This window comes from Protopterus annectens, chromosome 3.part0, assembly GCF_019279795.1.
Source record: "Protopterus annectens isolate FY-2018-M chromosome 3.part0, PAN1.0, whole genome shotgun sequence".
NCBI classification, from domain to species: domain Eukaryota; kingdom Metazoa; phylum Chordata; order Ceratodontiformes; family Protopteridae; genus Protopterus; species Protopterus annectens.
Window position 1 is genome coordinate 209,259,848 of NC_056731.1, and position 144,179 is coordinate 209,404,026.

Genomic DNA, 144,179 nt, shown 5'->3' on the forward strand with positions numbered 1-144,179 from the left:
ACCCTTAAGGATGGATTTATTCCTAGCTAGTACGGGTTTCAAAAAGGTGGAAGCGGAGCACGAAGAAAAGAAACGGTACAGACAACAACCAGCAATGGAAATACAAATACACAGCCTAGCGAGGATAATGAACATTTGGTGGTGTTGTATCCTATTCGTACAACAAATTTTTACCAGCGGAACCAGAGCAGAGGCCGCCTGAAGAGGAAGATATCTACAGAAGAGGAGAATGCACTCACTATCAAAAAAAATTTGGCAAACGAAAAACGGACCCTGATATGGATAATTTCCAGTCATAATTTGAATGAAGCTGAACAAACTGTTCTAAGTAAAGGTATGAGCTTTATACCAGCTAGTCGAATAACAATAACTGAAAACATTATTGAGTTAAAAACTTTTACCAGAAATTTAATGTTGAAGATGCAATTCCAAGATGCTAATGTAAATAACAAAAATGTTAATCAGTTTAAAAAGGTGAGTGGATATGCGCCCATTACTGTGGGGTTAATTGAAGTCTTTGAGAAGCCATGTATTAATGATATTTATTCCCTGTATAACAACAGGATTCACACTAAATGTTTCATCAACATGGATACTGATGAAGGGAAAGCACTTGAGGGCCTTTGTAGTGATAAAGCCATTTGTTTTAGGTCAGCTGGCAAGGGGGGACTATTGGTGGTTATGAACTACATCTTTTATAGGGATGTTATGTTTGATATGTTGAACAATAAAGAAGTGTATGAAAGGATCGAACAAATTCAAGTTGAAAATTACATATGTCGAATACGTAATGATTTATTTGAATGTATGCATTGCAGTCAAATTACTATGGATCTGTATAATTACTTCCTTGTGGATGACCCTATCATCCCAGTAATACAGGGACTACCCAAGATACATAAGCATCCACAGAATTCACCCATGAGACCCACTGTGGCTGGGCAAGGATGGTGCACAGAGCCACTATCGATATATGTAGAACACTTTTTGAAACCCGTACTAGCTAGGAATAAATCCATCCTTAAGTATACGGAACATTTTTTAACTGACTTGCATTTTATTTATTTTACATTTGTTGACCAGGAGTGTCTGGCTGAGCCAAAGCCCTTTTTCAGTAGAGGCCTGGGGAGAAAAGTTCCAGTACATACTTAATAACCATATGGTACAAGTTACAAGTTTAAAAAAATAAGTGGTGAAAAAGCTTCAGCACATACATAGTAGAATGGTAGATTTTCACAAATATTTTACAAGTGGAGTTACAGCAGTATTAGTTTAGAATAGTTAAAATAAAGCATATATGACAATATAGTAATTCAACAAATAATTAAAGGTAAAAAAAGGATAAAAACAATTACATTTTGTGAACATTTGCAGGAAGATGTCTATTCAGAGAGGAGTTTAATGAGTGGGAAATTGTAGGAGGAAATTCAGAGGAGAAGGAGAGTTTTCAAGGAGGGTTTGAGCATTGGCAGATCCACTTTTTGGTAAGATGTTCTTTTAGTGCTAGCTTAAACTTTTTGAGATGAGCCTGTGTTTGAATCTCGAGAGGTAGCTTGTTCCATTCCATTGAGGGGTGGTAGCTGTATACATTTTGTCCTGCTTTAGATTTGGGCTTATAGATTTTTAGAAGGTCCTGAGAAGAGCTACGGAGATTTCAAGTGAGAGCATAGTGGGAGATGATAGGGTGTAAGGCTGGACAAAAGGATGGCTGATTTAGGATTGCATGTATAGTTTGGAGCTGAGAGAGAAGGAGGAGTTGAGGCAGTTCTAGCCAGTTTAAGTATTTTAGTGAGAGACAGTGGTGAGATCTGTGGGGTTGTTGGGTTGCAAATCTAGCTATTTTGTGGTATGTAGTCTGAAGTCTAGCAGTAAGTGTGGAGTTTAAATTAGTAAAAATTTGGAAGCAGTATGTTAAGCAGGGAAGAAGATAAGAATGGGTGAGAGCTATTCATGATTCCTGAGTAAGGAATTTGATATTTCTGTAAAGCAGTCCTAACTTCTGGTGGGTTTTCCTGATGCAGTTATTTATGTGGAGATCAAATTTGAGGTGGTCATCAATAGTGAATGCTTAGCAGTTTTGAGCTTGATTCAGGTATGATTGGGGTGTTATTGAGTGAATGGATGGTAAAGGAGATCTTAATTTGATTTGCTGATTTAGGTAGGAAGAGTAGGAGTTTTGTTTTTTTAGGGTTTAGTATGAGTTGGTTATTGGAGAGCCAAGTTTCTACAGAGTTCAGTGATGACTGCATTGTTGTTATGAGTTCTGAGTGAGAGTTAGTTATAGTTAAAACAGTAGAGTCATCAGCGTATTGTATAATGGAGGAGCGTTGGCAGGAGGTGTCGAGTAAGTTTGTGAAAATATTGAATAGCAATGGTCCTAAAATGGATCCTTAAGAGACACCCATTTTTATTTGTAGAGGAAAAGATAAGGCAATTTCCCATCTAACAGACTGGAATCTGTCTTTGAGATAGCTCTCAAACCATACCACAGTATCAGGGGAGAAGTTGAGGGTAGATAGCTTGTTGATTAGTAGTGAGTGGGAGACTGCATCAAAGGCCTTTGAGAGGTCGAAGAAAAGACAGGAGACAAATTTGTGGTTATCTCTGGCCATAGAAATGGCATTGAGAAAGAATAAAAGAGCTGTGTGTGTACTATGCTTGGGTCGAAAGCCGTGTTGAGTAGGTGTTAGTAAGTTTTTCTGAGTGAGATGTTCAATGACTTGAGTATGAATGCATTTTTCAAGGATTTTTGACAGAGGGGAGAGGATAGCAGTAGGCCTAAAGTTTGAGATTTCAGTGGAGTTACCTCCTTTGTGTATTGGTATGGTATAGAAGTGTTTCCAGATGGAAGGTGCCTTGGATTCAGAGATGGAACAGTTGATTAAGATTGAGATAGGATAGACAAGTGAGTGAGCAGCTGACTGGAGAAAGTAAGATGGGATGTTGTCCACAGATACAGAACATGTTTAAGTTTGGAGAGAAGGGTATGAATGTATGTAGTGGGAATGGGCTTTAGAGAGAAAAAATTGTGATGAGTGGTTTTCGTAGGGGGGACTGGGTTGGTAGGATTAGTATGATTGGGACTGTTTGAATTAAAGAGTTTGGATATAGATTCAACTAAATAAGTGTTGAAGATATTGGGGGTTTCTTCTGGTGTCTTTTCTTGGGTGGGTTTGGGAGAGGTAGGGTTTCCAGGATGGAGTAATTGATTGATAGTGTTACAGAATTTTTTAGGGTTGGATTTGAGTGTAGTTGGAGGGGTTGTAGTAAAAATTCTTTTTGTCCTTGTTGATTTGTCTTTCGGCCAGGTTTCTTTGTTCTTTATGTCTTTGTGGATCATGGGGCTTTTTTTGTTTGTCGCCATTTTTTCCAGGACTTATCTCTAGACTTCATGAGTGTTTTAGTGCTTTTAGTGAGCCAAGGAGATGTTTTAGCTTGTGTTCTAATTTTCTGAGGTGGCGCTAGTAAGTTAATGAAGTTAAGAAAGGTAGTGTTGAAAGCAATGACAGCCTCGGGGAGATGGGTGAGGAAGTCCCAGCTAACTCTTGATATGAAGGTATTAAAGGTTTCTGGACTAAAGTTGGAAAGATTATGCCTAGTTAAGTATTTATGTGGATTGGGGAGGTGACTAGTATATCTCAGTACTTTTATAGGAGAGTGGTCACTTAGGGAGTCAAGGAGGGTATCAGGATTGTGGTATTTGGTTGGTGTTGAGACTAGTATCCAGTCAATAAAGGCATATGTAGTGTGGGTATGGTTACAGTGGGTTAGCTTGGTAATTAGTTGAGTAAAACCATAGAGGTTAATATGTTGTGGGGAAGTAGGGTTATTTAATGTTAGCCAGTTGATGTTTGTGTTACCTAGGAGGATTGTTTCATTTGGGATGTTCAGGGACAGATAGGAGAGGATATTTTCTAGTACTGGGATATTGTTGCCTGGGGGAATATAGGTGGCTACTATAGTCATAGTAGAGTAGTTGTTTAGTTTCAGGTTAACTATCAGTATTTCTGCAGGGGAAAAGGATGGTATGAGATGTGAGATAAGAGAAATGATGAGATTGCTGGAATAGATTATAGCAATCCCCCCACCTTTTTTGTTTGTACGATCTAGGCAAATTATATTATAGCCTGGGGGGAGTATAAATCTATCTAGGTTGTGGGGTTTAAGCCAGGTTTCTGTGACAACAATGACATCAGGGGTATGGTTTGCTATCCAGGCATGGAACAGACTAAGTTTGTTTAGAATACTTCGGGTATTGATTGCATAGAAGGAGATCTGTTTTTAGTTTGGTTTTTGGTGGATAGAAGTGGGAGGAGTGTTTAGAGTAGAGGTTTGATTGTGGATAGGACCATGGTTAGGATGAATGTCGCCTGCTAGAAGTATAGTACTGAGGAAGCTTTCCGATGTGGTTGTGAGTGGGTACCATTTTATAGGTTTAGTCTTGTATTTTGGATTTAGGGAGACAGTTGGTGTTATTTTTATTTTGGGAAGTTGGAAATTAGAGGGTAGTATTGATGAAGAGATGGAGTAGTTAGGTTTTGGGATTGTTTCATTATTTAGGAGTGTGTTGGTGGGATGTTTGTGGAGAGAAGGTAATGATCCATAGGGGGAAGTGAGATGTTGTAGAAGGATTAGTTGGACAAGTAGAAGGTTGGTGAGGATTAAGGTATGCATAGTTGGAATTGGAGTATAGGGTGAGTTTGAGATGGAGAAAGATGGAGAGGGTAGTGAGAAGATAGAAGGGGTTGAAACTAGTTATAGGGAGGCTGTTGAGGGAGGTGGTTTGAGTGGGAGTAAAGTTTGTAAGTGGAGTCAGAGAGGGTGTAAGAGGAGGAAGTGTGTGTGTGATGGAAGGGTGTGGTGTAGGTGTGGGAGTGGTTTTTAATATGCTGTTAATTGTAATTGGTTGGTAGTAAGAGGGTGGTGTGTTTGTGTGGAGTATAAGTTTAGGAGTACTGGGGTGGGTGGAATTAGGGGGTAGGTTGGGGGAGCGGAGCAGATAGAGCAAGTAAGGAGAGTATAACAGAAAAAAGTATCAGCAACTATAGTTAGGGAGCTAAGGTAAGTGGGAAAATGTAATGGAAAAGCTATAAAAGAAGAGACAAAGTTTTGGTTTAAGCAGGGAGTGAGTATATATGAAACAGATAATGAGATAGGAGTAGGATAGAAATAGTTGCAGCGAGCTACAATTAGTTAAACCTCCAAGGTAAAGTTGTTACCTCAGGATTGGAACTGAAAAAGTAGGCAGTTAAAGGTAGAAATTCTCAGTGGAATAGTGTAGGGGTTTCTAATTTACTGGTAGATGCTGCCACATTGAGGTAAGATGAAGGATTGCAAGTAGAAGAGAGTAGCTGATCCCAGTTTGTAGCAGTTAGGATTATATTAGGTTCATGACTGGGGTGGGGAGTAGTACGCAATTTGCAGTTGGCTGCTAAAAGTGCACCACTGGAGGGCAGAAAAACTGCATTTATAGGTGTTTTCATATGACTTATAATGGCTAGTTTGTTGGTAAATTCCTTAAGGTACATACATTCCACAAGAACCTTTACATTGGGGAGTCCACTCAGGAATAGCTTTCTGGTAACCAGGTTGTGCAGGAAAATTCACTGACCTCTCAGGGTTAGATAGGAGGTAGCCTTAGTTAATAATGTTGGCTGGGAGGAAAACACCCGGAGTAGAATACTGTAAAAGGAAAGAGACACACTGGGTTAGGTTTCCCCTTATGTAGTGTTAAGAGCTGTAGGTAATGAAGTAGAGGAGTAAGGTAGTAGTTAGGTTAAAGTCAGTGAAGAGAGGCATATTCAGAGATGAGCAGTAAGTAATGAATATAAACAAGGAGTAGAGTGTTGATACAGGTAAGTAAGATAGTTTGGGAGGGTAGTATTGGAGAGGTAGAAGTAGAGGGGGAAGAGATTCAGGTAGTAATAAAAGGCAGAGTTATGGCAGTATAGGCATATGCATGGGCATATTAGCAACTTTCCACCAACTGTGAATTGCTTAATGGTTACATTGGATGTGCAGTTCCTTTTTACTGTAATTCCCAATGGGGTAGGACTTGAATTTTTGCAACAATATTTAAAAGAAGATGGAGCGTATGATCCTAGAACCATTGACCTCTTGTGTTTTCTGGTTGAAATTATACTGGAGAATAACACCTTTATATCTGAACAATCTATAGACAATTGGATGGCGTGGCTATGGGCACCTCATGTGCCAACAGCTACGCCAACCTTGTCATGGTGAAATGGGAAAGACAGAATATTTTTGAAGGAGTTTGGTCAGAGAAAGTAGTATTTTATCAAAGATTTGTAGATTACCTCTTACTGTTATGGGAAGGGGGTGTAACAAATCTCCAGCAGTTTCTGAGAGACATAGGATGTAGAGGTGGTGCAATTAGGAATTTGGTATAGACCAAAGAGCTCGAGTGGATTATTAGGATGTGTTCCAATATGGGTAAGGGTTTAAATGATAAAGTTTGTATTAAACCCATACTAATTAATAAGCCACTATTCAGATAGTATGCTTTTGATAATATTTTTATATATTTCTGGTATATTTTATTTCATTTTAATGATATATTGTAATTAATAAATAATACCTTGATGTTAATGTATTTACTTTTATCTAGTACTATTACTTTAAGTTAATAGTACTTAGGCTAATTGTTTTCATTGGAAACTGACTTTGATTGGCTGATGTTATTTTAAAAATCAGTGAGTAATGTATTGAGTTGTCTGAAGAAGTAGCTTTGGCTATGAAAGTGCCCACCATTGTTTGTACTACATTTGTGGATTAAATTTGGAGTTTTACTAACATTCATCTGCCTTGGTCTGGTGCCTCCTATTTCTTTTTGTTGCATTTTATGATTCATATTAATGTATTTCATATTTTAGTATGTTTCATCTTAAAAAAATCTTTCAGTGAGTTAATAATGAATAAGAAATGTTAAGCAGGTATTCAGAATCTTTATTATAAGTTGACCAAACTGAAATTCTTTACAATCATTTTTCCCTGTACCTCACTTATCTCCTTTGTCTACTATAGGACGTCAGTTGTTATTTTCATATTTATTAAATTATAGGTTAGATGATTTTATATTTTTTTCTATTTTATTTACTATGTGCAAAGTTGTACATAGGATCATAAGTTCATAAATTAATACCAGGCTAATTGCCCTTGTGTGCCATTCCAAACGCAGCCATTTCCCTCATCTGAGAATCAAACCCTTCACATGGTGCCTATAAGGTGAACATCTTAACCACTATGCCAACCTCCCAGCCTCATAGAAATATTCATATTCTTTAATTATGTACGTAATTACTTTTTCTGATCTCTTTCTTTTTCTGTTTGTATACTATATCTTGTACTATTACTATATCCCTAGGTTTTATATTTTAGCTATAATCCTAGTGCAGAGTGTCATATAATAGAACATTTATATTTACTCTTATATATTTGATAGTCTTTAATGTAATACTACTGTTAGAATCAGACCTATTTTTTCCTTAAATGGTATATCTAATAGTATCTTACCAACCATCTGAAAAATATTTCCTTTTAAGAGTCAAACTTTCCATAAGAAATTGTTCTAGGGTATTACATTTTGTTATCATCAAAAAGAGACAATAACAGGGAAACATGATCTTAAATTTTTATCAGAAGTGTAATTCTATAGGCTAATGTGTAAAGTATAATTTTGTTATACTGCAAGCATTCAGAACTATTTAATAAGTGAAAGTGGTTTAAAATGCAATTCATTGTATTTTGCTTATTATCTAACTTGTATTCATCAACAAATTAGCATACAATTCAAAATATTATGATTATTTACTTTTAGACAGGAAGAAGTAACCTGGACAGGTCTTAGAATTTTAGAACTCCTGCAGCATCGCAAAAGTGCTCATGATTTTAATTAAGCTGCTTCAAGCCAGTCTTCATGACAAGGGCTTGCAAATAAAGACTTTATTAGCTACAATTCACACAAAAAACCTTCACAAGTAAATCCAATCCACATCTACTTTATACATCAATCCCTCAAACCCTTCCAAACCACTAAAAAAAAACAACAAAAAACATTTCAAAGTATGTTAGCTATAGTATTTAAAGAAATAGCATTTAATGATTCAGTAAGCACTATTTGTTTTAGATGTTTACTATAAAGCAGACTGACATTTTTTTAAAGGAGACAGCATATAAACTTGGATCAAAAGAATGAAGTTACCTGTGATTCAGGTTTAACTTGTACACATGTGAGTGTTACTTCAATTATTTGATACCATTCCAATAATAACTTTTATTTATGTAAGAAAGTGTATTTTTTATACTTTGTTTATAGCACAGTATAACTTTCCTGGGTGTTACTGCATGTCAAGTATGCTAGCAGTAGTAAGCATTCAGAACTATGTAATAACTGATGGCAATTTAGAATGCAATTCACTGTCTTTTGCTTATTAGCATAAGATTCAAAATAATACGATTGTTTACTTTTAGACAGGAAGACGTAACCTGGACACTTCTTAGAATTTTAAAACTCTCACAGCATCACAAAACTGCTCATGACTCTAAGCTGTTTCAAGCTAGTTTTCATGATAAGGGTTGAAAAAGAACATTACATCAGTTGCAATTCACACAAAAATGATCCCAAGTGAATTCAAGCTACCTCCACACCACATATCAATTCCTCAAATCCCTCCAAATCACTGAAAAACATCTCAAAGTATCCCAACCACTAAAAAGCCACTTCTCTCAAAGAAATAACATTTAATGAAGGGCATGGCCAAGATGATGAGCAGTTGACTGCACTGCTTTTTAGCTCTACTTCATTTTAGCATCTCTGACAGGATTTTATCTGAAAAACTCAAATAGAACATTTCAAAACTTGGTGGATTATAGTGGAACATCGGTTTAATGATTTACTATAAAAATAACAAGTCTAAACAGATAAAACATTGACAGAACATTCACTTTAACAGAAATAAGCAGATCAAATAAAAAAGTTAAAAAATAATAAGGCACTGGGGTTAGATGGTCTTATACCAGAACTACGTAAAAACTACTGGATGATGCAGTTAAAACATTAGATATGGTCTACAGAGAAATAAAAACAACTGCTGAAGTCCCTCCATCATGGAAATATTCCCTTGTATCACATATTTTAAAATGACATAAGAATCCTATGAAGTTTTCATCATACAGACCTATTTCACTTTTAAATTTGGACTATAAGGTGTTCATGTCCATTTTAGCTAACACAGTTAATCTACTTATACCTAAAGTAAACAATGATCAAACTGGGTACATTTTAAATAGACAAGTACAGGATACTATAATAAGAATATATGATTACTAGACTACATTACTAGACTATGCAAAAAAGAACTTTCTATCATGAGCCTCGCGTTAGAGAAGGCCTTTGACTCAGTTAATTAGTCATACTTGTTTAAAACACTTAAAGTGTATAATTTCTCACTCAGCTATTTGCATTAACTTCTAAGTTGTACAATAACTCTTGTGCTTAGGTTAAAATATGTTCTTTTCTTTCTAATTTCTTTAAATTACAAAAAGGCATAAAACAAGGCTGGCCATTATCACCTTTATTTTTTTGCATTAGCTATAGAACCCTTTGCTAATAGTATTAGCTCCAACAAGAACATTAGTGGCACCAAAGTAAAAGAAGATTTCAAACTAAAATTCATTTATTTGCTGCTGGTATTTTTCTAACAATAGAAGATATGGAAAATTCATTTGAACATATAATTAGTTCTATGACTCAGTTTGAAGAAATCTCAAACTTAAGATTTAATCTTAATAAGACAAGTACAGTATTAATTAAAGAAAAATTAAAAAAAATCATACAAAAATATTCTAACTTCAATTGGAATAGAAATCAATTGAAATACCTTGGTATAACAATTATGTCTAACAGCAAAGAAATGACACAAACTTTCAACAGGATTTTGGTAAAATGTTAAGTTTAGTCACAAACTGGAAACAAATCTTCTTTACCATGAAAGAACTATTAATGCTTATTAAGATGGTAATTCTTCCTACAATATTGTTTGACATACAATCTTTAGTACTATCTCCACCATACAATTGATGAAAAACATGAATAATATTCTACTTACACTTTTTGGCATCCTAATAAACCAAGAGTTTCCTTTGATTGTTATAGAAAAGGTTGTGATAATGGTGGAATAGAATTCCCTGATATTCAATTATATGCTCCTTCAACAATTGTAAAAGTTATAGGGTTGTGGATAAATTCATCTTATGATTCCAAATGTAAACAAAAACATCAAACATCCAATGTCTGTCTGCCTGGGATGGCATGCTGGACAAGCCACGCTGCTTCGCAAGGGACGGCTTGCACCTGTCACCCCTGGGCTTCTGGATATTGGCAAAGGCTCTTGCCACCCCAATAGTGCCTTTTTTAGGCAAGGCTCAAATTCTAAACCTACCACCCTAGAACACAAAAAAGGAAAAAAACTAAGGGTAATGCTGCTCAATGCCAGAAGTCTCAATCTCAAGATGCACGCACTCGAGGCCCTTCTCAATATGGAGAACATCGATGTCTGTGCTGTGACAGAAACCTGGTTCAAGGCTCCTGAGAGCACCCCAGCACTAACAGGTTTCACCTCATATCATGCGTTCGGCCCCAAAATCCGGACAACACCAAGAAAGGAGGGGTGGCCATATTCATAAAGGACACCCACACCTCAAGGTTGGTGGCAACGCACGATGCATCAGAGACCATCCAGGTGCAATTAACCATAGGCAAGACTGCTCTGCAATTTGTAGCATGTTACAGGCCACCCTCTCAAACTCAGGAACCTCACATGGCCTTCCTGAAAACATTGGAGGGATAAATGTATCTCCAAACACCATCATACTAGGTGACTTCAACTACCCTAATATAGACTGGGAACACTACTCAAGCCCGAACACTCTAACCCAAAGATTCCTGGAGTTCATAAACTCAAATGCCATGGAACAACTAGTCACCATCCCCACAAGAGGAGAAAACATACTTGATCTCATCATCACGAACATGGGATCAAAATGTTCAACACCGGAAGTATACCCCTCACTAGTGAGATCAGATCATAAACTAATCTCGCTGGAGGTCCTCATCCCGCCCCCACCTGAAACAAAAATGACCACAGTGAAAAACTTCTCAAAAGCCGATTTCACACTTCTAAAAACTAGTGTGGTCTCCTTTAAGGCCCCTGAGCCAGTGGTAAACACTACTCAAACCGCTGAATCACTTACAAATGCCTTCTACCAGCACCTACAGGACTGCATGGAGCAGGCAATCCCAAACAAAACTAAGACTCTCTGTACCAAAGGCAAGCGTCCAGTCTGGTGGACCCCAGCCATAAACAAGCTCTACAACAAAAGGAGGAAGCTACTACAAGATAGAGCAAAATCCTTGAAAGGTAAGACACCTTTGATCATTATAAGTAAAAAACTAAGAGCTCTCATAAAATCATCCAAGGCAAATTTTGAGAGAAAAATCGCCAAGGACTCTAAAGAGAATCATAAGGCCTTCTTTAGCTATGTTAGAAACCTAGGAGGAAACTCCCAGATATGCTCAGAATTAGTTCAAAATGATGTGAAAATTACTGAACCTACACACATTGCCAACATACTGGCTGACAGGTTCAGTGCAAACTTTTCCCCTCCCAAAAGGAGAGATATCTATTCCAGAGGATTGTAGCCCCAAACATCTCCAACGCCCAGGTGAGAACTGCCCTCACTAAGGCAAAAACACAGCATCCATGGGACCGGATGGTGTCCCCGGCTGTGTGCTTCACGAACTCAACGAGGAATTAAACCCACAGTTAGGACAGCTGTTTAATCTTAGCCTCACCTCAGGATACGTACCCAAGGAGTGGTGCACGCGACTGTGGTCCCACTTCATAAGGGCGGTGCCTCCACAGACCCTGGAAATTACCGCCCCATTAGCTTGACAAGCCTTATCTGCAAAACCATGGAGAGGATCATAATGGAACTCATAAATAAAGACATAGGGAACTTGCAGACTTTGGATCCAACCCAGTTTGGCTTTGTCAAAGGCAGATCCTGCCTCTTAAACTTGGTTGACTTTTCGAGATTGTCACCAAGGCCATTGATGAGGAAAGGCAGTCCATACAGCCTACCTTGACCTGGCAAAGGCCTTCGACACAATACCCCACTCAGGTATCATCGAAAACTCATCAGCTTGAATGTAAACCCATACATCACAAGATGGGTTGCAAACTGGCTAAGTGACAGAACCCACAGGGTCAGAGTTGCTGGAGCCATGTCAGACTCAAAGCCTGTCACAAGTGGTGTCCCACAGGGCTCAGTCCTGGGTCCACTCTTGTTCGGCATCTACTTTTCTGAAGTACAAGCAAACACAGGAGGGTTATGGCTGACAAAGTTTGCAGATGACTGCAAACTGGGCCATAGTCGAAAACACATCTGACACAGATATCCTCCAGAAGGGCCTCACAGAAATGGATAACTGGTGCCAGAGCCATGGCCTGAAGTTAAACGCCAAAAATGCATAGTCATACCCTTCGGGACAGACGCGGTTACCCCTCGGTACCATATAGATGCCAATCCAGTGAGCACAGAAAAGTCATCAGGGATCTGGGGACCCAGGTTGACAGTAGCCTTCGTTTGACACTCATGTTGCTAAAGTAGTTAGGAAAACCTTCTATATCGCCCACCTGATCATGAAGGGATTCACATCTAGATCAAGGGAGGTCATCGTCCCCCTGTAGTCATCACTCATTAGACCTATGATTGAGTACAATGCCCCGTTCGGAATGTATCTGACCAGACACCTGCTGCAGCTTGAAAGGCCCCAAAAGTTCCTCACCAAAAGGATAAAGTGTCTCAAAAATATGTCTTATGCTGCCCGACTGAAAGAACTCCAGCTCTATTCGGTCTCATACCGCTTGCTCAGAGGTGACCTGTGCCTGACATATAAGGCCATGTCAAACCCAGATTTGATGAATATGCTTCACCTCAAAAAATCTAGATCCCTCAGAACCACAAGGGCAGGAGACTTAAACCTTGACACGGTTATAAATAGAACGTGCTGGAGGGACAGATTCATCACCCAGAGACTCCCTATGCTGTGGAACAAAATCCCGGTACATGTGAGGCAGAGCACCTCTCTGGCCTTGTTCAAGAGGAATCTTGACCAATGGATGGGAGATTGCAGATATACCCCAGGGATTACTTCAGTGTCACTGCTTGACAGAGGCACAGCAAAATGATAGGCATAGTTTTTATTCAAACTAAAGGGGTGGCGAAAGCCACATAACTATGGGCTAGGCTTATAAATGCCCTTGGGCAGATAGCCTAGTATGAACCTATGAACCTATGAACCTAAGAAATATTACTAGTAAATAATAAATATATCACAATCAGTCATAAACAAATAGTACCTAATAGTTTTATCTGGTTATCAAAAGATTTTTGCACAAATGGTTTTACACCCTCTTCTCAAATTCCCTATTTAAATAACACAATTTCCTTTTTCCAAAAGTTCACATATTCTAACCATTGCATTAAAGACTTAATATTTTCTGTGTTTGCAGTTGCATATAGCACGGCTGCTTAGAAACTCATAACTTCAGCAAGATGCTAATATTGAAACAACAAAGTAATGTAATTTATTGGCATCAATTCTTAAATGGTTCTGATATATATATATATATACTGTTGAAAATTTAAGGTCCAAATACAATCAAGATTCTGAAAATTTGTTAATTTTACAAATATTTAGAGACTTCATGAATACATAACCTAGATAAGAAATTGTTCCCCAAATTATTGGAATTCTTAATAAATATCAATAATAATGCAATGAAAAATAAATCATATTTGTCACAAATTTATAAAATCCTTAAGTTAGATTTTACATCTTTAAGCAATTCCTATTGGAACTATTCCTCAAAAATTAATAATGAACACTTTTCTGAAGAATACAAGAAAATAATATTAAAATCTACAGATAAAACCACATTCGTTATATTGGAAAATGTTCACTTGGAAATTCTTACACAGAGCTTTTGTCAAGCCTAACAAAACTACAACTATGCATAAATCAAATAGAATTAAATGTTAGAGATGTGATTCAGATTGAACGCATATAGTACACCCTCTTCTCAAATTCCCTATTTAAATAAAATAATTTCCTCTTTCCAAAAGTTCACATATTCTAACCATTGCATTAAAGACTTAATATTTTCTGTGTTTGCAGTTGCATATAGCACAGCTGCTTAGAAACTCATAACTTCAGCAAGATGCTAATATTGAAACAACAAAGTAATGTAATTTATTCACATCAGTTCTTAAATGGTTCTGATATATATACTGTTGAAAATTTAAGGTCCAAATACAATCAAGATTCTGAAAATTGGTTAATTTTACAAATATTTAGAGACTTCATGAATACATAACCTAGATAAGAAATTGTTCCCCAAATTATTGGAATTCTTAATAAATATCAATAATAATGCAATGAAAAATAAATCATATTTGTCACAAATTTATAAAATTTTTAAGTTAGATTTTACATCTTTAAGCAATCCCTATTGGAACTATTCCTCAAAAATTAATAATGAACACTTTTCTGAAGAATACAAGAAAATAATATTAAAATCTACAGATAAAACCACATTCGTTATATTGGAAAATGTTCACTTGGAAATTCTTACACAGAGCTTTTGTCAAGCCTAACAAAACTACAACTATGCATAAATCAAATAGAATTAAATGTTAGAGATGTGATTCAGATATAATAGCTGAGTGAACGCATATAGTATATGAATGTGAAGTCATCTCCCTTTTTTTGGAAAAAAAATAATAACTGTATTCAGAATCTATGGTCAGATAGATGCAATACTTCTAAATCTTTAGATTTATTTAATGCTCTGATTCCTGACATACTTCCAAAACCCCAAGTGCCTTTTCTTTGGTCTACGCTTGCTATAGACAGAAAAGTAATTACTAAAAATTGGAAAAGTAAAGTTCACGCTCTAGTGTTGAATTTATTAGTATGGCAAAAAGTGTTTGCAGTAGTGAACTACATGCTATAAAGATGAACACTTCTAATATTACACATTCATATTAATATTGGCTTAAACTTACAGACTTGCTTGAACAATATTAATTGTTATTGATGTATAATTTTGATGTATTGATCAGCTGTGGACCTATCTAAATAGTTATTTGTTTGTTTTATAACTGATGTATTGTTTTACAACAAAATTAAAAAAATTGAAAAACCAACAACAACAACAAAAACATTTCCTTTGGAATCCAAATATAAACAGGTAATACAACAAATGAAAATAGTCATAGTCAGGACATTGAATTACTACACCCACCATGATAAAAAAAACACTCTCATCAATCTAAACTAAAAATTAAGAAGGTGAATTAAGTATACTAAAGCCATACTCGAGGTAATGAGAGCCTCCCAGGCAAAGGATAAATGCACAGCTTTCTTTTGATATGTGCAAAACCTCAAAGGCAGCACTCAGCAGTCTATGCAATGGATTGTAAATGAAGCCACCTACACAGAGCAATCAATTCCCTAATTCACCTCAGCTCTAACACCAATCCTTGCCCACACCCTGATAAAACACCCTCTGATATAGCCTCTCTCTTTAACTCATACTTCATAGAAACTATTGCTAAGTTGACCACCACCTTTCCTCCTTCAAACACTAACTCACCAAACCAACCACCTGCTCATTTAAGTCCTTCCTCTCTACCTAATTTTTTCTTTCTCTCCTGCTCCCACATACACCATAATGAAACTCCTTCTAAAACTAAAACCTTGCATCAATGCTCCTGATAACCTACCCTCTGAATTCCTAAACATATCTGCAAGCTCCATCACCTACCCCATTGGTATACTTATCAATACATCTATTCAAGAATCCAACGTACCAAATATCTGGAAGAAAGCATACATTCTCCCTCTCCATAAAGGCGGCAAAAATTCAGACATCTCTAACTTCCGGCCCATTGCTATCCACTCTCCCATTTCTAAAATATTAGAAAAATTTGTACATACTCAACTTCTCAACCACTTAGTTAATGACCAACTTCTCATCCCATCCCAACATGGCTTTAGGCCAGGCCATAGCCCACACACAGCTCTAATTTCCTTTTTTGATACTGTAAATCGAGCATGTGATGCCAATCTGATCATCTCCACTCTCTTTCTCGACCTTTCAAAAGCCTTCAACACCATATCCCACCCCCTTCTACTCTCTAAACTCAGCAATCTAGGTGTCTCCCCTCCAAACCTAAACTGGTTCTCAAACTGTCTCTCTGGCAGATATTAATCAACAAAGTGGCAGCAATCCTGTTCTCCCTTCCTCAACATCACTACAGGTGTACCCCAAGGTTCCATATTGGACCCCCTGTTATTCAATATATTTATCAATAACTTCCATAACTCCCTTAGTCATGGCACAGTGATCCAATATATAGATGATTCTACAATCATATGCACTGTCAAAACCCCTTCTGAGCTACAACTACTAACCCAACAAGCCTTTATATCCACTGAAAACTGGATGTCAAACAACCACCTTGCTCTCAACCTAAACAAGACAACACTGATTCTATTCACTCCCAAAAAACAACCCACTAAACAGGACCAAATTATCTATCCACTCCCAGGATAATACCACCATCAATGTTGTCTCTACCACCAAACTGTTCAGAGTCACCATTGAGGAAAACCTAACATTTGACCTCCACATTCTCAACAACATCTAAAAAACGCATCAGAAACTGGGCACACTCTACAGGCACAGATACTACCTTAACCATAGTGCAAAAAAGACTCTAGCCTCAGCCTTTCTCCTTCCATCCCTGCTATATGGTGCCCCTATCTTTACAAATATCCACTCATCCCTCAAAACCAAGCTAGACTCATGTTACAATAAGGTTACCAGATTTGCAACAAATGCTAGATCCTCTTCACACCACTGCTCCTCTTTACAGGAACTAAACTGGCTTGAACTGCCACTCTATCTCAACTACTTACACTTACTACTGCACATAAAATAATATACAAACTCACAACATGCCTTTTTCTCTTGTCCCTGCTGTCCTTGTACCAACCAAACAGACTCATTAGATCAGAAAATAAAACCCTGCTCAAGGTAATTCTCTATTCCTTTACTGTTTACAAACTCTGGAATGCCCTCCCATCCACAATAACCTCCATCAGTAGCCATGCACACTTTAAAAGGTCTCTTAGACAATATCTCACCTCTTGCTGATAATGCCCATGCCAAAAATAACTCTCACTAGACTCAGCTACCCTTCTCGACCCCTCTGCTTTTTCTCCCACTTCTTTCATGTCCTCTTTTTCTAGCCAGCCATCACTCTAACTATCCTATCTGTGCTTAACCCTGTTACCTTACCTAACTTTGATACCCATCCTTTCTCTCCTGAACCTATTCCTCCCTGTCTTTTTGCACTGCTATTGTCCTCATCAACTCATATCCAAGCTACTTATTGTTAATACAATTTTAAATCTGGCATGAACATTATACTGTTTTATTTTAAAATCCATGCCTATTATTGTTACTGTATTGCCTTTGAGCTATTTATGTACTGAAATTGTATTTTCTGTATAAATTGTATATGAAGCTTTTCTCTCGGGCCTCCACTGAAAATGGGCTCTATTAGGTGCAGTGGACTTTCCCGGTAAACAAATGCAATAAATAAATAAATAATAAATAAATAAAGCTGGAAGATATAGCAAATATGCTAGCTGACAAATCGAGTTCCAATTTTAACACCCCCACTTTCTTACCCCAGCCACTCCCACAGGAAATACCATCAAACACCCCCTACACACACTCTCTAGGAAGCAGGTCCTAGATGTGCTCTCTAAGGCTAAAAATATTGCATCAATGGCCCTGATATCTCAGAAAGCTTCTAATTAGCCTGCAATATGACTTATGAGGATGACTAGAGTCACTGCTTAAGCATAGCTACCACTCAAGCTTTGTGTCATGCAAATAGAGAACTGCAATCATCATCCCTCTGCACAAAGGCAGGGTATCAACAGACCCTGGGAACTATGGACCTGTAAGCCTAACTAGTTTCATATGCAAAGCCATGGAAAGAATTATCATGTGAAAGATTAATAAACACAGAGAAAACCTTCAAAAACTGGTTCCAACCCAGTTTGGTTTCATCAAGGGTATATCATGCCTACTTAACCTGGTGGACTTCTTTGAGAAGGTCAAAAAGACAATGAATGAGAGCAAAATGGTGTGCACTGCCTTCCTTGACTTGGCTTAGGCATTTGATACAATACCCAACTCAGGCATTGTAAACAAACTCATGGATACAGGCATAAACCCATATGTTACATGCTGGATAGTCAGGTGGCTGCTCTCAGATAGGACCCAGGAAGTTAGAATAGTGGAGACTGCCTCCAAATATATGCCAGTCACTAGAGGATTCCCTCAGAGCTATGTGCTAGGTTTGCTCCTTTTCTTTTTTGCATCTACTTCTTGGAAGTCAAAGACAATGTCAAGAGCCTCTGGATGATCAAGTTTGCAGATGACTGTAAACTAGAATCCCCCAAAGACAGTGATAGCCTATGGGAAGGACTAACACAGACAAATGATTGGTGCTAAAGCCACAGCATAAAACTCAGTGCCAAGAAATGGATAACAGTACCCTTCTGGAAGTCAGCCACCCTAGGAAATTGCCTCATTAATAGGAAAACCCTAATAGGAGAACAAGTAGTGAGGAGTTTGGGTGCAAGTAGATAATAATCTGGCTTTCAACCAACATGCGTCTAAAGTAGTAAGTAAATCATTTTATGTCACTCAACTTATAAGCAAGGGAATGGCATCTAGTTCCAAGGAAGTCATTGTTCCACTGTATTCAGTCTTCATCAGTACAATGTCATCTTTGGTAGGTACCTGACAGGGCACATGCAATAACTAGAATGTCCGCAGGGGATTCACAAAAAGAATACAGATCATAAGCAACATGTCCTATACATATCACCTTAACTTCCTATCTCTATAATCTGTTTCCTACAGATTGTTGAGAAGCAATCTATGCCTGGCATACAAGTCATCCTTGCAACTCACTCTGATGGATGTATTGCATATCTGCAAAATGAGTCACATCAGAATTATTTGATCTAGAGATTTAATGTTGCTTGTGACATAAATAGGATACATTGGAGGGACAGGTATTTGCCTCAGAGAATTACCCTTTTCTGGAACAGACTTCCCATCTATGTGAGGCAGAGCTCTTCCCTATATCTATTTAAGAGAAACCTGGATTAGTGAATGGAAAGTCAGAAATACATCCCAGATCTAGCACTTATGTCTCTAATGGACAGAGATAGCCCTTGAATCTTGCCCTAGCTTTCAAACTTTTGAAATAACCTGTAAGGCTCATAAACTCAGGGGATACAACTGGGATACTTGGATAGGCTTATAAAGGCCCCAGTAGTCATTAGCCTAGCATACACTTATAAACCTATTTATACCTTGCATCTGCATTGAAGTGGCTCTACAAGATAATGGTCAAACATTGTGTCTTTGAGAACTGCAGTGTTGATAATTTGGTATTGGAAATGTTTGCCTGAATATATCACCAAATTATTTCACACATAGGTTTCTCAGCCTATGAGCCTGCACAAAGCTTATAATAACATGAATCAGGAAAATAACAGATGCTATATATTTTCCTGTACTGCTGGGATAACTCTGTAAGTAGTCAATGATAATCAATCATTCTTCTGGGTATTCTAATAATGCTATGCAGAAGTTTTTCAGCGTTAGTATGATATACCCCCAGATTCATGAACAGTCCATGCAAGGATAGTCTATTCTTGCATGGACTGTTCCATGTAGAAGTATAGCACTACATATTAATGAGGGTGCGCTGCTGTATTCCTACCCCTAAATGATCCGTGTATGAGTGCAGGGGGTGAGTATAAGTCCTGCATGCTGCATGGACACTTAAACATGCCCCCTGTACTCAAAAATTGCCATACGGCACTTTCAAACAAGGAAGTAGCATAATATTAAAGCCTGGCTCTAATATTATGCATTACATCAGTGTCCGTGGACACTGAAATGTAAACCTGAGCATGTCAGTGTCCGTGGACACTGAAATAAAAAAAAAAATGAAATGTAAACCTGAGCATGTCAGTGTCCGTGGACACTGAAATAAGAAAAAAAAAAAAGTAAGCACACAGTACATGACTGCCCCCAGAATGGCCAGATCCCTGCCCCACATGCCTGCAACCTACTGATAAATATATGTAATAATTTAATATTTCTTTTTCTATTTTTTTACAATAAAAAAGAAAGTTTAAGCAAAACACAGTGGGTTTACATGCCGTGGCACTTTGCACAGCCCAGCTTAAATGCTGTTTGAGAGTCAAATAGAATTGTGAAGGCAATATCTGTGTTGGTGATGTAGTGTAGTGGTTAGAGCTCCAGTTCCGTATGCAAGATATGCATGGTTCCAATCCCACCTCCAACTGATATATTTTATGTGTCGAAGCAGTTGTAAATTAATTTTTATAAATTGGAATGATATTAGTAAGTCATATGCCTCATGTATGGTAGTATAGGGCTGGAAAAATGCCATATGGAAATGTAAAAAAATGTTTCTATTTTTTTTTTTTTTAATAATTGTTTGTGGCCAGCTAAGCCTGCCGCAGCTCTGCTGAAACTAGCTAAGGATTGCTTAACCATGAAAATATAAGCAATCCTTAGCAAATGTAAGCTTTGGTTAGCTGGTTTAAGTCTAGTTAAGCGGATTTGCACAGACCTAATGATAGCTTGGCATATTTAAAAATCAGCCAATCATGGAAAAGTGTGGTAAAATGGCCTTATTTAAACTGTACAGGCGGGAATACAGCCATATCTCTTTGAGTCTGATCAGGGCAGCAACAAAGTCAGGTGTAGGAGAGGGTGTTCACTTTTGGGCTCAATGCTGAGGCATCCAGGAGTCCAGGGTCATGGTTGGACTCCTTATCAAAAACTATGAAGCTAGACTGCTGCAGGGACAGTATCAGGGCTCCCAGTACAAAGTGGAAGCCTGGGATCATCTGCCATGCAATCTCACAGTACCATTGGCATTTCCCGAACTGTGAGCAGGTGTGTCACCACTATGATGACCTAAAGCATAAGAGGGGTAGGCTCTTGGCCCAGTGGATCCAAGAGGCATGAGTACAGGAGGTCCCAGACATTTGTAAGTATCTAGTCTTTGTATTTGTAAATAATTATTTAAAAATTGTATATGTTACTATACAGGTGTGCTTAATGTGTGTTCTTTCCCCATACAGTTGCTGCTGAGAGAGTCGCAAACATTGATGGCCATGCAGTGCTTGGTCCGACTGCAATGAGAGTTTGGTGAGTACAGAAATATTCGTAATATCTACTGTAACAAATCAGATATAGCAAAGGTAGCACTGTCTGTATATATAATTGTACTCTAACTGTACTGAATAGATGCATGAGTCAGTCTGCCAATGTTAGTACTCAGTAGTGTCAGCTGCTGTGCAATACAGAGTTTTGTAACAAACAAGGTACAAATGAGGAGAGGAAAAGTAGGATATGTGTTAGGCTGTCTGAAAGAACCTACTGAGAAAATGCTGTGTCAGGGCTACTGTAACAGTTACAAATGAGAAGCAGTCCACCTGTGCATATCATGCATTAATTCTAACTGTAGATTTATGAGTTATAGAAATTATGTCAAAAATAATAAAGCTGACTACCACAAATGGTTGTCTTTCATTTGTCTCGTATCTGAAAAGTACAATTGTGTAGCTGCTGCAGCATGCAGTAACTGAGGTGAAGTGATTTAGCACTGTTTGTCTGCATAGTTCAGAATGTGGATCTGAAATAACTGACAAAATGCAAAAGTAAATAATTTCTTCAGTAATGTGTTGCACTGTGTTCCTCCCAGCATTGCCTTTATTGACCTTTGCATTTCAGTTATATGTAGTCCTAAATGTACAGGAAAGTGTGAGACACTAACAGGTGCAGACTGCAAAAGTAGAGTGTGTTGACTTGATTCTAAAATGAAGCATGTTTTATTAAAATGTCCAAATGTCTAGTTTTAATAATCTGCCCATACTGCATTCTACAGTTGTAAACTTGAGTACTGGTAGAAACACTAATCTATTGTGAACAGATATTTCCCCACAGGTAAAGAAATATTTGCAGAAGCAGTATGATGGGTATTACAAAATGTGTACAAATGTTCTGTTGAGCAGCCCCAGTCCTACAAATAGAAGCAGACTAGCCATCTACACTATGCAGTCTGGCCAATACAAGCCTCTCAAGTGCCACACTGTCATGGATAGTTTCCCCTGTTGCCAAGAAACCTGCACCCAGATAACATCATAGTACAAGTATGCCAAAGCACACTTATAGAACAGCAGGACAGAGAACACATTGTTACTTGTACCAGTAAGTATGACAGGTATGAGTCCTCTATACTTATGTACGTAGAGTTGTCATACCTTGCCCCATAGTACTCCAGGTGGACATATGTACAGGTGTGTATGTGCTATAGTAGCTCCATGCCCCAGGTAGAGATTAAGGGAGGGAAGAACTTGAGAGTATTAAACAGTAGTGTATTCAGAAGTATCACTGAATCCAGTTGTTAATGCAATTATTTCCTCTTCCCTCACCACTCATCTGCTCCAATAATTGCACAAAATGTAATATGGGTATATTGTTACCAAAACTTACTGTTGGTACCTTTGTTCCATTTTGGTTATTATGTTTGAAACTGTGTGCATACTAACATACCTTGTTGAATAACCATTGTTGTCCTGTTGCCAAAAATATAACCAGCATGCTGTTGCAATCCTGACTGCCATTCCATTTCTGCATGTCTTCTGTCTGCCATGCCACTGTTACAATTCCATTGTTCTGGGTCAATTGAAACACCCATGCATGCTGTTTTGACTAATGTTGAAATGTTTTGTTCATGACCAACCAATACACTTGGCTAATTCTCACTCCATAGCACATTAATGGAAGGCTGATCCCAGTGGATCCACTTCTCCCACCCCACCTTGGCGAGGCACCAAGTCCCAGCACGTCTGGGACCCAACCCGAACCTCCCTCACCTGCTGGTCCTGCACCACTCTCGGGTGGAACCGCTGCAGAGGAAGGGTCTCATCCTCCCCCTGCATGTGGGAGTGGTGAGGATCTTGTCACCCTGCGAGAGGTCCATGGAATGGTGTGCAGTGTCATCCAGTCGGAGCTGGATGAATGACTGTGCCAGGTGGAGGGCAGAGTGGCGCAGCTTGAGTAGCAGTCAGCCCTTCCAGCTCATCCCCCAGCACAGCCAACTTAGGGGCCATGAAGGAGTAGTGGTGACTGCCATCAGGTGGGGACATCAGTCCCACTACTATCATCTAGGGGGCTCATGGGATATCTGATTCCCAACCACCCTTCCCGTCCATGGTTTCTCCCCCCCATGGGTCACACACCTTCCCTGTCTCCTGTCTTGTGTGTCTTGTCTGTCTGCAAATGCAACCTTTCCTACCAAATGTTCCTACCCACTCTTACCTACACTCCTTCCACAACATCCCATTCTCACCTTAAAAAAAGGCATCTGTCCCAAAAAAAATTATGTCCCATACATAGCTCTGCATTTTGCCCCGAGACACAGTTCTCTTACTCAATCTACCCCACTAATTATCATTATTGTATGTTGCCAAAAGCCCTCTCTGTGGGACGTGAAGCTTTAAATTCCAAATTGCCCACATTCATATCAGGTGTTGCTGTCAAAGAAATGCAGAGATATGGTCCTTTCCTACAAGTGTCCTGCACATCCCTAGCTGCCTCTCATCTTGTTTTTCCCCCGGCTTGCCCCCATTTCACCACTTTCCTGTCTCCCTTTTTTCTTTTCTTTATTTAAAATTAGCATGGGTTTAAGCGTTTGTAAGTGAAGCTAAGCTGATGTAGGCGGACGTAAGCATCACTTAGCTCTGCGCAAACCCACGCAAACCCACTTACAACTGCTTAAAAGTGCCTTAATCACTCTGTATCCAAAAGCCCTTGTTCTGCCCAGCAACAAAATAATCAGCCCTTGCCAGTCTTGAATCCAGGATCCTGCACAACATAGCCACAGCAATCAACCACTAAGCCATCGGAGCTATAGACATGTGTGATGTCTTTCAAACATATAATTCAGTAGTCATTCAACAGTAGGAAAAACAGTCTGCAGAATTAGTCAAGTTTTGTGTATATATATATATATATATATATATATATATATATATATATGTGTGTGTGTGTGTGTGTGGGATCGGTACTGATCCCCAAAGAAACTTTTCACAGAAGCACAAACAAACAGGCATACTTCCGTGAAAGTGCTTTTTTACTGAAAAAACACTTTCGCAGAAGTATGCCTGCAGCTAGAGGGAGTCGTGGGGGAATGACTGTTGCAGAGATTGTGCTACGGTGTAGATAAGGGAATATTCCCTTTTCCTCACTGTAGTGCGATCTTGGAGTGAGAATGTTAAAGTAGGGGGTGTGGGGGCATAGCCCCCCACATGGGGGTGCAAGGGGGCTTGCCCCCCTGCATAAAAGTAGATTTATTGTTTTTTTTACACACTTTAACGAAAACGCTTTTTTGGTGAAAGCTCTTTCGTTAAAGTGTGTTCTGTGATTGTGGATTCAGACTATTGAACTTTCATTCAATAGTCCTAGATCCATATGGATATATATATATATATATATATATATATATATGTGTGTGTGTGTGTGTGTGTGTGTGTGTGTGTGTGTGTGTATGTATGCAGATGCATATACATTGGACAAATAAATACATAATATATGTAGAGATATGCATATGAAATATATACATTTAAAAATACATGTATAGATCGAAAAGTAAATCAGTACATACAGCTATATCTATGTACATAATATATATATATATATATATATATATATATATATATATATATATATATATATATATAGATTCACTTTAAATTATCAAATTACCAAAAACTCGACACTCATATTGTCTCGATCATATGATCTAGCTTTTGAAAACTCGAAAATCTAAAGTGAATAAAAATAAAACCACAGAAAACATTAAAACAACGTTTCTGCAGGGGGCAAGCCTCCCTGCCCCCCTCATGTGGGGGTGTGTGCCCTCAGATCCCCCTACTTAAATATACCAACTCCAAGATCGCACTACAGCAAAGAAAAGGGAAATCTCCCATTCCGCGATGTATGCAGAAGCACAGAATGGGACGTTTCCGATGTCCTCACTGTAGTGCGATATTGGAGTTCATACATGTAAGTAGGAGATGGTGTGGGGGGTGCAGGGGGGGCTTGACTCCCTGCAGAAATGTTGTTTTAATGTTTTCTGTGTTTTTTATTCACTTTAGATTTTCGAGTTTCCAAAAACTCGATCATATGGTCTCGACCATATGGGTTTCGAGTTTTTATTAACTCGATAATCTGAAGTGAACCCATATAGATGTATATATACATATACATATATATAAATATATGCATATATATATAAATATATGTATATATATATATATATATATATATATATATATATATATATATATATATATATATATATGTTTACATATATATATGTTTGGAGTTGCACATCAGATATATACCCCAAACCTTTGCTGTAACAAATCTGTCCAAAGGGTATCAAAATGGGGCCCAAAATAGGGACATCTTTAAAATATTGCCCTTATCCCTCTGTCTCCAGCAGCAACTGTCCTGGCATGCAACAAAAGGATCACTGCTGCCAAGTCTTGAACCCAGGGCCCTCTACACCATAGTCAGCAATGTACCACTACACCATGTGAGCTCCACAAAACACTGATGCTTTCCAAACATATCAGTCAGAAAAGTCATTCAACAGTTGGGAAAAGATTCTGTAGAATCAGTCAGGTTTTCTATATATACATGTATTTCTGTATGGTGGTTCATATATGTGGGCAAATATACACACAAAGTATATTTATAGAGATATAGATGTAAAATATGTACATATATATACACACACACACACACACACATATATATTATATATATATATATATATATATATATATATATATATATATATAAAAGTATATAAATACATATATGCATATACATATGTATACAGAAATATATCTAAATATATAACAGTTACAAACAAATGAAATCTGAGGGTCATGTTGCTCGACACTAGAAGTCTAAATATCAAAAGGCACTCACTCAAAGCACTCCTTAGTCACAAAGGATGTGCACACATCCACACTGGTAGCCCAACATAATGCATCACTGATTCTGCAGGTTTAGCTAACATAGGGTAAGACAGCAATTCAAGTTGTAGCCTGCTATAGGTCTCCAACCATGTCCCTAGAGTCAATCCCCATGTCCCTAAGTGCCCTGGAGAATATTACTGTCCAACCTAACATTATCATACCTGTTGACCTCAACTACCCTTCCATTAACTGTGAAAGCCACCCATGTATCAATGCACTTGCCCAATGTTGCCTGGAATGCATTCATTCCAATGGCCTGGACCAGCTTGTTTCTACACTCACTACAGGTAGCAACATCATTGACCTACTCATTATTAATATGGATGACTGTTGCTGTATACCAATAGTCAACTCCACCATGGTTAGATCTGACCACAATATCATCACCTTAGAAACCCACATCCTACCCACCCCCATCCAAAGGTAACCACCATGTAAAACCTTTCCAAAGTTAACTTTGGACTCCAAAGATCAGAGTTGGCTAACTTCATGGCACCCATGCAAATGGAGACTAGTTGCATGACCTCCAAACACAAACCAATGCAGTACGAACACGTACACAAATGCATGGATTCCGCCATACCTAATAGAAAGAAGACACTCCCATCCAGAAAAAGGAAGTCAATCTGGTGGTCCCATGCCCAAAAAAACTTTACAACAGAAGGAGGAAACTGGTATGGAATAAGGTGAAGTCCCAAGACTGGAACCCCCCCCCCCCCACCTTATCAGCCTCAACAAAAAGATGAGATTCCTCATCAAATACTCTGAAGCTAGGTGTGAAAACAAAATTGCAGCACACAGTAAAAACATCCACAAGGCCTCCTATAGTTATGTAAAGAATCTCCATGGCAATGCCAACATGTGCTCTGAGCTTCTGCACAATGTTAATTCCTATACTGAGGCAACATATATTGCCAATATACTGGCACACAGATTCAATGGCAACTTTACCCCTCTCCCCACCCCCAAAGGACCAATCACAGTACCAGTACACTGCCAGGCACCCAGTAGCACTGCTGCTTTGGTTAACACACCACTGTCCAAAGCCAAGAATACAGCTTCTATTGGACCTGGTAATATCCCTGGCTGTCTTCTGCATGAACTACAGAGTGAACTGACACTTCACCTGTGTGCCCTGTTCAATCACAGCCTCACCTCAGGCTTTGTCCCTGCTGACTGGTGCACTGCTACAGTTATCCCTCTCTACACATGAGGAGTGGCTGCAGACCCTAGGAAGTATCGCCCCATTAGCCTGACAAGGCTGTCATGCAAAGCTATGGAATGCATTGTCATGGACCTAAGAAACAGGGATATGGGAATCTCCAGACTCAGGATCCCACACAGTTTGCTTTTGTGAAGGGTAGATCATGCCTGTTCAATCAACTTGGTTGACTTCTTTGAGTGAGTCACCAGAGCTGTGTATGAAGGCAAGGTGGTTCATACAGCCTACCTCAATCTGGCCAAGCCCTTTGATAGCATTCCCCACTCAGGGTTCATGGATAAATTCACTAAGCTATGCATCAACCCCTATAACAGTAGGTGGGTTGCAAACTGTCTCACAGATAGAACCCACAGTGTGAAAGTAGCTGAGCCCAAGTCAGACTGCCAACCAGTCACGTGTGGAGTTTCACAGGGTTTAGTCCTGGGTCCTCTCCTGTTTGGTATCAACTTCTCTGAAGTCCATGCCAACATGAAGGGACTCTGGCTGACAATGTTTGCAGATGATTGCAAGTTGGGAGCTGTTAACTAACCAAGTGATGTTGCCATCCTACAGAAAGGCCTCACTGAGACCAGTGACTGGTGTCAGAGCCATGGCCTTAAGCTCAATGTCAATGAATGTGTTGTCATCCCCCTTTGGGATGTCAGGCACTACAGGGATGTTACAGCACCAAAAATCAGACACCAGTGTAAAAGTGCATACCCACAACCAGTTCCACCGCATTCACAGTCAGATACTGGTAGGTCAGGTGAACAGTAGAGTATATGGACTGTGTGAAGAAATGCATAATTGTTTTCCAGGCACAATCTACCCCTACATATAGTGGTCCAATTTTCAGTGTAGTCTGAATCCTGACCATGGTACAGGACATGTCTCAGTCTTCTGCTACAAAGGCATACAGCCAATAGACCAGCAGACACTAGAGCAGCATGCACAGTCAGATAAAAATGGACCCATAACACTTATATCTACCCCCCTCCATACACAGCCCAAATAACATGCACACATGACATGTGTACACAATCCTGACAGTCTGTCAACAATGGCCAGACATGCACAGACATCTCAAATGTACAGTTCACCTCAGAATGTGCAGGCTCAGGACTGATATCTATGGCCTCTTCCCTGTAACATGTTTGTGGGTCAACTATATCACTGGGATGGCAGGAGGAATGAAGGCAAGAAATAATGCTACTAAATACGTCTGTGCATCATAGTGCATGACATCTGGACAAAGCCTGACATAGTTTGGGGACAGTGGCACAAACACAGGCATAGATTGGGCATATTGCTGTCAGACATTTATACAGTTGCTGATGTTACTGGATTTGTTATAACCTATCCTTTATGAGGAATATGAAGGCAGTAATACCAATGGAGTTTAGTATTTACTGACTGCATTCCCCAGAGTCCCTGACTGATTTTCCAAGGACAACAACTGTGTGCAGAACAAACAAAACATAACTGGCAAACATATGGCCAGTCTGTGGACAGTATGCTGGTGGAGTGGTATGTCAGAGGCAAATCACTGTCAGACATGAAGTCAGTCACTAAATGCATGTCCACACAAACCATGTCAACCTATCAACCCACCATGTGTATAACTGCACTGATGATGACATAGAATCTGTTCACAGTTCTGGAGATATGTCCCCCATGTTGTTGTGCTGTCTCCCGATGTCTTGTCCTGTGAAGTATTCGCATCTACTGTCTGTAAATATGTAGCCCACCACCTCTATAATGTCCCTCACACAGGCAAGTAATAGGACCAAGGCCCACATGAAAGACGTCCCATTTGTTGCAGCTAGCAACAGTCCCCAGGCCCACAGCACAAAACTATGTGGGCATCTACATAGTTGTGTGGCCTTAGCAATACCTGACATCTGCACATCTGCACAGAGGACAGAGAGGAAGTGGACAGCAAACATGTTATGCATTAGGATGAATGTCCTGAAGGATAGAAGTCTGAAACTGAAATGTATACCATTACTACATGGCAGCAGTCCTCAATGGCATGGGCAAAACACATAGTACTCTACAGTTAATATAATAATATTATATTAATATCTAATAGGAGATAAATAAAAACATAACAGCTGAAACACCAAGAGCAAGATAGTGTAGTACTCAAAGTCCCAGCTTTGCATGCAGAGGTGCATGGTTGGAGTACTACAATAGGCCATCTAATTTTACATGGAAAAGCAGTGTCAACAGTATTAATTTCATAATACAATATGTGTGGAATCATATTCATCAACCAGTGTACTGTAGCTGGTGTAACATGCAAGTGTGAGTGCATATAACATGTGATACTACCCATGTATAAAAAAATAAATAAAAAAATGTGATACTACCCATGTATACCCAAGTGTCCTGTACAGTATAGTCACACCCCTTGCTACTGTAATGAGAGCACATAAAAGCATGTTATGTACAGGAAATTAAACAAACCTATTATATGATGGCATTACTCTGCTATATTATGAGACTGGAATCTGAGCAATGGTTACCAGGGCTGAGCTATGCTTAGCAGGTTTACATATTACTCAAATGTGAATGATAACCAGTAGTTAGCTCTTCTAAGCATATTTGGGTACTGGTAAGCATCGGTAAGTGAAGCCTACACAGTTTAAGTGCCTATTGGTCTAACCATGTTTTAGCACCACTTAGCACTGCACAAACCCATGCAAACCCGCTTACAACTGCTTAAAAGTGCCTTAATCACTCTGTATCCAGCAGCCCTTCTTCTGGCCAGCAGCAAAATAATCAGCTGTGCTTAGTCTTGAAACTAGGATACAATATACCATATTCACAGCAATTTACCATTAGGTCATCTTAGTTGTGAGATGTGAAGATGTTTTTTACAACATATCATGCAGTACAGTCAGTTTACAATAGGAAAGACACACTGTGCAATCAGGAATGATTATCTACAAATATAGCCAAAAAGAGTTCCACCAAGGCACAAAAACACTGAGAAACTACAAAAAATGCCAAGGGACATGAAGAACACCAACTAGATGACAGTAAAGGATATTTATTCAGCCAAAGCGGACGTTCCACAAACCATATTAACGCTTCACAAATACAATATGTTTTCATTCATAACAAACTTCATCAGATGCAGACTGACAGCACATGTCCAAACTGATGTAATTCTGCCTTTCCAACGCTGTCTCATATCCGTCCAACATGGCCTGAGCCTGTCATATACACACTGCTAAACCTGTGCACCCATGTCACACCCAGTGCAAATCATAACATCTATAACTCTGCCATGTGCAGCTCTGACCCCTGCCTTTTTGTTAATGCCACTGTCTCCAACCCATAAAACATAGGTGGTCTCATTACCCTCTTGTAGACCTTACATATCACGTTTACAGGCACTCGTCTGTCACATATCACTCCTGACACTCTTCTCCACCCTCTCCATCCTGCCTGTACTCTCTTCTACACCTGTCCTCCATAGTCCGTATTACTCTGAAATGTTGATCCCAATCATTTGAACACATCCAACTTTGCCAACTGTACTCCATGCATCCTCAACATTCTGCTATCCTCCTTCTCATTCACACACAGATAATCTGTCCTAGTGCTGCTGACCTTCATTCCTCTCCTCTCTAAAGAATATGTCCACCTCTACAGGCTCTCCAAAAGCTGTTCCCTACTCTCAATACAGATCACAATGTCATCTGCAAACAACATAGTCAATGGGGACTCCCATATGATCTTGCCTGTCAACCTGTCCATTACCATTGCAAATCAGAAAGGGCCCACAGCTGATCCCTGATGTCATCCCACCTCCACCTTAAACACATCCATCAATCCCAATGCAGACCTCAATGTTGTCACACCACCCTTGTACATATTCTGTACCACTCTTACATATATCCATTCCACTCGTGACTTCATCATTCAATACCACAACTCCTGTCGAGGTACCATGTCATATGCTTTCTGTAAGTCAACAGAGACATAGAACAACTCCTGACCTTCTCTGTATTCCACCAATAATAGTCTCAGAGCAAACATCATATCGGTAGTGCCCTGTCCACGCATGACACCATACAGCTGACCAGTACTCCTTACCTCCCTGCATAACCTAGCTTCCACTACTCTTACCCATAACTTCCTGCTGTGACTGGTCAATGTTATCCCTCTGTAGTTATCACAGCTCTGCATATCAACCACATTCTTAACACTGTACCCAAGCACTTTCTCTCCACTCCTCATGCAACCTCACACTTCTCAAGATATCAGTAAACAGTCTGGCTAACACATTACTGCCATTTCTCCTAAACAACCCCATGTTTCCACAGGTGTGTAATGTGGACCAACAAGCTTACCAGTATTCATCCTCTTCATAGTTATCCTTACATCCTCCTTGTTAAGCCATTGCACTTCCTGAGTCACCATACCCACATTATCCAACCTTCCCTGTCTCATTCTCTTCATTCATCAGCCTCTCAAAGTACACTGTCCATGTGCTCAACACACTCTCCTCACTTGTGAGTACATATACCTCATCATCCTTTATCACCCTTATCTGCTGCACATCTTTCCTAGCTCAGTGCATCTGTCCAGCCAATTGGTACAATTCCTTTCATCCCTCCTTAGTGTCCAACCTGTCATTGAACTCTACATATGCCCATCCTTAGCCTTTGCCACCTCTCTCTTTGCCATGCACCTCATCTCCTTATACTCCTGCCAGTTTACTCATCTCTCTAACAATCTCACTCCTTCTTCCCCAATCTCTGTCTCTGTATACTGTCTAGTACTTCCTCAGTCCACCAGTAGGTGCCCTTGTACTGCTTCCTCCATCCACATGTCACCCGAAGCACCCGTCTAGCTGTCTCCCTTACCAGCTCTGCTGTACTTAACCAGATATTTGTTAGATTGTCACTGCCACCCAGTTCCTGTCTCAACTTTTTCCTGAACTCCTCCTCACAAGCACACTTTTCCAATTCACACCATTTGATCCTTGGTGCCTCCCCCACACTCCTCCTCATCTCGATCACCATCATCTCACATATCAACATTCTCTGCTGCCTAAATACACTTTCCCCTGTCACCACATTATAGTCTCCAATCTCATTTAAACTGGCCCTTCTACAATGGATATATTCCACCTGTGTGCATCTTATTCCACTCTTGTATGTCACCCTAAACTCCTCCCTCGTGTTATAGTGCGTATTCACCACAGCCATGTCCATCATTTTTGCAAACTCCACTATCATCTTACCATCTCCACTCCTTTTAACACCATACATACCCATCAATTCCCCATCTCCTCTGTTCCCTTCACCAACATGCTCATTGACATCTGCTGCAATGAGCAGTCTGTCACCCTTGGGTACAGTCATCACCATGTCATCCAAATGACATGAAATTTCTCTTTTTCATCCATCGCATAACCAACTTGCATAGCATATGCACTAACAGCAGTCATCATTACACCATCAGCTTATGGCTTCAGAAACATCACTCTATCAGACATTTATGTCATCCACCAAAAACACTCTTGGCATACTGTTCCTTTAGCAGAAGCTCTACCCCCTTACACCTCTAGTCCACACCTTGATATCACAATTGTGCCCTGACTACCATACACCCAGCCATAATCCCATTCCATGTGGTCTCTTGCACACACATAATATATCAACCATCCACTGGCCATCATATCAGCTAGCCTGGTCCCTATACCACTCATGCTGCCAACATTAACCATTCTTACCCTCAATACCACCCTCCTAGCCTTTCTCCTCTCTTCCTGCCATATGACTGTTAGACATTCTCCAGGGGATGCCTGTCAATGCAAAGGTTACTGTGTTATTAAATGACTCAAGTATGTTACAGTAATAATGTGACACTGTCACTGATTTTGTCCCATTGCACCCATGTATGCATGGCATCCTACAGATGTCCTGCTGTAACAGGATGAGAGGGATTACTGCACAGTGAGAGTGTGAATTTAGTGTGCCATACTGACATAGAACAGACATGTATGTGAGGTATTAGCTATGCACGTCAGTATTAGTAGGTGTGTGTCCACCTCATGAAAACAGACATGTAATGCAAAATGTCAGTTAAAACAGCTGTACATGTTGTACACGTGTGTAATCTTAGTTACTGTGCACCCAAAAGAGTGACATTTCTACAGCTACTGGTTTTTGCATTGCCTTAACACAGCCATAGTTAGTACAATAAGCATGATTATCAATACTAAATTGGAGAGGTGTTCAACTGTGTTATGACTTTGTGGCCACACCCACTACAAACAACTGATTGAACACATACATGAATGTATGGACTCAGCAATAACTTACCTGTCATACTACCTCCACAAATGTTGAGTGATCCCCTTTGCTGGACAGCAACATTACACAAACCACAGACTTGGTCCCTGTAGTGGCTGTACAGGGCAAAGTAGGGGCAGGAACCAATGTGGCATCAAGGCAGCTATTGTCTGAACAAGCATATAATGTCACAGGTGGATTACTGTAAGGCCAACTATGAATACAAATTGGAGACATCCACAAGGGGCAATCACAAGGCCATCTTCCCATATGTCTGCAATCTCAGAGGCAACATACCAACCCATCCTGTAATGGTGGCCAATCAGATCATATACACACAACATAGCTACAGGGAACCTGATGCAGATAGAGTTAGGGCAAACATTCCCCCTGGCTCAGCATCACTATAGGTGGATATGTACTGCACCCACACCCCTCCCCTCATCACCAGTGAGTAGGTACATATTGGCTGCTGAAAAACAACAAATGTAAGTATCCATGGGACTTCATATCATCCCTGTCTGCATCCTACATGAACTCAGGCACCCAGTCAGTGCACCCAGCTGCATTACACACTGTAGTCACACCAAGCCTCAGCACCATCCACACACCATCTGCATGGAAGATGGCTAATATCCATTTACACACACCTGAATGAGGAATGACAGATTATGCAAACAACTTGCCCTCACTGTGGGCAATATGACTCATCAGGATCAGAAGTGCAATGCAAGCTGATACTGTGCTGATAGATTACAGGGGTATGGTGTGGTTGTGAGTGGTGGCTACTGTTATGGTTGTGAGTGTTGGCTACTGGTATTCAAGGTACATGTGCAGGCACTGGATGTACTGCTGCCAAATGTATGGGGTCCTGTGATGTGTTTCCCTGTTAATGTCTACCAGGTGCAATGTGCCATCAATGGTGGGAGACCTTTCCACCAGCGGAATGCAACCTGATAATGGAAGCCATAATACAGAACCACACAGTACTGTTGGGCCGAGGCCAGCAACATCTGCGGGAAAGGAACACCATGTGGGATAACCCTGTCCACAGGATAAATTAGGTGGGCCTGCATGCACATACACATGAGCAGGTGCAGCATCATGCCACTAACTTCATACGCCATGCCTGGCAAAGGGTTGCTCCCATGGTCAGGGACCCCACAACCACAGGTGGGAGCCCAGCCATGCAGCCCCCACTGACACCAGATGAGGAGCTCCTTGCCAAGCTTGAGCCACCCATCATAGGACAACAGCAGGGTACAAAGCCCCACTTGCTGGAGGTGGGTGGCACCCACACAATGGACAAGGAGTGTGCAGGTAAGGTCCCAGTGGGGATTAGTAGACTACTGTATGAGACATACTTGTATCTGTACAGTATTTACATGCATGTGCCAGGTCAGACTGCAAATGTGGATGAGGATTTCTAATGCACAGAAGTGCAAATCTATGGTGAAGAACAGCAAATTGTATAGTATTGGGTGTTGTACTGTAAATGTGCAGACATGCTGCATCCACCCATTACCAAGGGCACATGTGAGTCTGCTGACAATACCTGTCTCCCACAGCTACATAAGTCACTCTGGTCTGCATATGGGACAGCAGCCTAAAGCTGGTGAGTATGGAATTGTTCAGTTGTACTTTGACAATACCCCAGGCATGTGGAGGGCATCCAAGTTACCATGTACACAACTATGACTAATAGCCATATTGCTTTCTGTGCATATTGTCTTGTGGTGGGGTTAATTGTATTGCATCACAGTGGTCACTACAGGGGCCTATCTGAAGAGAATGTAACATTCCTGTAGCATACCTCACAACCTGTCAGGACAAGACATCTGGACAGACACCAGCAAAATGTGTTGGACAAACTGACTAAGGTAGGGACATGTGTGAAACATTACTGCTATATAGTGGATATAAAATGTATATTCACACCTGTTAAGATGCCATTTGTTTCTGATGTATACTAATTGAGAAGTCAATATGTCTGTCCACACATTTCCCAACCTTTAATTTGACTCATGACATGAACAATTCACTTGTAAAACCAAGCATCTATACTCATGTATTGCACCTACAAGCCTGGGCATGTGTGAGGATAGCAGACATTGTATCAGTATGCTGTTTCAGTCAGGTATGATACCTGATGCTGCCATATGTGTCAGTGCACGCCCTGTGGCCTATTTGGCAACAATATCAAATACATGGGCATTGAAGGCAGACAGAGTATTAATAAGTTCAAACATCTGGATGTTCCAGACACATCTGTACAGAGGACTGGTATGGCCTGTACAATGGTTTCACATGTTGCATGTGAGGCAGATGCCATTACCACATTATATAAAGTAATGGCATCAGGAGATGGTCACCTGCCATGTATGGTACACACATCAAATGGTATCAGCGACACAAGATATAATCCACACACACACACACACACACACACACACACACACACACACACACACACACACACACACACACACACACACACACACACACACACACACACACACACACACACACACACAGTTGCTAGTATAGGGATCAGAATGCCTGCATATCTAGTTATGTATGCTACAGTGTTATGCAGTTATCAGATGCACCACAGAGTTTATACAATTTCACCTAGTTCAAAGGTACTTCTAAGGTGAATGACATCAACAGGACTACTAAATCGGAGAGAGGGGAAGTGCAAAGGGTGGTACACAAGTCAAAATGGTATAACCCACACAGTACATCATTCCCACACACACACACACACACACACACACACACACACACACACACACACACACACACACACACACACTTGCCAGTATTGAGATTAGAACTTCTGCCTATCCAGTTATTTGTACTATAGTGTTACACGGTTACTGCATGCACTACAGAGCTTTCTGGACTTGCAAGTGGCCACAGGTGCTGATAACTGCACAGCTGAGTAAAGTATTAGAGGTGGCAGGAAGTCTGCCTTCAGTTTCTCCCATACATCTTGCTAGTTCTTTCTGTCTTGCACTTCAAATAGCATTATAGCTTTGCACTTCAACAGGTTATTGTATCAATAAGTGCATCACACCTGGGAGTCATTTGCAGTAATCGTTCATCATGGAATTAGCCCCAGTACTTACTACTTATGACCTCCCCTCCTGGCATGACTAAACTGCAGTTTTCTTTACATTCACCCATTAACCTGGTGCACTTGTCCATTCTGAGGCACTGTTGCAACTGCCTCATGTACACAGATAACCCTCTCCTCTAAACTCCAAACACTCAGACCAGTGAGAGTTGCCCCTATATCACCAAATGTGGAAATATGCACTCTCCAGCAAAAACTGGGCTAGCTGTTCAATAGGATGAGATCAACACCTGCACCACACAATGTGGATCACATAGCTCATCACAACACCCACTATGACAGCCCTGGCATACACTGAAAAGCCACACACCCACCTTCACAGATGGGCTCAATGGACATTTACACAAACAGCACAGACCAGCAAGACAGACACCCACTCATACACCACAATATAGCACATGCCAAAGGACACATATGTCATCTACACAGTGTACCCCTCAACCTAAGCTCCTAAGGCTGACCACCTTGCACAATACAGTGATCGTGGGTGCCTCAGTACTGTGGTACACAGATGTCCCACTCACCATGTTGATTATGGAGGAGGTATTAGCCAGCTGTCTATCACATGCCAACATCCCACATATGACACACCCAGTCAGGCCACTCCACAACAGCTACAAGTATCACTCTGTCATCATCCATGTGGGTGTGAATGATCTGAAATACACCTCCCTGGGCTACATGATAAGAGGCATGGTTGAACACTTGGATTATGTGGTCCAGGCAGGTGTGACGGTAGCCCTGAACAGTATACTGCCATCACCCAGAATGATGCTGCAGTACTATCAACAGATAATTGAGTGCATCATTGGCTTATGTGTTGTGTGTAATTCTGAGGGGATCCAGTATCTCTCTGCTTGGGATAACATGATTGATAGACCACAATGCATTGCCAGAGATGTCCTAAATCTGTCAGCCCTGGGTTTCCAGGTACAGGGTAAGTGTCTTACCACCCCCGTAGTGCCTTATTAGGCAGTGTTCCAAATCAAATTACCACCATAGCAGCTAGACATACATGCAATCTGAGGGTCATGCTGCTCAGCAGTAGATATCTAACTGTCAAGATGCAGTCACTCAAAGCACTCCTCAGAGTGGAGGACAGTGACATCTGTGCTATAATGGAGAGATTCACAGCAGCAGACAGCAGCCCTGTGCTAACAGGCTATGATGCATTCCACAGCTGTCAGTGTCATAACATGGACCACACCTCCACAGGTGGTGTTGTCTCCATATTCATAATGGATATGCACACCTCCAGACTAATATCCGAGCATAATGCATCGTACCTCCGATGCATTATGCTCAGATACTAGTCTGGAGGTGTGCATATCCATATTCATAATGGATATGCACACCTCCAGACTAGTATCCGAGCATAATGCATCGGAGGTACGTCCAGTAAAATGGACTTTGGGAAATAGTGAAATCCACACCATGGCCTGCTATCGGTCCCCAGCTATGTCCCTAGATTGTCAATGCACATTCCTCAACACCCTGGCATCTATGAAGGTCCAACCCAACACTGACATAGTAGGAGACTTCAACTACCTCTTCATCACCTGGGGAAAGTAGTCAAGCACCAGTACACTGGCCCAATGCTTCATGGAATTCATCAGTTCCAATGCCCTGGACCGGCTTATACTGACCCCCAGTAGAGGATGCAACAACCTCGACCTGTGTCAATTACTTACATATGGGGCTGTTGCTCGACCATAGTTGTCAATCCCTATGTGGTCAGATCCAAACATGATGTACTCAACATGGAGCTCAACATCTCACCCACACCCCCCACAAAGGTAACCACCTTGCAAAACCTCTCCAATGCTGACATTGCACTCATAAAATCAGGGGTGGATGGCCTCACTGCACCTCTGCCAATGGGAAATAGCTGCATGACTGTCACATCATACACATATGCACTGCACAAACATGTACATGGATGCATGGTACTAGCCATAGCCAACAGAACACAGACACTCTCCTCTAAACACTGGAAGCCATTGTGATGGTCCCCATGCCATTACTAAAGTGTACAACAGGAGGACACTTTTGCAAAAAATGGTGATGTCCCAAGACTGGTGAACCCCCTTATTAGCCTCAAATACAACTTGGGATCCCTCATGGAATCACCTACAGGCAGCTATGGAGGCAGATTTGCAGCAGACACTGATGACAATCACAAAAGCCTTTGATAGTTATATCAACAACCTCCACAGCAATAGACACAAGTGCTCTGAGTTACTGCACAATGCTAATTCCTATCCAGAGACAACAGATATTGGCCACAATCTTGCCAATGCATTCAGTGCCAGCTTTTCCCCTCTCTCCCCACCAATGGGACAATCACAATGGCAGATGAATGCCAGGCACCCAGCATTACTGCAGGCCAGGTTAGACCTGCATTGTCCACAGGCAAGGAGACAGCTTCCATGGGACCCCAACATATTGGTGGCTGTGTTCTATATGACATACAAAGAGACCTGGCATGACATCTGCGTGCCCTGGTCAGTCACAGCCACACCTCAGGCTTTGTCCTTCCAAAATGGCACACTACTACAGTCATCCCTCTCCATAAAGGGGTAGCATCTACAGATCCTTGGGATTAATGGGCCCTGAGCCTGACAAGTCTACTATGTACAGGTATGGGCACATCATCAGGGACCTTATTGAGCAAGATATGGCTGATCTCTTAACTCTGGACCCAACACAGTTTGGTTTTATGAATGGCAGATCATGCCTGCTCAACTTGATTGATGTCTTTCAGTGAGTCACCAGGGCTGTGTATGACAATAAGGCACTGCATACAGCCTACGTCAATCTGGCCAAGGCTTCTGATACCATTCCTCAGTCAGGGATTATTGATAAACCCACCGAACTAGGCATCAACCCCTATATCAGTGGGTGGTTTGCAGATTGGTTCACAGAACACACAGTGTGACAGTGGCAAACTTCAAGTCAGACTGGTAAGCAGACACAAGTGGAGTTACACATGGATCAGTACTGGAGAGTGTCCTGTCCAGTATCTACTTCTCAGGAGTCCAGCTCAACACAGAGGAACTCTGGCTGACCATTTTCACAGAGGACTGCAAGCTGGGAACTATCATGAACTCCACTAGTGATGCAGACATCCTACAGAAAGGCCTCACTGAGACCAATGAGTAGTGTGAAAACCATGGCCAGAAGCTTAACCACAAAATTCATCATCATCCCCTTTGGCAAAACACTCAGTTCCCAGTAAGTTCTACATAAGTGGGAGCCCAATGAAAACTGTAGGCATGATAAGAGATCTGGTGACACAGGTTGACAGCAACTTTTCCTTCAAGCACCACATTGCCACTGTGGTCAGGAAGTCCTTCTGTATGATACATTGCATTACCAATGGTTTTGCATCCAGGAAGATAGAGGTAATGATCTCTGTCTACTATTCTCTCATTAGACCACTCCCCAAGTATTATGGCCCATTTGCCATGTACCTCACTAGACACCTGCTACAGCTGGAGAAGCCACAGAAGCACCTCACAAAGGGATTACTAGGCATTAAACACATCCTACACAGACCGACTCAGAAGACCAAAGATATTCTCTGTGTCATGTCACCTAATTAGCAGATATCTGTGCTTGACTTACAAAGCCATGTCTGACACAGCTGGTTTAGAAATGATACATATAAATCCATCCACACCACACACTGTAGAGACCTCCACCTCAGTACCACAATCACCCCAACATGCTGGTGGGACAGGTCCCTCACCAACAGACTGCACATGCCCTGGAATACACTTCCCATACATGTCATGCAGAGCACCTAGCTGACCCTGTTCCAGAGAAATCTTGATGAGTAAATGGGTAATAGACAGTTCAACCCAAGGATCACTGCAGGGGCTATACTTGATACAGGCACTGGCACATAACATTGGGTGGCACAAAGGCAGGGGCTTTCTATGTGCTAGGCTTGTTAAGGCTCCTGGGCCATTACCTACTACAGACTTGTGAACCTATAAAGGGTATGACATCAGCAGGACTGATAAAGTAGTGGAGTGGGTGTTAAACTTATCAAAGCACTTTGCCATACAAACAGACATACATACTTGCCAGATGTGAGAGTAGAACCCTTACCTATTTAGTGATTTGTACCATAGTGTTATGCAGTTACCCCATGCGCTATAGAGCTTACTGGGATGAGAGTTGGCCAAAGGTACTGATATGGAGAATGACATCAGCAGGACTGATAAAGTAGGGCAGTGAGTGGGAAACATGAAAATACTTCTACTTACAAACATACACATGCACACACACACACACATGTGCAGGATACAAGAGTAGAACCCCTGCCAGACTAGTCATTTGCACTAAAGTATTAAGCATTTATCACACACAAGACTGAGGTCATAGGGCTGGCAGGTGGCCAAGGTTGCTGATAAGGGACTGACATCATCTGGACTGATAAGGTGGGGCACTGTGAAGTGTCATGGGTGGGAATGGCATAAAACTGTTTCACCTATAAACAAACACACAGCTTCCTCAGTCCCGCACACACAACTGTCACACACACACATTCTACATTTGCCAGGACTTAGATTAGAACTCCTACCTAACTAGTTATTTGTACTATCCTGTTATGCAAGTTATCATATCACATGCGCCATAGAGCTTATGGGACTGAGACTTGATGGAAGGTACTTCTAAGATGACTGATATCTGCAGAACTGTTAAAAAGGGGAAGTGTACTGGGTTTGAATGGACCCAAAAGCTTTTAGTTGTAAACACACACACACTTTTACATTTGTCAGAACTCAGATTAGAACTCCAACCTAACTAGTTATTTGTACTATCATGTTATGCAGTTATCGCACATGCCACAGAGCTTATGGGGCTGGGCCTAACAAAAGTGACATCTATGGTGACAGACATCTTCAGGACTGTTAAGGTGGGGCAATGGAAAGTGCACTGGGTGGGAAAGGCCTGTTCATTCCTAGATCTTACTGACATTTCTCTAAGTGTATGAGCATGCCCAGTGTGTCCTTCTATAGTACATGTGGGACTCCATTCCAGGGATTGTTGTACTCTAGTCCAGTTTGTTTTGTGCTACAGCCATACCACACAACCTGTTGGTGCAGGATATCTGAAGATAGCCTATCAAAATGTGGGGACAATGGGCCATACAATGATTGTGACAATTTCTCTCAGTAATGTATGGGTTGCTAGGGTTACAGGGCTTGTTTTAGAAGACATCTGTCATATATGCCATTTGACACTGTCATGTATTGTTTCAGTACCTCGTGACATACCTCCTCAGATTATCACAGTGATTTTTCAGAGGAATACAGGATGGATGATGCACACACAAGGTTTATGTATCAAATGCTATGCATTCTTGCACAATCCAGCCTGCTGAGGGGTGTGCCTACAAGCAATTGACTGCTGGTGCTGTGGAAATGGTCCAGCACCTTGGTGATATATTACAATGATGGAATCTCTGTGCATTTATGTTCTGGCCTCGTCTGATTTCCAGTCCACAGTTGGGTAATATAAGTCAGACAGGATCAGGGTGACAGGCAGACTCAAGATATATTTGTAGGGGATAGGATATGTAGGAGGGTGTGTCCTGGGCAGATATATTTACCTATAACTACAAGTAGAAAAAACTAAAACAGGTACTAAATGTGGACACAACTTTAATGAAGTGCTTTTCATCCAACCAATTTGTTGGACTTCTTCAGATACCTACCTGAAGAAGTCCAACAAATTGATTGGATGAAAAGTGCTTCATTAAAGTTGTGTCCACATTTAGTACCTGGGTTTCATTTTTTTGCTTGTAAGTTTATCGAGTGTGACATTATTTTATAACTACAAGTACTTTGCATTGGGGTCTCCTCAATGGTTGACTGCACTTGGAGGGTCTTGTGTGTGTCAGACTGTTTGACCAGCCTGGAGGTATGTGTTTGTCACACATATATGTATGGCCCACCTCATTTTTCTTGGATGGCCACATGTTGGGGTCAGGATGTTACATAGGATGAGTGATCAGGGAGGGGTGTGTTACTCCCCATGATTGTGGCCCAGGGTTCTGTGGGTGCAAACATTTCACCATCTTCCAGGGTTAGGCCTGCCTGCAGTGAGTGCATTCCCATGTTTAAACTCCTAGCCCTGCCTGTCAACTGTACAGAGTATCACAGAATGTCCACATCCATGACTCATATATCTTGTTGGTTACCCAAACAAGTGTGGTTTTCCAGCAAAAGTGTTTTGCAAGTCACTCAGGGTTGAAGTCAGATATTACTGACAGTTGACATTGCAGTTTCATACTTCGTACTCATCAGACATTCCATGCTACTAAAAATCATTCTATCAACTTTATAACATTATTAGAGCACTATTTCACAGGTGTCCTTCTCTTAGGACCTTTATCACCCCATTATTTATGGCTTTGTCCTAATTTCTGGCTCCCTGAGACTGGCAGGTTTACTCCTAGCAGTTGTCAGCATGGCCTTTCTTTGCATTTTGTGGACTGTGTTATGTTGGTGTTATAGACCAAATGACACTCCCTCAAGGGCACTGTGGGTGAAGCATAGGCATTTGCCAGAGGCCTGTAGGCCAGGTGTGATAGATGCAGGCCATCTGTAGCAGGGCAGTGCATTCTGATGATCATATGTTCTCAAGCTGCCAGCAGGAAACACTCCCAGGATGGCACAAGTAAGTTGATTGTGGGTGTTACTGACAACTGCTTTTTGTTACTATTGTGCCATCACTCTGGGTAACAGCTGGATGCTGCTTAATTCTAGGAAAATGTTATTGCATTTCTATGGTACTATGGATGGGTGGTACAACTGTACACAATACACATCTGCACAGACTGTGCTGATATTTGCTTAACATTTTAGTCCCATGTACCATAGTGGTGTGCCCTATCTTTCAGACTACAGGCATAACAGTATCAACCACAGGTTAGATTGTTCTGGTATAGACATTTGTAGTTTCAGACGTCTACCTTTCAACACCATACTGCCACTGCCAGACCTGCTGTTATATCATTGTGTAAAAGTCAGCGGGTGGGGACTTTATGGATGTCGCTATGTGGGGGGCTTTGCTAGGCATTTCTGTATGGTTGTCTACAGCTGATCTGCTGTGTGGGGTTGGTGTCGGGTATGGGACCCCCCACTTTAATATCCATGCATGTGACCTATGACCCCCCCCCGTTATTTGGCTCACCAAATATATTGCAGTGGTATTTGTCGACTAGGGTGGTACTACATGGTGTGGGCAGGGCAGTACTGGGGATAGACATCCTGCTGTCCCACAGAGCTGTCAGTTGTCTGCTGCTATCCCAGTTAGCCACCTCATTCCCTTACATGCTTGATCAATACCATAGATATGATATCAGAAAATTCCACTCTATTATTTTATTTTGTTACAAACTGGCTTACCTGCATGGTGTGGGCAGGGCAGTACTGGGGATAGACATCCTGCTGTCCCACAGAGCTGTCAGTTGTCTGCTGCTATCCCAGTTAGCCACCTCATTCCCTTACATGCTTGATCAATACCATAGATATGATATCAGAAAATTCCACTCTATTATTTTATTTTGTTACAGACTGGCTTACCTTGTGCCTGCAGGTGTTGTGAGGGTGGTGCTTGAGGGATGACTATGTCGGATGCATGCAATACACTGCCTATACATGGTCAGGTATAGGTGGTGTGATGTCTGGCATCCATTTGACTGTGTGTGCAAGTCAGACAGAGAGAGAGAGATCAGTCCCTGGGGCTCTACAGTGCAAGTGCATGTGCTATGAGTTGCCTCTTTGCCAAGGTCAGAGCATACTGGCCACTCCTCCATCTGCCTAAAGGGCAGGCTCAGGATGTCTCTCCTCCAAGTCACTTTGTGCCTGTGGAGGCCTTGACAATAGAGGGGACTGTGTGGCCCTTCCCCATTTTGTTCCTGCTGCAGCTGTTTCCGCAGGATCATATTGTGTAGCGTGGCACATACTATGAACATGTGTGCACATGTGGCTAGAGTGTACTGCAAGTCTCCACTGGATATGTCAAGGCAACAGAACTGTGACTTAAACATCCCAAACACATGCTTTATAATAATCCTGGTTTGTGTGTTTGCCTCATTATGGCATTCTTGTGTAGGTGTATATGCGTTTCTCATGGGTGTCATCATCCACGGCTCCAGTGCATAGCCAGCATCCCCCACTAAATGCCCATATGGGATATCCCCCCTGGCAAACTGATACAGATGTGAGGAATGCCAGATGTGGGAGTTGTGATAGCTTCCAGGGCAGCCAGCACACACATTCATGATAATGTCCTGGGCATCGCACATGACCTCATCAGTTGATGGAGTGGAACCCCTTGTGGTTTATGTAGACCCTAGCCCGGTCACCAGGTGGTGTTTTGATGTGGATGTGCATGCAGTCTATGGCACCCAGTAACTCCAGGTAGTCTGCTACATGGTGGAAGACATGCATATTGTGGGGCCTTTCCTCATGGGTGGTGGGGAATTTAATGTGCTCCTCGGCATGTTGTCGCATGGCATCCAGGAAATGGTGGAGTATCCTGGACGCAGATGTCTGTGAGACCCCCATGATTCCCCCAGTTGGTCTTTGGAAAGTATCTGTAGCTAGTAGTCTTAGAGCTACACATACCTTAGTATTCACTGGGATGGGTTCCTCTCTGTTTGTTCTGGATGTGAGGCAGGGCTGGCACAGCTCCACAATTTGCTGCAGTATATCCCTGTCGACCCTGTAGTGCTCTACTATCTCCAGATCATGTAGTCCCTGGTAGGTTGCCCTGGACCTGAACCCTCTTCTTCTTCTCCTCCTCATAAGTCTGGGGTGATTGTCAGCATTGTCCTCTTCACCACCCTCTGCCTCTTACACATACTGATGTACGAGGGCGACACCAGCCCCTAACATATTGTTAGTTTTGTCAGGTAAAATTTCCCCATCTGTGTACACCAGTGGTGTAGAGTTTGTGGGAAAAAATAGACTGAAAGGTGTTTTCATAGTTTATAGTGGTGTGCTGCAAATGCTGCCTGTGTGATTGGCTGAGCATGATACGTTCCACCTGCCAGCTCTATTACTTGTATTTGAGTGCCTCTATTCTACTATTTCCCTTTTTTTGTTTCAATTGCCATTTCCTGCATTTTTTTTATTTTTGTGGTTTAAATCCCAGTGTGAACCATGCACACCTGTTTAGGCAAGGTAAATAAGGCTATACATCCTTGGACATACCCCATTGCTTACATATACACAGTGCTGCCATTTCCTGGGGGGGGGGTTTGTTTGTTTAAGACCTGTTGAGCGCCACGCACACATGTTGAGCTGGAGTAAACAAAGTTATACAGCTTCAGACACACCCTCTTGTTTAGCTGGGCTTAGCTAAGTGCAAACCCTGGCAACAGTGCTCCAATGTGCTTACAGCAAGCATGACACACCCCCTTTTAATGTTAGTTCCTCCTCCTGCTTACACAATGATGTTCTAGCACCTACATGGTTAGGTGCAGGTTTTGAACTTAGAATATTTTGTGATTCAGTAAATTTCCCCTCATTTGCATACCCCACTGCCTTAGCCCATAGCTACTGCACTGAGACGGAGACTTTCCCCTTTACCACCACTGTCCCCTGGTATTGTTTTGATTCTGCATGCCATAGACTATAATGGCAAAATACAGATTTTCTTTAAACTTGGGTTTTCACATTTTTTTTATTTTCGGCACAATCATGTTTGCACGCTGCTGTGCTATGCTAAAACAGCCGAGATCAGCCATAAGCAAAATATTATTTTTTATTAAAATTAAACATTTATTCATGCCACTGGCCATATATTTGGCCATTGGAAAGCCTAGAGATGTGAATGCATGCTTTTATTTGTGCTGTCATGCCTTCATTTTCTTTTTTGCAGAAATGTGTTCAGTTAATAACTGAACACATTTCTGCACTGACAGTGTTCCTGCACAGAGACCTCACAGCTTTCTGAATCACTAATTCACCTCATTTGTATGTTTTTTACCAGCAAATGAGGTCATTAGCATGCCACACGGTCTTCTGTACAGGAAAGTGTAGCCAGGCTCGTGCACATCGGATCAGCTGTTTGTTGAATCGCTCGAAGGTCAAACTCCATGCAGGAGTTGCTACACTGTTCCTGCACAGAGTTTTAGCTTTCCTGAATCCTGGGTCTTTATTTATTTATTATTTATTGACTATTTGGTCTCTGGGTAAGTGGACTGGTCTATTGGCCCTTATCAGCCATGACCTGAGTTCAAAGAGCAGAAAATACATTACAGTCTTTCAATCAACAGTATTATATACAAAATGAGTACATAGCAAAATTCAGACCAAAATGGTAGGACTGAATGCAAATAGGGTAAGATTAAAAGATCCTGTCAGAGTACATTGAGGAAAAAATAAATATGAAATGCAATTTAAGATTTGTGCTTTTGTGTGTGTGTTTGCATACATGAATGTGTGAGTATATGGGGCTGTCATACCTCAATATGCCCCTAGAATAACATGCAAATCCTGCAATAGTGGTGGGAGAAGGGATATTAGACACCAGGATTAAGTCTTTACAGCATGCCTTAAAGAGACACACTTAAAAAATAAAAGAACAATGTTTTCCAGCATGAAAGACATGATGGTGGGAACAATAGACACCAGGAAATAACTCCTTACAGCATACCTTAAAGGCATTGAAAAGAAAAACAATCATGTACTCTCAAACTAGTGATATTAGTCCTCTGTACCACCTCTAGATGCTGGAGATATTTTAATATATTACTCAAGTCTTTTGTTAAAAAATGTAAAGTAAAAACGGGCAAAGGTTTCAATCCTAGAACAGTTATCACAAGAATCAGCAGCATTCTCCCACTACGCTAACTGATCAGTCAGCTTAGCAAGTTTTATTTTTTTACATTATAAGAACTATGAAACTCTAATCTCTGGCATTATTGAATCACTGCAACAATTTGTGAGTTACAAGGGACAGGGTACCTATAAGAGGCAACAGTAGGAACATCCTGTGAAAAAAGGGCCTGACAGTTGTGAAGGATGGGATGAGTCTATGTGGAGGGAGGGGGATTCATGAAACCAGGGTGGAATACTAGGCAGCACCAAGGAGATTTTTTTTAAATATGGATCAGAGCCACTTGAAACTTTAATAGAATAAAAGGTCCAGCATCACTATGAATTTTATGAACACTAAGGAGAATGAAGCTAATGTGTGTGTGTGTGTGTGTGTGTGTGTGTGTGTGTGTGTGTGTGTGTGTGTGTGTGTACGCTTGCGTGCATGTGATGTGTGTGTATGTGAGACAGAATGAATGAGGTTGGGGAGGGTTGCATGTACTAACGTGATTGATCAGCTGTTTTGCAGTTGTGGTTGTTAAGGGTGAGTCAGAAACATGTAAATTAGTTAAAAATTAGGTTGTTCCTCATTGCAGCAAATGTGTCTCTGAACCATATTTTTCCAAGTTATATAAATATCCCCTTTTGGAAGCAACTCTTATGGCCAAATGTGAGGTTCTTTTTGAATCCCTGTGTATGTCTTCATTTCAGTACATGATTTTCAATACTTAGTAAAATTAAAATGTTATTAAAAAAATGAAACCACTGCAGAAAAGAAACTGCTTGTATTTATATAAAATTACTTATAATCATACTTATGAACTGCAATCAGTGATTTGGAGATACTGCATAAGAACAATAATGTTAATAACAGAAGTACATATTATTAAGGGTTATAATGAATAACAGAAGTAGATATTATTGGGTTCCTATTACATTATCGAAATATAACGTAATCGAATGATCAAAACTTCAAAATGGCAGCATTTCAAAGATCGCATTGTGGGATCGCAGTACAGTGTCGACTGGAATATTTGCCCTTTCTTCGCTGTAGTGTGAGCTTGGAGTTGGAATATATATTTAGCGGGGGTTGTGGGGGGTGCAGCCCCCCACAATACAAGCTTTGAAATGCTGCCATTTTGAAGTTTTGATCGTTCCATTATGTTATCTTTCGATAGCATAATATGAACCCGATATTATTATGGGTTCTAATGATCTCCTTTATATATATCTGCACATAAGGAGTTATAAATGGCATAAAAAAATGTAAGACCCATTTCAGATGGAATGTAACTACCCTGTTATAGGCTAGGAGCTAGATCATTTAAACAACACATATACACAGACCTTCTTCAACTTTATTACATGAAACAATCTGAAAAAAATAGTTAAAATCTCCAATACTAGTTGTGGCATTCTTTATTACACTGTAAAATCAATGTATCATGTTTAGACTGATATGTGTCATATCTGCCCTCATTCCCATGCATCATAGATTTAAATTATAAAAATATTATATTTTGAACCAAATATTAATTGCATATGCTAAATCATGCAATGACACCCTGCAGTTGTTCACTAGATTCTTTCCTTATTTAGGACTTCATCCCTCTCACAACAGTTTAATGGTGTCTTACCCATCAGCCCTGCAGTAACCCAGTTCCTCAGCCATGGTTCTAACTCCCCCATCCTTCTGTCTGAGCAATCAGTTTTGTAGGCCCAAGTCTAAGGCCTTGGTGAACTCCATGCAGTCCACCTCTGTTGATACAGCCCTGTTAAATTCCTTCTGTAACTCATAAATAATCCTGTGACAGTTTTAACTGGCTGCTTATTTTGGCTTTGAACTTATGATCCTTGTTCTTCTACAGAGTGCTGTAGGAAAACAGTTAACTCCTCATACAAGATTCAGTCCATGACATTGCCTGTCACTACTTGTTGGCTTCCTGCTCATCCCCCATGTAAAAGGGTACCACCATTTTTGTCTTCTGACCATATGGTACTTTTGTACTGACTGGATGCCTGCTAAAGATCTCTGCTAGGAGACATGCCAACACACCAAGAGATTCCTAAATTTCCTGAGGTGTAGCCCATCTAGTCTCTGAAAGATTCCTGAATGGCCTGAGGTACAGCCCATCTGGTCCATGTAAGATTCCTGAATACCCTGAGCTGTGGACCACAAGATCCCTGAGAAATTCTTGAATACACCAAGATGCAGCCCATCTGGTCCCAGAATGTTATCTTCCTTAAGGCAAAGATTCCCTCTGTATCCTGGTGTGTCTAAAATTCTACCATTCTACCCTATATATAATGGTACCTTCTACTTGCCATTCTTAAACTTGTACCAAAAATAACTCACATTTTACAGAAAGGGATAACTCAGCAGGATACATTCAAAGTAAAATTGACAAAATATATTTAACACTCAGACATAATGGAAAGTATGCTTATATTCTATAATATACTAAATCAGTGCATTTGTAAAACGTATCACTATATAGCAGATATACAAAACCACAAACCACACTGATAAGATTACAGAATAATTAAAGTTTATAAAACAGAAAGAGTACACATAACAGGTAACTTAAAAGAAACTGCTGAAAAGATAACTTTTATAAAATTAAGAAATGCAATGCCTAAGTTAAATAATGTGATAAAAGGATCAGATAGTAGTACACCTGAAAAAAAATTTGATTAATGCCAGAAAATATTATTAAAATATAAAAGAACAGCAATAAATAGCATAATTGCAGCTTATTATCAAAGGAGAAAACAAAATTTAGAGAACAGAGATGTTTCTTGGCACCTTGAGAAAGCCAAGTAGTATTCCTAGCATCAGCAATACAGATCTCCTAGGCACCACTATTGCTATCACTAGTCAACAGGGTTACCTAGGACTAATGTTAGATTAAAGCCTGCCATTCCACCAACTCACAGAAATACAGGTCAACAAGGTATTAACTTAGCTTGAAGTTTCTTACAAAATACCTACCTTGTTGACCACTGAGGCTAGGTGTGCCATTGCCATAAATGTACTCCTTCCCGGATTGGAATGCTATCTCCCTTTAACTGCATTTCTCCCTGCATGCAATATTGCATTCATTCATTTAGCCAAGGATAAAATACTTACATTCATACACCTAGCTAAGAAGCACAAGCCTCACTGCCCATCTGTTCTTTCTGATGGGCTACGCTTCGGGGTACTTAGGAATCTCTTAATGTGATGGCCAGTCTCAAACAATTGCCTACCTGTTACAGCTAGATCTATTTTATTGCTCAATATTTTTAATTTGTAGTATTTTCCTCCTTTGCCGATACTGACTAAATTCCCATTGATCAGCTTTATTCTTTGAGGTCTGATAGTTAATTGTGTGATAAGTACATTTTTTCCCATTTCAGTGATCCACTTTTTACCTTATCTTTCAAAAAGAAGCTGATTTTTTTGTAGTGATTTAAGGACTCAGTTGATCCTGTTGTTATTTTTTCATCTTGCTCTGTTTTGGGCTCCCCAGAGCTAACCTTCAGTTGCCCCCAGTTTCTCTTGTGGTCTACCAGAGACTCCATAACACTCCCAGGATAAATCTGACCCATATTTGGGACCATTGAGGAAATCATGGACCATGGGACAGCACCACATTGCTGCTGAGGAGTGCTTTCTCTGATACTCCGGCCCCCTCTGAGCTTTCAGAAACACCCTAAATGTGAAAGATGCAATGAGAGTCAGTCAACACTGAACCACACCTCAGTTCTGCAAGTAGAAATGCTAAATGAATGCTTTTAGCATGCCTGTACCTGTGAATGCTTCCTTAATCCTGGCTAGACAGCTCTATTTCACAATTTCATTTATAGGGGTATTAATAAGCAGGCAGTAATGCCCAATAGTGTGGCCCTCATTGGGGAAATAAGACCCCATCCAGGATTTTTTTGAGGTACCTTGTGGTTTTTCTCAGACCATGCCTGAAAAGTGTTCATGGACCAGTGCACTACTCCAGTTAACAAATGATAAATTCATAAATACATATATTTATTTATTTTGTATTTGTTTATATTTGTTTACAAGGATAGTGCACTAATCTCAATGGACCACTTATAGGCACAGCCCTGGTAAACAAAATCACATAAGAAATGAACAAAACATATATACAGATAGTAGAATATGCTAAAAAGCAAATGTGAATGCATATTTACAGATGCAGGAATATTCTACAAGATTTAATTCAAGAAGCAGTTTACAATGTCAAAACATGGATGCATAAATGGATTATGCCTAGTAAAGCTTTATAGCCAAAATGTAGCCATAATGACCGAGATGGCTTATGCTACAGGGATAGCAGCATATTGTTATATGAAGAGGTATGAAAACATTAGAAGAGGCAAGTGAGAATATTTGCAGGAATAGACACCACTGGGACAAGACAGATAAAAGGTGAGAGAGAGAGAGAGGAGAAGTGAGGAGAAGAAATGTGTGAGAGATGCAAAGAGAAAAGGAAGTAGAATGTATGAGAGGCATTAAGTAAGGGGATGACAAGATAAGATAAGGAAAGATGAAACAAAGATACAGGGGTGAGAAAGAGCTGCAGGGTTCATGTAATGTGACCTGAGTCACTGCAGCTGCAGTTTTTTGTTGGGTGAAGAAGTGTTCCTTGAGCTGTTGTCTGAAGTCTGAGCACATTCGGATGCCTTGGATTGAGAGAGGAATGGAGTCTCATAGTTTAGGTGCTAGGATGGATAATGCACGGTCAGTGCAACAAAGTTTAGTTTTTGGTGAGAGTAAGGTGGGTTGCAATTGAGAAATACCCATGAGATTATATGTGGAGGTTTAGGTGAAAAGTTTATGATGATAGGGGATGATGTCTCAGGAGAAAGGGCTTTGTGAATTAATGATCCTAGCAAGAGGTTGCCCCTTAATTGTACTGAGAGACATTTTGTTTTGGTGAGAGTTAGGCAGGCTTGGACAGAAAAGGTGTTGGTTTGTTTGCCCAAAGCAATAGTGTATTCATCTTTTTGCATATGTTTTAAATGTGTAGTTAAATGTTAAGAAAATTGTGTAGCCAAATGCCAAGGTATTTGAAGGTTGTGGTGATTTCTATGGTGGTATTGTTAACATATTTAATATTAAAGAAACTGGGTGATTTGGCTATTTTTCATTGGTTCCAAATAGCATTGCTTTTGTTTTTTAGGGACTGGGTATAACCTTCTGTCCTATTAGCCACTGGTTGAGTATTTGAAGGTCATCTTGGAGCTGAGTTTGTATAATACAGTGGGATGTGTTTACCTGTAGATTACCATGTCATCTGCGTAAAGAATTAGACTGTATCTGAGAGTGATCAGATGGAAATTTGTTGATTAATATGGAAAAACAGCAAAGGGGTTACATTGGACTCGTGGGGGACTCCTTTCATAAGAGTTGTTGTTTCAGAGTTGGTGGTGCCTATTTTCACTTTGAAGGATCTATTAGTGAGAAGTCTTCCAACAAAGGTTTTGCATCATCACTAATGCCTATTTCAATTAATTTGTCAAGCAGTTAAGTTATGGTCAGTTGGATCAAAGACTTTTGTGAGGTTAGTAAAGATAGCTCCTGTCAGGCTGCCTTTGTCCATATTGGATAGGATGTCATCTGTGAGGGAATAGTGAGCTGTTATAGTGCTATGTCTAGACCAACCTGGATAGAAGATGGTATTGATGTAAATAAGCAGTAATTTGGTTGTAGCTATTTTTTTCCTAGTATTTTACCTAAAGTGGGAAGCATTGAGATCAGATGTTATTGCAAAGCTGGAGTTCACTTGGGTAGTTTTGGAACAGGAGTGACTATTGCTGTTTTCTATACCTAAGGTATACTCTTATTAGTTAAGCAGAGGTTGTATATTTGAGTGTGATAGTGGGAAATGAAGTACTTAGAAAAGTGAGTAAACCAATTGGCTAGGTTATCTGAGCCTGGGAGAGTATCAATTTATATATACACACACAACTACATGAAAAATAAGCAAATTAAATCAAGCAACTGCCACAAACTATAAAAACAAATGAAAGTTTATTCACCAGACTTAGTGCCACAGCACAAATGTCAAGTGTAAAACACTGAAAAAGGCAATCCCTTATATAATCTCAGTAATTAAGAAACAATAAAACAAAACTGGTGCAATTAATTAATCATATATTTCCAATTACATTCCTTATTTAGTCCTAATGGCTCCAGAGTAAAATAAATAATGTTTCTTTATATAAGAACTTATATTCAATTTCAACACATTCCCCCAAATCGATACTTACTTTCTCTATATTATAACCTTTTAGGCAATCCAGACTGGCATTATAAAATTGTTTAAAATATGTACCTAATAGGCTATCTAACCTTTCATTTTTAATCTCCCTTATATGTTATTGTAAATGGACTTTAAAAGCCCTACGACTTTCCCCAACATAAAACAATTGACATGAACATTGTAATATATATATATATATATATATATATATATATATATATATATATATATATATGTTATTCCTTCAGTAGTACATGTAAAGACATTTTTTGGATAAAATTTTAACCCATTAATTTCAGAAAATCTATTAACTATATGTTTTGCATTTAAAATACCTGTTCTTAAAGTATTTGGTGGAATAAACCTACTATGCACTGCCATGTCAGCTAAATTGCATCCTCTCCTATAGAATATATGGGGGAAACCACTAACTAAACCCCCCAAAAATGTATTCCTAGATATACTAGGTCAATACTATTTATATATTTCCCCTTAAATTACAGTTACCTATCTATTTAAGTATCTATGTATATTTGGTCCAATTCTGTTTGATTCAAAAATTTTTGAAGTGGAATGTAAAGGGGGTAGCAGTGTAGGTAGTAGGCACTGAGCTGTTTATGTGTGGCAGATTACTGAACTCATTGAGGAAGTCAGTGCATGAAAATTTGTATGTGGAGGTATTACACGGGTTCAGGAGAGTGGAGCTGTGTTGCATTTTTGAGCAGTCAATAAGTTGATTTATGTCCAGAATATTTTAGGTTTGGATAAAAGTGAGGTTTGTTTGTTTTGGTAGCGGTTGTCTTTTGGTCAGCAGATGGATTGCTTGGCTAGATTGCGTAGTGAGATATAGTCTCGCTCAGGAAACTGTGGAAAAGTTGCTTTTCCAATTGTGCCATGCTTCATCATGTAATCTGAGGAAGTGTTTGAGTTTGTTAGATTCCCTGTCATGTTTATAAGGTTGAATTAACCTTTATACTAAGGGAAAGAATTTATTTTGCAAGTGGGGCAAGATATTGGTAAGGTTGTTAGCTGCTTCACTGGCATCTTTCATGGCTAATAAGTGAGACCAATCAAGGATGTCAAGGTATTCTTTTAAGATTATTAATATTCTGTATGTTTTTCGGTCTGAAGTTAATACATTTAGGTTTATATTTTAATGTTAGATTATGTATTGAGAAAGTTATGGTGCAGTGATCACTAAAGGAGGATGGATCTATGGTGAGGTTAGATATCACTGTAGGATTATTAGTTATTACAGGATCTAGTAAGATGTGCCTACAGGATTGAAGGTTTTGTCTAGTGGCTTCAGAGTTGATTTGAGTATCAATGACTTTTGGTCCTAAGTAATTAAGATTGAAGTATCCAAGAATGATTAGAATAGAACTTTTGGGATCTGCCAACCCTTCACTGGTTTCCTCCAGGAAAATCAAACTGCAATAGTGTGCCCCACGTGCATGCACTGCTTTCCTCCCCCAGTAGGATAGGCATATACCCATCCTCTCTACCAGCACCTGAAACAGCCAAGATGATAATTAAGCCCCTGGGCTTATAACTACACTGTCTATGGAACAGGCTCCCCATCTATTGTAGCAGATCTCCTCCCTAAACCAATTCAAGTGCAACTTGGACAACTGGATGATAAACCAGAAATTCATCCCTGGTTTGGCAACTATGTCTCTAACGGACACAGGGAACCTGTAAATGATTCATCTCCCAGGGCCCTGCTTACACTTATCAAGGGTATCAGAACTTGTTAGAGATTTGGGATGTATAGCTAGGCTTAAAAAGGCCCTATGGCTGTTAGCCTAATAAACACCTATGAACCTATCACTTTGTGCCACAGTACTGGCTGTGCATGTTGTTATGTTAGTGGAGCTTTGATTTGTTGTAATACCCTGAGGTCACTTTTTCAGTTTGGTCTGAAGAGTTCATAGTTTATTTATTTTATTTTTATTTAACATTTGTTGACTGGAAAAGTCCAACTAGGACTCAGTGGAGGCATGGGGAGAAACATTCCAGACACATGTCTTTGGATTGTGGGAGGAAACCGGAGTACACAGAAGAAACCCATATGAATGCAGGGAGGACATGCAGACTCCACACAGAAGGCACCCCAGCCAAGAATTGAACTGGAGAACCTCTTGCTGTGAGCGGACAATGTTAACCTCTGTACCACTACGCCACCCATATTTACAGGCACAGGATAGTTACTATTTAATTGTATCAGTAAAGGCCACAGTTTCAGTTTCTAATAAATACAACTATTAGTAAAAATCTGAATTTTAATGAGAAAGTGTCTTACATTTTAAGAATGGCTTAGAGCTTGTTTCACATGATCTTCTGGTATACTGGTTTCAGGAGAAGAGATGAGGCTCCAATTTACTCTGATTAGACCATTACCTGAATATAAAACAGTGTTTTCCTTTTACAAGAATATACACTTGATTTGATTTGAAAGTGTCCAAAAACATGTAAAAGAGTTCACAAATTAGACAGCACACTGCATAATAAAAAGCTCAGAAAACTGATATTGTATTCTTTATTCTGTTCAGTATTGACTCTGAAGGGGAGATTTAAGCACAGTATCTACAGCTATTAATGGCTCTGTTGAATGTTTTTTCTCCTTTAAAAGAGGAAAAAAGTTCCATCTAGGGAGCAGAGGAAACAATGTCTTTCATTCATTTAAAAATTACTTAGCAAAAAAAAAACAAAAAACAAGCAGATAATTTCCTGTGAGGTTTAAAAATACTTTAAAAACTAAAGCTGATAGTGACATGGAGATTAGCAAGTTTATTAATAGGGTACATGTTTCTTAATGTTTATGACTCTGAGTTTTGAACCTGTGATTATACTATGAAACTGAAAAAAGTATCTGTTGTTAAATAATCTTAAATATCACTTCTACTGATTTTGAATTGAGTTACAAAGTTGTTGTCTTTGTTATTGCAAACACTACTTTTTGTTTCCTATTACCACAGTGCTATGCATGTAAAAGCTCTGGTCGGTGACCCAAATATTTGCCCTGTTACTGAATATTTAAATAACATTGGCAAAAACAAAGAGCTCTCATTTATTTCAAATTAGTGAAATCAATGCAGATGCATGGTTTAAGTGAGTGTAACCTGAAGTGTTGAAGGAGAATGTCAGTATTACCATCGATAGTTCAATATTTTCTTTGTTTACAAATGTTATTGCAGAAAGCTTCAGGGCCACAGTGATGGTGCCATTTGAAATTAAATGAAACAAGCATGATTCTGGAAATTACAAATCACTGAGTCCAGTCTGTGAATAATAGAATGTAGGCATGCAATCAGAAATAATCATTAGTTATGGAATATTTTGAAGGAAATAGTTTGGTACTCTATATTTATTCATCATTTGGCATGAAAGTATTATATTGTTATAAAATGTATGTGCTTGCAGCAAGAACTGAAAAAAAACAATCTAAAGCAAAAGACAGAAAAGCAAACAGCAGGTTGAAGGCATCATACTATGAATAGAACAGCAATATCCAAAAAGAGTTAAGTATCAGTTAAAAGTAATGAGAGCACAGACTTAGTGGGATATCTAGTGATCAGACACTTTAGCGTACAGTAATAGAGCATTTTAAAAGAAACAAAGTGTGCATGCAGATTTTGACATCTGCTTGCCTAAACTCTTCACTGTGTTTTTATTTCAGTGGATTGTTCTTTTAGTCAGTAGGGAGATGAGTCCCAGTAATTGAATCCTGTTGCTGGGAACATTCCAAATGGCTATGAACTCAAGTGACAGTCCCTGCGGAGGAATTAATAGTGCAGTTGCATATGTCTGAGTATGAAAAAAGTGGTATCAGGTCTTTAAGCTGTATGAGGACATCTTGTGTGCACTCTGCCCTAAATTATTGTGTTCTAAAACCAAGGTAATTAGTGTAATCTTGGAAATAAATTTAATCAGCAAAATAAGAATAAGCTATAAATAATATACTTTGATTTGAAACAATGTGGGGTTTCATTTTATAATCGAACATCGCAATGAAGTTTTATTATTTTATGGCAGTGTATTATCTTTGTTTTTTATACTTGTTACTAATTTTAAGACATTTTCCTTAACTAATGTTACAGCTGGTTAGCAGAAAAGAACTGCTGTGACTTTCATTTTCCCTTTTGGAGTAGCTGTTAGATCAGACCTAACATACACTAATGTACTGCAATATCTCAGTATGCAGAAGGTAAAAATAAGGATATTAGGAAAAGTATAAAATAAATAATCAAACAATCAAATAAACGAATAAATAAATGAAATTCATCTATTGGCTCTATCACACCTTTCAAGTGAATGACATTGGATTTGATAACTGGAGTTGCAAAAAGATTGCAAGTAATAATCAGCCATCAATCATTTTTTTATGTCAGTAGGCCAGCTGGACACAAGTGTCCATTTTCTGCGGTGACTTGGGAATACTTTGATCAACTTTATCAGAGTTGCACAGTAGGAAAATGGATGCTGAAGAAATCAAACCATGGACTACAGAAAGTAACATACCTTAGCTCATAGCCTCAATCCTCTGCACTGATATTAGTTTATTTGTTAAATTGCCAAATTTTCCCAGGCAGTCTAGATGTTTAAAACCCATTTGCAGTAGAAGCCAAAGAAGAAAAGTTACAAAAGCTCCAACATGCAGTAAGTAATTATTATGAATAGCAGAACAATGAGTTAAGAAAAAAACATATGCAGATGTAACAACTATACAGGAAGCAAGCAACATTGGAAAAAATATATAATACTAATTATACAATGACCACTCATTTGTATTCAAAAATAAGTACTCTAATTGGACAGTTTAATCAGTGTGCTTGTTGCAAATCGAGCATATACCAATAGAATAAGGTCCAGCCACTGAAGTATCATTGAGAGGCTGGACTTCCTATTGGAATATGCAGAAATCAGGTATGTTCTCAAAAATAAAGAAACAGAAATGTACCTGATTTCTTTCTATTTTTGTTCTGTCCCTGACAAAACGATGACAGAAAAAAGTAGCAATGAAGAATCTCATTTCTCCATTTGTTCTCCTACACTGTAATAAGCATAGGGAAGCAAGTCCCATATGCATGCTCAGTACATCAATAAAGCAGGATAAACATAGAGGAACACTTCAGTGCCCTTATACAAAGTCATTATTTAAGAAAGATAAGCAAGTTCTTTCTTAAATAATGTCATTGTATAACAACATTGGGCTGTGTTGGGGGGACTAGACACCAGTGGTATTCTTGAAATATTACCATAAATAGCTTGCAGAGTTTATAGAATGTGCTTAGGGATGATGGGAAAAATGATTGAAACCTCTTACCCCTGGGACAGGAAGCAGCACATTAACAAGTTAGAGCTTTAGTCCCCTGCACTGCTGAGGATCCATCTCGCAGCAGGAGGTATTGTTGGAACAATAAGAAGTATGATACTCCAGTGTCTGACGTTACTGGCAGAGTATAATGGTCCATCAGCTACAATGGGCAAGGCAGCTATAAGAGGCAAAACCAGAGACATCCTGTAAAATTATGGACAGCCGAAAGGGATGGGTGGTGTCCATGTCTGTCTGGGCTGTGCTAAAGGCTTGTAGATAAAGCTATGAGGAACACTAGATGACACAAGGGAGAATTTTTAAATATTACTTAAGCCACATAATTAGTAGAACAACAAGTCTAGCTTCATGAAAAATAAGAAGAGTGAAACTCTAATGTCTTGCCTTATTTGCTTGCTGTAATCATCCATGATCTATAAAGGGTAGGAAAAATATGAAACTGCATCAGGGACAATGTGTGTGTGACAAATTTGTGCATGTGAATGAGCTAGGGGAGTGTCTGTGCCAATGTGATGTATGAGTTGCCAGAGATAACTACCACAGTGCTGATTAGCACTAGCGGTAATATCATGTGATTCATATATATAGGAATTAGCCGTTACTGAGGTCTTTCCTCAGTGTGGCTATTATGTCTCCATGTTGCATTTTCCACTTTCATGGAAACTGCTTCTTTTGGTTGCAGCAGTTTCAGTGAGCACAGGAAACTCTTTCTGAATCTTGGCTTCTGACTAGGTGTATTTAGATTTGCCTGCGGTAAGAGTTATTATAGCCTGTTAATGGTGCAGCACTCTTTCAAAAGAGCATCAGAAATTTATATTGTCCAGGATTCGTAACTCTAATGACTGATACACAAACAACATTACTAGATGTTTGCATTTTTTAGCAGCTGAGATATGATATGCCCTTTACTAGGTGTCATAACAGTTATTTTTTGTTCTAGCATTTTTATTCACTTTCAGAACTGGTTTTATGCATTATTACATATACATGCAGGCCTCCAAAAATCTCTTCATCATCCTCCCCAAGGAAGAGCACCCATTTGCAATACTTTGTTTCTTCACTGTGGCATTTAAAAAAAAAGTAAACAAATTATTGAACACATCGACAAATATGACTTACACTTTGATTTCAGCATGGAAGGATGTAATACTGTTACTACTATATAGTCGGTCACTGAAAAAATCTACAGTTATAGAAAAGGGTGGCTCTTAGAAAATGTACTTACAGACTTAAAGATTGCATTTTGTGCTACTGTCTAAACTCCAAAATAAAGGGTTCAGCAAAGAATGCTCAAGATGGTTCAAAATCTATCTGCTCAACAGAGCCTTTTGCATGTACCATAAAAATCAATAAACCATGATGGGCACCTTTAACTCAAGCATCCTTCAGGGATAACTCCAAGGTCCCATTCCTTTCTCATTATTTATTAATGATGTTATAGACACCATACCAACCAACACTATCATTATTTATGCAGATAACGTAATAGTGTACCATGCAGGGCCAACCATCCAGCTTGTGCAAGGCAATTGCAAATGTACTTCAAATCACTTTTCTCATGGATCTCTGCTAGCAGATTACTATTTAAGATCACCAAAACTGCTTCAGTGTTCTTCTGAACTCATCAAGGATTAAAATAGTACCTCGCCCATTTAATCTATGGCAGCTTAAGCAACAGGGTATGTGAGCTCATACAATTAGAGAACTTAGACTTCTCAACACACCTTCTCCTAAATTTTAATACCCATACAGTCAAAATTGCAGCCATTATAGGTAAGCAAATCATGTCCTGCTACGCTGTAATCAACCATCTCACTTCAGGTGCATGGAAGCCCCCAGTCACAAATGTCCTTATCCCTTTCTTAGAGGATGCCATACTGTAATTATTTTGCTTCCCTTCACTCATGAGGATAACTTCTTTGCATATTTTTTAAACATATTAAAGCAAGGATATGATCAGAGACCTGATATTAATCTTCAGTATTACGGTTACCCTGTCCATTATTATAGGTACCGTCTCCTTGTGCTCCTTGGCAGACCTGCTGCCTCTGTCTTCAGTTACTTGCAATTGGCTTACATATTTTTCTTCTCTGTTTCCTAGATTTTCAACCTCAAGTTATCTGGTTCCTGTGTTGGTCCGTATGATGCCATATTCCTCCTAGATATTTCTCGTCTCCTTATGATTGCCATTACCTTCTGGATCCACAAATTTGCTAATCTAACCAGTCTAAAAACCTCTGAAAAAGTCTGTGACCAACTACAGGCCTTGATCTATCTTTTCCACTATTATGATACAGTCAACAGAAACATGCATATGTATGCTATTGGCCCTTTTCCTTCATGCAATGTTCCAGAAACATTGGTAGAGTTAATGCTGTGCAAGGACCCAGTGACTCAAGTACAAACAAAATTCAGTCTCATAGAGGGCGTTCTCAGTGATTGTTGGTGTACATCAGGGTTCAGCTCTGAGTCTAGTGCTGTTCATACTGGTGATGGACTACAGCAGCAAACAGGTTGGAAAAACAGATCACCAAAGTTGCTGTATGCAGATGATGTGGCATTACAGGCAGACTTTCAGCAAGAACTTCAGCAAAGGATAGGGTAATGGAATGCAAAACTGAAGGCACATGGGATGAAACTGACTACAGATATGACCATTGTCTTACTGGAACAGGTTAACAGCTTCAAGTATCTGGGAGGGATGGTTGAGGAGATGGGAAGTCTGAATGAGGAAGTCAAAGCTAGAATCAGAAGGCCTGCAGCCAACTGGCATAGACTATCAAGTGTAGTGTATGACAGCAGAAGGCCAAAGAGTAAGGTCTACAAAACAGTGCTATGACCAGTACTAATGTATGGTACAGAATCCAGGGCAATAAAAGCAAAGCATTTCAGGAAGCTAGGGGTGATGAAGATGAAGTCCCTCAGACAGGCAATTGATGCACACTGTGGGACAGATGAAAAAATGAGGGCATAAGGGCAGATGCCAAAGTATTTCCAATTGCAGAAAATGTCAAAGAGAACAACTTACAGCAGGTCGAATACATGTACAGGAATGCAAAAGACAGTCTGGTGAAGAGGATTTGGGACTGACAGGAAGAAGGCAAGAGGAAACTAGGGTGTCCAGCAAAGAGGTGGATGGTTTGTGTGAGAGTAGACCTGTGACAGTCAGGCATGAATGCTGAAGAATGTTGGAGAGTGACATTGAACAGACAGAGATAGTGACAGTTGACACAACACCCTGACCCCCTGAACAAAATGAGAAAAAGGAGTTTGCTGATGATGATGATGATTCTTGCCCTCCCTTATACTGCCACCAGGAACGAACATTACTGCTATACACAAACTTGCTTACCAAGGGCATCCTTGCCTTTTGCCTCTCTGATTCAGAACCTTTCATCATCTTACTTTGGGTAAGATCTTGATGACAAGATCTTTGTTTATGCCAGGGATCTAGCACATAAGCTTCTCACCTTCTTCTCAACTTTCCCAGCTGTTTACTATAGCACTCACACCTCTGAATCAAAGGCTTTATTGATATCATGTGAGACCAGCCGAGCTTTCCTCTCCCCTTCTTCCTCTATCCTTTCCAGAAATGTCAGTAATAGCCATTGTTTATCCACTCACAACCTACATGAATAAACAGAACAGATACTACCTAGCCTCTTTGAATGCATCTTTGATGAATCTTGTCAGATCATGATGCTGAGGCTTTCTCCAGGATTTATGTGTCCCCAGTTATAAGGAAGATGGGCCTGCTGGTCCTGCAGTTTAACAGTTCTCTCTTTTTGGGCAGATGTATCAATTTTGCCTCTCTTACTGTCCCTGGCAGAGCCTCTAGATCATTGTTCCTGTTAAAAGTCTGATTATCTTTTTCCTCATCTCCCTTCTCACCACTAAGTAGAACAGTGATGGTTATCCAGCTACCCCCTCTTATCTTCTGAATGGTCTTCTGAACCTTCACTTCTGTGATGTCCTACATTTAGTTTTTCCATTTAGTTTTCTGTGAACATTTCCTGCTTCCTTTCCCAACCTGCCTCTTCCCTTTTTTCAGCATCTTGGACACGTGTTAAAAAAAATTCACAATTTCTTCCTTGGCTACTTCACTATCTCCTGTGACCTCCTCTTTTGTCATCCACAGTCACACTATGGGATTATTATCTTGCCTTTATTTCAGTTGTCATGTGAGATAACCCCATGTTGTATCAGCCTTTTTTCACCAGAACTCCCTTTTAACCTTTCTGCCTCAGTGCTAGTGTTCCCCTTGTCTCAAGCTGTGTATTGCCCTTTCTTCTTCAGGCCCTGCTTCCTCTGGTGCTCCCCTTTCATGAGCCTTTTATTGGACCTTCCAGATTTTCTCTTCCAGGATTGTTAACTTCCTCTACCCCATTTCTATAGTTCCCTGCTTCTTATTCTAACTACCACCACCTGACTGCCACCATGACCCCATCTGACATACTTAGGTTAATCTTGTCCTTGTCTCCTTCATTTCTTTATATTTAGATCTTGCTCTTTCTTTAAAATTTCTCCCTTCCTTGTATTCATTCCCTTCATCTAGTCAGCATATTCCCCTACCTGACTTCCCATACGGCTTTTGAATAGACCAGAATCACAATAACGCTGATCAATATCCCTCTCTCTCAATTTCTGTTTTCTTTGCCCAACATTAGTGGTCCCCTTTACAAAAGATGTAACTTGCTCCCCAGTTTTTGCTTTCCTTGAAAAAGTGAACTCCTCCTCCAGTTTTGTCTGCTCTTCTAGATATCTACAGCCCTTTCATATCTCTTTATCTTTTTGTGTTTTTGCTTAATGTGGCCACTTATTTTCCCCATTTCTTATGCAATGCATCATTTGTGATAATATGGTAATATTAAAGATTCTCCCCAATTACTTTCACTTCCGTGTTTCTTCCCATTACTCCCATGTTTGAAAGAGATTCTGGAAGAACTTCTCCCTCTCCTTATTGGCGACATAAACATTTCGTAAACTCCATTTCTTCCTGTCAATTTTTACTTGCCATATCGACCATCTGCCATCACCGCTATTCACTTTTCTTCTTGTCTTCACTAATAGCCATTTCATGAATAAAACAGACATTCCTTTCCTCTTTCCATCTTCTTTGACTTCCTCTACTGGATACATCTTTACTTTCAGCTTTCTCACTACTCTTATCCTTAATTTGGTTTTGAGTATAATGTCTGTCTCTGCACATTCCCCAGTTAGTTTCTGTTATACTGATTATTTTTATGGGGATTTTAACCCCCTTGAATTCCTCATAAAAATCCTGATGACATTCTCACTTGTCAGTTCTCTTCTGCCCACCTTCTTCTATCATACCCTCTCTCCCACTTATATTCCATTTGGTTATCCGGGGTTCTAGCCTCCTGTGTGCCCCAAAAAACTCAGTTTAGCTTCACTACTTCTTCCTTATCTCATCTGTTCCCTTTGTTATCCTTGTCCACTTTATCTTCTACCTCATTTTATCACCACAAGATACTTTCTGTTCCTTATAGGTTCATAGATGCTTACTTGGCTATTGATCTGTTAAGATTTTTAGAAGCTTAGCCATACATTCCCATGAAGATTTTAGCCCTTATATTTTAAGACTGAATAACTCAGAGATGAGCAGAACATTTCCATTCTGCCCTTACCCATGAGGGACAGTGATGTTAAAAAAGGGGTAAATTTATGGTTACCCATCAATTCATCCAGAATACATCTGAATAGTGCAACAGAAGTACTTTGCTTTATGTGGAGAAGAAAATGATTCCAAAGAAGAGATCTTTTCTGCAATATATATTTATCCTTCCAACGTGTACTACTTATGTTGCAAAAAGAGTCTAAGATCTGTTGAGTGAGGGTTTATGCACCAGCGGACTTGCAAATGTGCAGTAGATCTTCATTCTTACATTCTTCCTTCATTCTTTATTCATTCCCCTTTATCTCTACCTGCTCCCTATCTTCTTCTCTGTTGTCTTTGCAGCTAGAAACTCCTCTGTTGCTTCATTATTCAACAATACCTCTGAGTTTCTGCAATTATTTGCACTTGTTACAACAATGGCAAGATTTTGTTCTCCCCAAGCAGTCTAAAGTTGAGTTTGCTGAACACAGTTTGGATTAGACCATCTTGGAACATTAAGTTTATCTATCCCAGTCTTGTTCCTCTTGACTCCATTCTACATCCCTGCGCTTCTGCTGCTGGTACTTGTATTTTCCTCTGTCCTCTCCTAAGGCTCTTGCTTCATTCTACACCTTTTTAGGAACTATTCCCTCCTCATCTGCTCCTGTATTGCCATATTTCCTATTTGTTTTTTTCTCTTAACTCCTTCATGCAGGTGTTTCCACTTCTGTTTCCAAGGATGTTGGATTCAGTATCTGCTACTGTCTGTATTTTCTGCAGATGTCCTCCTGCTTCCATCTGTTTCCATTTCTGTTTCAGGCATTTTTATGGTCTGAGATTTGTCATTATCATTGCTTTTGTTTTCCCATAACTGTTGACCTTGGGAGGTACATCCAAAGTCGGACTCTTTGCTACCAGGACTCCTCTTACCTGTCCCTTTTTTCTGTGTAAGGGGTAGCTTGGTGACTGAATTTGGATTACTGGACATCTATAGATAAGACAGTTAATTTAGTACTTGGTCACTTTTTCTCTTTTGCTGTCTTCCTTTGCATTAACCCCAGCTTAGTTCAAACATGTTGAATTTGTGGGACTTCATTAGGGAGCTAGACACTATTGTTTCTCTCCCTCCAGTTCAGGTGAAATTTATTACAGTATACCAGCATAATAAAGGTCAGCCCACATGTCTTCAAGACATTGTGGTCTCCCTCATCAGCCTTCTTTCTTCTGAATACTGTTGCATAAGTCTCATTTAAATGGATTGTGCTGTTATCATCCTTTTTCCAACCACTGCACTTGGTACCTTTTCTTTTTCAATATATGTTTGCCTCCCATGTCTGCCAACACTTAAGCTTCCTCCATGTTGGACATGACCAATTCATTCCCAACAATGAGAATGTCACCTATTGTTAGGAGGACAGTTTGCAGAGGGAGTCATCATTCAGACAGTCATGAAGGAGCTCTGTGCCCTCATTGGTCTCCTCACGAGGAGTACGCTGACCTTTGGCAGGTAGACATTTGATCCAAGTCACCTTGGAAGTCAGTAATGTCTTCCCCATGGGAGTGCATGATTTTGCACACTTGTGCTGAAGGTTAAAACCAAGCAGTGTCTTGGTGAGTTTAATGCACACCCCCTTAGCTCTGCTACACTCCTCGGAATGGGCATACAAATCCTTCCCTGCCAGCATTGTCACTAACTGAACTGAGGCCATATGGACCATAGTTAGTGCTTTATCCCTTTATGCAACCAGAGCTTAGTATGTATTGCTTAGTGAACTAAGTGTACCTTGCACAGGACATGGCTAGAGTCACCTACTTCACTCTGCTGTCTTCCACAATGTTTAATCTGGTCAATTCCAGGAAACATTCTGTTTGGCAAAGGACATTCTAGTAACCATTTTTTATAAAGTACTCCATTGCATTTTCCAGAAGAGGCAGAAACAAACAAAACATCCATGATATGTGGAGTAAGAAAATATATTAAAATAAACAGAAAGCAAGAAGAGTTTGACTGTTAGTATTCTTTCAGCTTAGACTTTAACAAATTAGAGCCATTTGTCTTCTCACCTTATATGTTCTAGTAACAGTCATTATGAGCTATACTTGTATGCTGTCATTGCTATCTGCATCACAATCACATTTACTAGATTGAAAGACCTCAATTCTACATCAAAAACATGTCTCTAGCTAAAAACACAATTAAATACATTTTTTTACTATTGAAAAAGAGGCACATTTGCCTTTTGTCTTCCATTTTTAACTCTAATGGCTGAGCTCTGCAGACTCTTAAATACTTGAAATTTTATCTTATATCCCTTATTAAGTATGTGCTTAGCTAAGGCATTAGTCAATATACCCCTCCATATATGTCTAATGTACCTTTAAACTGAAAAATAGTCTTACCAGTACAAAATAAGAAATATAAACACTATGCCCCTACATAACAACCTTCACAAGTAAATTAAATATGTTTTGAGCAGTAATAACAAAAGTTTTATATATGTTTGCACACGTACAAAAGGTTTAGTATTTTACATGTGCCACTGTGTAAGATGTATGCCTGTGTGTCTTCATAGTAATAGTGGTAAGAAAGGCGTTTTGCTAATGTAAGGTGTAGGGAGATGGTTAGGAGCAGGATCAGTGTCAGGGCTAGCCTACATTAGTAATGTGGAACATGAGGTTAAAGCTCACCCATCCCAAACTTAGCTGCAAAATTAATCTGTTTCATACCTAGGGTTTGTGCCTATCATTCCTTCAGGTCTGGTGAAAACTGTATCGGTGATTCCATATTTGTCAAGGATTACATCTCATCAAGACACATACCTACAGGCCCACAAATTGAGCTCCTACAGCTTCAGTTTATCATGGACTAGATGAGCAATCACCTATCTTACAGTGTGTTACAGAACCCCCATTCATGTCTACAGATGACCATATGAGATTCCTAGAAATTGTAAAAGAAATTCCTATAAGCAATAATTCCCTAATCTTAGATGACATCAATTACCCATCCATAGACAGAAGCACCAATACCTTTAATGTAGGGTATGACAGAGATTTTTTGAATTTGTTAAATAGGAATTCCATTGAGCTAAAAGTTAGCAAACCAACTGGAGGCCAAAATATTTTAAATCTGGTCTGCACTAATATTGCCCACTCCCCTCCCATGGTCTCCCCTTCCCCAGTTAAGTCACACCATAATGTATTGATACTTACTTCCAAAACCACCATGCAGTCTATTACCAATGTTTCCATATTTAAGGACTTTAAAAGGGAAAGCCTTATACAATTGTATGATGAAATATTTAAGTGTACTCATGATATAACTAGTATTTACTATGAAACAGCAGAAAAATTCACTAAGGAGTTTAATGCCCACTTTGACAAATGCATAAATCTAGCAGTCTCAGCCAATGGAAAATTAAAAATAAACCACCCTGGTGGTCAGTTGATATAAACAAACTTTATAACAAGAGAAAAAAATGTATTATACTGTACAGTAAAGCTAGGATTCCTCAAAATGAGGATAATATAAAAATATCACCAAGAAAAGCCCATAAGAGCCAGTAAGTCAAACCATGAATGCTTTACCTTCAAAAGTGAAGGATAATTACAAATCATTTTTAACTTTGTTAGGAAATTCAGAAATAACACACAACAGTTCTCTGAACATTTTATTAATGAGGCACCTCACTTTGACACATAATGACATATCAAATATACTAGCAAATAAGTTTGTAACAAGCTTCACTTCAGTCAAGAAAGACTACCTCTGACACCAGTAATTCTAGAATCACTTACACCCCCTATCATCAATAAAGAACATGTTCTTAAGGTGTTAACTAAAAAACAAAAATCTTCCTCCATGGATTGTGATGACATATGTGGGTGTCTATTAAACATCATCAGGTGAGTCCTTACCAAACCTCTCCTTAAATTGTTTAGCCTAAGCCTAGCTACAGACTATTTTCTGAAATCCTGGTTCACTTCTGTGGTTCTTCCCTTCCATAAGAGTATCCCTAGCATGGACTCTGGATATTACATTATGGGCCTGATATGACAATGTATTGATCTCATTAATTACGATATGAATAATCTCAATAGGCTTGACTCCCCCAAAAATTTGCTTTGTCAAAGTGAGCTCCTGACTGCTAAGCCTTGCTAACTACTTTGAGTGGGTTATGCAAGCTGCTGGCAGTGATCATGCTGTGCATACTGCTCATGCTGATCGCAGTGATCATGCTGCTCATACTGCTCATGCTGATCACAATGATCATGCTGCTCATACTGATCATGCTGATCGCAGTGATCATGCTGCTCATACTGCTTGTGCTGAACGCAGTGATCATGCTGCTCATACTGCTCATGCTGATTGCAGTGATCATGCTGCTCATACTGATTATGCTGATCACAGTGATCATGCTGCTCATACTGCTCATGCTGATCGCAGTGATAATACTGCTCATACTGCTCATGCTGATCGCAGTGATCATGCTGCTCATACTGCTCATGCTGATCGCAGTGATCATGCTGCTCATACTGCTCATGCTGATCACAATGATCATGCTGCTCATACTGATCATGCTGATCGCAATGATCATGCTGCTCATACTGCTTGTGCTGAACGCAGTGATCATGCTGCTCATACTGCTCATGCTGATTGCAGTGATCATGCTGCTCATACTGATTATGCTGATCACAGTGATCATGCTGCTCATACTGCTCATGCTGATCGCAGTGATAATACTGCTCATACTGCTCATGCTGATCGCAGTGATCATGCTGCTCATACTGCTCATGCTGATCACAGTGATCATGCTGCTCATACTGCTCTTGCTGATCACAGTGATCATGCTGCTCATACTGCTCATGCTGATCGCAGTGATCATGCTGCTCATGCTGCTCATGCTGATCTGGTCAAAAAGTTCAATACCTGTCCTCATGCTGGAATTATAAGAAAATTGACAAGTGTTAAGATGGATAGCTAAATGGCTGAAAGATAAAATTGTTTGTTTGAAACAGTGAACTGTAGCAGAATCTGGGTCAGCCTTTCCAGTAAAGCTCTGAAATGTTTTATTTTACCCCTTAAATAGAATGTTGAGTTCCGGGCTCCACCCCCTCAGTTCACAGATGATTATTCTTAGCTGACCCTTTGTAACTTATGTGTGACTCCTTAATTGACCTCTTCTAATTTCTGTCTGACTCACAAGAGACAGAGCTGTCATCTCTTTTCAAGTTTTAGTATGCAGTTAAAAGCAGAATACAAGTAAAACACAGTGTAAAGAAAACAAATCACAGTATACAAAATAGAAAAGGCAATAAAGTAATACAAAACACAACAAATAAAAAGCAAACTAACCTTTCCCTCACAGCAAACTGTAGCAGAATCTGGGTGAGCCTTTCCAGTAATGCTCTGAAATGTTTTATTTTACCACTTAAATAGAAGGTTTAGTTCCTAGCTCAACCCTCTCAGTTCACAGATGATTAACCTTAGCTGACCTGTTGTAAATTATTTTAACTTTATAAATGACCTCTTCTAATTTCTGTCTGACTCACAACAGATAGAGCTGGTGTGTCTTTTCAAGTTTTAGTATGCAGTTAAAAGCAGAATACAAGTAAAACACAGTGTAAAGAAAACAAATCACAGTATACAAAATAGAAAAAGGCAATAAAGTAATACAAAACACAATGAATAAAAATAAACTAACTTTCTCTCACAGCAAACTGTAGCAGATTCTGAGTGTGCCTTTCCAGTAAAGCTCTGAAATGTTTTATTTTTCCCCTTAAATAGAAGATTAAGTTCCTAGCTCCACCCTTCAGTTCACAGATGATTATCCTAAGATGGCCTGTTGTAACGTATGCGTGACTCCTTAATTGACCTCTTCTAATTTCTGTCTGACTCACAAGAGACAGAGCTGTGGTCTATTTTCAAGTTTTAGTATGCAGTTAAAAGCAGAATACAAGTAAAACACAGTATAAAGAAAACAAATCACAGTATACAAAATAGAAAAAGGCAACAAACTAATACAAAACACAACAAATAAAAAGCAAACTAACCTTTCCCTCACAGCAAACTGTAGCAGAATCTGGGTGAGCCTTTCAAGTAAAGTTCTGAATTGTTTTATTTTATCCCTTAAATAGAAGGTTTAGTTCCTAGATCCATCACCTCAGATCACAGATGATTAACCTTAGGTGACCTGTTGTAACTTATGTGTGACTCCTTAATTGACCTCTTTTAATTTCTGTCTGAATCAAAAGGGGCAGAGCTGTGGGCTTTCTTCAAGTTTTAGTATGCAGTTGAAAGCAGAATACAAGTAAAACACAGGGTAAGGAAAACAAATCACAGTATACAAAATAGAAAAAAGCAATAAAGTAATACAAAACACAACGCCTATAAAACAAACTAACATTTCCCTCAAAGTAAACTGTAGCAGAATCTGGGTGAGCCTTTCCAGTAAAGCACTGAAATGTTTTATTTCAAACTTAAATAGAAGGTTTAGACCCTAGCTCCACCCCCTCAGTTCACAGATGATTAACCTTTACTGACCTGTTGTAACTTATGTGTGACTCCTTAATTTACCTCTTCTGATTTCTGTCTGACTCACAAGAGACAGAGCGGTGGTCTCTTTTCAAGTATTAATATGTAGCTAAAAGCAGAATACAAGTAAAACACAGTGTAAAGAAAACAAATCACAGTATACAAAATAGAAAAAGACAATAAAGTAATACAAACCACAACAAATAAAAAGCAAACTAACCTTTCCCTCACAGCAAACTGTAGCAGAATATGGGTATGCCTTTCCAGTAAAGCTCTGAATTGTTTTATTTTACCACTTAAATATAAGGTTTAGTTACTAGCTCCAACCCCCTCATTTCACAGATGATTAACCTTAGCTGACCTGTTGTAAATTATGTGTGACTTCTTAATTGACCTCTTCCAGTTTCTCTTTGACTCAGAAGAGACAGAGCTGTGGTCTCTTTTCAACTTTTAGTATGAAGTTAAAAGCTGAATACAAGTAAAACACAGTGTAAAGAAAAAAAATCAGAGTATAAAAAATGGAAAAATGCAATAAAGTAATACAAAACACAAAGAATAAAGAGCAAACTAACCCTTCCCTCCCAGAAAACTGTAGCAGAATCTGGGTGAGCCTTTCCAGTAAAGTTCTGAAATGTTTTATTTTACCCCATTAATGGAAGGTTTAGTTCCTAGCTCCACCCAATCAATTAACACAGGATTAAACTTAGCTGACCTGTTGTAAGTTATGTGTGACTCCTTAATTGACCTCTTCTAATTTCTGTCTGACTCACAAGAGATAGAGCTGTCATCTCTTTTCAAGTTTTAATATGCAGTTAAAAGCTGAATACAAGTAAAACACAGTGTAAACAATACAAATCACACAAAAAAGAAAAAGGCAACAAAGAAATGCAAAACACAATGAATAAAAAGCAAACAATCCATTCCCTCACAGCAAACTGTAACAGAGTCTGGATGAGCATTTCCAGTAAATCTCTGAAATGTTTTATTTTACCCCTTCAATAGAAGGTTTAGTTCCTAGCTCCATCCCCTCAGTTCACAGATGATTAAACTAAGCTGACCTGTTGTAACTTATGTGAAACTCCTTAATTGACCTCTTCTAATTTCTGTCCAACTCACAAGAGACAGAGCTGTGGTCTCTTTTCAAGTTTTAGTATGTATTTCAAAGCAGAATACAAGTAAAACACAGTGTAAAGGTACATCACAGTATACAAAAAAGAAAAAGGCAATAATGAAATGCAAAGCACAATGAATAAAAAGCAAACTAACCTTTCGCTCACAGCAAACTGTAACAGAATCTGGGTGAACCTATCCAGTAAAGCTCTGAAATGTTTTATTTTACCCCATATATGGAAGGCTTAGTTCCTAGCTCCACCCACTCAGTTCACAGATGATTAACCTTAGCTGACCTGTTGTAACTTATGTGTGACTCCTTAATTGACATCTTCTAATTTCTATCTGGCCCACAAGAGATAGAGCTGTGGTCTCTTTTCAAGTTTTAATATGCAGTTAAAAGCAGAATACAAGTAAAACACAGTGTTACAGAAAGAAATCACAGTATACAAAATAGAAAAAGGCAATAAAATAATACAATACACAATGAATAAAAATCAAACTAACCTTTACCTCATAGCAAACTGTAGCAGAATTTGAGTGTGCCTTTCCACTAAAGCTCTGAAATGCTTTATTTTACACCTTAAGTAGAATGTTTAGTTCCTAGCTCTGCCCTTCAGTTCACAGATGATTAACCTTAGCTGACCTGATGTAATGTATGTGTAAATCCTTAATTGACCTCTTCTAATTTCTGTCTGACTCACAAGAGATAGAGCTGTGGTCTCTTTTCAAGTTTTAGTATGCAGTTAAAAGCAGAATACAAGTAAAACACAGTGTAAAGAAAACAAATCACAGTATACAAAATAGAAAAAGGCAATAAACTAATACAAAACACAACAAATAAAAAGCAAACTAACCTTTCCCTCACAGCAAACTGTAGCAGAATCTGGGTGAGCCTTTCAAGTAAAGCTCTGAAATGTTTTATTTTTCCTTTAAACAGATGGTTTAGTTCCTAGCTCCATCCCCTCAGTTCACAGATGATTAACCTTAGCTGACCTGTTGTAACTTATGTGTGACTCCTTAATTGACCTCTTCTAATTTCTGTCTGACTCAAAAAAGGCAGAGCTGTGGTCTCTCTTCTTCAAGTTTTAGTATGCAGTTAAAAGCAGAATACAAGTAAAACACACTGTAAAGAAAACAAATCACAGTATAGAAAATAGAAAAAGACAATAAAGTAATACATAAACAACAAATAAAAAACAAACTAACCTTTCCCTCACAGCAAACTGTGGCTTAATCTGGGTGAGCATTTCCAGTAAAGCTCTGAAATGTTTTATTTTAAATCGTAAATAGAAGGTTTAGTTCCTAGCTCTACCCACTCAGTTCACAGATGATTAACCTTAGCTGACCTGTTGTAACTTATGTGTGACTCCTTAATTAACATCTTCTGATTTCTGTCTGACTCACAAGAGACAGATCTGTGGTCTTTTTTCAAGTTTTTTTATGCAGTTAAAAGAAGAATACAAGTAAAACACAGTGTAAAGAAAACAAATCACAGTATACAAAATAGAAAAAGGCAATAAAGTAATACAAAACACAACAAATAAAAAGCAAAAACTGTAGCAGAATCTGAGTCAGCCTTTCCAGTAAAGCTCTGACATGTTTTATTTTACCGTTTAGTTCCTAGCTCCATCTTTTCAGTTCATGTATGATTAACCTTAGCTGATCAGTTGTAGGTTATGTGTGACCCTTTAATTGATTTTTTTCAGATTTCTGTCTGACTCACAAGAGGCAGAGCTGTCATCTCTTTTCAAGTTTTCGTATGCAGGTAAAAGCAGAATACAAGTAAAACACAGTGTAAAGATAATAAATCACAGCACACAAAATAGAAAAAGACAATAAAGTAATACAAACCACAACAAATAAAAAGCAAACTAACCTTTGCCTCACAGCAAACTGTAGCAGAATCTGGGTGAGCCTTCCAGTAAAGCTGTGAATTGTTTTATTTTACCACTTAAATATAAGGTTTAGTTACTGGCTCCAACCCCCTCATTTCACAGATGATTAACCTTAGATGACCTGTTGTAACGTATGCGTGACTCCTTAATTGACCTCTTCTAATTTCTGTCTGACTCACAAGAGACAGAGCTGTGGTCTATTTTCAAGTTTTAGTATGCAGTTAAAAGCAGAATACAAGTAAAACACAGTATAAAGAAAACAAATCACAGTATAAAAAATAGAAAAAGGCAACAAACTAATACAAAACACAACAAATAAAAAGCAAACTAACCTTTCCCTCACAGCAAACTGTAGCAGAATCTGGGTGAGCCTTTCAAGTAAAGTTCTGAATTGTTTTATTTTATCCCTTAAATAGAAGGTTTAGTTCCTAGATCCCGCACCTCAGATCAAAGATGATTAACCTTAGGTGACCTGTTGGAACTTACGTGTGACTCCTTAATTGACCTCTTTTAATTTCTGTCTGAATCAAAATGGGCAGAGCTCTGGGCTTTCTTCAAGTTTTAGTATGCAGTTGAAAGCAGAATACAGTAAAACACAGGGTAAGGAAAACAAATCACAGTATACAAAATAGAAAAAAGCAATAAAGTAATACAAAACACAACAACTAAAAAACAAACTAACATTTCCCGCAAAGTAAACTGTAACAGAATCTGGGTGAGCCTTTCCAGTAAAGCACTGAAATGTTTTATTTCAAACTTAAATAGAAGGTTTAGTCCCTAGCTCCACCCCCTCAGTTCACAGATGATTAACCTTTGCTGACTTGTTGTAACTTATGTGTGACTCCTTAATTTACCTCTTCTGATTTCTGTCTGACTCACAAGAGACAGAGCAGTGGTCTCTTTTCAAGTATTAATATGTAGCTAAAAGCAGAATACAATTAAAACACAGTGTAAAGAAAACAAATCACAGTATACAAAATAGAAAAAGGCAATAAAGTAATACAAAACACAACAAATAAAAAGCAAACAAAATGTTCCCTTACTGCGAACTGTAGCAGAATCTGGGTCAGCCTTTCCAGTAAAGCTCTGAAATGTTTTATTTTACCCCTTAAAAAGAATGTTTAGTTCCTACCTCCATCTTTTCAGTTCATATATGATTAACATTAGCTGATTAGTTGTAGGTTATGTGTGACCCTTTAATTGATTTTTTTCTGATTTCTGTCTGACTCACAAGAGGCAGAGCTGTCATCTCTTTTCAAGTTTTCGTATGCAGTTAAAAGCAGAATACAAGTAAAACACAGTGTAACGATAACAAATCACAGCAAACAAAACAGAAAAAGGCAACAAAGTAATACAAACCACAACAAATAAAAAGCAAACTAACTTTTGCCTCACAGCAAACTGTAGCAGAATCTGGGTGAGCCTTCCAGTAAAGCTCTGAATTGTTTTATTTTACCACTTAAATATAAGGTTTAGTTACTAGCTCCAACCCCCTCATTTCACAGATGATTAACCTTAGCTGACCTGTTGTAAATTATGTGTGACTTTTTAATTGACCTCTTCCAATTTCGGTTTGACTCAGAAGAGACAGAGCTGTGGTCTCTTTTCAACTTTTAGTATGAAGTTAAAAACTGAATACAAGTAAAACACAGTGTAAAGAAAACAAATCAGAGTATACAAAATAGAAAAAGGCAATAAAGTAATACAAAACACAACGAATAAAGAGCAAACTAACCTTTCCCTCCCAGAAAACTGTAGCAGAATCAGGGTGAGCCTTTCCAGTAAAATTCTGAAATGTTTTATTTTACCCCATAAATGGAAGGTTTAGTTCCTAGCTCCACCCACTCAATTAACACAGGATTAACCTTAACTGACCTGTTGTAAGTTATGTGTGACTCCTTAATTGACATCTTCTAATTTCTGTCTGACTCAAAAGAGATAGAGCTGTGGTCTCTTTTCAAGTTTTAATATGCAGTTAAAAGTTGAATACAAGTAAAACACAGGTTAAACAATACAAATCACACAAAAAAGAAAAAGGCAACAAAGAAATGCAAAGCACAATGAATAAAAAGCAAACAATCCATTCCCTCACAGCAAACTGTAACAGTGTCTGGACGAGCCTTTCCAGTAAAGCTCTGAAATGTTTTATTTTACCCTTTAAATAGAAGGTTTAGTTCCTAGCTCCTTCCCCTCAGTTCACAGATGATTAAACTTAGCTGACCTGTTGTAACTTATGTGAAACTCCTTAACTGACCTCTTCTAATTTCTGTCCAAATCACAAGAGACAGAGCTGTGGTCTCTTTTCAAGTTTTAGTATGCAGTTCAAAGCAGAATACAAGTAAAACACAGTGTAAAGGTACATCACAGTATACAAAAAAGAAAAAGGCAATAATGAAATGCAAAGCACAATGAATAAAAAGCAAACTAACCTTTTGCTCACAGCAAACTGCAGCAGAATCTGGGTGAACCTTTTCGGTAAAGCTCTGAAATGTTTTATTTTACCCTTTAAATAGAAGGTTGAGTTCCCAGCTCCTCCCACTCAGTTCAACGATGATTATTCTTAGTTGACCCTTTGTAACTTATGGGTGACTCCTTAATTGACCTCTTCTAATTTCTGTCTGACTCACAAAAGACACAGCTGTGGTCTCTTTTCAAGTTTTAATATGAAGTTAAAAGCAGAATACAAGTAAAACACAGTGTAAAGAAAACAATTCACAGTATACAAAATAGAAAAAGGCAATAAAGTAATACAAAACACAATGAATAAAGAGCAAACTAACCTTTCCCTCCCAGAAAACTGTAGCAAAATCTGGGTGAGCCTATCCAGTAAAGCTCTGAAATGTTTTATTTCACCCCATATATGGAAGGCTTAGTTCCTAGCTCCACCCACTCAGTTTACAGATGATTAACCTTAGCTGACCTGCTGTAACTTATGTGTGACTCCTTAATTGACATCTTCTAATTTCTGTCTGACCCACAAGAGATAGAGCTGTGGTATCTTTTCAAGTTTTAATATGCAGTTAAAAGCAGAATACAAGTAAAACACAGTGTTACAGAAAGAAATCACAGTAAACAAAATAGAAAAAGGCAATAAAATAATACAATACACAACGAATAAAAAGCAAACTAACCTTTACCTCATAGCAAACTGTAGCAGAATTTGAGTGTGCCTTTCCACTAAAGCTCTGAAATGTTTTATTTTACACCTTAAGTAGAAAGTTTAGTTCCTAGCTCTGCCCTTCAGTTCACAGATGATTAACCTTAGCTGACTGGATGTAATGTATGTGTAAATCCTTAATTGACCTCTTCTAATTTCGGTCTGACTCACAAGAGACAGAGCTGTGATTTCTTTTCAAATTTTAGTATGCAGTTAAAAGCAGAATACAAGTAAAACACAGTGTAAAGAAAATAAATCACAGTATACAAAATAGAAAAAGGCAATAAAGAAATGCAAAACACAATGAATAAAAAGCAAACTAACCTTTCCCTCACAGCAAACTGTAGCATAATCTGGGTGAGCCTTTTCAGTAAAGCTCTGAAATGTTTTATTTTACCCCATACATAGAAGGCTTAGTTCCCAGCCACACCCTTTCAGTTTACAGATGATTAACCTTAGCTGACCTGTTGTAACTTATGTGTGACTCCTTAGTTGACCTCTTCTGATTTCTGTCTGACTCACAAGAGATAGAGCTGTGGTCTTTTTCAAGTTTTATTATGCAGTTAAAAGTAGAATACATGTAAAACACAGTGTAAACAATACAAATCACACAAAAAAGATAAAGGCAATAAAGAAATGCAAAACACAATGAATAAAAAGCAAACTATCCTTTCCCTCACAGCAAACTGTAACAGAGTCTGGATGAGCCTTTCCAGTAAAGCTCTGAAATGCTTTATTTTACCCCTTAAATAGAAGGTTTAGTTCCTATCTCCATCCCCTCAGTTCACAGATGATTAAATTTAGCTGACCTGTTGTAACGTATGTGAAACACCTTAATTGGACTCTTCTAATTTCTGTCCAACTCACAAGAGACAGAGCTGTGGTCTCTTTTCAAGTTTTAGTATGTAGTTCAAAGCAGAATACAAGTAAAAAACAGTGTAAAGATACATCACAGTATACAAAATAGAAAAGGCAATAAAGAAATGTAAAGCACTATGAATAAAAAGCAAACTAACCTTTCGCTTACTGCAAACTGTAGCAGAATCTGGGTGAACCTTTTCAGTAAAGCTCTGAAATGTTTTATTTTACCCCTTAAATAGAAGGTTGAGTTTCCAGCTCCACCCACTCAGTTCACAGATGATTATTCTTAGTTGACCCTTTGTAACTTATGTGTGACTCCTTAATTGACCTCTTCTAATTTCTGTCTGACTCACAAAAGACAGAGCTGTCATCTCTTTTCAAGTTTACATTGCAGTTCAAAGCAGAATACATGTAAAACACACTGTAAAGAAAACAAATCAGAGTATACAAAATAGAAAAAGGCAATAAAGTAATACAAAACACAAGAAATAAAAAGCAAACTAACCTTTGCCTCACAGCAAACTGTAGCAGAATCTGGGTGAGCCCTTCCAGTAATGCTCTGAAATGTTTTATTTTACCACTTAAATAGAAGGTTTAGTTCCTAGCTCCAACCCCTCATTTCACAGATGATTAACCTTAGATGACCTGTTGTAAATTATGTTTGACTCTTTAATTGACCTCTTCTAATTTCTGTTTGATTCACAAGAGACAGAGCTGTGGTGTCTTTTCAAGTTTTAGTATGCAGTTAAAAGCAGAATTGAAGTAAAACACAGTGTAAAGAAAACAAATCACAGTATACAAAATCGAAAAAGGCAATAAAGAAGTGCAAAACAAAATGAATAAAAAGCAAACTATTCTTTTTCTCACAGCAAACTGTAGCAGATTCTGAGTGTGCCCTTCCAGTAAAGCTCTGAAATGTTTTATTTTACCCCTTAAATAGAAGATTAAGTTCCTAGCTCCACCCTTCAGTTCACAGATGATTATCCTAAGATGGCCTGTTGTAACGTATGCGTGACTCCTTAATTGACCTCTTCTAATTTCTGTCTGACTCACAAGAGATAGAGCTGTGGTCTATTTTCAAGTTTTAGTATGCAGTTAAAAGCAGAATACAAGTAAAACACAGTATAAAGAAAACAAATCACAGTATACAAAATAGAAAAAGGCAACAAACTAATACAAAACACAACAAATAAAAAGCAAACTAACCTTTCCCTCACAGCAAACTGTAGCAGAATCTGGGTGAGCCTTTCAAGTAAAGTTCTGAATTGTTTTATTTTATCCCTTAAATAGAAGGTTTAGTTCCTAGATCCACCACCTCAGATCACAGATGATTAACCTTAGGTGACCTGTTGTAACTTATGTGTGACTCCTTAATTGACCTCTTTTAATTTCTATCTGAATCAAAAGGGGCAGAGCTGTGGGCTTTCTTCAAGTTTTAGTATGCAGTTGAAAGCAGAACACAAGTAAAACACAGGGTAAGGAAAACAAATCACAGTATACAAAATAGAAAAAAGCAATAAAGTAATGCAAAACACAACGACTAAAAAACAAACTAACATTTCCCTCAAAGTAAACTGTAGCAGAATCTGCGTGAGCCTTTCCAGTAAAGCACTGAAATGTTTTATTTCAAACTTAAATAGAAGGTTTAGTCCCTAGCTCCACCCCCTCAGTTCACAGATGATTAACCTTAGCTGACCTGTTGTAACTTATGTGTGACTCCTTAATTTACCTCTTCTGATTTCTGTCTGACTCACAAGAGACAGAGCGGTGGTCTCTTTTCAAGTATTAATATGTAGCTAAAAGTAGAATACAAGTAAAACTCAGTGTAAAGAAAACAAATCACAGTATACAACATAGAAAAAGGCAATAAAGTAATACAAAACACAACAAATAAAAAGCAAACTAAATGTTCCGTTACTGGGAACTGTAGCAGAATCTGGGTCAGCCTTTCCAGTAAAGCTCTGAAATGTTTTATTTTACCCCTTAAAAAGAATGTTTAGTTCCTAGCTCCATCTTTTCAGTTCATGTATGATTAACCTTAGCTGATCAGTTGTAAATTATTTGTGACTTCTTAATTGACCTCTTCCAGTTTCTGTTTGACTCAGAAGAGACAGAGCTGTGGTCTCTTTTCAACTTTTAGTATGAAGATAAAAGCTGAATACAAGTAAAACACAGTGTAAAGAAAACAAATCGGAGTATACTAAATAGAAAAAGGCAATAAAGTAATACAAAACACAAAGAATAAAGAGCAAACTAACCTTTCCCTCCCAGAAAACTGTAGCAGAATCTGGGTGAGCCTTTCCAGTAAAGTTCTGAAATGTTTTATTTTACCCCATAAATGGAAGGTTTAGTTCCTAGCTCCACCCACTCAATTAACACAGGATTAACCTTAACTGACCTGTTGTAAGTTATGTGTGACTCCTTAATTGACATCTTCTAATTTTTGTCTGACTCACAAGAGATCGAGCTGTGGTCTCTTTTCAAGTTTTAATATGCAGTTAAAAGTTGAATACAAGTAAAACACAGTGTAAACAATACAAATCACACAAAAAAGAAAAAGGCAACAAAGAAATGCAAAGCACAATGAATAAAAAGCAAACAATCCATTCCCTCACAGCAAACTGTAACAGAGTCTGGATGAGCCTTTCCAGTAAAGCTCTGAAATGTTTTATTTTACCCCTTCAATAGAAGGTTTAGTTCCTAGCTCCATCCCCTCAGTTCACAGATGATTAAACTTAGCTGACCTGTTGTAACTTATGTGAAACTCCTTAATTCACCTCTTCTAATTTCTGTCCAACTCACAAGAGACAGAGCTGTGGTCTCTTTTCAAGTTTTAGTATGTAGTTAAAAGCAGAATACAAGTAAAACACAGTGTAAAGGTACATCACAGTATACAAAAAAGAAAAAGGCAATAATGAAATGCAAAACACAACGAATAAAGAGCAAACTAACCTTTCCCTCCCAGAAAACTGTAGCAAAATCTGGGTGAGCCTATCCAGTAAAGCTCTGAAATGTTTTATTTTACCCCATATATGGAAGGCTTAGTTCCTAGCTCCACCCACTCAGTTCACAGATGATTAACCTTAGCTGACCTGTTGTAACTTATGTGTGACTCCTTAATTGACATCTTCTAATTTCTATCTGGCCCACAAGAGATAGAGCTGTGGTCTCTTTTCAAGTTTTAATATGCAGTTAAAAGCAGAATACAAGTAAAACACAGTGTTACAGAAAGAAATCACAGTATACAAAATAGAAAAAGGCAATAAAATAATACAATACACAATGAATAAAAATCAAACTAACCTTTACCTCATAGCAAACTGTAGCAGAATTTGAGTGTGCCTTTCCACTAAAGCTCTGAAATGTTTTATTTTACACCTTAAGTAGAAAGTTTAGTTCCTAGCTCTGCCCTTCGGTTCACAGATGATTAACCTTAGCTGACCTGATGTAATGTATGTGTAAATCCTTAATTGACCTCTTCTAATTTCTGTCTGACTCACAAGAGACAGAGCTGTGATTTCTTTTCAAGTTTTAGTATGCAGTTAAAAGCAGAATACAAGTAAAACACAGTGTAAAGAAAAGAAATCACAGGATACAAAATAGAAAAAAACAATAAAAAAATGCAAAACACAATGAATATAAAGCAAACTAATCTTTCCCTCACAGCAAACTGTAGCAGAATCTGGGTGAGCCTTTTCAGTAAAGCTCTGAAATGTTTTATTTTACCCAGTACATAGAAGGCTTAGTTCCCAGCTCCACCCTTTCAGTTTACAGATGATTAACCTTAGCTGACCTGTTGTAACTTATGTTTGACTCTTTAGTTGACCTCTTGTGATTTCTGTCTGACTCACAAGAGATAGAGCTGTGGTCACTTTTCAAGTTTTATTATGCAGTTAAAAGTAGAATACAAGTAAAACAAAATGTACAGAAAAGAAATCACAGTATACAAAATAGAAAAAGGCAATAAAGTAATACAAAACACAATGAATAAAAATAAACTAACTTTCTCTCACAGCAAACTGTAGCAGATTCTGAGTGTGCCTTTCCAGTAAAGCTCTGAAATGTGTTATTTTACCCTTGAAATAGAAGGGTTAGTTCTTAGCTGCACCCCCTCAGTTTACAGATTATTAACCTTAGCTGACATGTTGTAACTTATGTGTGACTCCTTAATTGACCTCTTCTATTTTCAGTCTGACTCACAACAGACAGAACTGTGGTCTCTTTTAAAGTTTTAGTATGCAGTTAAAAGCAGAATACAAGTAAAACACAGTGTAAACAATACAAATCACACAAAAAAGATAAAGGCAATAAAGAAATGCAAAACACAATGAATAAAAAGCAAACTATCCTTTCCCTCACAGCAAACTGTAACAGAGTCTGGATGAGCCTTTCCAGTAAAGCTCTGAAATGCTTTATTTTACCCCTTAAATAGAAGGTTTAGTTCCTAGCTCCATACCCTCAGTTCACAGATGATTAAACTTAGCTGATCTGTTGTAACTTATGTGAAACTCCTTAACTGACCTCTTCTAATTTCTGTCCAACTCACAAGAGACAGAGCTGTGATCTCTTTTCAAGTTTTAGTATGTATTTCAAAGCAGAATACAAGTAAAACACAGTGTAAAGATACATCACAGTATACAAAATAGAAAAAGGCAATAATGAAATGCAAAGCACAATGAATAAAAAGCAAACTAACCTTTCGCTCACAGCAAACTGTAACAGAATCTGGGTGAACCTTTTCAGTAAAGCTTTGAAATGTTTTATTTTACCCCTTAAATAGAAGGTTGAGTTCCCAGCTCCTCCCACTCAGTTCACGGATGATTATTCTTAGTTGACCCTTTGTAACTTATGGGTGACTCCTTAATTGACCTCTTCTAATTTCTGTCAACTGACAAAAGACAGAGCTGTGGTCTCTTTTCAAGGTTTAGTATGAAGTTAAAAGCAGAATACAAGTAAAACACAGTGTAAAGAAAACAAATCACAGTATACAAAATAGAAAAAGGCAATAAAGTAATACAAAACACATCTAATAAAGAGCAAACTAACCTTTCCCTCCCAGAAAACTGTAGCAGAATCTGGGTGAGCCTTTCCAGTAAAGCTCTGAAATGTTTTATTTTACCCCATAAATGGAAGGTTTAGTTCCTAGCTCCACCCACTCAGTTCACAGATGATTAACCTTAACTGACCTGTTGTAAGTTATGTGTGACTCCTTAATTGACATCTTCTAATTTCTGCCCAACTCACAAGAGACAGAGCTGTGGTCTCTTTTCAAGTTTTAGTATGTAGTTCAAAGCAGAATACAAGTAAAACACAGTGTAAAGATACATCACAGTATACAAAATAGAAAAACACAATAATGAAATGCAAAGCACAATGAATAAAAAGCAAACTAACCTTTCGCTCACAGCAAACTGTAGCAGAATTTGGGTGAGCCTTTCCAGTAAAGCTCTGAAATGTTTTGTTATACCCCTTAAAGAGGTTTAGCTTTTAGCTCCACCCACTCAGTCCACAGTTGATTAACCTTAACTGACCTGCTGCAACTTATGTCTGACTCCTTAATTGACCTCTTCTAATTTCTGTCCGACTCACAAGAGACAGAGCTGTGGTCTCTTTTCAAGTTTTAGTATGCAGTTCAAAGCAGAATACAAGTAAAACACATTGCAAAGATCACAAATCACATTATACAAAAAGAAGAAGGCAATAAAGAAAGCTCTGAAATGTTTTATTTTACCCCTTAAATAGAAGGTTGAGTTCCCAGCTCCATCCACTCATATCATAGATGATTACTCCTAGTTGACCTGTTGTAACTTATGGGTGACTCCTTAATTGACATCTTCTAATTTCTGTCTGACACACATGAGATAGAGCTGTGATCTTTTTTCTAGTTTTAATATGCAGTTAAAAGCAGAATACAAGTAAAACACAGTGTACAGAAAAAAATCACAGTATACAAAATAGAAAAAAGCAATAAAATAATACAAAACACAATGAATAAAAAGCAAACTAACCTTTACCTCATAGTAAACTGTAGCAGAATTTGAGTGTGCCTTTCCACTAAAGCTCTGAAATGTTTTATTATACACCTTAAGTAGAAGGTTTATTAACTAGCTCCGCCCTTCAGTTCACAGATGATTAACCTTAGCTGACTTGTTGTAATGTATGTGTAAATCCTTAACTGACCTCTTCTAATTTCTGTCTGACTCACAAGAGACAGAGCTGTGGTCTCTTTTCAAGTTTTAGTATGCAGTTAAAAGCAAAATACAAGTAAAACACAGTGTAAAGAAAACAAATCACAGTATACAAAATAGAAAAAGGCAATAAAGATATACAAAACACAACGAATAAAAAGAAACTAACCTTTCCCTCACAGCAAACTTTAGCAGAATATGGGTGACCCATTTCAGTAAAGCTCTGAAATGTTTTATTTTACCCCGTACATAGAAGGCTTAGTTCCCAGCTCCACCCTTTCAGTTTGCAGATGATTAATCTTAGCTGACCTGTTGTAACTTATGTGTGACTCCTTAGTTGACCTCTTCTAATTTCTGTCTGACTCACAATAGATAGAGCTGTGGTCTATTTTCAAGTTTTATTATGCAGTTAAAAGTAGAATACAAGTAAAACAAAGTGTACAGAAAACAAATCACAGTATACAAAATAGAAAAAGGCAATAAAGTAATACAAAACATAACGAAAAAAAGCAAACTAACCTTTCCCTCACAGCAAACTGTAGCAGAATCTGAGTGTGCCTTTCCAGTAAAGCTCTGAAATGTTTTATTTTACCCCTTAAATAGAAGGGTTAGTTCTTAGCTGCACCACCTCAGTTCACAGATGATTAACCTTAGCTGACCTGTTGTAACTTATGTGTGACTTCTTAGTTGACCTCTTCTAATTTCTGTCTGACTCACAAGAGACAGAACTTTGCCCTCTTTTCAAGTTTTAGTATGCAGTTCAAAGCAGAATACAAGTAAAACACATTGTAAAAAAACAAATCACAGTATACAAAATAGAAAAAGGCAATAAAGAAATGCAAAACACAAGGAATAAAAAGCAAACTAACCTTTCCCTCATAGCAAACTGTAGCAGAATCTGGGTGAACCTATTCAGTAAAGCTCTGAAATGTTTTATTTTACCCCTTAAATAGAAGGTTTATTTCCCAGCTCCACCCCCTCAGTTCACAGATGATTATTCGTAGCTGACTGGTTGTAACTTATGTGTGACTCCTTACCTGACCTCTTCTAATTTTTGTCAGACTCACAAGTGACAGAGCTGGGGTCTCTTTTCAAGTTTTAGTATGCAGTTAAAAGCAGAATACAAGTAAAACACATTGTAAATAAAACAAATCTCTTTACACAAAATAGAAAAAGTCAAAAAAGTAGTACAAAACACAACAAATAAAATGCTAACTAACTGTTCCTTCACAGCAAACTGTAGCAGAATCTGGGTGAGCCTTTCCAGTAAATCTCTGGAATGTTTTATTTTGCCCCTTAAAAAGAATGTTTAGTTCTTAGCTCCACCCCCTCAGTTCACACATGATTAACTTTAGCTGACCTGTTGTAACGTTTGTGTGACTCCTTAGTTAACCTCTTCTAATTTCTCTCTGACTCACAAGAGATAGGGCTGTGGTCCATTTTCAAGTTTTAGTATGCAGTTAAAAGTAGAATACAAGTAAAACAGCTTGTATGGAAAACAAATCACAGTATACAAAATAGAAAAAGGCAATAAACTAATGCAAAACACAAAAAATAAAAAGCAAACTAACCTTTCCCTCACAGAAAACTGTAGGAGAATCTGAGCTTGCCTTTCCAGTAAAGGTCTGAAATGTTTTATTTTACCCCTTAAATAGAAGGGTTGGTTCTTAGCTCCACCCCCTCAGTTCACAGATGATTAACCTTAGCTGACCTGTTGTAACTTATGTGTGACTCCTTAGTTAACCTCTTCTAATTTCTGTCTGACTCACAAGAAACAGAACTTTTGTCTCTTTTCTAGTTTTACTATGCAGTTAAAAGTAGAATACAAGTAAAACAGTGTAAAGAAAACAAAGCACAGTATACAAAATAAAAAAAGGCAATAAAGAAATGCAAAACACAATGAATAAAATGTTTCCCTCACAGCAAACTGTAGCAGGATCTGAGTGAGCCTTTCCAGTAAAGCTCTGAAATGTTTTGTTATACTCCTCAAAGAGGTTTAGCTTTTAGTTCCACCCACTCAGTTCACAGATGATTAACCTTAACTGACCTGTTGTAACTTATGTCTGACTCCTTAATTGGCCTCTTCTAATTTCTGTCCGACTCACAAGAGACAGAGCTGTGGTCTCTTTTCAAGTTTTAGTATGCAGTTCAAAGCAGAATACAAGTGAAACACAGTGTAAAGATAACAAATCACAGTATACAAAAAGAAAAAGGCAATAAAGAAATGCAAAACACAACGAATAAAAAGCAAACTAACCTTTGCCTCACAGCAAACTGTAGCAGAATCTGGGTGAGCCTTTCCAGTAATGCTCTGAAATGTTTTATTTTGCCACTTAAATAGAAGGTTTAGTTCCTAGCTCCACCCCCACATTTCACGGATGATTAACCTTAGCTGACCTGTTGTAAATTATGTTTGACTCCTTAATTGACCTCTTCTAATTTCTGTTTGACTCACATGAGACAGAACTGTGGCTTCTTTTCAAGTTTTAGTATGCAGTTAAAAGCCGAATACAAGTAAAACACACTGTACAGAAAACAAATCATAGTATACAAAATAGAAAAAGGCAATAAAGTAATACAAAACACAACGAATAAAGAGCAAACAAACCTTTCCCTCCCAGAAAACTGTAGCAGAATCTGAGTGAGCCTTTCCAGTAAAGCTCTGAAATGTTTTATTTTACCCCCTAAATGGAACGTTTAGTTCCTGGCTCCACCCACTCAGTTCACAGATGATGAACCTAAACTGAACTGTTGTAACTTATGTGTGACTCCTTAATTGACGTCTTCTAATGTTTGTCTGACTCACAAGAGATAGAGCTGTGGTCTCTTTTCAAGTTTTAATATGCAGTTAAAAGCAGAATACAAGTAAAACACTGTGTACAGAAAAAAATCACAGTATACAAAAGAGAAAAAGGCAAAAAAGTAATACAAAACACAATGAATAAAAAGCAAACTAACCTTTCCCTCATAGCAAACTGTAGCAGAATTTGAGTGTGCCTTTCCAGTAAAGGTCTGAAATGTTTTATTTTACCCCTTAAGTAGAAGGTTTAGTTCCTTGCTCCACCCTTCAGTTCACAGATGATTAACCTTAGCTGACCTGTTGTAATGTATGTGTGACTCCTTAATTGACCTCTTCTAATTTCTGTCTGACTCACAAGAGACAGAGCTGTGGTCTCCTTTCAAGTTTTAGTATGCAGTTCAAAGCAGAATACAAGTAAAACACAGTGTAAAAAAAACAAATCACAGTATACAAAATAGAAAAAGGCAATAAAGAAATGCAAAACGCAATGAATAAAAAGCAAACAAACCTTTCCCTCACAGCAAACTGTAGAAGAATCTGGGTGAACCTTTTCAGTAAAGCTCTGAAATGTTTTATTTTACCCCTTAAATAGAATGTTTAGTTCCCACTCCACCCCCTCAGTTCACAGATGATTATTCCTAGCTGACCTGTTGTAACTTATGTGTGACTCCTTAACTGATCTCTTCTAATTTCTATCAGACTCACAAGAGACAGAGCTGGGGTCTCTTTTCAAGTTTTAGTATGCAGTTAAAAGCAGAATACAAGTAAAACACAGTGTAAAGAAAACAAATCACAATATACAAAATAGAAAAAGGCAATAAAGTAATACAAAACACAACAAATAAAAATCAAACTAACCTTTCCCTCACAGAAAACTGTAGCAGATTCTGGGTGAGCCTTTCCAATAAAGCCACAGTAGTTCTGGAGGGTATGACGTCTGAAACTCAGATGTGTGTTTTTATTTTCTGATATCATCCCTCAATAATTTGCCAACAAATGTTCCAGAAATCAACAATTTTGTATGAAAATGACCAAAAATATAAGGCAAATATCTTGACTGTCTGCAAACATCTGTATAATTGGGAGGAATAATGCCTACAGGGAACATATACTACAGCAGGTTTGCATTGGTTCTGTCATTGTTGCACACTGGTGTTGCTGGACTGTCCCAATATAGTGGTTGTAATAGCACACTGCTATTTGTTTTTCAGAGGCCATATGACATATTAATGGTAGGTTGCCCATAGGTGACACACAACAGTATACTTGACTGCTGGGTGTAAGAATGGGTCCCCTTCAGAATGCCGAATTTCAAAACTTCAAAACCCATATGATCGCAGACCATATGATCTAAGTTTTGAAATACCGACATTCTGAACGGGAAATCACATACAGCGTGGACCAGGACATTTCCCTTGTTCTCACTGTAGTGTGATCTCAGAGTTGGTATATTTAAGTAGCGGGGTGTGGGTGGTGCAAGGAGGCTTTGCCCCCCTGCTATACCCAGTTTAATGTGTGTGTTTTTATTTTTACGGGTCTAGTTCACATTTTTGAACATTCAAATGTTCAATCATATGGTCTCGGCCACATGAATTTCAAACATTTGAGCAATTGGTTATGTGAAGTAGACCCATAAGAACATACAGCAGAATCTGTCATGGCACACAGGGACATACCTTAGTACTGCTACTATCTCAGTGGTATCCACACACATAGTATGTTACCATGCTGTGAGGTATGACATGTGTGAGGGAGGAGCAGATAGTGCAGGCCATTATGGGTGTGCTGTATCTGTACTTAGTGTTTTTTCACATATCTGGTCCTGTAATGTGTTCCCCTCTTGCTGCCTTTCATGAACTATGTACTGCCAATGACATGCCCCCTTCTCAGAGGCAGAGAATGAGATAATAGTTGATGGACTAAGGCAGCATCATCAGATCCTGTTATCCAGAGGGAGACATAACTGAGAATAGTGGGCTGTACTGTGGGCAGACCTTGTGCAGGATGTTAATGAAGCTGGTCACCGGGACAGGACTATGAACAGGTCTGACACGGCACCATGGACATGGTGAATGCTGCATAATTGCAGGCAGCTAATGTTGCCAGGGATCGTGCTGCTACCAGTAGAGGGCCTGCAGGGGAACAACTATTCTCGGCCACAAAGGAATTCCTGCCAAACCTAGGAACATACGACAGCTCACTGGCATCCATCACACCATACATCATGGAGGTGGCTGCCACAGTGTCCACAGCGGAGGAGCGTCCAAGTAAGCTTACTGTGTTCACCAGTGTAATGCCCTATCATGCATTGTGTCAGGCCATACATACCTGTACGTGGGTGCCAGGTCTATGCGCTTTAGGGTGGGGGATGGGGTTTCAACTAAGTTGTACACACATACTCAGAATATCAGCAATACAGCCAGTAACACAGTAGCTACTGTACAAGTGGATATATGCACATATTAACCTGCAATGATGTAACATTTGGTGGTGCTGACAATACCGCTCCTTCACCTTTTCATAGGTCCATCATGTGTTGCCCTTTACGGATCATATATACCCTACAAAAGTTAAGGGCTGCCATATTGCCCTATGTACAAATGTTGTGTTTAGCCAGAGTAGAATATTTGTATGTTCCATTCTGGAACAGTTAACTACAGTTCATAGACTGGGTAATCACAGGTGTGTATTTGAACTGACATTAACCTGTTTTCACTTATAGCTATAAGTGACAATGCACGCTGCTATACATGAGGCAATTACTCCAAGATGCCTGTTCAAACACAATACCTGAGGCAGTGACAGTAGCACTGGCATATCATTCTCAGGAGAGGTATACTGGGTTTTATGTGTAGCTCCATCACGTATAGTGTCATGTTGTATACCTTACAGGTATATTGTACTGGCAACTTTAACTGGATGTAGCTGAAGTGCATGTTATAAAAGCCGTGACTTGTATGTATATGTTGTTGTGAGGTGGTCTGTTGTGCATGAGAGTGGGGATGAAGAGGTGTGAGACTGGTAATGCAGTTGTGGATCCTCATCTGTATGAGTCTGTGTGGATTACCATGCATAATAGTGCAGGTAGTAATGTACTGCTTTTGTCTCATTTTTTTACAGGTGACCGGGCGGGTTGGAGTCTGCCCCCCCCCCCACAACCTGATGTCAGTGTCTCATCAGACTCTGATGATGATGGTGGCCATGGTAAGGCACAGGTGAGGTTGTTGGGGGCTGAATTTGTCCCAGAGGTTTACATCCCTCTTCTGCCCCAATTGTCTCCTCACACAATCAGTATGCCCATACATACCCAGTCCCCAGAGGCCACAGATATTGGACAGTCAGGGGGTAGAGACATTGAACATGGAAGTGTGTCAACTATGGCTCCAGTGAGTGTAGACACTGGCCATAGCCAGAGAGCTAGCGAGGTCTCACACAGGCAGATTGACAGGGGTGCTTGTAAGAGGCCTGCTGTCTGTCCACCACCTGTTGCTGGTGTCACATCATGAGTCACTTGACATATGTTTTGGGCCATCATGGAGGCAGGCATGTTCTGAACAGAACTTCAGATGTATGCTTAGGGTAATGGATGCAGCACAGTTTGACATCCATGACTGCCTCTACCACATTGCGGACACCCTGGATCAGTTCACTGATGCAGTGGAAAGATGGTGAGCTGAGACAGTTTCTGTCTTGGACCACACATTGTCTGTGCTGGAACATCTGGCTGGAGTTAGGTGTCAGACCCATGGATGTAGGTCAGCAACAGTATCTACTGAGAGTTCACATGGCCATGCATTAGCATGCTGTCATAGTGGCAGTACTTGTAGTGCTACAGAGGGAAGTGTGCTGTCCACACCATGATGTGACAGGCCATGGTCACTTGGTCCTGGGTAGTGCCACGAGGAACATGGCCCCAGCGGACGGCAGTCACCATCAGGTACCAGCACCGTATCTGACCTTAGGCATGGTGGTGCCAGTGCTATTCCTGGCAGAGCCAGTTCCAGTGTTCATGGCCGGAGATGGTGAACTGTCCACTCTATCATGTACGGTTCACAGCTGTCCATCCAATATACACATGTGTAGGGCTAGCACTGGGCTGAACTGTGTACATGTACACACTCAAACACCACTGTCACATGCAGGTCAGCTACAGACAAACACGGCACATCTCCATGGCCCATCTAACCTGCACCCCTTCCTGACTCACACATGCTGTCAACTGTTTGGCACAGTCTAGGCCTCCAGCACCCCCACACCACATCCTGTGCATGTGATGATATCTGTGCCACATCTCTGTCATCCTTACCATCGATCCAGGAAAATGAAGCTATGTGTCTGATGCGCAGGGTGACTATATTACTTGACATGTACTTGTGTAATGCAGTATTGTTTTGCCGTGCCACTTGTTGTGGTCCACAAGAGGTACTGTATGCTGGCATGTGTCATAACTATGCAACAAACTTTGTGTATCTTGTGTTGAATGATATTGCAATGGCGGTAATGTTACAGAATGACAGGTGTGCCATGGACTTGTGTATGTTTCTGTTCCAGGAGTTTGAGGGGATAAACTATGGACACGTGGAGGCAATACTGTGGCACAGGACAGCATGGCGGCACAGCAGAAATATGACATCAGCAAGGTACAGCAGTATATGTGCATGGCTCCCTAGGTACATATGTGCATAACAGTCTAACAGGAACAATGGGGGCAGACAGCATAATCATGCAATCATACTTTGTGATAAGGTCTGCTACCCTTGATCCATGTCACCTGGGTTTTCTGAACTTACAGATCCACAAGGTGTGGTGATGGAGTGAAAATATCTACAAATATCCTGTGTCCTGTTCAGACAGGTGGTGGACATCAGTTATTACTGTTGTGTTGTGCATCCCATTGTGTAGCCTGCACATGATGTGTGTGACAGCAGCTGTGTGCTTTACATGCATGGCGGGCCTGTGTCATCCAGAGTGTACTGTCTATGTCACATAATAGTCTCTCCAGTATGTACTATGTCTACCACTTTGATCCTGTAGGTGTTAGCACACAATGGACATGTGTTATACCTGTCATGGCAATGCTGGGGATACACAGTGGGGTCTGACACCTTCCTGTATTGAGAAATGCACATCCCCCTCATAGCAGTTAGTGGATGGACTACATTTGCATGGTCATGACAGACACCATAGGACAAGTTATCTATACTGTGTATTGCTGTACCATGGCACCTGTATGGCAGCTACAGTTGTACATTATGCCTGTGTGGTGACATGGCAAGGTTGCCATTGCATAGAATGATGGTGTGCTGTCAAACACATTCAGTATAGCGTTGGCTATCTGACATTTACATCTGACCAGTACCTGTTGATATTGGTAGCACAACAGTGAATGCATCCCTACAACCCCATAAACAGTGACCGTCAAAGAGTACAGCACTGTGTGTCCATACCTTCATGTGTCATGGCTTCAATGTGTGTAGTGTGCAGACACTACATTAATGTGCTGTGGTGAATGATATCCACACGATAGCAATGTACAGTGGTTGACATGTCTCTGCAGTGGTGCAGACAACACCTGACTGTAGCTTTAACCATCCTGGATAACTGCTGGGTCTGTATGGGTGTCAGTGATGGCTAGTAATATGAAACCACCTGCTAATCTACCAGTCAGAGGTCACTGACAGTGGCTGTGACTGCAGAGAGGGAATACCTAGATGGGGCCACCATTAATGGCATATGGCGAACCCTCCTGGTGAGTGATGTCAGTGCAGCATAGGTCTCCTGATGGTATGTTCCCAGGGTGTCAGACACGTACTTATACACCAGCTGACATACCAGTCTGTACATGGTGTACACACTTGGCAGCATGCACTGCTGCCCTAACATCCCCATAAAACATGTAATGACAGTCAGCAAGGATGCGGGTGGGGGTACATCAGGGTGTACAGCACCCAGACTGAGCCAAGCCATCTCACTATACCACCCATTCAGGCAACATGTACAAAGCACCCACTTAGGCATCCAGGATACTGTCAATGTAGGGGTCACTACATGACCCACTGATGGCAGACATATGCAACATAGGGAAATCTGACTCCAATAGCTGTTCTGTAGGCAGCATTGCTCAACAGGGCACAGTCCCAGGTACTCTACTGCTTGGACTGCATGTCACCACAGTACATGTGGTACTGACTGACTGTGGCTAACAATTTGGCTGCTGCCTGCTACTTATGAACACTTGTACAGTCACTCTGTTATGTCGGTGTCTTGCATGATGGTATTACAAACACATGCCTGGTGGCATAGTAATGGCCATAAACCCTAGTTGAATATATATGTATTATCCTTTCCTTTGGGAGCACCTATGTCCCTGGTTAGTAGCACAGCAGTTCCTACATGTGATGTGCATACTTAGGGGTGACAGGTAGCCACACAGACCTGGCCACATAGGTGTACAACTCATGTGGCACACATCAATATGACTGTAAAGTGGTATGGCAGGAATCATATGGCATAACCGTGGCCACAGTCACCAGTAGGTGACATACACATACCCTCCATATAGTCTTCCCTCAGCATGCCACTATCTGACTACAAAGGCCATGTGTTGATGTACCTTTCCAAGCTGTAGTGGTACTTTCACATGAAAGTATGGCCCCTCACAGGGTCACATCACATCTTCAGTATGTCCTCACTGCTGTTCATCTGCAGTGCATGTCAGTGCCACCTGTGCCATTCAGAGTACTCATAGGTGATCTGTGCCGTACATACAGGACAAGGTGTGATTCTGCTTGATTGCATATTCTGCCTATCTCTAGAAAGCATAGTAGATGGATTAGTCAATCTAAACTCTAAAGACATTAATCCACTCTATGACATTAGTAGTACATGCTTGCTGGAGACATTTGTGTAGCAGATGTAACACACCTTTGACACAGACCCACTCTACTTGTACAGTACAGAGAGCACCTTAGTGCACTCCACACATGCTATCTGTATGATTGACTGGGTGAATGTCATCTCAACACTGTGGTTGTGGCTGCATCTCTCATGGACTTGGGCAATATGTGCTGTTCCTGTGACAAGAGGTAGCAATGTTTCCAATTGTGATAGCTGTATGGTCATCATGCTACTGATGTGCACATCTCCTATTGCTCTGTGACATGATGTACAATGCTGTCACAGCCGAACATGCACACATGGCCACATTCAGGCTAGCAGCCCTTCCACTCACTGCATACAGGACATGCCATGGCACACATATAGTGCGTGTTGGCTGCATGTACAGTGGAACACCTACCTATGTGGTAGTACACACTACAGAGGCAATACCAGATGCACATACTACATTTCATGTCTGCTAGTACTAACTGTGTAGGAGACATAATGCGTGTTGATATCAACAGGCCATGTTGTGGTCATTCATTTGGAAGGCCACATCACCAGCAACCAGTAAAATAATGCAAAACTCTACCAATGTCTACATTACAAAGGTTGTCATATGTATGCGGTATGGATATACATACACCAAGTTGGCTGATCTGAGATTACAACCTCTACTTATCTACTGTTAGACACTACATCTCACAGTACTTATTGCATGCATCACAGAATTTATCTGATGTTAGACTGTCAGACAGCATTCTTAAGGTGGATGAAATCAGCAGGCCTCGTCCGTAGTGCTGCAAGGGGATATATTTACACACACATACAGAGTTGGCTGATGTGAGATTAGAACCCCTACCTATCTACCGTTAGACACAATAGCTTGCAGTATGTATCACATACACCACAGAGTTTATCTGATGTTAGACTGTCAGCCAGTGATCTTAAGGTGGATGACATCAGCAGGCCTTGTAGAGGTGTTAGACTGTCAGCCAGAGCACTTAAGGTTGATGACATCAGCAGGCCATGTAGAGGAGGGCAATTTAGAGGACAGCAGCTAGTTACAGGGCCAGAAAGTGCCTAACCATTGCAGGGTGATAGCTCTTAAGGGCAGATCTGTAATGCTGCAAGGGGATATATTTACACACACACACACACACACACACACACACACACACACACACACACACACACACACACACACACACACACACACACACACACAGTGTGTGTAGAACCCCTACCTATCTACTTTTGCACATTATAGCTCACAGTCCTTATCGCACATGCCACAGGTTACATCTGTTGTATATGTGACTGCAGGCACTGTACTTGTGGTGTACACAAAGTAGGCTTGTGTTGGACAGCATGTGTGGCCTGCAGTGTGATCTTGCTTGGTACTGTTATTGTATCTAGTGTCCTAGGACTGGGATACCTGTTAATATCCCTGCTATGTGTGCACAGTTACCAGTATGGTCATATGTGGCTGGTTGCAAGGCATGCATTGAAACCATTATACATTACACCACCTGCTCACCTGTGTCTGTCTATATGGTGACATTCTGCAGGCACAGGGGTCTGTGGGTGGGTGGAATATGTACTGCTGCAGCCTTGGTTTGGTTCCTTTGGACACCTGTATTAATGTGTGAGTGCAGATAACCTCAGCATTCCTAGGGTATGTGGGGAAATTCATACATCCCCCCCCACACACACACACACATATATATATATATATATATATATATATATATATATATATATATATATATATATAAATGTGAATAACAGGGATGTCTCTATAAATGTTGCTGCATGTGTACGTTATGTATATGTGTTATGTAGATATATGTGGAGAGTCCATGTATCTTTGCAATATATATATATATATATATATATATATATATATATATATATATATATATCGGTATTATATGTATTTGGGGTATGTACTGATAGATACACTAATCATGTGAGAAGGGGATAGGGACAGACAAATCATAACTGTCTGTATGTACAGATGTATTTGCACATAGCAGGTCTTTTTGATGAAGAGGCAACAGATTTGCACTCAAGTTAGCTAAGTTTAAGAGCATGCCCAGTGGGACTGTCAGTACTTACAAGGTGACTCCAGGCCACAGCTACCTGTACTCCAGACTGGGATTTTGTGTGCTACAGACATTGGCAGCTGCACCTCTTTCTGCAGTACAGCACTTCCCTGAAATTGTCCATGGCATTCCTCAGCTTTGTGCTGTACTTAATATGTGACTGGGGTACATAATGTAATACCATACACAGGGTGACAGTCTGCGTACCTCTCACTGTACATGTTTTTGCAGAATTTCCAGCATTCACTCCATATGTCTGGTCTGTTCCTCATACGTTTGTCATGTTCCCATAAATTATTGTATAATGCAGTCACTGAATAGCGCTAACTACAGACACATTTGAGTGATGGACTTTACACCCAGCAGATATTCTGTTCTGATGTAACCTGCTGTTACACTAGTCACCTTCTAGGTTAATCAGATCATGTGTAATGTCTGTCTGTAGTTTTGGCCCTTTGGCCCCCCATTCTCTCTGTCTTTGTCCAGATTTCTTGCAGTAACAAACTGAGGGGTTTGACAGTCTGTGGGAATACCACAATATGAGTACCTCACATGCAAAAGATGTAGAAGTTGCCAGATTCAAGCCAACAACACCATCGCCCATGCTAACCTAGCCTACTGAGTCACACCAGACCAACAGACAGAGATGTGTCATTCATCTCACAATCAAGAGCATATAGACATACATTGTATGCATTACGTGTGACATACAACGTGTGCTCAGGTTCTGTGTCAGAGCCCTGAGATTGGCTGGTCTGCTGATATATCATTACTGACTTACTGTTACAGCAGTTGTATGGGAACACTAATTTGTTGGGGATGGGGGACAAGCAGCCCATGATCTGCTGACATAGACAGTTGTGCAACTGTCCTATGACCCCACTGTTTGTCATCTCCCTTGAATAATGTAGTGGAGTTTCCAGCCATGTGGCCTAGTTAATATTATGGAGCACATACTATTGGATTGGGTACCTGTTGTCCCATGTGGCTGTTTGATCTGTCCAAGTAGCCCAGTAGCCCACTATATTCCCTTGCATGCATGTGGCAGGTCCATACATATGCTATCATATTGTAGTACTCATTACAAGTGGTGTACAGGTGAGTGACTTACCTTGTGAATGCAACAGTTGACAGACTTGTAGTTCGGGGCTGACTCTGTCTGATGCACAGATTACACAGCCAATACATGGTTAGATATAGGTTGTGTGGGCTGGCTGGCATAATTTTTGCTATATGTATGTGAGTCGGGGGAAGGCGTTAGTCCCTGGGGCCCTAGGTTGTCAGTAAATGTGCTATGCGCTGTCGCTTGTTCAAGGCCAGAGCATACCAAGCATGCCTACATCTGCCTACAGGGACATCCTCAGGGGGACTCTCCTCTGAGTTCTCCTGTATGTGGGGCTGTGGGGATGTAGCCACTGGTGGGGGTCTGTGTATCCCTGCCTTTTGCTGATACTGCTACAACTGTTTCCACAGGATCATACTGTGTAGCATGGCACATACTGTGAACTTGGGCTGGATAGTACTGCAAGGCTCCACCAGATATATGGCAGCACTGGAAATGTGACATCAGCAGGCCAAACAGACACCCTTTGATGTTCCTAGTTTGTGCATGTGCCTCATTATGGCGTCCTTCCATGGGAGTGTCTACATTTCTAATGGGTGTCATCATGCATGGTTCCAGTGCATAGCCAGCATCCCCCAGTAAATGGCCATGTGGGAAGTCCCCCTGGCAAACATCTGGTACAGCTGTGATGTGTGCCAGATATGGGAGTCATGATAACTACCAGGGCTGCCAGCACACATTCATGATAATGCTCTGGGCATTTTACATGACCTGGCATTTGATGGAATGATACCCTTTGTGGTTGATGTAGATTCCCCCCTCCTCATCAGGTGGTGCCTTGATGTGTACATGAGTGTAAACTATGGCACCCAGTACTTCAGGGTAGTGTGTTACATGGTAGAAGTGTTGCATATTGCTGGCCCTTGCATTAGGGCTGAGGGGAAAAGATATGTGCTTACTGGCATGTGGTAGCATGGCATCCAGGAGCTGTTGGAGGACTCTGGATACTGATGCCTGCGAGACTCACATCATGTACCCAGTTGGTGTTTGGAAAGTACCTGTGGCTAGTATCCTAAGAGCTACACATACCTTTGTGTCCACTGGGATGGGTTCCTCTGTGTTGGCTATGGGTCTGAGTTGAGGGCGGCAAAGCTCAGTGAGTTCTTGTAGTAGGTCCCTGTCCACCCTATAGCACTCTACAATTTTCAGCTCATGTAGCCCCCTGAAGGTTACCATGGGCCTGAACACTCTTCTCCTTCTCATTCTGGGCCTATTGTCAGCAGCAGCAGCGGCATTGACCTCAGCATCTAGCACATACAGATGTAGCAGAGCTGCAGCAGCCTCTAGCATTCCTTCAGTTAAAATTCTGAAGTCTGTACTGCACTGGTGCAGAGTGTGGGGGAGAAATCAGATTGTAGGGTGTATACAACCATTATAGTGCTCTGCTGTAGGTGCAGGCTGTGTGATTGGCTACCTATGATGCATTCCACCTGCCAAGTACATCATTGAGAAGATTTAATGGCCCTAGTTTAAGTGAAAAAGTGGTCATCAGTAATTAATATATCACTGGCTTTTAGATACACTCAGCACAATGGCACACCATGCAAAAACACGTAAATGAGCTCTGTGGAGGTAAACAAAGCTCAGCAGTCACTGTACACATCCACCTGAAAGGTGACACTCAGTATGGCATCGTGCCACACAAATACATGGAAACATGCTCCCCAAAGATAAATAAAGCTTAGCAGTCAGTGTACGCACCCCTCTGCTGAGCACAGTGACACACCATGCAAACAGGTACAGCTGAGCTCCAATGAGCTTACAACTCCTTAGACACAGCCCCTCTTGATGTTAGCTACCTCTTCTGTGGACACCAACATGGTTCTGTGCCTACACAGAAGGGATATGCCAACATGGATACCCATTTGTGCTATTCAGTAACCCCACCTCATTTGCATAGGAATCTCTACACACAATCTGGAAACTACATGGTTCCAGGCCCTACCTTGTTAGCAACAGCACCATTCCACCATTGTAGATACTCCATGTAGGGTTCTATAATACATTTCTGTCACATACTATTAAATGTGTTTTTTCTACTCTTTTTTTCTATAAAAGCATGTTTGGTCACTGCAGTGAGCTACACAAACATACCCAGATTATTAAAAAACATTATTTTAACTTATTTTCCTTATGTTTTTGGACACATGGTGGATAGTTTGCTCACATCTGTATGTGCTATGACATTTCTGTCCATCTACCTACATTTTTACAGCCCCTGTTGTGTGTCTAAAATCGCGTACATGGAATTTTTCCATGTACACTAGGAACACCAACACAGGGTCTACAGGGCTGCCTATCTGCTTTCTAGATCACTCTACCTGCCTCATTTGCATGAGATTCACCTGCTTATGAGATGGTTTGCATGCCTCGGAAGTTTCCATGTTGGCACGCTTGTGCACACTGCTCAGCAGAGCTTACTGAATCTAAAAATGATCTCACCCATGTCAGCAACACTGTGCGATGTCTACATGGCAAAAAAAAATTTGTAGGCTTTATTAAATTTCCTCCATAATGGAAGTCTGTGGTGTATAAACTAAATAAGAACTGCAGTCAAGAGCAAATTTAACAGTTCATCTTCACTTTAATGGATAAGTAACACTACAATATCTGTATGTATTTCTGCTCATCATGTCTACTTAATAAGCCATAATTAAATCAACTTAGCAAGACATATTTTTAGAATATTTACTGCTTAAGGGAGAAGACAGAGAAAATCTTGAAAACCCTCATTGAAAAAGCTTAGGGCATAAACAGTGACTGTTGTACAGCTTGGCATCTAGCTTTGTTGGAATATAGAACTAATGCCTTACAAGGTATATATCTGATAACTGTCCACAACAGAAAATGTTAATGGTTTGTACTTCCTAACTGCAGCCAGGAAGCATGATTTCAATGCAAAAAAAACTGAAAGTGCATGTGCCAGGACAGTGCCATAGAGGGATAAAGCCCTGGTGTGGTCCAGGCTACCCAAATTCACTTAGTTGCTTGGGCACAAAATGGGGAGGATGGGCATCCCTATCATATGGTAGTGGTAAAGAGACAGTCACTGACTATGGCAGTCCTTTAGAGGAAACAGGCCCATTACCCGGGGTCATACATGTGGTGCACCAAGTCATCAGATGGCAATAACCTTCATCAAGCAAGTACACAGAAGCTTTGACTTGCACAGGGGAACATGTAGTGGCTTTTGTGGTGATATGAGTCCTATATAAATATATATATATATATATATATATATATATATATATATATATATAAATATATATATATATATATATATATATATATGTGTGTGTGTGTGTGTATATATATATATATATATATATATATATATATATATATATATATATATATATATATATATATATATATATATATATACATACGGATCTAGGATGTTTGCGCAAGTGAGCAAACGACCAAAACCCAAACGGCCAGAATACTTACGCAAAAGTGCTTTTCACCGAAGAAGCACTTTCACGCAAGTATGTCTGTTAAGCCCCCCTGCTAAAATGTAAATGTAGTGTTTTATATATTTTTTATGTAACACGCTTTAATGAAAGCGCTTTCTCGATAAAAGCGCTTTCATTAAAGTGTACTCGGTTATTATGGATTCGGACGTTTGCTCACTTGAGCAAATGTCCTAGATCCATATATATATATATATATATATATATATATATATATATATATATATATATATAGGTTCACTATCTTCTTCTTCTTCTTTCAGCTTCTCCCGTTAGGGATCGCCACAGCAGATCAACTGTTTCCAATTCATCCTGTCCTCTGCATCTTGCTCTGTCACACCAACCACCTGCATGTCCTCTCTCAACACATCCAAAAACCTTATCTTAGGCCTCCCTCTTTTCCTGTTACCTGGCAGCTTCATCCTTAGCATCTTTTTCCGAATATACGCTGCATCCCTTCTCAGCAATTGTCCAAACCAACGTAATCTTGCCTCTCTGGCTTTGTCTCCAAACCTTCCAACCTGGGCTGATCCCCTAATATACTTATTCCTAATCCTGTCCATCCTCGTCACACCCAGTGCAAACCTTAACATCTTCAACTCTGCCACATCAAGCTCTGACTCCTGCCTTTTTGTCAATGCCACTGTCTCCAACCCATATAACATAGCTGGTCTCACTACCCTCTTGTAGACCTTCCCTTTCACTCTTGCTGGTACTCGTCTGTCACAAATCACTCCTGACACTCTTCTCCACCCACTCCATCCTGCCTGTACTCTCTTCTTTACCTCTCTTCCACACTTACCATTACTCTGAAATGTTGATCCCAAGTACTTAAACTCATCCACCTTCACCACCTCTACTCCCTGCATCCTCACCATGCCTCTATCCTTCCTCTCATTCGCACACATATATTCTGTCTTAGTCCTGCTGACCATCATTCCTCTTCTCTCTAGAGCATATCTCCACCTCTCCAGGGTCTCCTCCACCTGTTCCCTACTCTCACTACAGATCACAATGTCATCTGCTAACATCATAGTCCACAGGACTCCTGCCTGATCTCGTCTGTCAACCTGTCCATCACCATTGCAAATAAGAAAGGGCTCAGAGCTGATCCTTGATGTAATCCCACCTCCACCATAAACACGCATCCATCACTCCCACCACAGACCATATATGTATATATATATATATATATATATATATATATATATATATATATATATATATATATATGGATTCACTATATAATTTCGAAATACTAAAATCATGAATTTCAGTATTTCGAAATTATAATACAGAGAACCCGGAATCCTGAAGCAGCAGAAGCAGGAAATTCAAAGTCTCGAAGTACGGAGACTTTGAATTAGCGCTTCTTTTGTTTTGGATAGTGAGTGGTGTGGTGTTTGTTTGTGTATGTGTGTGTTGTTTGGGATGTAAGTGTGTTAGTGTGTGTGCGAGGGAGTGGAAAATGTGTGTGTGACTTGCGCTTGTGTGGCTGGTTGTGCGATCTCAGAGTTAGAATATATTAAAAGGGGGTGTGGGGGCACAGCCCCCCACATGGGGGGTACAGGGGGCTTGGCCCCCTGCATATACATAGTTTAAGTTAGTGTGTGTGGTTGTGGGGGGATGTTATGTGTATGTGTAGTGTAGGTGCGTGTTTGAATTTCGCTTTTTTTTCGGGATTCCGGGTTCTCGGTATTATAATTTCGAAATACTGAAATTCGTGATTTTAGTATTTCGAAATTATTTAGTGACCCCACATACATATAGATAGATAGATAGATAGACATATAGATAGATAGATAGATAGATAGATAGATAGATAGATAGATAGACAGATAGATATAGATAGATATATCCTAACTTGGGGAAGGACTTAGGCCATAAACAAAACTGTCTTCATTGCTGGGATACTGGTGAGGATACAAACAACCATCAAGGTTGCCTGAATTAAGGCCACCTAGATGAGCTCAAGTCCGAATAGGAGTCTTGATGGCTGGAAGATGGGGTGAGGGGTAAAAAGTATAAAGAAAATAAGAGACTGAAAAAAAAAACATTCAAGCAAAATTTGTACTCATTTATGTATTTTTGTTGATTCATTTGTTAATCTGGTAAGCGAACTGGTCATCTTGGATGCCTTTCACCCATGATGTACCAAAAGAGCAAGAGTAAATGTTAAAATAGGCTTCTGTTCTTCTTCCCAAGTATGCCTCCTCAAAATGTGTTCCCTAAACTTCAGTTCTGTCACCATTGCCATTCTCATTTATATAAATAAATTCTCCTCAGAGAATTCCTTACTTGCTATCATTCTCTTTGGAGAAAACATGCTCATTTATAGCTCAGATTCCTCACACAATAACATCAAACAATGTAAAACAAGACCTTGTAATCCTTGATGACTGCCTGAGTTCCAAGAAGCTAATACTGAACCAAACATGTCAGGGTTTCAGCACTCATCAAAAATTGCAGTTTGTTCCCTCTGACTTAGCCATTCCTCATCAACACCAACATAGCCCCTTAGAAACATCCATCCCATTCAGATATCCCAAACCTAAACTTCCATCTGCACTTGCCTTATACCACAGCAAAAATGCAATCAATTCTCTTTTTTGTATGAAATATCTCCCACTTCTTATCCCAGCCAGGTAGGAAAACCATAAGGAAAGGGATCTTAATGATACAACTTCAACAAGCTCTTCTTACTACCACCTCAGTTTCAAACATTTATCTCATTATAAGCAACATCTAACAAAAATATGTAGATTCACCTCACTTGCACCAAGAGTGGGATATTACTGCTCTGTTCTTAACAAAGTTATCTGGCTTCCAGTCCAGAAAAGGTCTAACCTTTTGCTAGGCTTTCTTTCTTTCTTAAGCTGCTAAACCAAAGCTCTTTCTCCTACCTCACTGGTAGATTCATAATAAGTCAAAGAATATACAACCTAATACCTCAACTTGTCCATGTTCCCAAGCTGCATATCATCTTTTCTAGAAAAAAGTATAGTAACCACAGCTTCTAGTAATAAACTCTGAAAAACAATACCCCCATTTTTAAAGTATTCAGCTACTCTTCCAAAATTCAGGAAAAAAATCTTAAATGACATCTAATAAAAGATGCTGAATGTCACTATTTTAACAATAATGACTAGACATAAGTTTTCCAAAATAAGATCCACCAACATACAGCTTAATGTTAACAAAATAATCCTAGAAAAATTACATTTCAGTTCACAGTAGACCACCTTCTTATCTCCCAATTTCCCTTTTATTCCCTTTACAGATGTCTTCTTAACCCACCCTCAGTCCTAAGTGGCAATTTTGAAATAAACTGGAAACAAGATTTGTACAAGACTTATTACTTACTCTATATATAAAATCTAGTATTCCTTAATGGTACAGGAGATATTTCTCATTCTCTGTGATCCATTCTCACCTCATAAAATATAACTACATGCATGAAGTGTTTGAACTCACCACCTTTATGTTTAATAAAGTCTCATTTTTTCACTGTGTTGTGTTATTATACCTGGATTGATCCTTTTTGGATCAGTGCTGTACCAGAGTAAAGAAATTTGGCAGGAACCAGCAACCATTCAAATAATATTCAATCACCATGTTCTGGAAATTGAAGGAAACCAGAGTTATTCCCTAAGGTTGTGAGGCTGAGATTTTAACCCCCAATCCACACTATGCTCCCCAGTTAACCTAGTGTTATTATTCTGTGCCAAATGAACCAGTGTCTGCTTTCTGTAAAAGACGGAGGATAGAATATGAGTGCAGCAACACTCCACAAAAAGTAGGCCAAAGGAGTGGCAGTGAAGTGTGAGAAATTGAAATATTGCTTTTTATAATGAAGCTGGAAAGCTGTTGAGAAGAATTCAAAAACACCAATTCAATATTAATGTCCCCAAGATATTATGTAGAATGCAGTAGTTCCATTTGCGATGCTTCAGGCCAAGAGGTATAGCAAGAGGGTACAAAGGGACATCAGAGAAAGAGTGTCTGAAGAAGCATTTCTAGAAGCAGATGTGGATGAGCCAAGAAGAATTTATCAGAATCCAGAATATTCTGATAGACTGACTAAAGGGAACATCAATGGTGTTATTCCTGGTATGTCAGCAATAGAAGTACAGTCTACGGACTCTCAAAACATGGTGCATTATTAAGTAAGCCAGCAAGATAATGAGACAACTGCAAGGACTGAAAATACTGCACTGCTTGAAAATGTGTTACTTATCATTGCATTAATAATAATTTTCTGCATTGCAAATGAAACACTGGAATAAAAAAAATGCACTACTGAGATGTTCATGTATGTCAGAAAAGTATCTTCTTTGAAAATTAATTTTAGTCATTCATTCATGTTCCGATTATCCATTCAGCCTAGTTCAGAGTTACATGGAAGACACAGTCTATCCCAGTGTTGAGCAGAAATAAGGTAGACAGAGTAATTGTGAATGAGGCAACAATCAATCGCAGGATATACACACATGCTAACTCACCTTCAGGGCACATACCTAAGCAATTCAAAGTTGACAGTGCATCCATGCCACATTTTGGAGAGTGGAATGAAACAGAAACACCTGGCAAAAATATAAGGATATAAGATGGATTTGAAGATTTCTCACAGAAGATATCCTGACTCAGAACCAGTCTAAAGGGTTAAGATTTTTGAGGCAATGCAGTAGCACTAAGCACAATGTCACTGTGCAACCTCTGGATGAAAACAGATGATTTCCATATCATTATAATAAACTATACTGCACAATGACCAAGATGCGTTATATGTCTATTCAGTGTACTCTGCCTCATAAATTAAAAGTGGGATTTTTTCACTTTAATAACATGGATGTAATATATAGTGTATAGTTTTAAGAAAATGCCACATTTATCTGACATCTCTTTGCAAAAAATATGTACAAGATGATCCCACATCCTTTACAGTGGTGCAGTCTGAAAATGACAATGAAGGTGGCCTCTTGCAACTGGTGTTCATTTAATTTGTTCAGCAATTTGAACATACCAGTTGCTGCACAGCTTGCAGCCATATGGGAAGGGTGTTGGTATTACAATTTATTTTCTAAAATGATTACTTTTCCATCTTGGATGAATATGACCAAATGTCTTCCATGTATGTAGTAATGCCCCCTACCCCTTTTAATTTAAGACTACCAAAACATAAACATTTTAAACTAGCATCCATATATTTTTTAATAGACAATCACATAGGAAGTAGAACATGTTGACAACTGTTCCCTTTAAAATTTGGATTCAGAACTGAACATAGTTAGAGGAATATGCACTAGATTGCAGCACCACAGACTCACCCTATTTGCAGATAATAATTATCCTGCAAGTTGCTGCAATATTTCTTTTTTCATGTCTGGTTATCTTGTTTCCATGTAAAAAACATGTGCAGGATTGAGTTCCTAATATCATATACTGATCTCTAATGTTTCATTCATGCCATGGTCTTTTCCTGCCTGGACTACTGAAGTGCCCTGTATCTGGGTCTGCCTATATTGGACTTGACCAGTTACAGATGGTGCAGAATTCTGCAGCCAGGTTATAAACAGGTACGCCTGTGCAGGTCAAACAGAACAGGTGTAATTTGCTCTGCGTGGCCTGCACTGGTGCCTGGTCTGGTATAACATCATCCTTAATATTCTAGTATTAGTGTATTTGCCAATTTACGCCATGAGTCCTTGTTATCTGAAGAAGCTTATCATGCTCTGTGTCACATACTAGTTCTACACTCAGCAACTGAGGGGCTGATAGTGGTTCCATGGGTCAAGTTTGAGAATTCAGGTTTCTGATCTTTCTACTATCAGGCCCCATACCTTTGGAATCCATTAACTTGGTGGCTCCATCAATGTTCCTCCCTATCAAATTTTAGACAAGTTTTAAAAACTTACCCCAGGATTCAATAAAGCAATTTCACTGTGTCAGAATAGTGTAGAGGCTTCTGCATGGAATATGGCCGCCGAGTGATTCCGTAAACAAGGCTGGGGGCATGCATGAGCCTGCCAGCACTATTCTGACATGGACACCACTGAATAATGCTAATTACCTCATTTGCTGGTAAAAACCATGCAAATGAAGTGAATTAGCAATTCAGTAAGCAGGCAGGCATCTGTGTCAGAGCAGTGTCCATTGCAGAAATGTATTTGGTTACTAACCAAGCACATTTCTGCAGAAATTAAAATGGGGGCATGACAGCTCAAAGTAATGCATGTATTACGACTATTAGGCATGCCAATGCCCAAAAATATTGCATAATTATGAAAATTAAAGGGGTTTTTTTTGTCAATTTTGGCCGTTTAAGCCTAGCGCTGTGGCGAGCAAATGAGATCACACAGAAAATATGAAAAAATATAAAAAGTCAATTTTTAGTGAAACCTGCATTTTGTCATTATAGTGGATAGCATGCAGAACCAAAACAATAACAGGAAACATTGGCTGCTAAGGAGATAGGCTCTGGTGTAGTGATGTAACAAAGAACTAAGGCAGTGGGGGTATGCAAATTAGCTAAATTTATTGAATAGCGAAATGGGGTCCACCTCCACCTAACCATGTAGCAGCTATAATGCTGCAGTTTAAGCAGGAGAAGCAGCTGACATGAAAAGGGGGTGTGTCATGCTTGGTGTAAGCACATTGGAGCCCCACTGCCTCTATTTGTGCTTAGCTAAGCACAGCTAAGCAAGTGGGTGTGTCTGAGCTAGTTCATGAAATGCTGAGCATGTTCACATCGCTGGGAGGGTCCTTTCTTCTCAAAACTGTTTACTATAGCTGCAGGGTTTTGCACAGCACACCACAGGGCTTAAACATAAGGGAAACAAGAAAAAAAATAACAGAAATCAGCAGATGTGTTTACATTTGAGCAGCAGATGTGCGCAGAGCGCCGTAGGGCTTAGAAGGGGCAGAAATGGGAAGAGAAAAAAGGGGAAATAGTAGAATAAAGGCACTCAAGAACAAATAATATAGCTGGTAGGTGGAATGTATCATAGTCAGCCAATCACACAGGCAGCATCTACAGCACAACAGTATAAACTGTGCAAACACCTTTCAGTTTGTTTTTTCCCCACAAACTCTGGACCATTAGTGTACACACATGGGGGAATTTTAACTGACAAAATGTTAGGGTCTGCTGTCGCTTTGATACATCAGTATGTGCATGAGGCTGAAGGCGGTGAGGAGGATAATGCTGACAACCACACCAGCCTGAGGAGGAGGAGAAGAGTGTTCAGACCCAGGGTAACCTACCAGGGGCTACATGATCTGGAGATACTAGAGTGCTACAGGGTTGACAGGGACATACTTCAGCAACTCATTGAGCTGTGCCAGCCTCACCTCAGACCCAGAGCCAATAGAAGGGAGCCCACCCAGTGGATACCAAGGAATGTGTAGCCTTAAGAATACTAGCTACAGGTACTTTCCAAAGACCTACTGGGGGCATCATGGGGGTCTCACAGGCATCTGCATCCAGGGTACTCCACCAGTTCCTGGATGCCATGCTATCACATGCCGGTGAGCACATTTACTTCCCCAGCACCCCTGAGGAGATGACCAGAAATATGCACCTCTTCCACCATGTAGCAGACTACCTGGAGGTACTGGGTGCCATAGACTGCATGCACATCCACATCAAAGCACCACCTGGTGAACAGGGTAGGGTCTACGTAAACCACAAGGGCTTTCACTCCAACTGCCAGGTCGAGTGCATTATCATTAATGTGTGTGCTGACAGCCCTTGAAGCTATCACAACTCCAACATCTGGCATTCCTCACAGCTGTACCAGGGATTTGCCAATGGGTCATCCTGTATGGCCATCTGTGGGTTGCTGGCTATGCACTGGAGCCATGGATGATGACACCCATCAGAAATGCCCACACACGCACTCAAGAATGCCATAATTAGGCACATGCACAAACCAGGATCATTATAGAGCATGTGTTTGGGATGCTGAAGTCACTGTTCCGCTGCCTTGACTTAGCTGGTGGAGCCCTGCAGTACTCTCCAGCCACATGTGCATGTTCATAGTATGTGCCATGCTACACAATATGATCCTGTGGAAACAGCTGTGGCAGGAACAACACAGGGAAGGGCCACACAACCCCCACCATTGTCAAGGTCCCCGCAGGCACAGAGGGACTCAGAAAAGGAACCCCCTGAGCCTGCTCCTGTAAGCAGATGGAGGTGTGCCCAGTATGCCCTGGCCTTGGCAAAGAGGCAACGCATAGTTCACACACTGATACTGTAGGGACCCAGGGACTGACACCTCTCTCTGACTTGCACACACAGTACAATGGATGCCACACACATCACACTACCTATACCTTACCATGTATAGGCAGTGTACTGCGTGCATCCAACATAGGCAGTCCTCAAGCACCATCCTCATAACTGCCGCAGGCACAAGGTAAGTCAGTCTTCTTAACAATAAATGAATGGTGTAGTATATCCTGGTAGAATATCTATAGTATCACTGCATGCATGCAAGGGAATGGGGTGGCCTACTGGGACAGCAGCAGACAACTGACAGCTATGTGGGACACCAGGAAATATTTATCCAATACTGGCTTCCCCACACTATGCAGTTGTACCCAAGGTGACAAATCCTACTGCAGTATATTAAGGGGGCCAACTAACTGGGGGGTCATAGGTCACATGCTTGGATGTCAATGTGGGGGTCCCATACTCACCCCTCAGCCTCATCCAGCATGTTAGCCATAGAAAACCATAAAGAAATGTCCGGTAAAGGCACACAAATGGCGACAATGATGAAATACCTCCCTACAGACTTACACGTTGATATTACAACAGGTCTTGCAGTTGCAGTAAGGCTATGAAGGGTAAGAAGTCTGAAACTTAACTGTATGACATTACAATCTGACCTGTGGTCTTTAGTGATATGCCTCTATTCTCTAAGACAGAACGCAATACTATGCTAAATTGAACCAAAATGTAAAGCAAATATCAGCACAGTATGTGCAAATGTGTATACTTGAAAGGTGTGCCTCCCCACACCCATATTCCCACAGAAATGCAGTAACATATATGTTTGTAGGGTATTAACAGCAGAGCACACATTGCCAGGGCTGTCACAATCAACATGATAACTTGTTGCATGTCCACAATATGCAGCGGTCTATGAGCTATGTATATGTGTGGTTAATACTGTCGGGATGTGGCCAGCACTTACTCCTGGTTGTTGTGTCTTAGTGGCCTAGGCACAGTACTGTGGTTGACAGGGCCATGTTCCAAGAACTGCAGTGCCAACTATTTTGCATGTCAGCTACACCTATGGTAGGAGTTGTACATAGTGTACAGAAGTCTATATATGTTACTGCAGGAATGTTGAACAGATCATGGACAGGGGGCACACATATGGACAGTACACAGCTTGGAGTACTCTACACAGTGCCTACCATACCTCTCAACTGAACCAACCTATTGCAGAATGTCCAGTGGTTTGCAACATATTTGTGTTCTGTATATCATGAAATAGTGGTTGTCTGGTAAATTCATTGGCAAGTCATGTAAGACTAAGGTCAGAAAATAATGACAGATTGTAGCGTCAGACTTCATACCCTATAGAAAAGCGCATGTTAATGCAAAACCTGTTATTGTATCACCTTTCAAAGTTTGTAAGGCCTATACTTAAAAATGGTCCCTATGTTTAGGCCTTTGTCCCTCAAATACTTATGGCTTTGTCCAAATGTCTGGCTCTCAGAAGGTGAGCGGTATGGTGCATAGGAGGACAGCAAATACCTGAAGGTATACTGACAGTTTATAAAAGGCTGCCAGGTTTCTGTGTCAGCACTGACAACATGTCACTGGCCAACAGCCATACCTCTGCAATAACAGAGGTTGTCACAGAAGGTGCACAAGTATGCCTTGTATATCTGTTCTACTTGTCCTAACATTGTATTTGCCTGCCAACTATTTGCAAAACAAGAAAAGGTTATGTCAAAGCACCAATTGCAGACAGTGGAGAAGCAGATGTCATACCCACAACAGAAAGGAAGCAAATCCAAACTGGTCCCCCCAACTGTCTATGTTTGGAAGAACAGTATTAACACCCTGCCCCCATGTGTGGGCCTTCATCTGACTGTCATATATGGCCCACTCCAGATGTCAGAGTCTGTGACGGTTTGACAGATAGGCCAACATGTAGCCACATAATAACATAGTAATACAAACCGTCTGAGGACCACAGCAGATGTAGCTGAGCAATGATGGACAACCTGCTATATAGGTATGCAAATAGGTGTGAAGTCCATAACCTTATGTGTTATGTTGTTGCATTTACCCTGCTCACACCAGAATTACAAATACATAACGGCAGCCACTGTTGGCAAAGCCTGTGACTAAACTACAGAAGGATAAAGAGACACACATAAGGGGAAGGGGAACCACTGGCAAGACAAATGGAGAATGTGCACACCAGAATAAATTGTGCAGTAAAATAGGTGCCATGCAGTGTATGAAGTCAGTAAACATCACCTGCAAATACACAACACACAATACACAACACACACATGTAAGTGGAGATCCGCAACAAATCAAAAACCCAAACAAAGGACCCCTCAGAGGCAAAAACACATGAGAACCCCACAAACCCACACACCACAGACCACGCATAGTCCACACACTAGGGTCTTGCAAACACTAAGGCCTTACCATACACCCAACATATTACTCATGGAAGACTCCACTGTGAGGCACACAAATGTGCCATGCACCAGGCAGGATAAGGTGAAACTCACAGTTACTTGTTTGTCAGGTACCATATCTGCCATAATTTGCATAGGGGTCTTGTCAATGGTGGACTGCACTTGGACTGTCATGCATTCAAGTCCCCACACTATAGGTACAGGCATCACTCTGGCCTGGTCCATGGCGGTGTGAACGATGTCAGATGTACCTCCCAGACTATAGGAAAGTAGACATGATTCTGCTTGCTGAATATGTGTCCCATCCAGGTATGTCCCTAGCCTTAAGCAGCATCCTGCTGTCACCCAGAGTGGCTCAATACAAACAGAAAGCAATTGTCAGTAACACTTGGCTCACTTACCGGTGTCATTCCAGGGGGATCCACTGCCTGGCAGCCTGGGAACATATGATTGACAGAATGCGCTGCCTTGATACAGATGGCCTGCATCTGTCTCACCTGACCTACAGGCCTCTGGCAAAGGCCCGTGCCTCACCCACTGTGCCTTTGTAGGGAATGTCATGGGGTTCATATTACCAATATAACACAGTCAACAAAACGCAAATGAAAGGCCATGCCGCTAAATGCTAGGAGCATACCTCTCAACCCCGTAGAGCAAGAAATCTGGACAAAGCCATAAATAATGAGGGATAAAGGCCCAAATATAGGGACAATTTTTATATATTGCTCTAATAATGTTAGAAAGTTGATAGAATAACAGGGTTTGTATTAGCATGGCTTTACTGAATGGTATGAAGTCTGAAACTCAAATGTCTCTGTCATTATTTTCTGACTTGAACTCTGAGTTACTTACAATAAACTTGCTTAAAATTCAAAATATTATGGGAAACTGACCAGATATATGAGGCATGAATCTGGACATTCTGTGAAAACCTGTACAGTTGAGAGGTATGACTTGGAGTCTAAACAGGGAAATGCACTCATTGCAGGCAGTCATAAACCTGGAAGATGGTGACATGTCTGCACTCACAGAAACTTGGCCCACAGCCATGGAAAGAAACACATCCTTACCTGATCACTCATCCTATCACACAGCCAGATCCCAAAATGTGGCAGCAAAGCCAAAGGAAGTGGAGTATAAATATATGTTAGACAGACACACACCTCTAAGCTGGTCAAACAATCTGACACACATGAGACACTCCAAGTGCAGTCCACCATTGACAAGACCCCTATGCAAATTATAGGTAGCTACAGGCCAACATATCTGAATCAGGACGCCCACCCCACATATCTGGCCCTCTACAAATCTAACTGGATTCCACCTGTCACCCTGATCCTGGCTGACTTATATTACCCAACCATGGACTGGAATTCCAACCATGCCAGAACAGAAATGCACAGACATTCACCCAGCTTAGCAATGCTATATTCTTAGGACAGCCATTTGACACCCCCACAAGATGTGGTACCTATGTTGGACTTGGCAGTAACCAGCATGATCAACTGCTGCAGCACCCCTATGTTATCATCCTCCCTGGCAAGATCCGACAGAAAAGTGGTCACCTGTCATATCACTATCACTCCTGACCCCCTCTAGCCATGATAAAAGGAAGATGTCCCACAAGCTGATCACAACCATCAGTGGGATGGTATAAACAGCTGAACAGCCCCCTACCCCACTAGAGAAACAGGCACCAACTTACAAATGTACACAAAATGACTATGCCAGCATATAAATAGAGATGCACAAAATCAGGAACACTTCTCAGGACAACATCACCGTCCACAAGGGAGAGTAAACCTGTCCACAAACATCTGCAATAAAGGAACTATATAACACAAGGATAACATTGCTGAACAGGACCAAGAAGGAACAGGTGCACGATTGGAAGTAATCACCCCTTAGCCTAAACAAGCAAAGAAAAGCACCAGTGAAATCTGCTAAAGGCAAATCCAAGTCCAAATTGCCCACATCTCAGACAATCATAAGGCATTCCTCACATATGTCTGCATTCCCAAAAAAGCTCCCATATCTATGCAGAACTGGTGGTCAAGGACACCACATACACAAATGTCATAGTTATAGCCAATCCACTGGCTGACAAAGTCAGTGGAAATGTCTTACATCTGCCCCCCATCATGGAAGCAGGACATCCCCAGTACCTCTACACCTAACCCTTATCACTAGGGAATAGGGCATCACTGCCCTCTCAAAATCAGAAGACAGCCTCTATGGGACCTGAAGACATCCCAGGCTGCAACCTACAGGAACCCAGACATGAACTGGCAGCATCATTATGCACCCTACACAGCCAAACCCTGAGTATTGTCTTTGTCACAGCTGAGTGGCAGACAGCCACTGTCATCCCTTCACAGCAAGGTGGACTGTTCACCGATCCATGAAATGAATGACCCATCAGCCTAACTAGCCTGATCTGCAAAGCTATGCAATGGATTATCATGGACCTTATTAAAAGGACACTGGCAAAATCTAAATACATTACCCTACACAGTCTGGCATTCTCAGAGGAGGTATGTCAATGAACTCTGGATGACTTCCCTGAGGCAGCCAACAAAGGCATGGATGAGAGAAAGATGGTGCACTCTGGCCACCATGACCTGGCCAAAGCCTTACACACTATTCTCCACTTGGCCAGAGTATATGAACTCTGTCAACCAGGCACCAATCCATATGTTACCAGATGGGTAGCAAACTGGTTCATTGATAGAACCCACATAATCATAATAGGGGTAGCCAACTGAAACAGTACAGCCATACTGAGTGGCATACTCCAGAGATCATTCTGGGGGCCCAAGGTATATGGGACATATGTTCTGAGGTGCAGGCCAAAAACACTGGCCTATGGCTGACCAAGTAGGCAGATGACTGCAAGCTGGGAACAGACATCAATACCCAAGTGATGTGGATGTCCTACAACAGGGTCTCAACAAAACAAATGATTGATGCTAGAAACATCACCTTAAGCTGAATGTCTGCAGATGCATCAGCATCCCCTTTGGGGAGACTGATGGCCCCACATAGTATCACATTAACAACAATTTCCTACATACACAGTGAGTAGTAAGGCATTTGGATACCCAGGTTGATAGCAACCTGAAGTCTGAGCACCATGTTGCTTCCATTGTACAGAAAGCTTCATAGATGGGACAACTCAAATGTAAAGATTTTCCATCCAGGGACAAAGAGGTCATAAAATCCATGTATGCTAACCTTATAAGGCCAATTAATTTGTTCAATGCCCCCTTCAGCATGTACCTCACAAAGCACATGCAGCAGCCGGAGAGATCACAGAGGTTTCTCACCAGAAGAATCCAGGACCACAAATACCTACCCAACACAGATAGGCTAACAGCACTGTCCCACTACTCAGTTCCATACAGACTCCACAGAAGTGACCCCTGTCTGGCATACAAAGCAATCCAGACCCAGCCTTGATGGAACTGTTGCACATTGGAAGTCAAGGCTCACTCAATCTACCTGTAGGAGAAGCATCAACCTGGTCTGTGGTATCAGTAGGGCTTGTTGGTGTGACAGATACATGTCCCACATACTCCCCCATTTGTGGAATACACTCCCTGTCCACACCAAGCCAAGTGCCTCAATACCCCTAATGAAGTGCTCCTTGTATAAGTGCGTGGGAAACAGAACATACAGTCCTGTGATTCCACATGTGTCCCTGCTGGACAGGGGCTCAGGGTGCTGACATGTCTTAACATGGGCTACATTCTCATCTGTGAGGGTTATAATAGCTTCAGGGCCAATAGCCTACTAACCTCATATCAACCTATAAACCTATACACAGATGTCTGTCAGTGGTTCATCACATTACTCTGTACTGCTCTGTCACTGACATACCTGGATATCACAGTGATATTTGGAATATACCACACATATAATGGACATCTCTGCCAGTAGAATGCACTCTGTACCCACACCGTTACCTCTTAACCTCTTACAGCAAGACATCTTGACAAGGTCATAAATAAAAGTAAGACAAAGGCCCAATGATAGGCTTGTGTTTTAAATATTGCCCTTACAAACTTAGAAAGTTGGTAGAATAACAGGTTTTGCATTAGCATGAATTGGCTGAAGGTTATGAATTCTGAAACACAAATATTCTGTCATTATTTTCCAAATTTTCAGTCTTTTAAGTATATACCACCAACTTGCCAGAAAACCACAGGTTTATGACACATGGACAAAAAATAGACACACTTCTGGACAATCTGAAAAAATCTGTACAGTTCAGAGGTATGCCCACACCAGGATATGACCTTTCAGGTAAGAAGAATACCACACAACCAGGAAATCCCCAGCCAGTATATCACCAAGGTGCTGGACTGTTTACACAGCTTCATCAGTCATTTGGCTGTAACAACACCTCTCAAGTGTCCGGATTGTGTAAGAATGTCTAGCGTTTGGCTCATAACATTGGTCTGTGCATCATCCAACTTGTATTTCTCTGGTAAATCACTGTGATGATCTGAGGATTTCTGTCAGTAGGTAAAGACACAATACATTACAGTGTCAAATGTCATATATGTCAGAAAATGTCTGCTAAAATAACCCTGTAACTCTAGCAACTCATACATTAATAAGAGAAATAGTTACAGTATCTCCCTGTGTTTGGCCCATTGTCACCCCATTTTGGCAGACTATCTCCAGATATTTTGCACTAACAGGTTGAGAGGTATGTTTGTAGCACACAAAACCTCAGACTGGAGTACAACAATCTCTGAAATGGAGTCCCACACTTACTATAGAAGGTCTTACTGGGCATGTTCCTACACTTAGAGAAGTAAGCTCCATGTTGGAAACCACATCAGACTTAGATATCTGTATTGTTCAGATGTCTTTACATACACATAGCTATGTACACCTTAACTGTTTCCACAGACACCCATCAAACAGGATTACCCACAGCCAGCTGTAGTTGGTCCATATGTGGTATACCTGCATCTGTTGCGAGTCATGTACACACACACACACACACACACACACATATATATATATATATATATATATATATATATATATATATAGGCAACATATTACAATATGTCGAGCATACACACACATAGACATGAGGAAGAGAAAGACAGTGATAGAGAGAGAGAGATACAGGGAGAAACACACACACAGAGTGAGTCATACACAGGGATACCCTGAATGGCATAGAGTGATGTCCTGCTGCAGACAGTTGCATTCCAGTTGTAACCAATCACACATGCCAGCATGAAAGTGAGATCCATTGTGTGATAGTACTGAGGTGGGGGTTGTAATATCACATCACCTGCCTTTGCATGTGTGTGTGTGTGTGTGTGTGTGTGTGTGTGTGTGTGTGTGTGTGTGTGTGTGTGTGTGTGTGTGTGTGTGTGTGTGTAGGAATAAGAGTTTAGTCCTTTCCTACCCAGCATACTTCCAATTGCCCTTCTTTACAAGATCTGCTGATGTCATTCACCTTAGAAGTACCTCTAGATGGGCTGCAGTCCTATAAGCTCTGTGGTGCATGCGATAAATGTGTAACACAATAGTACAAATCACTAGATAGGCAGGGGTTCTACTCTCAGTGCTGGCATGTGTGTGTGTGTGTGTGTGTGTGTGTGTGTGTGTGTGTGTGTGTGTGTGTGTGTGTGTGTGTGTGTGTGTGTGTGTGTGTGGAAATAAGAGTTATAGGCCTTTCCCTCCAAGTACACTTCCCATTGCCCTACTTTACAAGATCTGCTGATGTCATTCACCTTAGAAGTACCTTTGGACTGGCTTCAGGCCTATAAGCTCTGTGGCATGGGTGATAACTGTATAACACTGTAGTACCAACAACTGGATAGGTAGGGATTCTAAACTCAATACTGGCAACTGTGATTCTGTGTGTGCATGTGTGCTTGTGTGTGTGTGTGTGTGTGTGTGTGTGTGTGTGTGTGTGTGTGTGTGTGTGTGTGTGTGTGTGTGTGAGAAGCATATTCTCTGTGGCTGTTGTGTGTGTCGGTTATACCATTTTAAGGGCTGTTGACTCCCTCACCATGGCATTATTTTGCAGAGCCAGTTAATGGCATCTGCTGTACATGCAACATGTTAGACTGTACAGGCCATACAGCCATCTGTACATATGTATATGGAATATCCAGATGTTTGCAACCAATATGTTGTTTGTGTCCCCTAACAATGGGCATTTATGAGACACAGTGCCAAACTGTCACAGTCACTGTAGTGACAGACATGGTAGCAGCAGACCTCGTACCTGGCTGAAACATAATGTTGATAGACTGACTGTTACCCTATCACTTTATCACATCACCTTGCAGCAACATACAGACAGACATCAGGTGAATGCCATATGTGAAGCTAGGGCAAACAGAAACCATTGGGCACACCCATCACATATTGCTGTGACACACATGGGAAATGGATAGTGGAGCAAGTCATGCAATTGAATGCACCTTCCAAAGTGTATGTGTTGTTACATGACAATAGCTGTCAATAGCCTACAATATCAGTCTGTCATGATTTTACCAGATGTTGGCCGGAAAACTACATGTTCATGACCGATGTGAGGAAATCATGTGTCAGAGAACACTACAATCTGCACACTTATGAAGAGGTCAGAGGTATGGCCACCATCTGTACCCATACCTCCCAAGCGGTAGGAGCAAGGAATGTTTACAAAGCCATATATAATGGGGTGACAAAGGACACATAATAGGGACACCTGTCAAATATTGCTCCTACAAACATATAACTGTGATAGCATAACAGGATTTGCATTAGCATAGATGGTCTGAATGGTATGAAGTGTGCAACTCATAATGTCTACCATTATGTTATAACTGCAACCTGCAATGGTTCAGTAACAATTTGCCAGACAGACACAGGTGTATGAGAAAATTGACTACTGATATATGGCATGCATCAGGACAGTATGTGTAAACTGTACATTTGAGATGTATGTCTAAACCACCATGCAGGTTGCAGTCCATGTTTGGCAAGGTGTAACCTGTGAAGATAACTGAAACAGGTCCCAGAACCAAGGACAAGAAACATGTCATAAAGTTCTGTACTGCTTGCATAGAGATGTGACTGCACATCAGAAGCACCTTAATGTCATGATAAATACTGTAAGCAAAGGTAATGTCACACAAAGAAGGTGTCATACTAGCATACCAGAGGACATCCTGTGCATTGCACTTGCTGTGGGCATGCTATGTGCTGCCAACTGTCACATTACTACAACTCATGCCCCATACTCCATAATTCATAATGTCACAAATGCATTGCATGTTGCCCATGTGTGTGCAATATGTAGACACAAGAAGGCCTTGTGACTACTGTGTGCCCAGAAGATAGGTGAATCTGTTGTGGTTCAGGTCTTGGCTAGGCTTGTGAGGGACCTAGTTCCAGTACTCCAGTAACCCCCTCTGTATGTATGAGCCTGTGGTACTACAGAACACTGAGGTAACATGTATGAAGGCTAGCTGTCTGTGACAAGGGGTATGTATGCAAGGTCACATTGTCTGCCAACAGTGTCCCTCACACACTGTTGCATGCATATACACCTGGTAAACATGTACATGTACAGCTGTACCTTAGCTATGAAACGGTCAATGTGTTTCCACTCTGCCATACTCCCATTGGTAATGTCTGCAGGCCACAGCCTGCAGACACACAGACACCTGGAACACAAACAGAATACAGTATGTCAGACTACATTCAGTCAGTGGCAATAACACCAATAATGCATCATGGCTAATAAGGTACATACACTTTGAGATGTACCCATAACAAATGCAAGCAGACAGCACCTTACACAACTTTACATAGCTACACTGTGCTATATTCATCCTGTGCATCAGACCCATATTAGCATGACCCTGCATCGATGGTATGGGTGACAGGGATGTGACACGGTATCATCATATGCACAGGGTGTGGTGTGGGTTTGCCAAGGACCTAGGCTGGGCCATATGGTTGACATCATGTGTGTGTGTTTAGAGGGGTGTTCTATAAATGGGCTGTGCAGAGGTGCTGTGTGTGTGTCTGGAGGTTATCTGAGTGTGATAGAGACATGTGTGTTTGTATGCACACAGTCACACCATGTGGCTGCCCTATACAGGGGTATGTTGGACAGCTGTGGACCATGCATGGCAGGGTGTACAGTTTACTGTCTATGGCCATGGACAAGGGAACTGGTCCTGCTATGGGTCTCACTGGCACCACCAGGCTCAAGACCAGATGCAGTACTACTCCCTGATGGTGACTGCTGTCTGTTGGATCCATGTCCCTGACGGGACTGGCCAGGCCCGCATACCCATTATCTGCTCTGTTGTGGTGTGGACAGCAACCCCCCTTTGGTAGTGCTCTTGGTACTGCCACTATGGGAGTGTGAATGTGCACAGCCCCATAGACCCTCCCCTGATCTTGGTGCTGATCTACATCCATGTGGCTGATGCCCATCTCCCACCACACACTCCAGCACAGACATTCCATGGTTGAGGATTGCCAAGGTCTCACCCCACTGTCTATCCATGGCCTCACTATTGTGATGTGTGGCCTCAGCAAGGGCATGTAGGTCATCACAGATGCCAGGACGAATTACATCCAAGACCCTGAGTATCTCTCTGATGTTGCATTCAGTATGTGTCTGTGCCTGCATGATGGTTTGAGACATGCATCTGCTGACACCTGCTGTGCCACTTGTGACAGGGGCTTGACGGGCAGCAGTCCTCCTTTGAGCACCCCTGTCCATCCGCCTGCGTGGGACGCTCCAGCACAGACATTCCACGATTGAGGATTGCCAAGGTCTCACCCCACTGTCTATCCATGGCCTCACTATTGTTATGTGTGGCCTCAGCAAGGGCATGTAGGTAATCACGGATGCCAGGAAGAGTTGCATCCAAGACCCTGAGTATCTGTCTGATGTTGCATTCAGTATGTGCCTGTGCCTGCATGATGGTTTGAAACATGCATCTGGTGACACCTGCTGTGCCGCTTGTGACAGGGGCTTGATGAGCAGCAGTCCTCCTTTGAGCACCCCTGTCCATCCGCCTGTGTGGGACCTAACCTGCTCTCTGACTATGGCTAGTGTCTACACTCACACTTGCCATAGTCACCATACTAGCCTGTTCCATGCCACCACCCACCAACTGTCCATTATCTGTGGCTGCTAGGGATGGTGTATGAGTGGACATTGTGACTGTGTGCAGGGACATTGTGGTTGTCAGTGGGATGCCAACTGATGGCACAGATTCAGCCCCTGACAATCCCACCTGTGCCTCACTATGACCACCATCATCATCAGAGTCTGCAGAGACACTGACATCAGTTTCTAAGTGGGAGGGACTACAACCCCCATGTCCACCTGTGAGGGGAAGTCAACATATGTAAATTAATAACTGCACTATAAGGTTTGCTGGTATACACACACACACACACACACACACACACACACACACACACACACACACACACACACACACACACACAGAGACACATACAGGTGAGGTGGCACAAAGGCATTACACAGACCTCACAATATCCGAATGGTGACATGAACGACACACAGTCAGATCACAACATACACACTCTGGACAGACCCCCAACATCATGCAGTGCAGCCATTTCCACTTAATGTTACTACTAATATACACTTCTGGAATACATGAGTAGTGTTTGTAGGTGATGGGCCTTCACCTAGCACACACTACACCCATGTACACATTATTGCTGTTCACCTGTGTAGCACAGTGGTAACTCCTACAGAACATACCTCTCAACTGTAAAGATTTTTGCAGAATGTCTAGATGTCTGTCTCATATTTTTGGTCTGTTCCTCATAAATCCTGTGTTTGTCTGACACATTACTAGGATGATTTGAGGATTGACGTCACTAATTAATGACATCCATTTGAGTTTCAGACTTCAGAACCTGCAGTAAATGTATGTTAAAACAAGTCCTGTTACTCTAGCAATTTTTTAAGCTTACAGTATAAGAGTTATATTTAAAATATGTCCCTGTTTTTGGGCCTTTGTCCCCCCATTTTGTTAGTCTTTGTCCAGCTTTCTTGCACTGACAGGTTGTGAGGTATGGTACAGAAATGTTAAGGCTCCTGCAAATAGGCCACTATGATGAAAACTATGATGCAATGGAGTTAACCCGACCACAAGTGAACATGCACATATCTCAATACGACTAAGAGTAACAGTTGTGTGCATAGTAAAATGCATGCCCTTAACATTCCTGGGGGTATTGGTGAGCCACAACAGGACATTTCCATACTCACCAGCTTCAGGCTGCTGTTCCTCATCCAGACCAGAGGGACCTATGTAATTGTGGGAGAGAGATATTGTCAGCAGACTCACATGTGGTATTGGTACAAGATAAATGCTGCTTTTCTGCACATGTGCAGTATAAGCTCTGATACTACACAACTTGCAGTCCTTCACCATAGATGTGCACTTCTGCACATTACAAAACCCCACCCACAACTGAGTATTGATCTGACATATGCATCTAAATACTCTATGGACGCCAGTATAGCTGCTACAGTAGTCAATTGATGTCCACTGGGCCTTACCTGAATGCTCTTTGCCTGTTGTCTGGGTGGCACCCACCTCCACAATGTGAGTGTGTTGACTTGCCTGTTGGTGTGTGGTGGTGGCCCCAAGGTTGGCAAGGAACTCTGCAGTAGGAGTAAGTGGGGCCTGCATAGCAGGACCGCCACCTGTGGCTGTAGGGTCCCTGGCCACAGCAACAGTCCTTTGCCAGGCATGATGGATGAGGTCAGTTGCACGGTGCCTGACCTGGTCATATGTACGTGCATGCTGGCCCACATCATTTACCCCGCTGATGAGGTCATCCCATAGGGTGGTCCACTCCTGCAGATGCTGTTGGCTACAACCACACATGATACCATGGTGCTGTATGATTGTGTCAATAATTTCTGCTGTCCCAGCTTCAGTATAGGGTGGTTGTCTAGCACGCTGCATTCCACCTGGAAGACATAAACAGAGAAACACATCACAGGACTTCATACATTGGTTATTTACAGAAGCTGCACATCAACATTGACTAGCACTAGCCACCACTTATGACCACATCATACCCCTGTCATCTATCAACACAGTATAAGCTTGCATTGCACTCCTGGTCCTGATGTGTCATGTTTCCCTCAGTGACGGCCAGTAAATTGCATAATCATTCATTCATCATTCACTTTTGTGTAGAGGGATGACAGTGGCTGACTTCCATGCAGATGGGATATTGATGGTGCTCAGGCTTTGCTTGACTACAGTGTGTAATGGAGCTGACAGCACATGCCTGAGTTCATGTAGGATGCAGACAGGGATGTTATCAGGTCCCATGGAGACTTAATGTTGTTGCCTTTGAGTAGGCATTATGGACCTGCTCCCTGATGAGTGGGTGCAGGCACTGTGCATAGCCACCTATACTGATGGGGGACAGGGGGGTGATATTTTCACTTAATCTGTCTGCAGCAGATTGGGTATAGCTATGGCATGTGTGTATGTGGTGTGATTGACCACCAGTACAGGGTGGGAGGGTTGTTGCCTCTGAGATTGAAGACATATGTGGACGGCCTTGTGATTGGCCTTGGTGGATGTATCCAATTTGTACTCATAGTTAGCCTTACAGTGATTCACCTGTGACCTTATATGCTTGTTCAGATAAAGGTGGACTTGCTTCCAAGTTGATGCCTGCTCCTACTTGGCCCTGTACAGCCAATATAGTGACCTATTATGTGGTTTGTGTATTGCTGCTGTCCACCAAAGGGGATTACTCTACCTTGGTGGAGGTGGGTTCTATGAATCAGGTATCGCTGAGTCCATACAGCTATGTAGGTGCTCATATAGATGTTTGTAGTAGGCATGGACACAAGGTCATAACACAGTTGGACACTTCTCCATTTTCAACTTGATAATCATGCTTATTCTATTACCTATTTCTGTGTCAGGGCAATGCAACAACCAGTAGCTGTAGACATTTAAGTCTTTTGGATGCACTGAAACTAAGATTACACAAGTGTATATGTATAGCTTATTTATCTGACGTTCTGCAACTCATGTCTGTTGTTTTGAGGCTTCCAGCTACACCTACTCATACATACATGTGCAGAGGTAATACCTGATATGCATTTCTTTTCTATGTCAGAATGGCACACTGTATTTACACTCTTGCTGCTTAGTCATACATCTCAACCTGTTAGAGCAGGACATCTGCATGACATCACACATAAATGGGGGGCAATGGCCCAAAATTAGCGACACTTTATTAATGTTGCTGTAACACACTTAAGTCAGTTGATTGCACGGTAGGTTTTGCATTCACAGAAATAACCTAGAGGATGTCCAACATTCATATGCATGCTATTTATGTTCTGATGTCAGTCTTTACAAATTTGCCAATGATTTGCCAGACACACAACTCTATGAGTAAATGACTACAAATATGAGGCACATATGTGGTCAGTGTGCAGAACACTGGACAGTTGAATGGTATGAGCTCAGTATATCACATGCAGTTCAACACACACTTCTGCAACAGTAGTTTACTATGCACATACCCTATATATGTCTCTTAGACATGCTTATGTGTGTCATAGTGGTATTCACAAGTGACATATGGATATTTACAATATCCCAGTAGCTGGCCTGGCAGTGTCACAGTCAGTATTGTTCAACAGACACTCCAGTAGTAGTCATATGTGAACTGACCTTTCCTGGAGTGACTCAGGGGCCAGAGCTGTGATCTGTGTCACTGCAGACAGAACCAGATGTGATGGCCATGGGTGCTGATCAGCAATATATGAGTACAGCAAGTTTTGTTGAGACATATTTGTTTAACTTCCTATTTCTCATTACTGCATACCCCTTCTGCGTTCCATTACATGCTTACTTGTTTGACATACCTGTTTTTTTCCAAGTATTCTTGAAGTTTCTCTCTCTCTCTCTGTCTGTCTGTCTAACCATATAGAGGAATAGTCCTGTTTGGCATAGGCATCAGCTTGCCTTTTGTAGGTAATGCTCAGGAGCAGGTGATGGCCTGTGCACCAGTTGATGCCCCCCACTTGCTAACTGCATGCAGGACAGCTGTGTTGTTATTCCAATAGCTGATGGCATGGCAACACACTCCTATAATTGAGTACTTCATGTGGGCATTGCCCTTTTTCCTTGCCTGTGAGGAGGTCATCATAGAGGTGTGTGAGCTACAGCATCCCAGAGGGTAATTGGAAATACCTCTTACAACAAGACATGTGGAGACAGCTCAATAATGCTAGTTTAACAGAGTTTATCTGGACATGCATTTTCTGCATGATTTCAAGTCTAACAGTGTTACGTAGATGACATAACTCTCAACTGTAGTGCTATCTGCAGAATGGCCAGAAGTTTGCCTCTTATGTTTGGTCTGTTACGCAGACAGTTTTTGTCCTTGGCAAATCAGTAGATTACTCTGGGGATTGCAGTCAGTAAATGCTCACATCTATTTGTGTTTCTGACATCATAGCCCTTAAAAAAGATATGTTACAACAAACCCTGTAACACCAATAACTTCCTTGGTTTATAACAGCAATATTTTAAATATGCCCTGTTTTTTGGCCACTGTCCCCCAATTATGTCAGGCTTTGTCCAGATGTCCTGCACTAAGAGGTTGATAGGTATGGTATATTATTTTTAGTGACTTCATTCCTGATATCATCCCAGTGATGTAGCAGAATCCCAGACATGTTATGAGGAGGAGGCCATATATATGAGGCCAAAGCCTGGACAGTCTGTGGAAATCTGTACAGTTGAGAGATCTGTGTATGTCTGACCATTGTTAACAGACTGCCAAAATTGTGTAGCAGTGTAGTATGTAAATGTTGTGTTGGGAGAGGGGGTAGATGTGAGTATCATTGGACCTTTTCTATCTGACTGTGCATGCTGCTCCAGTTTCTGGTGGTCTATCACATGTATATGTTTGTAGGGGCAGACTGAGATGCCTTGTACTACCTCAGGATTCCTACTACACTATGATGTGGGGCAGTATATGTAGAGGTAGTGTGTGAGTGGCAAACAGGATATGTTTTCTCACACAGTCATTATACTCTAGTGTTCAGTTGGCTTACCAGTATGTTGCTGTGACTGTGGTGCAACTGGTTGTGGGTATGCACGTTCACATTGCTGTCTGTTTTTCACTACTCTTACATCCCTGTAGTGCCTGATATATTTGCAAATGCATGTGTAATTCCAGAGAGCTGATTTGGGGTAGTGTTGTGTCGGTCTAACTGTAGTTTGGACGGTGCTTGGTGACATGCTTGGCAGCTCAATGTAGTTTACTAATGTTATGTTATGTCCAGATATTCATAGAATGTCCAGTTGTTTGGCTCATATTTTTGGTCTGGTCCCCATAACTGTTGTGTATTTCTGACAAATAAGTGGGATGATGTGAGGATTTCAGTCACTAAATAATGAGAAGCAATTAAGTCTCAGACTTGAGATATTTCAGTCAATATATGTTAAAGCAGACTGTGTTACTGCAGCAACTTTGACAACTTATCTACTCAACTTATCTACTCAAGTATTTCAGATATGTCCCTATTTTCATGCCTTTTCCCTTCACTTTGTTAGGCTTGGTCCAGATTCATTACACTAAGGGGTTCTGAGCATATCTCTCAACTGCCCATATTTTCACAGAATGTCCAGATTGTTGGCTCATATTTTTGGTCTGTATTATTCTGGTAAATCACTGTGATTATCTGAGGATTTATGTCAGTAAATAATGACATACATTTCAGTTTCAGACCTCATATCCTTCAGAAAATATATACGGAAACAAACCCTATTACTCTAGCAACTTTCTAAGTTTATAAGAGCAATATTTAAAATATGTCCCTATCTTTGGCCCATTGTCCCCCTATTTTGACAGCGTTTGTCCAGATTTCTTGCACTAAGAGGTTGAGAGGTATGGTGCTGAGGTATGACTGCACTGCATCTTTTATATATATATATATTTATATATATATATATATTTATATATATATGTGTGTGTGTGTGTGTGTGTGTGTGTGTGTGTGTGTGTGTGTGTGTGTGTGTGTGTGTGTGTGTGTGTGTGTATGTGTGTGTGTGTATATATATATATATATATATATATATATTTTTTTTCATACAGATATATTTGTGTATAATTATATATACAAAGCATGACTGATTCCACACTTACTGTTGAATGACTCTACTGCATGATATGCTTGAAAAAGCATCAAAAATTCTTACATCTCAAATGGTGTAGTGGTACATTCCTCTAACTGTAGTGTACAAGGTCCTGGGTTCAAGACATGCCAGATCCATTTATTTTGTTGCTGGGCAGAACAGAGACTGATGGAGACAGAGTGATTAAAGCAGCTTTAAGTGGCTTTAAGTGGGTTTGCATGGTTTTGCATGAAGCTATGTGATGCTTAGAGACCCTTAAGTCCCCTTAGCTTCACTTAGAGGTGCTTATTCCCACTTAAACCCATGCTAATTTTAATTAAAGAAAAGAAAAAAAGGGTGATAGGAAAGTGGTGAAATGGGGCAACCAGGGGGTAAAACATTAGGAAAACCAGCTAGGGATGTGCAGGACAGGTGTAGGAAAGGACTGTAGCTCTACATTTATTCTGCAGCAACAACTGTGAATAATGTGTAGACTTTGGAATTTACAGCCTTGCACCCCACAGGGAGGGATGATGGTGACAGAAATTTGTAGAATAATTTTTGAGTAGATTTATTAATTTCACTGTGTATGGGGTGAAATGTAGAGCTATGTATGGGAAAATGATTTTTTTGCAGGACAGATGCCCCTTTTAAGGTGAAAGTGGGATGTTGGGGAAGGGTTGTAGGTATGTTTGGGGAGGTAGGTTGGGTAGGATAAGTTGCAGTCACAGATAGAGAAGACAGACAAGACAGCAGACAGGGGCAGTATATGACACGTGAGGGGGGTAAGCACCTTTGACGGGGAGGGTGGTTGGGAATCCAAAGCCCATAAGCCCTCAAATGGATACAGTGTGACTGAGGTCCACACCCATGAGAAGTCATCACTGCACCTTTATGGCTCTGAAGGTGACTGTGCTGGGGGCTGGACAGGAAGGGCAGCCTGCCCCTCAAGGTGTGCCAGGTGGTCCTCCATCTGGTGCAGCCATCCATCCAACTCCATGCATATAACACTGCACAACATACCCTGGAACCAGCAGCGGGTGATGGGCTCCTCTCTGTCCCCGCAGCTGGGAGGGACAGGCCCCATCCCCTAAGGCGGTTCTACCCAAAGCTGGTGCAGGACCAACACAGGAGGTAGTTTTGGGTTGGGTCCCAGATGTGCTGGGGCCCAGTGCCTTGATCAGATGAGGTGCAACAAGTGGATCCACCAGGATCTGGGTTCCTAAATGTGCTAAGGTGTTGAGGTTTTGCAAAATATATTGATTAGTCATGAACAAAACATTTAAAAATTAGTTATAACAGCATGCGTGGGTGTTCCAATTAACCCCATACAACAAATTTGAAACAGTTGCATAGCAAACAGAACACATGCATAAATGGAACAACAATATGCATTGCAACACCATGCCAGCAACACTGATGGCAGCAGGCCACGAACAATGGTATTTGAACGAGCTATGTTAACATATAACCAATCAAATATATGAACAATAATAGAACAAAAGTGCCAACATTAGGTTTTGAGAACAACATACTTGTAGTATATGAATGATTATTGATGCAGATAAGGAGTTGGGGAGAGACAGAAAGTCCATTAACAACTGTTTAGGCTTCTATTTTTCACAACAGTACTGCTCAATACTCTATAGGTCTGCCCTCACTTTACCATCTATTTATGGTGCATAGCTTCTGTAGCATAAACATACCTGTTAAACTGTCAACCTGGAATGGTATGGGGCAAACTGTGACAACTCTGGGTACATGACTAGAGGGGACTCGTACATGTCAGAGTTGCATATCTGGCACAGAATGGATACCCGGCACTGCTGTTATGTGACTGTGCTACTGGCAAACTTCACCTGGCTTCCTATCTGTGTCCAGGATTATTGGCAGCGGTGACCACTAGCCGTGACAGCGTGACACTTGAGAGACATGTATCAGAAGCATGCATGTTGTATGTACCTATCCGACTGTCATTTGCAGGCATGGAGTTGGACAGTGGAACAGTTGTATATGGTGTATTACTATACCCTTCATACAGCCATTACCATTTCTTTACCTGTAAAACATGTGGAGAAAATATCTGTTAACACTACCTGACTGTTTCTACATTTATTCCTGATTCCTTGTGTATAATTATGCACACATCTTTCTACCACTCTGTGGATTTGATCCCTATCTGGGTGTGCAAAATTAACAATAAAGCTATTTCTCATCACACTGAGCTACCAGGGAACTGCCACTTCTTGTTTGACTGGTTTCTGCCTAATAGTCTCTTGGTTAGACAGTCTGACCTTGTAATCCTGAGATGCATGCATGACAGATAGTGTACTGTGCATTAATCCTTTGAAATAATACAATGTGAAAAGTAAAGGTTAACACATGGCAATGCTGCATGGGACACACTGTGATACATTCCACATTACTATTCAGGGTTCACAGCTCGGTGCAGTATATATTTCATATTTCATTTATATCTTGTTTTACAGCCCCACAATCTACAGTTTTTCTTAACAGCTGGTTCTCAGAACAACCTCAGTTAATACATGCTTTCAAAGCTCATATTTGCTGTGGAGAACCTGTATAAATTCTATTTTTACAACATACCAGAGTAAATACAATAGTTTGTGGTTGTTGTTGTGTCTTTCGGCTTTTCACGGTTAGGGGTCGCCACAGCGGAACTCTGGTCCACTAATGATTGTTAGTTGATTTTTACGTGCTGAGTTACCAGCCCTGATGCACAACCTTCAACAAAGGTACACCCATTTGCCTATTCACGCATGTCTCCACGCAGAAGACGCTCTAGCTGAGAATCGAACCGGATGGTATAGATCTTTATTACAGTGACATGACACAGTGCTTTAATACTACATATTGTGTAAATCAATATTAGTCAGAAAAACTTAATTTATTCGGTTAACACAGTAACAGTATACCTACTAGCAGTAAGCAATGTACTCCTTCTTAGTTATTTGCACTATATACTGCAATATAGATTTGTACTCACCAGCCTGTCAGCGCAGCCTTAACAGTCTGTCGGCAAGGGGTTTCAATGTTGCTTGCCCTCTCTGCTACAGCTGTAGGGGAAAAAAACAAACATTATGCATACCTGTCTATCACATACTCAGGCTAGAATTTGGTACAAACTACTTGATACTGATGCTTACACACTACTGGAACATTCTGTGCCTGTGCATCTTGGATCCACTGGGCCAAGAACATCTCCTCTTCCCCCTCTTTTGGTTAGTATAATGATTCCATACCTGCTCACCAGTTTAGTGGATGCCAGTAGCACTGGTGAGATCAAGTGTGAGACAGTTCCAGGCCTCCATTTTGTATTGTGAGCCTGGATACTAGCCCTGCAGCAGTCTCTCATCATGGTTTTCTACAAGGAATTCAGCCATGACCCTGGACTCCTGAATGCCCCAGTGCTGCACCCAAAAGGGCACTCCTCCACCAACACCTGACATAGTACCTGCACAGATCAAATACAACAGGTTCTGGCTGTATTCCCACCTGTGTGGTTTAAATAAGGCCATATTCCCACCCTTTGCCATCAGTGGACCATTTTAAAACTATTGAGCCCAACTTAACTATGCTGAAAACTGCTTAAAGGGTTAAGTGTTGACCAGTGCTTAGCAGTGCACAAATCCAGTTACCTGAGCTGACTCCTGCTTAGAATTTATGTCTAAGCAATGCTTACACCAGCTAAGCAGAGCTCAGTACTGCTAATCATTGCTCAGTTTTCCTTTTTAAAAAATATCAGGTTGTAAATTATTTAAGCATTACTGACATATTATTAAGTGTATATGATTTAATTTACATGAAATCCCCCTATATTGTTTTCATTACATTACCTTGGAGTGTGACTATACTGTATGAGGCACTTGTGTATACCTGGGTGATTTCACATGTTATATGCCCTCACACTTCCATTTTGGACCAGCTACACTAATCTGGGTAACAAATATAACTTACTACATGATTTAACATAGTAAAACTAATTTTAACAATGCTTTCCGAGTACTCAAACCATGAACACCTGCATGCAAAGCCAGGACTCTAACAACTACACTATCTCATTGTTAGGATTTTAGCTGTACATTTTTATTTAGTGCCTATGGGTTGTTTAAGCAATGCTGAGCAAATGGTCATAATGTGCAAACCCACTCAGCTATGCTTAAACATACCTTAGAATGGAAAAAAAAGGAAAGTAATATAGTCACTTTATTTACTTGTATCAAAACTCCTTGTAATTCACAGTGAGGGCAATTGTAAGGGGGCAAATAGGGACAGATTTTAAATATTGCTCTCACAAACTAAGAAAGTTGATAGAATAATAGTTTTTGCATTAGCATGACTTTTCCGAAGGATGTGGAGTCTTCAACTCAAATGTTTTCATTATTCAATGGCTCTAATCTTCTGCTATTTGCCAGGTAGGGACAGATATTTGGGGGAACACACCAAAAATATGAGGCAGACATCTGGACATTCTGAGAAAACCTGTACAGTTGAGAGGTATGGCCTTATGGCACTTTCACAATGCAGTGGGTGTGTGACAGTACCTGTCACACACCCCCTGCATTTATTTAATGATCTTCTATCTATATCAGTGTCCACAGATGATTTATATTTGCTTTCAGTGTCCACGGACACTGAAGGTATTGTGAAGTGCCGTATGGCACTTTGAGAGTGCAGGGGTCATGTTAGATGTGCGGGCATAACTTATACATGCTTCCTGTAATGTTCACATTTGCTTAGCCTTAGCAGAAGCATGCCTTCATGAATATGCAAGGTGCACTGCTGTTAAGGCTATGCAGAAATGGACATGGTTCACTCCTTGCAGGAATAGCAATATTCCTGCAGGGAGATTATTGAACCATGGGGTTATTTATATGATTTAGCATATCATGAAGATGATTTAATATTTATGCTTCATGTTGCAAGTTTGTCTTTTACATATTTTGTGTTACATATTCCCATTATATTTTTCTGATATTCTGTTTTGGAACTTAACAGAGTACTTTTTTCAAAAATTTTAGGATTTATGTTTAAGTTAAATAAATATGAGTACTAGGGTTCAGTTTCCAATCACTCTTTGCCATAACTGAAATTATGCTTTTAAGTGGATAGCTTTCAGAGTGTGTTATGATGGAGTCGCTTTACTGTAACTCTTCAAGAGATATTAAATTATATCTATAAATTGCTATAAGCTTCACATGAAAAGCTTCAACATGGAAATGGGCCCTTCTTCACACCATGGTGATCTCAACCTTAAAGAAACTCATTGTAATGTTAGACATGGTTGTTGTTTGTCATCATTGTAATATTATCTTCATGATTTCTTTTGAAAAAAAATGTTGCTTAGATTGTTCATTTGCGATCAGTGTTCTACCACAGTTAACAAATTCAAATGAGTAAAATGAATAATTCAGTGCAGTCACTATCTCAAATGATGCAAGTTCTCCTGCATGACCCAGCTGCCATAAAATGTGGCAAAATAAGGTAAGAAACAGATGTCATAAGAAAAAATATGGGAACATAAAAAGAGAAATTGCAGGCACAGAAAATGTGCTTGTAATACACTCAAAAGACCAAGGCTCCATAATTCAAAGTTCTGAAATTGAAGATCAGCTGCTCCTGCCTGCCATGGTGACAGGATGTTGAGTGAGAAGATTTGAGAAACCAGAATTAGCACACAACCCAGGATGCATAGGACTTTTACAGTGGAAAGAGAAACCAAAACCTTCCAAAATCAAGCAACAGGAATTAATGCCTCATCTCAATATCACTGTTCCAATCATTGAATAGGGTCACAGAATTACAATTATGGAGGGAAGCAACTTTCTCAGGTGCTATATCATTAAACTTATACACAACAATTACACAGGGGAGATATGAGAAGGGACAAGAGATTGTGACCAACCTTTAACATTGATCAGGAAGCGTTAAGAATTGCCACATACTGTAGTAATACCTCTTTAATGAAAAGTAAAGCCTTTTGCAGGTTGCATGATAGTTTAGAGAGTAGGGGATTACAATTCACCTGAAATGTCCTATCCAGCTTTCCATTTAAATGAATGATTAACCACTCACATTACATTAACCCACATGGGGAAGGCTGTAATACCTACACCACCAAAAGATAATAGTGGAATGGCTACTTTAAGGAATGGATAGGTAGTAGCAGTAGTTACCCTGAATCTGATATACACCTCTTAAAATGTACTGGACTTCCTTGGAAAGAGGCTATTTCAGTCAAAGTGCTTGTTAGTAATGGTGTCTCTGATCCTCAGCTACAACTGTCAAAAGACTCTAGAATTCTGTTATAAGGGAAAGTGGGAAGGTCACAAAGAAAAAAATGGAAGAAAGCAAAGCATTATAGGACTTGGATGCAACTGATTCTGAAGAGTGGGGGGTAAACAAAGATAATGGTCTATTGTACAGAGAGAAGGCTCTGGAAGTGAGGTAGAGGGAGAAGTGGCAAAGGAGCTGGTAACCCCAAGGGCCCTTGCTCACAATATCCTTTTTGGCCATATGTGCATAAATCACACAAAACTGAAGATTTTGAAAAAAACTGATATTGGGCAAGTTTTGAAAAATATGTAAAAGGCACAGTAAGACCTGTTAGCAATGCTCAAAGGTTGGTATAGTAGAAGACAAAGCCAAGACAGCTTGGGTGCCTTTGCCTGTTACTGGGGATATATTTCAAAGTTAGCCTTTAAAGTTTTGGGGACACCTAGCACCCATGTATCACAAGTAAGAGGTATATTTTGTTGGAGTAGACCATGCTATTAAGTACCTTGAGGTGATGGCATTCTCCTCTGTTGAGACAGAAAAGATGTGAAATGCTCAGTTAGAAATTTTCAGAAAACTGGGATTTTTCTAGGAAATACTGATAGATGCAGTCACCAGTTTCATGTTAGATCTGCTGACCTGTTTGTAGAAGAATTGTTGGGTAAAGCAGATGATGACTTCTAGTAGCATCTACAAACAAATTATCTGGTGGAGGGAATTAACTCTGCTCTTATCATCATGTTGTCAGCATTCACAGACCAGTTTAAGCAGGAGTGAGCAAAATTGCATACCGCCATCTTATCTGCATAGGGACAGTTACTCCTAAAGTTCATAAGTTTTTCTCCAGAAAGAGACCATCAGTGAATGTTGAGGAGAAGTCAGCTGACAGATTTGCTCCAAGCAAGAAGACTAAAAGGAAAAGCAAGAGAGATTGCTCCATTCCAAGGGTCATCCCTCCACTCCCACCTGAAGCACCATAGGAATCTCAAGGTAATAATTCTGGGGGGGACAGCAGTGCTACATTTTAGTGATAGTGGTCAGTCCCCTGAGGATTGTTTGGATCAGTTTATAAATATTTTTTGGAAGAGAGGAGAGCTAGGCTGTTTGACCTAGCTATGGAGAGGACTTTTGGTCTTTCCACAGCTGTTGTTCCAGATGATGGAGGAGGTGCTGATGTTGGCCAGGTAGCACTCCCACCACTAACCAACTTACATAAGGGGTCTGAGGAGATCAGTGATTCAGTGACTGATGTCCTGCCCATCTGAATGGTTGTGCTCATCAATTTATGTCCCCTATGGCTACTTTGAACCTTTTGTTTTCCATTTTCCTGGGGTTTCACATTATGGCGTACATTCCCAACAAGGTCAAAGAAAATATCCTTAAAGGGGAATTTGTAGAGATCTTTGACTTAGTGGATACCAAGGAAAGTAAGAGCTTTTTGATGTTGACAACTCTTATAACAAGGACTTGATGGCAGCCTTGGCAGCCATTGGGAAAAAGGCATCAGCCAGAGCAGCAGTTAAGAACTGGGATACTTGGTCACTAGATTTTATGGTGTTCATGGGAGTGATTGTAGTAAAGAACCCCAGCCAGGCTCTGCCTTTAATAGCATACTTTGTGGCTATAAGGGAGGTACATCATGTCAAAGGGGGGTTTATCTGTGTGAATTATGATTATCATTTTAGGAAAGTGAAAGGCATTGATAAGTCGCTCATGTGGGATTTAAGGCATCCCAACATTTGATTGAGTACTGTGTTAGATAAGCCATCCACCTCTGTGATTGATGGCTGGGGTGCTATCAGCTGGGAAACAAAGTTTTCTAGGCCTTTAATCATGGCAGCCACAAATTCATCTATTTGTGTTCAGGATGTGGGAAAGCTCACCCTGCTTCCAGGTACTGGGATATAGTTGTCAGGTACAGGTCTGATTTTCCCTCAACCCAGTCAGAAGGAGGGGCTGGTGGGGGCTTTGGCAGGGGTTAGGAACATTCTGCAGAAGTCCCAATCCCCAGTACATGTAGACAAATTGACCCAGCTATTGTCTGATTTCCCTGATTAAAAGGTGGTAGCCACTCTTACTGTAGGTTTCTCCAAAGGATTTTTGATTGAGTCAAAAGGTCGATCTGCAAACCACTTTATTGACAGAGTTAAGTGCTTTCATCTCAACTTTTCAAAGGGACTTCATCAGAACTAAAAACACATTAAGCACACACCTTTTTTATACAAATAATAAAACCATTGAACAATTAAAACAACTAAAACAAGTTAAATAATTAACTACCCTTCCAAATGCCTTAATTTTAAAATACAGTTAATTAACGCTAGCATATTCATTCAGCCCAGGAGGAACAAAGACATTTAAAAGCATTTGCCAGTTGAGCTCACATAATTCTAAATGTTCAGGTAATATTTTCCCTTGAGCATCAGGGACAATTTGCTGAATAACTAGGAAACCAAAACCATGACCATTAAATGTCTGAACATGTCTACACAGTTAATTTGTATGGTTATCATTTCTTATATTCAAAATATGCTCATACATCCTTTCTCGTAAGTGTCTGTACATTTTTCCTATATAAAAAGCAGTACATTGTAAACACTTTGGAAGATCTACAACATTCTTAGATAGACAAGTAAAATGCCCATGGATATGAAAACTAACATTGCCCATCTTAAAATTGTCCTGGGTCATTAATATGTAAGGGCATTGCTTACACATCTCACACTTAAAATTGTAAAGATGTTTATTAATGTTGCCCATACCCTTAATATAAGAACATTTGTTCTCCAAAATATTCTTAAAAGATCGATCCTTTTTAAAAACTTGTATCAGAAACCAAGCATTTTAATCCTCCTACATATAATTTGGTGCATATATTTGAAAAAGCATGTGAGTTGGACTTTAGACAGATTTTAAATGATAATTATAGTAAAGGTTTAGATAATCTGACTATAAGAGAAAAAGATTTGTTGTAAGACATTGTTAATGACAAAAGTATTCGGGTTATGAAACCCGACAAAGGGAATGGTATGGTCATTATGGAAAAAATAGAGTATTGTAATTCTATGAATATTATACTCATGGATGGTACTTATATGGAAGTCTCAAAAAATGAAATAAATATTGCCTTTAGGAATGTTGATTTGATGTTGGATGATATGCTGTACCAGGGTCAAATTAACATTGATGAATGCAATTATATTAAAAATGAATACCCAATTATAACAAGTATTTTTAGGATTCTTGAAATCCAGAAAGAACTGTCTTTTAGACCTATTGTGGATGGAAAAAGATCCAACATATTTTTTATGGCTACATTCTTAGATTTCCATTTAAAAGGTGGTTTGGAAATTTTTCGTTAAATCTATAAGGATTCATGAACATTTTTGGCACATTTAAATAGTATTGAAGTTGCCAATGATATGTTTTTGTTACTATAGATGTTAAGAATTTATTTTCACTACAAAATAATAAAAAAATACACTGCTGCAGCCAGATACACAAAATTATCCCAATTTATTGCAAATAGATTCACAGATTCAGATTAAACATTTTCTTCCCTTTAGAATAGGGATTTCATCAGACTCTATCACAACCTAACAAGTTTCCCCTTAAATAATGAAATAATTAGTGACATCATACAATTAACTTCATAAAGAGGCACATTCCTTATACAAATTAAAGTACAATGTATCATATGTTAAAACTAAACTGCTAAAACTCTATATTCTTTAATACAACCATGTATAAAACCATAACATATACAAGAATTTAGTACTTTGTAATAAAAAGTGTGTATGTAATATTTATAAAACCTAAAACTTTTAAATGTAAATTATCTCATGAAAGTTGCTTTTTTGTGTAACAAGGGCTTGATGGAAATCTTATCATTAAGTCCAGAATCTTGACTCGCCTGTAACTTTCCATTTCCATTTAAAAGGTGGTTTGGAAAATTTTAGTTACATCTATAAGGATTCATGGAAATTTTTGACACATTTAAATAGTATTAAAGTTGCCAATGATATGTTTTTGTTACTATAGATGTTAAGAATTTATTTTCAGTTATAATACATGACCTGGGATTACAATGGTTTGAAATACAATTATTCAAAGTGAATAGATTTGATCAGTATTGTATAAACACTATGGTCACATTAATGGAAATTATACTTAGAAATAATTATATCTTTTTTGAGGGACAATATTATAAGTAGGTCACTGGTGTGACCATGGGGGCTGCATGTGCCGCCATTTATGCCAGCTATGTAATGTCCTACTGGGAGTGTGAATATGTGTTTAAGAGTAAGTATGCAACTACTATCAAATACTATACCAGGTATTTTGGATGATTTATTTTTGGTATAGACAGGTTTAGAGAATTTATTGGAAGAATTTTTACATTATATTAATGGTACTACAAACTTCCTTAGTTTTACTCACACCTACAATAAAGAAAAACATTTTTTATTTGGATGTTGAAGTGTCTGTTGACCCAATGGAAAAAAGTTTAAAATCTAGAATTTATAGGAAGCCTACATTTTCAAATTCATATTTAGAGTACACCAGCTGCCATCCTCCATACCAAAAAAGATCAGTGGTAAAGGTACAGTTAGTGAGGACAGCTCGATGATGACTAGAGATGATGAATTTGAAACAGAAATTGAATTTATAGTAGATATTTTCAAAAAAAGGGGCTATCATAGTGTACTGTTGGATAATGTGAAAGAGAAAGTGCTGTTGAAGAGACAAAATGGAACTTTTAGACCTATTTTAGGTAGACACATTAATGGGGGTGTGGTCAATAATGTAGAAAAAAGAGGTGAACCAAGCAGGGAGAAGGGTGGTCTCTCTTTTGTCATGGTCTATAACAAAGATAGTACAGCAATAATTAATGTATTAAACAAGAATTGGAATTTGTTTTCAATTGATAAATCAGTTCTAGAATTTTTTGGTGGTAAACCAGTAATAGTTTTTAAAAAGGATTGATCTTTTAAGAATATTTTGGAGAACAAATGTTCTTATATTAAGGGTATAGGTAACATTAATAAGATAGTTGCCAATTTTAAGTGTGAGATGTGTAAGCAATGTCCTTACATATTAACCACCCAGGGCAATTTTAGGACAGGCAATTTTAATTTTTATATCCATGGGCATTTTAATTGTCAGTCTAAGAATGTTGTATATCTTGCTAAGTGTTTACAATGTCCTGCTTTTTATATAGGAAAATCATCCAGTCACGTATGAGAAAGAATGTATGAGCATATTTTGGATATAAGAAATGGTAAACAAAGAAATGCACTCTTTAAACATGTTCAGGCCTTTAATGATCATGGTTTTGGCTTCCTAGTTATTCAGCAAATTGTCCCTGATGCTCAAGGGAAAATATTACCTAAACATTTAGAAGTTTGTGAGCTCAAGTGGCAAATGATTTTGAATGTCTTTATCCCCCCCTGGGCTGAATGAATATCCTAGCATTAACTCTGTTTTAAAATGAAGGCAGTTGAAAGGATAGTTAATTATCTAATTACTTAATTATTTAACTTGTTTTAATTGTTCAATGATTTTATTATTTGTATAAAAATGTGTGTGCTTAATGTGTTTTTAGTTCTGATGAAGTCCCTTTGAAAAGTTGGGATGAAAGCGTTTGACTCTGTCAATAAACTGGTTTGCAGATTGACCTTTTGGCTGTTCATCATTGAAACTTGGTGGTTTTATAATTTTGGTTATTATTTTTGATTGAGTCCTCAGCTCTGTTGGATTACATCCATTAGAGGGCATGAAGAAATTGCAGCTAGGTTAATAAAAAAAAGCAAGCAGCTAGTAGACTAATTGGCACTTTTTCAACACCCCCCCAGCCTGTTTTTAAAATTGTCTCTTTCCTAAGAAAGGGGATGGTGAATTTAGGTTGATTCACCAACTGTTGAACCCCACAGGTGCATCAGTCAAAGACTTTATTGACAGATAGCTGACACAGGTAGATTAATCTTCCCTGGACTGGACCATGTGGGCAGATAATTTTGTGTTATTCTGACCTCTGGCTCTACAAACTGAGCATTCAGTCTGCTTTCCAGCTTCTTCCTATATTTAGGTTTTCAACTTCAGGGGAAAAATTCTTTTGACATTGCAATGCCAATGGGGTGCTCTGTGGCTTGTTCTACTTTTGAGCTGTTCAGCACAGCCTTGAATTGGTGCTGACTGCAGCGATCACCTCTTCCTTTGGCACTCCACTACCTAGATAATTTCCTGATGGTAGTGGAGGGTCAGAAAGGGGCTATGTAAGGCATGTCAGTCTTTAAAGAGCTCTGCTCTGATTTCAGAGTACTTTTGGCCAATGACAATTCAGAAGGGGTGAGCTGGGCCTTGTCCTTTCTGGGTCAAGAAGTTGATACTATTGATAAATTTCTCTAGCTTCCATTGAGCAAACTATAGCAAGTCTGGCAGTTACTTTGGAGATATTTGGGGGCTAAAGAAGCTTGCACAGTGGAAATCTTGAAGCTCCACAGTATGCTGTATTTTGTCTGCATATCAGTCTGTCCAGGCAGGACCTTCCTTCCATCCATTTCTGACTTGTTGAAAGGAAATAAGTCCAAACATCACTATATTTGGCTGACCAGAAGAGTCAAGGATGACCTTTGGCTCTGCTTCACATTTTTGAACAAAATTCAGTGGAGTATCATTTTGGCAGTCTTGTTGGGTTTCTTTCAGTAACCTTGATCTTTTTACAGATCTGGCAGGGGGGTCTTGTATGGGAGGTTACTTCTAAGGCAGCTGGGTTGCTGAAAAATGGCCAGAGAATTGGTATGAGGAGTGGAAGAGGGACACCACTTTCCTGTAAATCTTCCCCATTTGCATGATAACCTTGGTGTGGAAGAACAAGTTACAAAACAGGAGGGTGGTCTTTCATTTGGACAATACCTCAGTTGTCCATGCCATCAATAAATAGTCCTCTAGGTCCAAGTTGGTTCACTCTGTTATCAGGCTTTTAGTTTTGTTGAGTTTAAAGATTAATTTGTCTTTCTCTAGAGAGTATGTTCCTTGTCATCATAACCCTATAGCTGGCAGTCTTTCCTGTTTTCAGTTCACCAGGATTCACCAGTTAGCCAAGCATGCAGACACAAAGGGCACAGCAATTCCTGTTTAAGTTTTGTTAATTGGAGAGGAGTTGCAGTATCTCTGCTGGTCATATCTTGGGCTAGAAATAGCAGGAAGGCGTATTCTTCATCTCTTTATGTTTTCAAGGATTTCTATAGATGATTGCCCTCTTTTCTCAGAATCAGGGGCTTGCATTTGATCCTTCATTTACTAGCAGCCAGGTCATCAGCAGGTGATTCCCCCAAAACTCTTTAGGTGCACTTAACAGCTTTGGGATGGTTAAAACATTTTTGGGTTTTCAGGAAGTGCCAGGCCACTGGCTGAGTATCAGGTTGCTCAGGGGTCTGGAGAATATTCGTGAGCCTTCCCATCATTCTATAAAGCCTATTGTGAGGCAACTCCTTCCCATCATTGTTTCTGGTTTGTTTATGATACTATCTGACTTTCATATCTTTGTTACATTAGCAGCTTTATTCACATCATTATATGTGGGTGCTTTCTGTGCTAGTGAAATACTTATCTATCTTTTTTGGGAGGAACTTGTTATCCAAAAAGATTTTATACTGATATCGGTAAAGATATCTAAGATGGATCAATCTGGTAAAGGGCATCAGATCCTACTAGACAAGGTGAAGGGGTTGGCCATTTGTCCAGTTCACTGGTTCAGATTGCTGTACAGCATCACTCCCAAAGGAAGTAGGTCGGGCCCAGTTTTGTACGTGTGAGTGGCAGACCACTTAGTCTGGCAGAGGTTAACCTACTGCTTAGAAACACCATTGAAGGGCAGGGGATGCATTCACAAGGGTATTCTTTGCATTCTTTTAAAATAGAATGCACCTCTGAATTGTCCATGGTGAGGCATTCTGTTAATGTCATCCAAAGAACAGGATGGTGGGTGTCTGATGCCTTTTTGTCATACACCAGGCATTAGTTTTTATTTCTGTTTCAGGAAAGGAGGTTATCTTGCTGGTGGGGCATTATTTAATTTAAAGAGCCACAATCCAAGCTTTGGTCCACCCGGCCTAACATTCAGGTTGCATTGATCATAACAAATGGGAAATTCATTCATTTGGTCCTCCTCTCCAATGGTTTCAGTTTTGGGAGATATGGTGTCAAATCACAGCTAAGGAAGCCTAAACCAGGGTTTTGGTAATCCACCTTGAGGGGTAATAACTTGGCTACTAAGAAAATACCATTATCCAGAATACTTTCTGATATGCACAGGCTACATCAGCTATATCCAAACCTGGTTCAGTTCTGGTCTTCCATCTAACGAGAATCCATTGGAAAGGAGCTAGAAGGTCCAGCTGTACTGAGGTGGGTAGGCAATTCATCAGTCATAGACTTATGCAGGTGGCTTGTCAGACTGGATTACAGATACTTCAACAGAAAGACCTTGACAGATTGGACTCTGATTTTTATGACGGGGTGATGTGCATTTGAATAATCTTGATTTCAGTTTGTTTAATTTAGACATTATTTTGGCCATTAAGGAAGTCTTCAAGTATTAATCTGATTCTGTTTCATGACCTATGATACCTGGTTTTGAGGCTGGCTTTGGGGGGAATGGCATGGCACATGCCAGGTTTGTGGCAGCATTACAGTTTTACCCCCTTTGTTTTCTCCTTAATGGTATTCAGCAGCCTCAACTCCCATTCATTTAGTCCCAGTTTGACCAGTGGCCATATCAAGGGGTATTTGGCTTGGAAAGGAAGAATTCAAGGGATTTGCCACCAGGTCCAATGTAGATTGGGTTATGCATCCTGTCCTGCAGAGGTCAGCTGGAACAGGCTTGGTCACTCCAACCAACATTTGAGTTAATGGTTAATGGTTATGGTCAATATGTTACATGAGATTTACTGTGGCATCATTAATGATCATCAGTGGCATTGTTTAATAAAAGTTCCCAAAAGCAATGTGGTGTGGTTATTGACTCAGTTCAGTGGACAAGGATGACTTACCTGTGCGTCACTTTGCCTGCAAGTGTGAGTCCTAGGGAGTGGGCCTTTAGCTTACCTGATTAAAGTGATCTGCACACCTCCGCTTGGCAGATTCGTCAGTGGCCCAGTGGCCCTACCTCCCCACCCTCATGGTAGGGTCAATCGGTGGCCTTACAGCTTCACCCCTCCCTTATTTTTCCCCATTGGTGTTCAGCAGCCTCGACTCTCCTTCAACTGGCCCCAGCTTTATGAGTGGCCATATCAAGGGGTATTTTGCTTGGAAAGGGAGAATTAAAGGAGTGCCCCACTAGGTCTGAGGAGGCTTGGGTTAGGCACCCGGTCCTGCAGAGGTCAGCCGGAACAGGCTTGGTCATGCCAACCTGCATTTGAGTTAATGGCTAATGGTTATGGTTGATATGCTACATGTGAATTACTGTGGCATTGTTAATGGTTGCCAGTGACATTGTTTAATAAAAGTTCCCAAAAGCAATGGGGTGTGGTTATTGACTCAGCTCAGTGGACAAAGGCGACTTACCTGTGAGTCACTTTGCCTGCAAGTGTGAGTCTTGGGGAGTGGGCCTTTGGCTTACCTGATTAAAGTGATCTGCAAACCTCTGCTTGGCAGATTCATCAGTGGGCCCAGTGGCTCTACCTCCCTACCCTCATGGTAGGGTCAGTCGGTGGCCTTACAGCTTCATCCCTCCCTTGTTTTCCCCCCATTCATGTACAGCAGCCTTGACTCTCCTTCAACTGGCCCCAGTTTTACCAGTGGCTTTATCAAGGGGTATTTTGCTTGGAAAGGAAGAATTAAAGGTGTGTCCCACCAGGTCTGAGGTGGCTTGGGTTAAGCACCTGGTCCTGCAGAGGTCAGCCGGAACAGGCTTGGTTATGCCAACCGGCATTTGAGTTAATGGTTAATGGTTATGGCTGATATGTTACATGTGAATTACTGTGGCATTGTTAATGTTTGTCAGTAGCATTGCTTAGTAAAAGGTCACAAAGGCAATGCAGAGTGGTTATTGACTCAGCTCGGTGAACAACAGAGATTTAGGTACTAGTTCAACAAACATGTACTTTTATTTCATAATGGAATGCATTAGGTCATCCTGATTTAGTTCAAAACAATTAGCTTTTGGTTCTGGGCAGTCTGTTTAGCTTTCATAATTCTGTTCAAAAATGATATTTGCAAACTCATCATCAAAGTACAGAACACTGAGAACCATTGTAAACTGCAGGCCATGGAAATGAGAAATATATTGATAAGTGTGTGTATTATATTCCTTTTTTGCCATTTGCTCACTAACTCATTCATTCTCTGCAAAGTAAGAGCCAGTTGTGGAGGCAATCACAAAAAGGATATTATTTTCCAAGTCTCTAATGAAATAGCAGAAAATCCAGGAATTTGATCTAAGTGGTCAAGATTGACATTTTCACAGACTTTGACAGTTTACCCAGTGCATGCATTCCCTATAAGTTATATTTCTTCCACATACCCCATAAATTATATTCCTTCCAGTATATATATATATATATATATATATATATATATATATATATATATATATATATATATAAATCTGTTTTCATTGTTTTACTTATACTGATGCATTATGCCAATGAACAGTAACTGTACTTAACAATCATGGTTTAGTTGCAGAATTTCTGCTTACCCTGTATTGTTTCAGCTGCAGAATACAAATTACCAGTTAGTTGACAAGAATGCACTATGTTTCATGTCAAGATGCATTGTTTTCTTTTAGTTTGAGAAGATTAATATGGGAACAATGGAA